Source organism: Girardinichthys multiradiatus, chromosome 1 (genome assembly GCF_021462225.1).
Source record: "Girardinichthys multiradiatus isolate DD_20200921_A chromosome 1, DD_fGirMul_XY1, whole genome shotgun sequence".
In the NCBI taxonomy this organism is placed as follows: Eukaryota; Metazoa; Chordata; class Actinopteri; order Cyprinodontiformes; family Goodeidae; genus Girardinichthys; species Girardinichthys multiradiatus.
Genome location: NC_061794.1, coordinates 44,216,815 through 44,338,710, shown reverse-complemented (window position 1 = coordinate 44,338,710; position 121,896 = coordinate 44,216,815). Strand labels below are relative to the sequence as shown.

Here is a 121,896-nt window from a genome sequence, read left to right as displayed (position 1 = left end):
GAAAACAGCAAAAACAGAAGAAACGTTTGGGATTGCGAATACTTTTTCATAGCACTATATCTTAAACTTTAAATATAGCAAGAGATGTAAGCAAAGCTCTCAGGTTTTGAATCTGTGTTCAGATGTTAACTATGTGTCAAATTTTACCTTTTGAGAATCTTCCAAATCTGAATGTGAAATAAAGATTCACCTTTAAATAATAAAAAAAACCATAATTTAATGTTTTAATCAATGTTATCAGAAGCCAGAATCTTCTATTTTTGTGCCGTATGGTGTTTTGTTGGTTTGTAAAACCGACTTGAACGCGGGTTTAGAGACACCTGCTGGTCGTCGGTGGAACTGCACCGCTCCCTTGTGTGTGACGTAGGTTCCTGTGACGCGAAGAAATTTTAAACTCTCGTCCTTCTCAGTGATGGCGGCTTCGTTTCGTTCTCCCCCTTCAAGCTGTAACAACAAATGGTACTACAACCGACAGCAGATCGACAACAGCCCATCTCGGCGAGCTGGACTTGATCCCGACAAGGAGCTGTCCTACAGACAACAGGCAGCGAACCTCCTCCAGGACATGGGCCAGCGGCTCAATGTGTATCTTTTGTCGCGGTTCGTCGCACGTAGCGAACATTAGCATTAGCTCGGCAGCTAGCAAAGTTTAGCTTCTCCCGACACCGGCTCGACCGAGAGCATGGTGGCCTTTTTGTTGTTGTTGTGCTTCAGACGAGGCCTTCTTGTTTGTTTGTATGTTTCGTGGCTGTTTAACGCAATTGCTGCTGATTTTAGTCCACCCTAACTTGTTTATATTTTCCGATGGCTGCCGAACATGCTAACCGCAGCCCACAGGGCCTGCGTGCTCCACAGGCCTTCAAGACGTTAGCATTAGCTTTACCTCTTCAGTGTAACTGTTCAGTAAGAAAAACATTGGAGCCAAACCGCTTATCATTCCTGTAGACACTTCATTTGGAGCGTCTCAAACAATGTAGCAGTTATGTAAACGCAGCGTTTGGACGTAATTCTTCTTACGGTAACTCGCTGATGTTTAGGTAGCTTTGTTTTTAACTTCTTCCGATGCCGTTAAGAGTATATCTCTAGCTTTCATTCAAATGTCATTAGAATGCATTTGAACTGATTTCAAGAACGTGTATGTAGATTAAAAAAGCAGAACAGTAACATCATTTTACAAGCTGATATTCTGGAGTAATTTATTCTTCATTTAAAAGCTATGAAAAGCTTTGACCCAAATAAACAAAAATGGCTGATAGGAAGAAACATAATAAGAGGCTAACACTGTGTTGTTTTTAATGACCTAAACGTGAAATTATCGAGTGTATTTGCATCATTTTGTTTTTCAGTTTTCCTTAACTGTCCTGTGTCAGATCCCAACTAACTATCAATACAGCTATTGTGTACATGCATCGGTTTTACATGGTCCAGTCTTTTACAAGGTTTCACAGAAATGTAGGTATTGTTTTTCCTTTTCATTCTTGCTGGCTGTGCGTCAAGCATCTGCTTATAACTTAATGTCGATGATCCTAAGCTGGGTTCTTTTCCTTTAGGTTACTTCCCCAGCCGCTCTTTTCCTCGCCGCAAAGGTTGAGGAGCAGCCCCGAAAGTTAGAACATGTTATCAAGGTGGCTCATGCATGTCTAAACCCTCAGGAGCCTTCACCAGACGTACGCAGCGATGTAAGTTTTGGTTGCCCATGCAACTAATCCGCATATCCTCAAAACGGAGTTTGTGAACATACTTGTTGCATTTTGGTTCGGAAAGACTTGTTTTAATTTCGTGTGTCCGCAAATGGCATATATGAGACCTGAGGCTTTTTTCTCTTTAAAATTTAAACAATCTCACTTATCTAGATTTCAGTGGACCCACCTTTGCAGTGTCTGACTCTTTACAGTGCTTTATGTTTAATACTTATAAGCAATGTTTTATTTTCCAAACAATAGGTCATTTATTTAACTTCTGCCTTTCAAGGAGGAGGGGTGTAATTTTGAGCTTTTTATTTATAAAAGTTTAGTTTGTATTTATTTTGGGACATTGGGCATTTTTCCAACCAATGATATTTAGCTGGCTTGATATGTGAGTTGAGAGAGAAGAGACAAAACTCTGTGAAAGTTTCAGTTGCCCGGGTATTGTGATGTCTAGCAGTTGTAAAACAAGAGTATCTGTTTGTGCTATGTGGTGTTAATCATGTAGTCTGCAAGGCATCCTCAGCATAACGGGAAAGACGCATTGTGGGACGAGACATCATTTGTTGGGAGTACTAATTACTCCATCCTTAATGTAAATTATTGGAAAGCCTTTCAGATGAACCAGCAAACATTTTGAAAACCACAAAGCATGTTCTGTAGCTCTTGTTTGACAACAAATAGAGGCCTCCCAGTGAGTAACATGCCTGTCCTCTCAACCTCAGGCTTACCTGCAACAAGCCCAAGACCTGGTCATTCTTGAGAGCATAATTCTCCAGACCCTGGGTAAGTTTAGAAGGAAAAGCTGGGTCCCTTTGTTTCCTTCCAGAAACGTGTGTTTGTAAAGCTAACCTGCCTGACTTATGTTCACAGAAATGCCAAATGTGGTTAGCAGCAATGGAAAGTGACATACGTTTCTCGTGCCAAAGGCACCACATGACTGTTAAACAACATAAACCAGCTCTTTATTTCTCTCAATGTCATATGGAACATTTTTTTTTTTCTCACATTACTGTAGATTTCGGCTTCGAGTTTAAATTAATAAAACCAATTTTCTGATTTTTCAGGAACTTTGTTACGTTCCCGTGGAAACTGGATTTAATGAAGCCTAAATGGTTCATTTGTTCATTGGTAATGTTCTGGGCTCACTTTATTAAAATCTTCCACCTTTTTGTCCCCTTTTTCATTCCAGCTTTTGAAATCACAATTGATCATCCTCACACTCATGTTGTTAAGTGCACTCAGCTTGTTAGAGGTGAGTATCATATCTGAAGCTGTAGATGAACTTAGTTCTGGTATTTTTACTGTAAACTTATTTTCCATATGTATTTTGTTCTGTTATCCCAGCCAGTAAGGATCTGGCCCAAACATCATACTTCATGGCCACCAACAGGTATGCTCACCGTTAAATGTAAAAGTCTTATTTACAGCGCCTTGTATTAGGGCCTCTTTAACCTTTACGTATGATAAACACAAACTTTCACTGGGATTTTACGTAATAGACCAAGAAAAAGTGGAACAAAATGCTGATGTTTTTTAATTAATAAACACCCTGTGATTTCATCCAGCTATTCTACTCAGGCCTCAGAGGTTTGTTAGAGAGCATTAGTGAACAAACAGCATGATCAAGACCAAGGAACACAGCAGGTCAGGGAGAAGCTATTGAGAAGTTTAGAGCAGAGTTGGGTTGTAAAATACTATATATGACCTCAAACAACCTCTCTTATTAAATTGACCACACCGTCATGATGTTTCATCACAGTGATGGAGAGGTCAGGGTGATATTCTGTAGGGATGATTTTCTTCAGGTCATAGTTGAAAGATGGGTGGAGTTCAACGCAGGCCACTGAAAGGAATACTGTCAGAGGTTGACTTTTCAGCAGGATAATAACCGTAGACATAGAGCCAGAATTACAATTGAAAGGTTTAGATCAACGTATATCTATGTGCTATAATGGCCCAGTGAATGTCTAGACCTAAATCTACTCAAACAGCCATTTGCAGACACTCTAAACCCAATATGACCGAGCTTCAGCTGCAGTACAAAGATGAATGGGTGAGAGTTTCAGTCTGTAGATGTGGTAACCTGGTAGAGCCATAACCCAACAGATGTGCAGCTGTCAGTGCAGCAATAGGGGGTTCTACAAAGTACTGATTTAGGGGAGCTGAATCCAAATGCTCACATACTGTGTTTGGTCTGTTAGGCAAAACCTCATCAACATGCATTCAAGTTTGTGGATTTAATGTGACAAGATGTCCAAATGCTTTGTCAAGGCACTTGGATGTTTTCCACGTATTCTGCCCTTAGATTGTCTAGTTTGACTTTCATCATGTTTTTGTATGATCTCCAGAATTTGATTATGCTAAAAATGTTTCTTTCTCTCTTTTCTGCCTCCGGTCTTCATTCCTCTCCCGGATAAATTCCCAGCCTGCACTTGACCACGTTTTGCCTGCAGTATAGTCCACCTGTTGTCGCTTGTGTGTGCATCCATCTTGCCTGCAAATGGTCCAACTGGGAAATCCCTGTCTCTACAGATGGGAAACACTGGTGGGAGTATGTTGATCCCACAGTTACACTTGAGCTGTTAGACGGTATGTTCTGGATTTTATCCTGTTATTCTGTTTAAGATACCAGAAAGGGTCAGCTTTAGCTCAACCATAAATATATAAGGTACCTTCTTTTAAGTGTCTTTAGAGCTATTTCTAAACTTGAAAATATTTTGTAGAGCTCACCCACGAGTTTCTTCAAATCCTGGAGAAGACACCCAGTCGGCTCAAACGAATTCGAAACTGGAAGGTACGTTGTTTCTTAGGAGCAGCTTTTTGTCACTGTAGAGATTTTTACACTTATGTTTTTCCTGTCTACCTTCCCCTAGGCTGGGGGTCAAACTCCAAAAGTTAAGCCAAAGGTCCAGGAGGAGGGTGACCAGAGAGACACCATGATCAGCATGATCTCCATGGTCTCGTCAGAAAGTACCGTAGCAGGTCTGATGAGCCTCTCCGCTCCACCGTCCGGCTCCTCTTCCACATCTGTGAGTGACAAGGACCGGGCAGTACCAGGCAGTGCTCCGACATGGAGCGGAAGGGGTCAGGTTGGAACTGAGCAGCAGCAGCCACCCAACCATGAGGTCCACACTCCGGCCAAGGTATCACTGAGTGAATACCGTGCCAAGAACGCTGATGTCCTGGCTGCCCAAAAGAGGAAGCTGGAGAACATGGAGGCCAGCGTAAAGAGGGAATACGCCAATGCTGCGCAGGCTCTCATTGGTCAGCAGAGGAAGCATCATCACCAGCAGTCCAGTTCCTCATCTTCTGACATGTCCAACCCCTCACCCATCATTCTCAAAATACCTCTGGAGAAGGAGCGGCCCGACAAACATCTGAAAATGCGTTTTCCGATGCCTGTAGGTGGCAGCGGTGGGCATAGCGACAGAGCTCAGGATCCGGACATTAAAGTCAAAATACGAGTGCCGGAGAAGCCAAGGGGGGGTTCAGGAGAGGAGGGCAAAAGCAGGGACAAACACAGGGACAGGTCTAACCATCACCACCATCACCACTATTATCACCACCATCATTCCTCCTCCAGCAGTGCTTCACTATCCTCTTCACACAAACATTCATCTGGCTCTAGTGGGTTGCTGGGTAGCAGCAAAAAAGCCCCGAGTGATTCCTCTAGATCAACTTCTTCATCCTCTTCCAGCTCCCGAAAGAGGACGCATTCCCAAGATTCATTAGCAGGCTCGCACCCTGCTTCTAAGGTCAGCAAGAGCTCCAGAAATCCCTACCAGCTGCCATCTTTGTCTTCCTCATCTGGACAAACTCTGGGTCATGGTTCTGACGTTCTCCCTTCTCTGGGCCTTTCCCACCACCAAGGGACTTTCCCACACTCCAAAGGGGACAAGATGGACACTAATGGGCACAGTTCAGCAAGTGGGGCCCAGTCAAATGAGTACCAGGACACTTTTGAAATGCTGAACTCACTGCTGAGCGCGCAAGGCGTCCAGCCATCTCAGCCATCCATGTTTGACTACAGATCCCAGTACGCGGACTACCGGTTCCCTGGCGGCTCCAGGGGGAACAATCCCAGACCCCCGCCCCTGCCTTCAGAACCGCCTCCTCCTCTTCCACCACTGCCCAAATGAGCATCTGATCAGGAGACTATTATATGTAGATTCTACTTGAAATCACATACATCCATCTTATTATGTAAAGTGTTGTAAAAATGATTTTTTTACTATATTCACCCAACCTTTTTTATGTGAGTTTCAGGGTGACAGCAGAGAAATGTAATAATGTGGTTTGAGATTTCACATTTAATGTAGGGAAATAATGAATTTAAAAGCCTTGCAACAATGTAAAGGACAAAAGACAATTTTTTTCTTCTTCTGCTCAGTTCCAAGGAAATGTGATGATGGAACGGGCTTCGTGTTAATGAAATTCAAACTGCCATCAGATATCTTTTAGCCCTTTTTGTACTGTTTTTTTTTATAGTATGTTATTTATTGAGTGCTTTTTAAAAAAAATAAGTCGACTCTTTAAGGTTCCTTCCTTTCTGTATGCACAGGGAGAGATGCTTTCATCGAGGCTGTACAGGTTGGAGAGTGCATGTCAACAAAGCCATGTTTTTAAATATTTTCTTTTTTAATGTTTTTTTTTTTAACCTGCCTCCATACCTAGTGGCTGTCTTAGTTGGGGTACTTGTATGAAGATTGTAATGTGGAATTTATTTTCTTTCATTTTGTTACAGAAAATTACAACAACAAAAAAAAGTAAAATAATGAAGCTTGTATTTAGTTTTTAAGTGTTGCAGTCATTGTTTTAAATGGTTGTAAAATGTTCATGTTCAGTTTTTTGGTAAATACACTAGCTTCATACAGCAGACGGACAAACCTAAAGGTTGAATCATATCTACCCAGTGCAGTCATGATGAAGGACACACAGACGTATTCTCATCTTTGATGGTTATGTTATTAGGATGTTTTAATGTATAATCACTCATGTTAACACTGTTCTGTTTTAATCATGTTACAGTTGTCTGATGTTATTAATCCTGAGCTTGTTCTTTTTAATCCATCCAAAAATGACCACTTTTTAAAAGTCTTTGCACCTCCTCTATAACTACAGTCCTAGATGGGCATACCTCCATCCAACAGTCTTGAACATGTAGTCCCATAGAAAATGTTTAAATTTTATGCTTCAGCAAAACAGCAGATGTTCTATTTGTTGGCTGTACATTTCATTCACATCAAAGCTTTATATTGGTTTGATTGTGTGATATTACTGCTCTTAACCTGCTTCTTTTTTTTAATCATTTTTTATGTAAAAATGTTTAAAGCAGATTATGGTAATACAGTACAACAAATCAGCTATGTAATTGTATTTAAATCCCCTCATAAATGATAAATATGCTAGAAAAGAGGCTTTCTTTTCTTATAGCGTTTCGTTGTAACAGGGAAATGGTGAATGCACTGAATATTTATCTTTGTAGGTGAGCCTACAATGAAATTGATAGTGTTACATGTATAATGGTAAAACTACTAGAATAGATTTCCAATATATTGTCATTTTAAAAACAAATTATCTAATTGGGACAAATGTTTCAGTGTAAGTATTAAGCATAAACATGCTGTGAGGAAAAAATGACTCATTTTTATCGACCATATATAAGGTGAATGGAAGACACTCATGCAACCTAACAATGCAAAAATCACATTTACAAAAGCTTACGTTTCATGTTTCATTTCTTGGTGTTTTTATTGACACTCAGGTCTGGAAATAAAAAGATTGGATTTTTTTCATTTAATAAGTTATATGTGAACTGTTTTTGATAAAATGTGGTTGCTTTATTCCGGAAGTCAATAAATATTTTAAGAAAAAGGGGTTTAGACTTTAATTTGTTCATTGGGCGTGTTGGAAAGCAAGCTGGTTCCAATTTGATTGATCGGTGGATTAGCCAATCATGAGCCTTAAAATGTGTAGTTCCGGCCAGTTATCGCTGGGAGTGGGTGGGGCCAGGTTGAGGCATTGGTTGTAATCTGAGGAGAAGTCGCCTTATTGTAGTTCAGGACGCATCGTTGGTTCGGACGCCTAACAGGAAGGTAAGCGGCTTTACATTTACAAACCGAGGCTCTGCGTACAGCATGGTTCCTACGTGCTTTAAAGATATAAAGATCTGCGGCTGATTTTTGGCCGTGGTTGTTAGAGCTGTTACGTTTGCAGAGGATTATTTCATGTAGCAGTTAGCTGACGATGCTATCTGCCAGACAAAGATGGCGACTCCTCAACTGAAATAGTGACGCAGTAAAGAGAGGCGGGCTAAAGCTTGTAGCGCGTAGTCGGATCCCTGAAATGGCACTTGTTCCGAGTGCTGTACCATAATGAAATGTCATCTTTGTTATTATGATGAATTTTCTCGTTTTTATAGAGCAGGTGTGTTGACATTTTATCTGAAACACGTCTGAAAGTTAGTTAAATGGTGTAAGTGTAGAACTTAGAATATAACGACCTTTAACTGTACGTTGTTTCAGTTAAGATAAACGTATTTTTTGATATGAAAGTAGGTCTAAGATTCTTAAATAACATTTCTCGCACACCACGATCATTCATAACAAATATAAGACCTAACTAACCCGCCTCAAAGACAGACGATCCCAGTTCATATTCAGAATTAGATATTTAAATCAGTCCAGACATATGAGCAGATTAAAATCCAATCATAGACATTCCTATTTGATCCTAGTTATTGTACAGTGCTGTCAAATTGGGAGAAACCTCCAGCACAACCCAACTCGGTGAAAGCTGACATCTACCGAGATCGATGAGGGATTGAGAGAACAGAGCAGACACAAATCTACAGAAACATTGTTACAGGAGTACTTTCTATAACTGGTTACGCTGTGTTAATAGTAGCAAATGGTGGTTGTTTTTAGGACAAATCCAGCCAAACTGAGAAGTACTGAGATAATGATGTGGTGGCCCCTCTTTTGCTGCCAGAAACATCCCTGACCTGTAAAGACATGGTGCTCCACTAAGGAGGTTTTTGGACCAAGATGGTAGCAACAGATCTTTTAAGGCCAGCAAGATGTGAGGTGAAACCTACATGGACTGGACTTGTTTCTACAGCACGATCCACAGAAGCTCGATTGGCATGAGATCTCAGGAATTTGGAGGAAAGGTCCAACAATTTAAGATTTTGTTTTGGGGCATGGTGTGTTATCCTGCTGAAATGGCCATTTGGGAGTTCGGTTTCCATTAAACCATACATGGTGTGCCACAAGGCCTGGGTAGGTGGTATATGTCAACGTAACATCCACATGGATGCAGCATCCAAGGTTTTCCACAAAACTTTGTCCAAAGTGTCACTCTGGATATTTCCACATATTGCACCCTAGTGTCGTGTGCCCTTGGAGCTGGAACACCCGACCATCAATGTGATGCAAAAGAATAAACTGCTCATTTAACTAGACCACCTTCTTCATTGCTTTGTGGTCCTAACTGTAAAGATGATGTTGGTGTATTCTGACAGCTTTCCATCAGGACCAGCATTGACTTCAACAGCAACTTAAGCTGTTGGACCGGACCACATAGGCCCGCCTTTGCTACCCACATTGACCACTGAGCCTTGGTCACATATTACCCACTTGGCGGTTCACCACTGTTTCTTTCTTGGATCACTTTGGATAGTTGTTGATCCATCCATCCGTTGTCTTTCACTTATCCGGTGTCGGGTCGCGGGGGCAGCAGCCTAAGCAGAGAGACCCAGGCCCCGTTCCAATTCCCACACTACACCCTACGCCCCTCTATGAAGTGTGTACAAGTGCACGTAGGGGTTGAAGTGCGCAGGTTACAAGCGTGCAAAATTGGAGAATAGGGACAGTAGGGGTTACGTCATCGACTTGCACCTCTGCACCGTACCTGCAACATTAAAAAGGGCGGGAACCAGCGCTGTTTTCCCAGTCTTGCTGCTAAAAAACATATTTTAAAACTGCAACAAGCAATTGTTTTGAGAAGAAAGTGCAGGAAGCGACGGAGGCTTTTACACCAGACTCTCGCCGCGCCAGTGTTTGTTTGAAAGGTAACTTCAGTGTTCTGGCCTAATGACTGCCCAGACTCACTCTGAACCCAGTGGTTTCTTACAATGTTGAGCCTGGAAAACCAGTAAAAAATATATATATATTTGTCGGCTTGCTGTCTAAAGTTTACGCAGTTCTTATTATTCTGATTTGATGGTTGATTATGTTGATGCTTGTGATTGGTTTTTGCTCAGAACGTCATCTGCAGCAGTGAATTGTGGGTAATATACTTTGGCGAAGCCTGCATCTAAGTGTGGATTGAGGGCACAAAGGGGGTGGGGCTAAGGACCACTCTGGAGAATCGGGACACACTACACACTCGAACCATCAACGGGAACGCGCAATTCAGGGTCACAAGGGTGGAAGTGCGAGTACTGGGACAGGGCCCCAGACTTCCCTCTCCCCAGTCACGTGGGCCAGCTCGTCCAGGGGAATCCCAAGGCGTTCCCAGGCCAGCCGAGAAACATGATGTTGATATTTTGTTTTATCTGGGTTTGTAAAAGCAGAAATGCATCTAAAACATTCAGGGCACTGTTCCATGAGGGCTGGACTTGTCCACCTCTGCTTAAAATCAAAGGGGTGAAAAACAAGCATCTGTTTCATGCTTTAAGCCCAGGTTGAACACTAATTTAAAAAATAAATTTATCAAACAGAGAGTCATAGAAAATCCATCAATTCTAGATTTAATTTCTTTCGTTTTTCCTTGTCTCCAGAAGAAATGAACAGAATACGGATACATGTTCTGCCCTCGAGTCGTAACCGGGTGACTCAGGCGGCCCGACCCCAGGAACCCCAGGCCTGCGCCTTCACCCAGCGACCGTGTATCCAGCCTCGTCAGGAGGGCTTCGAGTTCTGTATCAAACACATTTTGGAAGACAAAAACGCACCGTACAAACAGTGTAGCTACGCCTCTGCCAAGAACGGCAAGCGCTGTCCCAACGCTGCTCCAAAGGCCGAGAGGAAAGATGGGTATGTGGAAGGTCATGTTTCGTCCTTTTAGTTGCTGACCGATTCAAATGCAAAGCTTTGAAATCGTTTTGCATCTTTACATGTTTCTCTGGCAGGGTGACGTTCTGTGCCGAGCACGCTCGTAGGAATGCGATGGCTCTACGAGCTCAGATGAGGAAGGCTTCTTCAGGTCCATCTCCAGAGGCTTTGTTGTCCCAGCTCAGCTGCTTCAACCGATCGGAGAGTCTAGACGGAGGACGCTCCGAGGCCAGCCGCATTCCGGGTAACATCTTTAGTTTGACTACAAACTCAGATGCAGACTTTACCTTAGGAGATCAAATAATTGTATGGGTGGAAACTGCATGTTTTGGCATCTAATCCCATTTTTTTCTGCAGATGAAGAAAGTCTAAGTGAAGAGGAGCAGGGCCCCCTGGTGTTGGACCAGACCTGGAGAGGAGATCCCGACAGCGAGGCTGATAGTGTTGACAGCGATCATGAAGATCCTCTGAAGTAAGATGAACCATTCAACCATGTTTTGTTCATGATACATAAATAGTTTTTATTGTTTTAAAACTATTTCCAGGCAAAATTATAATATTCTCTGAAAATTTAAGAAGTAAAAAAAAAAAAAAAGACAATCTATAATGTTTTTAACTTGTGCAAAGACATGAATTATTTCTTATTGTAAGGTTTCATATCAATTAAATATTTTGTTGTAATTAAAAATATTGCACACCAATGCAAAAGCATTAAACCTTAACTGCTAATATTGTAGCTGTACTGATTTTGATTCTTTGTTTTTATGTTGTGCATTTGTAGACATGCGGGAGTTTACACAGCAGAGGAAGTGGCACTGATCACTCGAGAAAAGCTCATCAGGCTGCAGTCCCTTTATATTGACCAGTTTAAGCGCCTGCAGCATCTGCTTAAGGAGAAAAAGCGCAGATATCTGCAAAATCGTAAACTGGAGCATGAAACTTTGGGTAGAAAGTTCTACTACCTTCCGCCAAAAAGCATTTGAGGAGATTTTTCCATGTGGTGGTTCTTTAAAAAGCTGTATTTGTTTTTGGTGATGGCAGGAAGTAGTCTAATAACTGGGCCTGAAGGTCTTTCTATGAAGGAGAGGGAGAACCTGAAGAAGCTCAAGGCTTTGCGCCGATACCGTCGCCGATATGGTGTAGAAGCACTGCTGCATCGACAGCTTAGAGAGAGGAGGCAGGCTGTGACAGAAGGAGCCTCTCAGGTAAATAAAGCCTGCAGAGAACTATGTTGGATGGGGACCTGGAACAGTGGGTGTTACAGATGGAGTCCAGGGCTCTGAGTGGTCATGTTTATGTCCTGGTTTGGAGCATCTTTCAAGAGAAAATGAGAGACCATTTTATTGATGCAGATTCATTCCTAGAAAAGAGTTTAAGTTCTAGATTTCCAAACTGGGGGCAGAGAATGTCACCGTAATGATGATAAACTCGTCTGCATTCAAACTCATTGGGTGTTAAATAAATAATGGCAGCAAAAAGCTTTGGACTGTTAACTGACACGTTGCTACGGGGTGGTCAGATGTGGAAGTGGAGATTATTTCAGTCTGTTTAAAATCTCAAAAAATCCCAAGAAAATCAAACTTTTTATCCATAGAAAAAGATACAGAATAAAATACAGAACAATCTTAATCTTTTGTGGTGAGTCAGGAAGTGTGCTTTCTGACATTTTTACCACTGACATACTAGAAGTATATCAGAATAATCAGTCAGTGCATGGATTATGAAGTAGAGTTATTTATTGCTGAAATCTTCATATGTCCTCTGTTCTTTTCCGTCCTTGTTGCAAATTCTTTTACTCCACTGATCCATAAAGGTTTCTGTGCACCACCTCACAGCGACTGATGCAGTTTGATTAAGTTGTTTGTGTAGAAATGAATTTTGATCAGAGGTTCAGGTAGAGCGAGTCAGATTGTATGAGAGCTAACATCCTGATATAGATTTATCTTTTTTTTACAGTTTCATTTTGTTTTTGTCCTTTTCCTCCCTGATATTTATTGCCTTGTCTTGTAGCTCCACATGAGAACGGTGAGTGAAATATGTATGGCCTTTGTTGATGGAGTCAGATGTACCAGTCCCTGCCTCCCGATGGCCAGACACTGTCTCTCACGTATCCTTTACTGTTTTCATAAGGTGTATCAGTGGTTTGTTCCTAGGTGATGAACCCCAGATGTGTGGACTGAAACTAGAGAGTTCCACCCATGAAGTCGTTGTCTTTTCTCTCATCTTCGGCTCAGATCAAAAGCAGCAGCTTGCAGTAGCTGTTAGTTTTTTAAAAGGAGCCCAAATAAAACCTTCCCATGGTCTGTTGATTTGTTCCCCCCTGGATTTAAATGGACTAATCACTTCAGTTGGAAGGAACATTTTTTTTTCTGCTTTCTATTTTATTCAGGATAACATAGTGAGCCTAGGTTTCTGTTTTAATGCTGCAGTACTTTTTAAGTCATTTTAGTAGCAGGTTATAGTAGGAATGGTTTACGGTCTGAAGCATATAGCAGGAGAAGCATTTATATCTCAGCTGGTTAAATGTTTAAATTTTGCATCGGTAACTGAAACTCAGAGTAAGTTTCTGAAATGGTGTGGCTTTAGGAAACTTACAGAAACATCTCATCAGAGTCCATGTGGCTTTGAGCCGTAGGTTTCACTTTACTCACAATATCCTTTTGAGGCAGTATTTGTAGTTTTTTAAGTAAGTAAACTTTATATAGCACCTTTTTACAGATAAAAACACAAAGTGCATTTAAGTGTTTGTGTGACATTGTTCTAATTTTCCTCAATGACGTGACGCTCAGACATCTGCCAGGACGGCAATCAGGTGCTTTTTAAAATCTGCCCGGGGCTGAAAGACGCTCCCTGCAACCGTACCGTCCACATGGGTCAGTCCGATGATCCTCGCTGCCCGCTCCACCTCACTCTGCCGCCACCCATGTACCAGCCAGAGCAGGAACCTCCACCACAGGAGCACTTCACCCCTGTCAGCAAAGATATGTACCTGAGCGCAGCAGAGCTTCAGCCCACGGAGAGCCTCCCCCTGGAGTTCAGTGATGTATGTTATAAGCTGTGCTCTGATCTCTGCCAACCTACACCTTCTCTTAACAATAGGACGATCATTTCAAAAATAACAGGAGTTTTTACAGTCTACTGCTTTTATGGATACAGTATATCTCCTTGCAATGCAGTTCTTTTAGGCATTATTGATTTTAAAGACTGCTTCTGTTAAGGGGTTAAAGTTTAATGATGTATGTGAAAACAGTGGCTACAGTCTGGTCCTGTTGTAGATTGAATAGAATAGAAATATTCTCTATTGTCCCACAGTGGGGAAATTCAGGTGTACGAGCAGCAAAGTGACATGAAAGCATGCAGATACACACAAGGTAAAGGATAAGAATAATAGACTCTACTTTCCAGAAAATTAACTCTTTGTCCTCAATAGATCTTTTTTAATTCTGCAGTTTTTACCTCAATCTCCATGGTTTGCTCCAGGAAATTGTTCTTATTTTGGTTTTAAATAAAATAAAAAAAAAGTACTGATCAGTCTTTATAAAAAATAATTTTTCTTAGTCTTAAAAAAAAAAAAAAAGCGTGTTCTTTGATTCTGTTGAGGCAGAAATCCAACCAAAAAATAGGGAACCTGGAAGAATATCCCCATTTATGCAGAAAACCAGTTTCTCAATCACCGGTTGATTTTCACTGAACTCAAAAGGAAATCAAAGTTGTTTTTTTTTTCTGTGTTTGACCTGCTGAGTACTGATCTGACCCAATCAGCTGAAAGTTCTGATTGATTTATCTGTAGATTTCACTTCAATCTCTCTGGTAGTCTAAGATCCATTAAACTGACCTGTCGGATTTGCTGGTTCTTTTTGGCATCCGATGCGAAGATCAGGTGTGGAGATGGAGGTCCATCCTACCTGGCCAGACATACCCTATTATTGCCAAAAGTATTTGTCTGTCTACCTCTACGTGCAGATGAACTTTGATGACATCCTATTCTCAACCTGTAAGGTCCAGGTTGTTGATGGACCCACTGTTGCCAGGAATAGCAACTTTAACTACTCTATTAGGAGTGAGTTCATAGTTGGATGAGAAAACCAGAACTGCAGCCTCCGCTGTCATTCCTCCCAAAGGTTTTAAAGAAGGTTGAGGTCAGGACTCTGAGCGGACCAGTCAGGTTTCTTCACACCAAACTTTAAACACCTGCAGGAAGTGATTTGAACTCCAGAATTCATTGATTTGGTTGTGAGACCCAGTACTTTTGGCTAGTTACTGTACAGGTCCTCCTCAAAATATTAGCATATTGTGATAAAGTTAATTATTTTCCATAATGTCATGATGAAAATTTAACATTCATATATTTTAGATTCATTGCACACTAACTGAAATATTTCAGGTCTTTTATTGTCTTAATATGGATGATTTTGGCATACAGCTCATGAAAACCCAAAATTCCTATCTCACAAAATTAGCATATCATTAAAAGGGTCTCTAAACGAGCTATGAACCTAATCATCTGAATCAACGAGTTAACTCTAAACACCTGCAAAAGATTCCTGAGGCCTTTAAAACTCCCAGCCTGGTTCATCACTCAAAACCCCAATCATGGGTAAGACTGCCGACCTGACTGCTGTCCAGAAGGCCACTATTGACACCCTCAAGCAAGAGGGTAAGACACAGAAAGACATTTCTGAACGAATAGGCTGTTCCCAGAGTGCTGTATCAAGGCACCTCAGTGGGAAGTCTGTGGGAAGGAAAAAGTGTGGCAGAAAACGCTGCACAACGAGAAGAGGTGACCGGACCCTGAGGAAGATTGTGGAGAAGGGCCGATTCCAGACCTTGGGGGACCTGCGGAAGCAGTGGACTGAGTCTGGAGTAGAAACATCCAGAGCCACCGTGCACAGGTGTGTGCAGGAAATGGGCTACAGGTGCTGCATTCCCCAGGTCAAGCCACTTTTGAACCAGAAACAGCGGCAGAAGCGCCTGACCTGGGCTACAGAGAAGCAGCACTGGACTGTTGCTCAGTGGTCCAAAGTACTTTTTTCGGATGAAAGCAAATTCTGCATGTCATTCGGAAATCAAGGTGCCAGAGTCTGGAGGAAGACTGGGGAGAAGGAAATGCCAAAATGCCAGAAGTCCTGTGTCAAGTACCCACAGTCAGTGATGGTCTGGGGTGCCGTGTCAGCTGCTGGTGTTGGTCCACTGTGTTTTATCAAGGGCAGGGTCAATGCAGCTAGCTATCAGGAGATTTTGGAGCACTTCATGCTTCCATCTGCTGAAAAGCTTTATGGAGATGAAGATTTCATTTTTCAGCACGACCTGGCACCTGCTCACAGTGCCAAAACCACTGGTAAATGGTTTACTGACCATGGTATCACTGTGCTCAATTGGCCTGCCAACTCTCCTGACCTGAACCCCATAGAGAATCTGTGGGATATTGTGAAGAGAACGTTGAGAGACTCAAGACCCAACACTCTGGATGAGCTAAAGGCCGCTATCGAAGCATCCTGGGCCTCCATAAGACCTCAGCAGTGCCACAGGCTGATTGCCTCCATGCCACGCCGCATTGAAGCAGTCATTTCTGCAAACGGATTCCCGACCAAGTATTGAGTGCATAACTGTACATGATTATTTGAAGGTTGACGTTTTTTGTATTAAAAACACTTTTCTTTTATTGGTCGGATAAAATATGCTAATTTTGTGAGATAGGAATTTTGGGTTTTCATGAGCTGTATGCCAAAATCATCCGTATTAAGACAATAAAAGACCTGAAATATTTCAGTTAGTGTGCAATGAATCTAAAATATATGAATGTTAAATTTTCATCATGACATTATGGAAAATAATGAACTTTATCACAATATGCTAATATTTTGAGAAGGACCTGTATTACTGATGTGCAAAGTGGGAACGCCTGACACTTCAAATATTGTCTTGAAAAATACTGCGTCCAAGTCTTTTGCTATTGCAATATTGCACATACTGACATTGAAATGATGAATATGATTTGATCTTTTGTGCGGCTCTACTTTCTGTACAGCCAAGAGGAATTGGACAAAAGGTGACTGATAAAACACCGTCATCCTTTGACCTAGTGCCCTCCATAGTGTGAATAAAGTGCTTCCCTTGCTCCTGTCCTCCTGGTATGTAGAGGTAGAACGGACAGCTGAGGTTTAAGGTTCAATTGAAACGCCTCTGGAGCAAAAACAAACACAATACCAGAACCAAAGATCCTGCATGTGTTGCTCATTAGATTTTCCTCTCAGGAACCACAATGGGAAAGAGAAAACATCAGATTTGTGGTTTCAAATGTAATCCCTTTATCTTGTTTATGGTGACAAATGGATATCAGAAAGGGACATTTGTTTAATTTTCTTTTCATATTTAAAAATGATACATATTCAGGACCAGTGTTAAACGGTTCAAATCTATTTGGGGATTTTTAAAACTAATTAACGTGTTTTTGTTTTTCTTTACTGGCTTCTGAAAAAATATCAAGTGACCAAAGATTTACACACCACAACAATACATCAGTTGTCACAGATTAGCTACTGTCTTCATGTAGCTGTAGCTAAAGCTCAGCATGAGGGCCAGTTAGTCTGAAGGGTAAAATCTATGCATTGATGAGAATCCAATTTACCAATTAATTTAATCTGATACTCAAAGGTGTGCACATTCAGGTTAATTTATGCATCAGAAATATTTGGCCTATAAAAATCATTTCTGTAGCTACATTTGGTTGGTTGGAAACGTTTATTCCATTTATAGGCAGCAGAGGGCAATAGTGAGGCATTGACAAGGAGTTGGCATCAATTTGCCACATTTAAGGCTTGGTTGTGTAAAGGTGATCGTCATGGCAACTAACTTGTTTAATTAGATGTTCCCTAAACATGAACCAGTCATTTTAGCTTATTGATAAATCGTTTTTTGTTTTTTTTTTAATCCTTCAATGATAAGGTCTTAATAGTGTTTTTTTTTTGTGTGTGTTTTGCAGGACCTGGATGTGGAAGGGGATGGTATGCAGGGTCCTCCCTCCCCCCTGCAGTTTGACACAGCCCTCGCCCTGGAAGACCAGACTATCAGAGCCATTGCTGAGGCCCCAATGGACATCTTAACAGGAGAGGACCCAGATCAGGTGGACCTGGACACGTCAGGACAGGAGCTTTCAGAGAGAGATGTGGATGCCATCATGGATGATCAGGTCAACTTTTAGTTTAGGGCTGTTTGTCCTGCTATGTAACGCCTCATGAATGATCAGCTTTGTCTGCAGCCTGGAAAAGACAGATTGAGTAGAAGCAAATAAAGATTGTTTTTCAGCTGAACAGGTATTTTTGAAGATGGTTGTTAGTGATGTTCTACACGTTAACGTCAGATCTGAATAAAAAAAAAGATGGCCGATCATATTTTGGAGCATGTTATTGGGAAACTTTGTTAAATATGGTGATGTTTCATATAATGGACACCTGAGTAGGTGGATGAGGTTGTTGTTTGACTTGGTATTTCGACTGAGGATTGCAGCTGTTATGCAATGAAAGAAACTACAACACCCATGGTGCATGGCAGGAAACTGCTCTGTTAAAATCAATAAGTTCTTGTTGCCATAATGATCATCAGCTCTGTACATTGAAAGGTTTGACCTCTAATAGATGGCTAAAACTGATCATTAATACCTTTTTTATGAAGCTTACTGTATGCTCTGTAAAAGAATCACAAGCCAGAGCTGAAAGCACCGGCTGAAGTGGACGAACAGCTTAGATAAAACATGTTTAACCTTCTCTTACAAATTAGCAGGATTTGCAGTCCTTCGACGTTGGCTTCTGTAACTTAAACCTGTTCTTAAACTAACTTGCTCCATCTCAGTTCAGTTGTCAAGGGAAATTATTTATTCCTGGTCTTGTGACACCCGTAAAATTTTTACCGAGTATTATTTTCTTCCTCTTAGGTGGTGTCAGACGTAGGTGGAGGAGAAGATGACAGCTTGGTCCAAGATTTGGACCTGGCAGCAGCCAACGTTCCTCGATAAACCGGCTCCACAAAGAACTTGAAGCATTTTTTTGAATGAGTTTTGGTTCCAGCTAAGGTGGCCGTGTGAATCTGTCATTTCCTAATCTACTGAAATACATGATGGTACTCAAGTGTTTGTGTGCTGAAATAAAAGATGACCCCAGAACAAGGAGCCAGCAGCTGACTATCTGTGCATAATTTGGTAACAAAGTCAGCTTGTCAGACTCCTGCTTAGACATGGTGAGTTTCTAAGCAATGGTTCCCCCCCCCCCCCCAGCTGTGGTGCTCACCAGTAAAAACTGGTCAATCCTGAGGTATCTAAAAGGTCCAGCAAAATGCAACTTTGTGCTTCTGCAGTTCTTGTAAGACCTTCAACTATGTAAAAGAACTAATGCTGGTGGATTAAACATGGGAAATATTTGATAAAGCTGTTTCTCTTTAAGGAGATCTTAGCTGCTAATTATGCTTTTTTTTTTTTTATTCAATGAGTTTTCCTATAAATTAATGATAGGTGCTGTAAATGTGTTCACTTTTCTAAGTGAAGATATTCTGCAGATGTTTAGGTCTGATGTGTAGCGTCCTGTTTAACTCCAGCAGTGAGCTGTGTGATACATTGGGTTCACTCTCAAAAAGTAATATTTATTGGTAATGTTCTACTGGAGACTGCTGAACCCTCAGTTGTCTTTTAGGTGTTAGAAAAGGTCCAGGGTTCCTACAGGATCCAGGAAAGTAGTGAAGCAGATTTATTTATTTTTTCAGGATGGGATAAGTGTGAGAGAGGGGGGGGGGGGGGGGGGAGTGTATTTCCAGACCTTTTTGATCCATCCATCAATTTAATGTCTTCCAGTTATCTGAAGTAGTCACAGAGGTGAGAGGTCTGGAAGGGGAGACCCAGATGCTGTCTCATCTAAGTAGGATCCCAGGGTGTTCCATACCAGAAGGAATATGAAGAGTTTTGGGTCTGTGCCCTTCATCTCAATTTAAAGGAACCAACTTCTGCACACCTCAGGTTTTCAGGGACTTGGTTCCAGAACTGAGGCGCATAGAACCTGTACACTGCTTTCCCTGGTTTAGGTCTGGTCCTGAGAACACTAAGTGAACAGGTTTCTGATGACCTAAAGGATCTCCACATTTTATGACTTTTTTTGGTTCAAACCATTCTGTGATTCAATTCAATTCAGTTTTATTTATATAGCGCCAATTCACAACACATGTCGTCTCAAGGCACTTCACAAAGTCAGGTTCATACATTCCAATTAATCGTAACCATTGAACAGTGCAGTCAGATTCAGTTATTTATTCAAATTAGATAAAACGTTTTTCTATCTAAGGAAACCCAGCAGATTGCATCCAGTCAGTGACTTGCAGCATTCACTCCTCCCAGATGAGCATGTAGAGACAGTGGAGAGGAAAAACTCCCTTTTAACAGGAAGAAACCTCCAGCAGAACCAGAACCAGGCTCAGTGTGAGCGGCCATCTGCCACAACCGACTCGGGGTTTGAGAGAACAGAGCAGAGACACAAAGAGAACAAAGAAGCACTGATCCAGGAGTACTTTCTATGGGAAGGAAAAGAACAGGTCCTTCTCAAAATATTAGCATATTGTGATAAAGTTCATTATTTTCCATAATGTCATGATGAAAATTTAACATTCATATATTTTAGATTCATTGCACACTAACTGAAATATTTCAGGTCTTTTATTGTCTTAATACGGATGATTTTGGCATACAGCTCATGAAAACCCAAAATTCCTATCTCACAAAATTAGCATATTTCATCCGACCAATAAAAGAAAAGTGTTTTTAATACAAAAAACGTCAACCTTCAAATAATCATGTACAGTTATGCACTCAATACTTGGTCGGGAATCCTTTGGCAGAAATGACTGCTTCAATGCGGCGTGGCATGGAGGCAATCAGCCTGTGGCACTGCTGAGGTCTTATGGAGGCCCAGGATGCTTCGATAGCGGCCTTTAGCTCATCCAGAGTGTTGGGTCTTGAGTCTCTCAACGTTCTCTTCACAATATCCCACAGATTCTCTATGGGGTTCAGGTCAGGAGAGTTGGCAGGCCAATTGAGCACAGTGATACCATGGTCAGTAAACCATTTACCAGTGGTTTTGGCACTGTGAGCAGGTGCCAGGTCGTGCTGAAAAATGAAATCTTCATCTCCATAAAGCTTTTCAGCAGATGGAAGCATGAAGTGCTCCAAAATCTCCTGATAGCTAGCTGCATTGACCGTGCCCTTGATAAAACACAGTGGACCAACACCAGCAGCTGACACGGCACCCCAGACCATCACTGACTGTGGGTACTTGACACTGGACTTCTGGCATTTTGGCATTTCCTTCTCCCCAGTCTTCCTCCAGACTCTGGCACCTTGATTTCCGAATGACATGCAGAATTTGCTTTCATCTGAAAAAAGTACTTTGGACCACTGAGCAACAGTCCAGTGCTGCTTCTCTGTAGCCCAGGTCAGGCGCTTCTGCCGCTGTTTCTGGTTCAAAAGTGGCTTGACCTGGGGAATGCGGCACCTGTAGCCCATTTCCTGCACACGCCTGTGCACGGTGGCTCTGGATGTTTCTACTCCAGACTCAGTCCACTGCTTCCGCAGGTCCCCCAAGGTCTGGAATCGGCCCTTCTCCACAATCTTCCTCAGGGTCCGGTCACCTCTTCTCGTTGTGCAGCGTTTTCTGCCACACTTTTTCCTTCCAACAGACTTCCCACTGAGGTGCCTTGATACAGCACTCTGGGAACAGCCTATTCGTTCAGAAATTTCTTTCTGTGTCTTACCCTCTTGCTTGATGGTGTCAATAGTGGCCTTCTGGACAGCAGTCAGGTCGGCAGTCTTACCCATGATTGGGGTTTTGAGTGATGAACCAGGCTGGGAGTTTTAAAGGCCTCAGGAATCTTTTGCAGGTGTTTAGAGTTAACTCGTTGATTCAGATGATTAGGTTCATAGCTCGTTTAGAGACCCTTTTAATGATATGCTAATTTTGTGAGATAGGAATTTTGGGTTTTCATGAGCTGTATGCCAAAATCATCCGTATTAAGACAATAAAAGACCTGAAATATTTCAGTTAGTGTGCAATGAATCTAAAATATATGAATGTTAAATTTTCATCTTGACATTATGGAAAATAATGAACTTTATCACAATATGCTAATATTTTGAGAAGGACCTGTAAATGTTAATGGATGTAGCTCCTTTAGTCGTTTCACCTAGAAAGAAAGAACAGATAAACTCTGAGACAGTTTTCATTTATAAACTAACAATTTTAAAATCTATTATTTTCCAAATAGGAAGCCAGATTTAAAGACTGTTGGGATTTGATTATTTTGTCTGATGTTGGTGAGATGCTGTGGTACAACCTTAAATGGTGGTTAAAGCTCCAACCCCTTCCATGGTGGCTGAAATAAAGCCATTCTGAAAATAAAATGACCTTGACCGTGATAGTAAAAGACTACCAAGTTACTCCAAACACTTCATGGCAGATGTTTTCACTAAGGGTGGCACAATTTGAAATAATTTGAGTAATTATCTCGTTCGTTCGTCATCTTCCGCTTATCCAGGACCGGGTCGCGGGGGCAGCAGACTCAGCAGAGACGCCCAGACGTCCCTCTCTCCAGACACCTCCTCCAGCTCCTCCAGGGGGAGCCCAAGGCGTTCCCAGGCCAGCCGAGAGACATAGTCCCTCCAGCGTGTCCTGGGCCGTCCCCTGGGCCTCCTCCCGGTGGGACGTGCCTGGAACACCTCCCGAGGAAGGCGTCCAGGAGGCATCCGGTATAGATGCCCGAGCCAACTCAACTGGCTCCTCTCAATGTGGAGGAGCAGCAGCTCTACTCCGAGCTCCTCCCGGATGGCCGAGCTCCTCACCCTATCTCTAAGGGAGTGCCCGGCCACCCTACGGAGGAAGCTCATTTCAGCCGCTTGTATCCGTGATCTCGTTCTTTCGGTCATGACCCAAAGTTCATGGCCATAGGTGAGGGTAGGAACGTAGACCGACCAGTAAATTGAGAGCTTTGCTTTTCGGCTCAGCTCTCTCTTCACCACAATGGACCGGCACAGCGCCCCCATTACTGTGGCAGCTGCACCGATCCGTCTGTCGATCTCCCGCTCCATTCTTCCCTCACTCGTGAACAAGACCCCGAGATACTTAAACTCCTCCACTTGAGGCAGGAACTCCCCTCCAACCTGAAGAGGACAAGCCAACCTTTTCCGGTCGAGTACCATGGCCTCGGACTTGGAGGAGCTGATCCTCATCCCAGCCGCTTCACACTCGGCTGCGAACCGCCACAGCGCATGCTGTAGGTCTTGGCTAGAGGGGGCCAGCAGGACCACGTCATCCGCAAAAAGAAGAGACGAAATCCACTGGTCCCCAAACCAGACCCCCTCCGGCCCTTGGCTGCGTCTAGAAATCCTGTCCATAAAAGTTATGAACAGGACCGGCGACAAAGGGCAGCCCTGCCGGAGTCCAACACGCACTGGGAACAGGTCCGACTTAGTGCCGGCAATGCGGACCAAACTCCTGCTCCGCTCGTACAGGGACCGGATGGCCCCTAATAAAGGGCCCCGGATTCCATACTCCTGGAGCACCCCCCACAGGGCATCACGAGGGACACAGTCGAATGCCTTCTCCAGGTCCACAAAACACATGTGAACCGGTTGGGCAAACTCTCATGAACCCTCGAGCACCCTGTAGAGGGTATAGAGCTGGTCCAGTGTTCCACGGCTGGGACGAAAACCACACTGTTCCTCCTGAAGCCGAGGTTCGACTATCGGTCGGACTCTCCTCTCCAATACCCTGGCGTAGGCCTTACCAGGGAGGCTGAGGAGTGTGATCCCCCTGTAGTTGGAACACACCCTCCGGTCCCCCTTCTTATAAAGGGGGACCACCACCCCAGTCTGCCAGTCCAGAGGCACTGTCCCCGACCGCCACGCAATGTTGAAGAGGCGTGTCAACCATGACAGCCCTACAACATCCAGACACTTGAGGTACTCAGGGCGGATCTCATCCACCCCCGAAGCCTTGCCACCGCGGAGCTTTTTAACCACCTCGGTGACTTCAGCCTGGGTGATGAAAGAATCCAACCCCGAGTCCCCAGCCTCTGTTTCCACCACGGAATGCGTGATGGCAGGATTGAGGAGATCCTCGAAGTACTCCTTCCACCGCCCGATAATGTCCTCAGTCGAGGTCAGCAGTCTCCCGCCCCCACTATAAACAGTGTTGGCAAAGCACTGCTTCCCCCTCCTGAGGCGCCGGACGGTTTGCCAGAATCGCTTCGAGGCCAACCGGTAGTCCTTCTCCATGGCCTCACCGAACTCTTCCCAGGCCCGAGTTTTTGCCTCTGCCACAGCCCGGGCCGCAGCACGCTTGGCCTCACGGTACCCGTCAGCCGCCTCAGGAGTCCCACAAGCCAACCACAGCCGATAGGACTCCTTCTTCAACTTAACAGCATCCCTTACTGCCGGTGTCCACCACCGGGTTCTGGGATTGCCGCCACGACAGGCACCGCAGACCTTACGGCCGCAGCTATGGGCAGCAGCATCGACAATAGATGTGGAGAACATGGTCCACTCGGACTCTCTGTCTCCAACATCCCCCGGGATCTGGTCGAAGCTCTCCCGGAGGTGGGAGTTGAATACATCCCTGGCCGAGGGCTCCGCCAGGCGTTCCCAGCAGACCCTCACTATGCGCTTGGGCCTGCCGAGTCTGTCCGGCTTTCTCCTCCTCCAGCGGATCCAACTCACCACCAGGTGATGATCAGTGGACAGCTCAGCCCCTCTCTTCACCCGAGTGTCCAAAACATGCGGCCGAAGGTCTGATGATACGACAACAAAGTCGATCATCGACCTCCTGCCTAGGGTGTCCTGGTGCCAAGTGCACTGATGGACACCCTTATGTTTGAACATGGTGTTCGTTATGGACAATCCGTGACTAGCACAGAAGTCCAATAACAAAACACCACTCGGATTCAGATCGGGGAGGCCATTCCTCCCGATCACGCCTCTCCAGGTGTCACTGTCGTTCCCCACGTGGGCGTTGAAGTCCCCCAGCAGAATAATGGAGTCCCCGGGAGGGGCACTATCCAGCACCCCCGACAGGGACGCCAAGAAGGCAGGGTACTCTGCACTACCACTCGGCCCGTAGGCTGAAATGATAGTCAGAGACCTCTCCCCAACCCGAAGGCGCAGGGATACAACCCTCTCATCCACTGGGGTAAACCCCAACACGAGACGGCTGAGCTGGGGGGCAACAAGCAAACCCACACCAGCCCGCCGCCTCTCCCCGTGGGCCACTCCAGAGTAGAAGAGAGTCCAACCCCTCTCAAGGAGATGGGTTCCAGAGCCCACGCTGGTGCGGGAGGTCGAGAGATATCAACTAGTAATTATCTCATTTAGGAAAATTATTTTCTTAATAAATGAGATAATTATTTGAAAAATATTTTTTTTTATTTACTGTGCTTATCTTTAAATTAAATCAGTTTCACCCGAAACATTTAAGTGTGACAAAAAAAACAGATTGGTTAATGTTTAACAATTTGGAGGAGAATGTAGATGTCAAACAAAAGTGGCCTGATCATAAAGCCTTGAGGAACTCCACATAATTTGTTCCCATTGTTACTAAATGACACAAAGAGATATGTAGTTTTTTTTTTTTTTTTTTATCTCTACAGAAACATTATTGCAGAATACACATTTGTTTTAAACATGTTTACTGCAAATAGTTGTGTTTGGCCATCAAATGTGTCCCAAACATTGACTGAGATCAGATGAACTGCTGAGTCTGGACTTCAGAAATGGGAAAAAGATGCAGGGTTCCTGAAGGCAACACGTCCTTTCGGCGGGTATTAAACTGTTTCCGATCCAACTCTTGACCCAGTTCCGAAGATTTACAATCAAGTTCTGTTTAGCAGGTTCTGTAGCCGCCTCAGAAAAAGGGGGGGGGGGATGGGGCGGGTCGGGTAGTTTTCATGCAATGACATCACTTTCCTCCGACCCAAACACAGAACACAACGCCGAGGAAGAGGAAGGGACAGCGGCCGCGGGCTGCAGAGGAGCCGCCGCTGCGACAATGAGCAGAGGCTGCTTTTAAGCACCAACATTTTTTTTATTTATCTAAAATCAGCCATGATCCGGTGGAGACGCGCTTCTACCGAATGAGGTGAGTTTGATATAGGAACGAAAAATGCTGTTTCTGTGGAGAAATGTTCGTCTGGCCGTGAATACCGTGACACTCCCCGGTGAAGTGCAGGTCTGGTCAAACGCATCATTATGATGTTTTATTATGGATGTCTGTCAGGAAACGTTTGGTCGGGTCTCTCCTGGTTGTGGAAGAAGCTTTAGGGCGTTTCAGATCTCTCCCTGTCGGAGGAGACCCATCTCAGTGCAGTGTTTGGGTCTGCAGGCCCTGTTTTTAAAGAGAAAATACAACCATTTGACCAACACTTCCAACTCCAAATCAGATGTGTTTCTGCTTTTACCACTGAAATATGTTTTATTTAGCCTCGAAACCCAGAAAGAGGAACAGGGAGAAGGAACTACCGTGCGGCTCTGGTTTCATCCTGCAGAGGAAAAGGCAGCTTATTTATGAAGGAAATCAGCTGCGCCTCTTTGAAAGATGATCCACAATCAGGAGGAATACACTGATAAACATGGCAGCAGGGGTGAAGAGCAAAATGAACCCAGGACTTGCTGAATATTGAATGAATTTAAATGTTGTATCATTTCTAAGAAAAAAAGCAAAATGCAAAAATATCACTTCCCTTGTGCAGGGGTGTCTCCAGAAGGTTTTCAAAGGGGCGATCAGATGGTGGCCTATTTAAATCCAAAGCATGACAGAATTTCTGTAGTGGGATTGAATGAATGTGTTGCAGCATTCATTCATTCATTTATTTTCTATACCGCTTATTCCATAGTGGGTCGCGGGGAAGCTGGTGCCTATCTCTAGCGGTCTATGGGCGAGAGGCGGGGTTCACCCTGGACAGGTCGCCAGTCCATCGCAGGGCAACACACAAACAACCACACACTCATTCATACACCTAAGGGCAATTTTAGAGTGACCAATTAACCTAACAGGCATGTCTTTGGACTGTGGGAGGAAGCCGGAGTACCCTGGGAGAACCCAGGCCACGCAGAACATGCAAACTCCATCCAGAAAGACCTAGGACCTTCTTGCTGCAAGGCAACAGTGCTACCAACTGCGCCACCGTGCAGCCCTGTTTCAGCATTTCTTTGAAATGTATATCCTAAAAAATGCTACTCATATGAAACCCATTTTCCAAAACGCTTCAAGATGGCATTAATGTGATTTTTTTTTTTTCGCTCTCTCTGTGTGTTTTGTGAAAGGACTGATGCATTTCCAAGTGAGGCAGTCAGGCCCACATTGGGGGGCTTTTACAGGAGGTAGTTGTGGGTCCAGGGAGTGATGTAGTGATGACGAATGGTTTATTTATGGTTTTGAAAAATGTGGTACAGGGAGACTTCCGACACAGATTTTATACGTAGTGCGGAGTTTCATGCCGCACTGCCGGCTTTATTTTTGAAAACTCCCAGCTGTGGGGGATCTTACCGTCTCCACTTGGGATCCATGACTGGCCAGAGGGAGCTCAGAGGCGGCTCGCCTTTGTGGGATCCTGACAGAAATGTTTTAGAGGCTTAAGATGAGTCTGTTCCAGTAGCCAGTGTCTGTGTGCAATTGCGCCCCCGGTGGTGGCACTGTTGGTGTGCAGGATGTCGTTTCAGGATTGTTTTAGCGTGGCTGTGTTCTTTTAACCTTTTCACATTTTGTTACGTTACAATCAGGGTTTTTTTTTGGGATTGTCAAACACTAACATACAGCTGTGAAGGGGCAGGAAGATAATGCATGGTTTTCAAACTTTTTACAAATTAAAACCTGAAAAACCTGTATTTGTATTTGTCCCTTTTTGAATCAGAACCCAGTGGAACCCACTTCTGCTGCAAATACAGATACAAGTCTTTTTTGCAGTATGTCTCTAGCAGCTTTGCATGTCTAGAGACTGAAATTTTTACACATTCTTCTTTGGAAAACAGCTCAAGCTCAGATTAGATGGAGAGTTACTGTGAACATAAATTTCATAAGTCTTGCCACAGATTGGATTTAGGTTTGGACTTTGGGCCAGGTACAAATCTGCTTTGATCTAAAGCCTTTCATTGTAGCTCCAGTTGTGTTTATGGTTGTTGTCCTGCTGCATCCCCACCTTCTAGCAGGCCGAGTCTCTTTTAGGGTCAAACAGGGTTTCTTTTGTGATTGCTCCAACCATCCTCCCATCCAGTCTAACCAGCTTCCCTGTCCTTGCTGAAGAAAGGCGTTCCCACAGCATGATGCTGCCACTGTTATGGTTCATGGAGGGGATAGTGTATTCAGGGTGTTAGTTTTCCACCACACACATAGTTTTGTATTTAGGCCAGAAAGTTCAGTTTTGGTCTCCTTTGACCAGGGCAGCTTATTCCACATGTTTGCTGTGTCCCCTTCATGGCAAAATGCAAACTTGACTTTTTCTTTCAACAATGGTATCCTTCTTTCCACTCTTCCATAAAAGCCGGATTTTTGCACTACACAACCAGTAATTGTCCTAATCGACACATTTCCCCACCTGAGCTGTGGATGTCTGCAGCTTCTCCAGATTTACCATGGGCCTCTTGGATGTTCATCTGCATTTAAGTAGGGATATTTGATTAGTTTAAATCTCACAGAATTTAAAGTATAGGGAAAAAACTTTACTTCCTGCTGGTGGATATTATTTTTTAAGTCATAAAATCACATTTCCTTACAGTAAACTGAATAGATAATAGAAAATGACAAGGATCAAGAAGTACAGAAAATGTAATTAAAGTTGTTCAGGGTTAACTAAAATTATAGTTGGTATGACATCCAAGTTAAATCGGTATATTTGGACGATTGATATGCTTCCGGGTTAAAGCTTGGTCCAAGAGATCATGTTTTCAGTAGTTGTTGCCGTTCACTTAAGGAGAAACATATTAACCATAAGCGTCGTTCAGGTCTTTAAGAAATAAATATCAAAACATCTTTTCAGAGCTTCCCAAAGCTCAACTAGACATCAGGATTTTATCCCTGAAGTAAAGCAGGGATGAGAAAACAGGCCAACGACTCTATCTGAGTGGATCTGTTTCTGCTTTGTGCTTTAACAATGCTGCTTTTCTCTAATCAAAACTGTACGTTTTCTCAATGGTTCCCTGTCACGAGGAGCGGATTGTTCCTAGTTTGTTTTCACTTAATAAAGGATTTTATCACCAGTAACACATGTGTTGTTACTGCCATTAATATCTGGGCCAATTGGAGATTAAGCCGGGTTTAGGACTTGTGTGAAATAGTTGTGGAGTTATTAAAGAGTCTGGGTTTTGTTCTGAGCTTTAATGATCACTGCACTGCTGGTCTGACGCCAGAGATGTGCTCATGTTGTTTTCATTGTCTTGTAGTTTTTCTTTTTTCTGAACAAAGAGCAAGCTTCAGAAGAAACGAGGGTGGGATGACTGTTTGAACCTCTGAATCAGCTCGCAGAGATGGGAAGAATTTATGCTGTAAAATATTTAGCTTTCACTGAAGATCTGCTGAAACATTCAATTAATTTTTTAGTGTTTGCAGGCTGCTTTATCCTCATTTAATTCCTTTATTTTCCAGATTGTATGCTGATTTAGTGTTGCAGTTTGTTGCTCTGGGCAGCTGCTGATAAACACTGGATATCATGTAGGACATCTGCAAAGACTGATCAATAAAAGGCTCATTTCAAACAAAGATCTTAATGTTTGAACGTGATTAGTTTTATTTATAATGTAAACCTAAATTCTTCTTCAGTGACTCTATTGCATTCATGTCTCACAGATTAAAACAGATAAGAGCAATAATGATGCAACCTTTTTGGGTTTTTATTTTCCACTTAATGATGATGCTCTGCAGCTTGTGTTGCCAGTTGTAACAAGAGACAAAATATAACTTTCCCCCCTTTCATTTAGTAAAATAATTGATAGTGTGGCTATGGAGTTAAATTTGTCTCAATATTATTCAATCAAACAAAAAACTAATCTCAATCAAAAAAATAATATTCAATCAAAACAAAACTAATCTCAATCAAAAAATATTAAGTTGTGATCAAAACTTTCAGAGTTTTTTCTCACAAAGAGAAAAAAGTTATTTGCAAAACAAACGTTTATTTGCGCAGGTCAAAAATCTTTGGTTACGAATCTCGCTTTTTTGGTTTTGACGCTCTCTGTTTTTGGTTGAACTCAACGAATTTTGAGTTCTGGAAACATGAACATCCTGGGCGGGGCCTAAAGACGAACGCTGTAAGACGTTTCCCTATTGGTTAGCGCTGACCAAAGCAGCAGACTGTGATCCCCCGCATCTCTGAACTTCTGCTCGAACTGCAGGGCTTGCAGCGTCGCTTCAGTGAGGAGACATCAACTCTACAGAAGAAAACTGCGGTCAAGTGAGCCGAAAATCAGAAATACGCGGTCCTGCCAGCCGACACCAGCTCTCTCTTAAAGATTAGCGTCATACAAGGTGCTTTACGGTAATGGAGCAGAAAGGACGCCGATCCTGGCAACGGTTGAGAAAATAAGAGGAAAACAGAAAAGTAACCTACAGAACATTTATATTAATTACATTTTTACAACTTTCACATTCATGTTTTATGTAAAAGAATAAATATTTTATATTTTACTGTACAGTTTTGGAGAAATACACAACTACCCCAAGTGTAGTATAAAACAGAATCTATGTCGGGCAGACGGCATCCCATAATCCTGTGTGTTGTCCTCACAACCCGTGATACTTCCTCTCCTGTGCAGTTCCCTCACCACACTGTCATGCTGAGACACAGAGTGCTTTCCACCGTGGCCCTGTAGATATCTGTCAGCAGCTGAGGAGATGAAGAAGAGTCTGGTTTAATTTCCTGATGAAGAAGAGCTGTTGTTGTACCTTCTTCAACAGGCGAGGGGCGTTTCTGGTCCAGAAGAGGTCCGAGGAGATCTGGATGCTCTTGCACTTTAAGTTGTCCAGACCACTTCCCAGGATCTCATTGACCTCACCAAAAAGAAGCGTTTGTGGTACTTTGTTGGGGTAGTTGTGTATTTCTCCAAACCTTTACAGTAAAATTATGAAATACTAATTCTGGTTATAATATAGATGACCCTCTAATATAATCTGAAGAGATTGTGTTGTCACCTCTCTTGGTTTTGGAGTAATACATTTCTGAAAGTGGGACAAATGCATATAATGGTTGAGCATTTTGAGGTATTTTGACAAGATATTTCTCCAACACTGTACAGTAAAATATAAAATATTTATTCTTTTACATAAAACATGAATGTGAAAGTTGTAAAAATGTAATTAATATAAATGTTCTGTAGGTTACTTTTCTGTTTTCCTCTTATTTTCTCAACCGTTGCCAGGATCGGATCATTTCTGCTCCAATACCGTAATGCACCTTGTATGCGCGACGCTAATCTTTAAGAGAGAGCTGGTGTCGGCTGACGTCACCGCGTATTTCTGACTGTCGGCTCACTTGACCGCAGTTTTCTTCTGTAGAGTTGATGTCTCCTCACTGAAGCGACGCTGCAAGCCCTGCAGTTCGAGCAGAAGTTCAGAGATGCGGGGGATCACAGTCTGCTGCTTTAGTCAGCGATAACCAATAGGGAAACGTCTTACAGCGTTCGTCTTTAGGCCCCGCCCAGGATGTTCATGTTTCCAGAACTCAAAATTCGTTGAGTTCAACCAAAAACAGAGAGCGTCAAAACCAAAAAAGCGAGATTCGTAACCAAAGATTTTTGACCTGCGCAAATAAAAGTTTGTTTTGCAAATAACTTTTTTCTCTTTGTGAGAAAAAACTCTGAAAGTTTTGATCACAACTTAATATTTTTTGATTGAGATTAGTTTTTTGTTTGATTGAATAATATTGAGACAAATTTAACTCCATATGTGGCGACCTATATTTTAGGAAGTTCAACGCTCCTGGTGTCATTTTTGTGCCTCCTTAAGGTGACGCTTAATGCAATGAGGGGACTTTGGACCGAAATGTAACCAGATGAAGAAGAGAGAAAATACTGAGCTTGAGCTAATGTTGTTGGTGAACACAGTTGGATCATTTTAGGCTTTTGGAGGACGTTTGATTTTTTTTTGGTGCTGTTGGCTTTGTTTAGTTCATAATTCAAGAATGGTGCTGCTCAATTTCACAGTGGCTCCAATTGCTCAATGACATATACATTTATTTTTAGCTCGACGCATAAGGATAAGATTTGATGATGTTCGGAAGGTAATGGCCATCTTTTTTATAATGGAGAGGCTGCATGGGTGACTACTGAGGAGCCAGCCAGCAGACCAAGCTTGACCGAGTGAGGGAGCACAGAATGCGGTGTGGTTAAAGATGAAGGCCATTGAGCTGACCTGCATGAAATGACTATATCAATGCTTTTTCCTGCAAATGTTCAGAGCTTTGGATGACAGGATGGATAATCTACATCTCCAAGCACATGTGCAACAAGCACACCTGGAAGTGGAGGCTGCTGTGTTTTTCTTTTTGACTGACTCCATAGCAAAGTCGCTAAATCCAGCTGGATGAATTAGAGGGCTGGCACCTATGATCTTTTCATGCAGGTAGTGGAGTGGTTCTGGGTCTATACAAACACGTTATGATGTTATGTTTGAAGCACCAAACTGAGGCATCTGTGGACAACAGTGGCCACCTAAGAACAAGTTACTGATGGCTAAAAACTGCATCCAAATGCAGAAATTTTTTTTCTCTGAGACCTAACAGACTAGCACCCGACCCTAGGATTTAAAAGCACTTGTGTGATCCCAGTATGCTGTTACTTGCCCACAGTGTTGAATTACTGCTTCTGGCAAAACATTTTGACAAAGAAATCTAAAAAACGGAATACATTGTAATTTCCTCTCCAATTCTGACCAGCATTATTAATCTGTACCAGTACTCCCTTTTCTCTTAACAGCTTTGTCACCACAATACCTTTTTAAAATGCTGAGCCCCTTGGCAGTTGTGTAAAACATAGTAGCTGTTAGCCGAAGCAGGTGAAAGTCTCACTGCAGTACAGTAATGTATCTGTAGCTGTCAAAACATTATTGCAAGGACACAGTCTGTCAAAGCACTCAAACTCTGTAATTTCACCTATAGCTGGTATTTTTGGGCCCTAAAAAGTCATTTTCTACACATGTGGTTGGGAGGAAACTCAAGTCGCTAATATGCAATCTGTTATTTATTTAGCTGAGAAACTGAGGAAAAAACATTTCAATAACAAGATCCCTTGATGTCTGTAAACATTTTGTAGAGGGTAAATGAAAGCCAAAATTCTCCAAACATAACACATTTCCTTACCTGAGAAACATTAATGATTTCTCACAAACAACAGCCACACTCGCTGACATGGTCTGGCTGCTGACTGCTCGAGCTTTCTGTCAGTCCGTGGCATGAACTTTGCTGTGTCCTCCTCACGCACCTTCTGGTGTTTCCTTCCTTGAAGTCAGGATTCTGCATTATTGGTAAAAGTATTTTTGAAGAGAAAAACACTGTTATCAAAGGGGGAGATGAAATCCATCCTTTCACCAGCTTACTTTCATCCAGTTTTCTGTCATAGCTTGATCTTTGGGCGGAGTAAGAGTGCTCACTCCATTATTTTCTGTGTTTCCAGTAAGGGCCTTCTCGTTCATTCAACATATTCTCTGTAAAAATACTGCTTTTGTTAAGAAAGAAATCCATTTTCTGTTTATACCAGGGGGTTGTGACACTCTGCTCATCCATGCGAAGCATCATCACTCCATATATGGTTATACAGATTACGTTTTGTAAAGACCTCACTCTAAAAATCCGCATTTAGCCAAAACGTCTGCTTTAAAATGACTTGGCTGCTTAAAAAACCATTGAAAAGCTGGTTAATTATTTATGGTACTGCTGTCAAGATTTTTAGGTTTTCTGAAACTGTAATATGATGAAATATGTCAATTTATACATGGTTCTCCACTTAGTTCAGGTAACGTCTTGAAACAGAATGCCTTCTCTATATAAAGATTTTTTTTCTCATTGCTTGCAATTTAAACCTTTTGTTTATTAGCAGCTGGAAGCATGAAAATATCATCTGTATATAAAAAACATCATATGTTAGGAATAACTAGGATATTTTCATTTATGAATTATTTGTGGCAGCTGAAATCCAAAGCTGAAAGGTCTAATGTCCCACTAAGGAACATGCAAAGCTTGAACCTCAGGGTTGGGCGTTGGTGTGTGTGTATAAATGTGGTTCCACTCTGTGCTCGTGGTTTGATGTTTATGGTCTGTGCCGCCCGTGTTTGGTGCAGATTGAAGTTTCTGAGGGCCCAGTCGCAGTGCAACTTTTGAGATAGCGTTTCCAGGCTTTGCAGCATTACATCACGAGAAGTCGTGCCAACAACTTATTCAAGCGGAACGGGCAGCATGAGTGTCAGCTCTCTCTCTCTGTTCGCCTCTAATTGTTCACAGATGTTCCGAAGGTATTTCTGTCCTACATCTTGTATCAGGCGGTTCGCGTAGACGCCACATTCGCTGTTGAGTCTTTATTATAGGAAGGAAATGTGGCACAGGCTAAGTGTTTAATTTGGATGCTGTTCCCGTTAACTAGTTCAGCTCATAAAAATATTTAAAGGAGTTGCATGAAGATTCGTTTATAAAGACAGAAATTATTTAACAGTTCCTTTAACTGTATGAGACGTATACCCTAACATAGGCCTAAGGTAACAGTTTAAGTTGGGTTTTACAGATAATTGTGTTGGATTTTCTAACAAGAACCAACTCATAACATCCAAGTGTAGGAAATCCAATTAAAGTGCAAAACATTTCAGTGAAATGCATTTTTGATGATGATATCATTATTTCTGAAAACAGAGCAATTAACAATTAAGAGGTTCCTTTAAAGTGTTAATGTCTGGAAATGTATGGTAAGTATGGAATTTGTCTTTCTTTGGTGTGAATGGTATGGAAAGAGTAAATAACAGCATCCAAAAATATAATAAACATGACAAATATCAGAATTTCTTAAAAATGTTGCTCCATCCATCCAAAAAAATGGACAGAACTGTGGAAATGTATAGAATTTTAACTTGGAAAATTGTCGTAACTTTAAATAAGTGTCTAAATTTGGCTTTCAACCTGTTAAAAACAACAGTGTTGCCTGATCTGAGGGCTAGGGACCCTAATTAAGAAACTCATTATTCACTTCCAATGGACAGAGTGAGGGACAGCCTAAGTGATGCAGGATCCTGGGAAATCTCGGTGTTGTCCTGAACTCTGCAGCTTGCATTCACATGTCCTGATGAACCTGGTTGTGAAGCAATGTGTTGTGGTGGTGATTCTGTTATTCCCAGTTGTGTCTAGTGAAAGGATTATACAGATACAGGTGAAAAGCCGGAAAGCCTGGGCTCTAGGCCGTCCTAATGCCATTCACTGTGTCTGCTCTTCTCTAAATGGCCGCATTTCCTCTGCTCTGCAGCGGTTTTCAGAGAACATTCCACAGTTTGTATTTCCACATTGCTTGTTCTCCTACGGTCTCCTAACAACTTGTATATGAGGTAGTTAAAGTCTATTATTCCAAGGATAGTCTGTCCTTTACCCTGTCCTTCAAGTTGTTCTGGATGAAGGACCATGGTTGAGAAATATGCATATGCAAGTTCAGCTCAAAAAACTCAGAGATTTGTGAAAAAGTTCAATAATTTGTCAAGAAAGTGAAACTCATACAGATTCATTACACTTAGAGTGAAATATTTCAAGCCTTTTATTTCCTTGAATTTTAGGTTTTCATTATCTGTAAGCCAAAATCATCAAAAGTACGCGTCACAGATGTGCCATCTGTTCCTTTTGGAAAAACTATATATATACATATTCACAGGAGAGCAAAAAACTTTTATCTTTATTTCACATTTTTTATATATGTAGAATTTAAATGTCTTCATTGAGAGCAAGCAGAACCACAGTCATATTCCTAGTTTGTGTGCAAAAATTTGTCGAATAAAGCTGATGCTGATTCTGATTCTGTTGCTCAGCGGTAGAAAGTCCTCTTTTTTTAGATAAAAGTGAAGTTTAGATTTTATGTGGAAATCACGGTCCCAGAGTCTGGAGGAAGACTGGAGAGCCACAGAATTCATGTATCTTGAATTCCAGTGTGAAATTTCCACAGTCAGTCATGATTAGGGGTACCATGTCATCTGCTGGTGTTGGTCCACTGTGTTTTCAGAAGTCCACAGTCAATGCAGCCGTCTAGCAGGACATCTTAGAGCACTTCATTCTTTCTTCTGCTGACAAGCTTTATGGAGATCCTCACTTCACATCTATGCATTCATCTCTTCCTGTTTCTATTTCCTCAGTGTAAACAAACCATTTCATACCAATGTACTGAATGAGGTTTAATTTTTTTTGTTGTATTTCATGAATCACAGAGAGAAACTTGTAAAAAAAAAAACCTTTCATTCCTTCATTTTCTGTTGCATTTATTTAGCTCTATCGAGGAACCTGCATATATTTCTTTTTTTTTGGTCAAGATTTGTTACATTTCTGGCTGTTTCAGCAAAATTAGAAGCAGACTTCAAAGACCACTGGGAATCTGCATCTGCTAGGCAAAGCCTGATTGGTGGATTTGTAAAAATATCCATATCTAATTGGACTTCCCTGAAGCGTATCAAGAGTACGAGAGGAAATAAATGACATTTTCAGAAATTTTTCTGAGTAGAATATTAATAATATATAATAACAGTTCCTTATAAAGATATATCATCTTATAATGGGAAAAACAACTGAATGGATTTGAACAGAAAAGTAAAATTGCTTCTGTCTAGGCTAATCTGTTTTTCAGCTTACATTTTAGCCTGTCAGAGTATATTTCATGGTTGGTTTCATGAAGCAACATGTGGATTTCAACAAGCTGACTAACCTTGAACGCTCAAGGTTGGTCTGACTGTGAAATATCGCTTTAATAGGTCAGGGTTTGTGGTTTTTACAGGTTGGAGAGACAAACAGGACAATAATCCAGTCAGTTTGATGTTTACTAGGCGAGTGCAGACAGGTCAGAACCTCCTGCTGTCACCCTATCTACCTTATGCACCCCTACGCTTTGCATAAATGGGTCTGCTTAGAAGATGTGCCCGGCTGGGACCTGGACCCCGTGTTCTCAGCAATCAGCTCGGCCCTTTATCGTCTCGCTGTGTGCTGCACACAGGTTGTGTAGTTTCCATGGTTATGCACCGAAGGCGCCTCTGGAGTTTGCATTAGCATAGAAAAATATTCATTAGATATCCAACAGAGCCGATGTGATCCGGCAGAGCTCCCAGCAGGCGGCAGAGCCAACTGAGAGCTCGACAAGTCGTCATCATCATCATCATCATCATAACTGTTTATGCGCACCCAGCAAAGAGTCTGACATCAAAGAAATTTGCAATCTGCATTGTTTCCCCACAGGCTTGATTCTTCTCACTACTGAACCTCCTCATCTCAAACCTTACTGTGCGTTGGTGTAGCAAGAAAAATCCAAAACATCAAACCCAAGTTGAAATCAAATTATTTTTCCAAAAAATCCACTGTGTCCGCTGAAATATGTGTGGTTGAATATTTCAGAGAGAATCTAAGGAATCTAGAAGACCTCTTAAAAATCCACCCCGCACAGAAATCTGCACAGGAATCTGTGGCCATGCAAACACTGAAGCTGGCTAAGCAGCCCTTTAGCCGCCGCAGCTGTGACAAGCATCCAATTCATCAGTTGGGCCAGAGAAAATATGGTTTGGAATGCTGGTTAATCAAAAGCTAACGGGTCATCACCACATCCCCGTTGGCTCCACAAAAAATAGAAAGATCTAATAGCTGCAGTTTTGTTCATTTACTGTGCAGAAAAAATTGGTAATAATGAAGTGTGACTCTGGAAAACTGGGACTGGACTGCGGACAAAGGAACACAGTGGCAGAGGGAGGTTCTGTCTTTATTCAGGATGTTCTGAACAAGGTTCCTGTTCAGCAGGGCTGCAGCTTATTTGCATTTATTTTTAAATGAGTCGTTATTAAGGATGTTGAGGTCCACCCACCCACATTCAACTCTTCCTCATTCCCTACACCCTTGGCAACAAGGTGCTTAGTTTGCAGGTTCTCTCCTACATCGTCTTGACTGTCAAAAATACTTGCACAAAGTTTGCGGGTTCAGAAAAAGTCTTAAGACATATTTGCTTCTCCATGAATAGACCTTCCTCTTGGCTGGTCGTGCAGAAAGAGATGTAGATGATAACTGCTGACTCACGGTGAAGTCCAAGCGTTTGTGGCTGGTCCACAGATGTGTCCAGATGTGGAGACAATGGTCTTCACCCAACTGCTGGTACAGATTTCTTTTTCTGGCGTCACTGCTCTCTGAATCCTTCAGTCAGTTGGTTTTAAAACACAGAACATTTTAGAGTGAGGCTGAATTAGTATATTGTCAATATTTATTCAAAGGCTCGGTCGATTAACACATCCAAGGAAAAAAAGGAAAAGTGTGGGCCTTTCTAACATGTGTTGTATTTTGTAGGGTGTTTTGTTTTGTTTGATTGGATTGTAAAAGGAAAAACCCGGCCCACATTTTCGGAGCATCCCTAATACATACTGACTCAAATATATACATATGCCACACTGGAGATGCACAATATACCGTGGAAAATATTGTCGTCACAGTATCAGACTGTGCAATTAAATAATCAAAAGGACTGTTTGGAAGGCAACATTTGTTTCTGATTACATGCCAAGTGTCAGGAATAATGCCCATAATATATTCTTCATGTTCCCTCTGAAGAAATGAAATCAGAATCAGCAAAACTCAAAATCGGGAAAATATATAATTCTGATAACATGAGTGAAAGTTGCAATGTTATTTATCCCAAACCAGATTTTTCGGACTCTTTTTTTTTTTTTTTTTTTCTTCATTCCATGATGTCCTTACTACCCGCTGTGATCTTTAGCATCTCAGCCACTAAAAATATAGATCAGGTGTGGGCATTAAAGGGGACATATATCATACAAAATCCACTTTTTTAGCCCTTAAATACATTTTGTTGTGTACATGGAGTCTGTAGAAGTGCAGAAAAGCGCTCGTTGACCTTGAGGGGGGCAGGGTATGAAGTGCCTAAACAGCATTTAAAGAGACGGCACCAAAATGAGTTGCTCTCAGAACAGGTAAAAGAGGAGCCTGTGGAGCTACAAGAACAAGAAGTTCAGACCAAAGCATTGAGGTTCCACTTCATATAGACCACAAATGAATGATTTAGAGGTGAAAAGGAAGGATTGATTGCTAAGAATATGTTCCCTTTAAATCGATCCAACTGGTCAAATATATTGTGGATATGCACAGCATCAATGCCTAAGATATAGTATCTTGCCAAAAATTGCACCCAAGCAGTCTGTGCAATTGCGATATTGCATTCACAGAATTATCAGGAGCAATCCTGAAACCACCAAGGTTCACGTTTGACATAAACTGGAAGATGCTGTAACACTGGCTCACAATCCACAGTAAAACCAGCTGCCCACATGGACAAGCTAAATATCTTCTGGAGAAAATGTCTACACTCGGATGAGACGGAGACAGAGCTGTTTGGCTACATTACCCAAATATTTAAAGGAATCATGATGAAACTTTTAAATCTTAGAACACTGTGCCTGCCATTAAGCATGGTGGTGGTAGTATCATCCTGAGGCCTTGTTTCGTTGACAGTGGAATTTGTGCATTCTATAAAGTGGATGGAATCTTAAAGAAGGTAGACCTCCTAACGTCCTTTCAAATCAACTTTGACACAGTGTGGCTGTTTTTTCATTTCATGGATTTTTGTCCTGTGGAAAACCCAACTGCTAACTTTAGTTAAGCACCCAACAATCCTGCGTTGCATCACTATCACACAACCAGACTTCCACATATATCCTGCATACCTGCAAATTTTCAAAAGCTGGGTGGGTAGCAGGACACCGAAGTGTAGTCACATCCAGTGCTGAAGTAGAAAGCAACTGGACTCTCATTGAAAAAGGATGAAGATGAATTAGAGGGTATGGCCAGTGACTCGCGTGTCCTAATTGCCCCATTAGTGACCTTAACGGCCCTATTGGTGTGTGACAACTCATAAATCGGGTTACTTCCAACTGTGTTTAGAACCTGAAGAAGCCTTTTGGGTGAGAAGCAAAAATGTCTTGAAGAATCAAGAGAAGAAGTCCATTTTCCTTCTATTTAAGCACTTGGGACTGTCATGTCCTGGATGACCAAGCATTTACACCAGAGTTTCCTGCCAGAATTTGACCAGAAGCTTGTTGATGGCTACAAAAACTCGGTTCAGCATCAACTTGCCTAGGGACATTTAACCAAATATTTGTGAAGGTGTGTAAATTTATTCCAGCTTGTGTGTAAAATTGTGACTTCCTGGATTAGAGAATAATCACAATAAAGTCGAACTTGTGCACCCAAATCCTGTCTTAACAACAGTTGGTGAAGTTTATGTTACATAATCATTCTGACCTGAAGACAACTATTCAACGGTGTCTTTTAAAGCTAAAAACTGATATTTGTAGATATACTGTGCAAACGTCTTTCCAGCATTGTGGCTGTACAGCAACAGCTTCTTCAGTGGGAGTTTATGAATTGGTGGGTTTCTTTATGTAATTTGCCTTGAAGCGGCTGTTAGCTGCAGGTTGGTGTTGTATTTATGGAATTAAATTAAAATGAATCAGAAAGTCCTTAAATCTGGAATATTTCCCTGTTTTCTTCAGAAGAACCACTCATTTCCAGTTCTATGGGTCAGAACTTTGACTTTGGTGTATAGCTTATTCACACCTCTGCTGCTCTGTGTGAATAATGGGTAACAGTCAGGTTATCTCCTCAGTCATCTTTATTTTAACTCAACATTACTTAACACCAGGCATTTTGGGCTTTTCTGAAAGGAGAGCATCTGGATGGATAAACCCTCCCCTAATGTGCATTTGTGGGCCACATGTGCAATGGCTATAAAAAAAAATAAGACGTGGCGACGTCCTACTTTTGTCTCCTACAAACAAGTTACAAAAACAGCTTGAGTGAGAGAAGGTCCTGACCTTTTGTGTCTGAACAGGCATAACTAAAACAGGTTTGTGACCAAATAAATGTTTCCATTGTTTAAAAAAACCAAAAACAATAAGTCATAAAAACATGTCATAGTTACATCGGTGATCCAACAAATCTTTTCTCTGCCAGGCCTCGTCTGCGCAGACATTGCTGTGTAAAGCTGCTGCTCCAACAGACCAGAATCTACATTCATTAAGGAAACTGTAGACTCTACAGCAACAGGCAAGATGACGACTCTTAAGCAACTCTTTGGCTACAGGTTCAAAAGAGTTAGCTGGGTTTCCATTGGTTTATCACATTTGCATTTAGAAGGCATTAATAAGAAAAGATGAGCGTAAATGAACAACTGAAAATGGTGCAACAACTGAGAAAAATATCTTCCTCAACTTGCTTGATGGAGACTTGCTGCATTGCAATCAATTTAAATGACTCCGTCCATCCATCCATCCTGGTGCCGATCTCCAGCAGCCATTGGGCGAGAGGCGGGGTACACCCTGGACAAGTCCAGCAGGGCTGAAGAACATCTACTTTTTTCTCTTTGCCATCTCAAGGCAAGTTTTCATCCCAGTAATGTTCTTCAGGAACCAGGATTCACAAAGAGCTGTAATCCACCTTCCTGTTATCTGTAAATAAAATGTCCTGCTCTCTCTCCCAGCCTAAATGAAGCACAGATGCTTCCTCTCACTTCATTTTCAAAACACCTCAATGATAACCTTCAGTTTTCTTCACTCAATAACAGTGCTCACACAGAAGGGCGTTGTCAGTGTGACCTGGGAGCTCTCAAGTACAGTCAGTTCCGGTGCATCTCTAGTAGCGATGTAACAGGATCGTACAATATTACAATAAAATGCTATTTCTTCTATAGAAGAGGTTTGTATCAATAAATAGCCGTAGTCGGCAGAACCTGGTTTGGCTAAAGTAGTATTATTAGCGACTCAACATTTTTAAATAGTTAAATGAACAAGTGACAAAGATGAAATATAAAGGTGCCTGTTTTAGGGAAGGGAAACTGGTATGTTTCCTATAAAGAGGCGGATAAATTAAACAATTATGATGTTGCTTTTTGCATGCACTTGTAGATGAATACTACATATGCCCACGGATTCACTCAGTGCATTCATGAGCTTTGTTGATGCAAGAAATATGACTGCAGAAAATAAAATCATGAATTGAATCAAGATTTTACAGGTTAAATCAAGCCTGTAAAGTCATCTCTGAAAAGAAATTTAAGTCTAAGGTTGCTTGAGCACAGCTAAAATTATCCTAAAATAACATGTCTAAAACTGAGAAGCTGGGTTAAATTCAGGATGCCTGGCATAACAAAAATAGCTCGACTGTTCTGCTCACCACATGTGGTCTTGTTGGTTGCAGGGAGACTCTCACACACCACAACAGCTCTGCAGCATTGGACCTGAGGTCTGTGTGACCTGGACTCACCAGCTTGTCTTGTTTAATACTTTTTCCAGGCATGTCAAAGGTCACTGGTTTGATGCTGAAACGAGTCACTGAGGATCTGGAGTAAAAGCGCTTGCTGCCACATATGGAAATGTGGTGTGGAGGACAAAATGCCATTGTTCTTCTGGCAGGAAGCCTGGTTGTACAGCCCATAGTCTCGTTGGAAGGAGGCAGCACCTCCCTGCACGATCCCTCACAGACCCGAGACCTGATTTTTACAAGGATCCCTACAAATGGCTTTCATTAGCAGTCTCTGTGATCACTGGAATGAAACACCATCAGAGCATTGTTATTTCTGAGGCGGACGTTTGGGTAAAGACTAATTGTACACCTCTGTGTTTCCAACAGTTAACAGTAATCATCACAGTTTAAATTTCTATCAAAATCAGCTATAATACATGTTTTCAAATTTTCTGAGGCAGTTTTATAAATTAGAACTAATTAGTAATTAAAGGTCAAGCAGGGTGAACAAAGCTTTGAACCCAAAGTAAACCAAGTGGACCGTGCCAGGATTTCATCCCTTGGTTTTGTCTGGACCAGTTTTTGTGCACATGCCACTTATTCAGTGTGGTGAGCAACTTGTCTGTTTCACTGCATAGACTGGTGCACCTCTTAATGCAGAGGGGACTTGAGAGCTTCTCACTGTCTGCCTCTGACAGCATCAGTGTTAGATCCTGGGTCCTGATAACTGATGATGATGATGCAGAAGACACCAAAGCTTTAAAGCTCCACTCCTACTAACACTGCCAGGCATTGCTGTTGTATGTTGGGCTACTGGCTGTTCACTTAGTGGTCCTTAAATGGTAGGAGTGGAACCGGATCTTACCATATGATATCCTGGAGTATTAAAATGTGACACTGCTTTGTCTGGGGAAAATCAGGTTTCATGACGCTCCTGCAGCTTTTAAATGGTTTATGTGGCAACATTTTGAGTACCTAGTGGAACAAATGTTTATAAATGCTTATGATAGACAGAAAAAATGCTATGTTATTGTAGCGTTAGCACTGGAAGAAGGAAATCTTATTCATATAGCTCTTTTCAAAGATAAATACGTCACAAAGTGCTTCACAGTATAAATATAAAACACGTAAAGTAAGAAAATCATATCATTGCTGGAGAGAGGTTTATAAAATCTTTATTTTGTTTTTCAAAACATAAAAAGAATTTTGTTGTCCTTATGTCTGTCCTACGTCTAGAGGTACACCTTGGTAGTACCTGTATTGGACCTTCAGAACTGCCTTAATTCTTTGTGCCACAGACCCAACAAGTGTCAGACATCTTGGTCCATACCTGCATGATAAAATCACATAGTTGCTGCAGATTTGTGAGCTGCACATCCACAATAAAAATCTCCTCTTCCACCACATCCCAAAGGTGCTTTTTTGAACTGAGATCTGGTGACTGGAGGTGTTCTAGAAACCAGTTTGAGATGATGTGAACTTTGTGACATGGTGCATCATCCTGCTGGAAGCATCCATCAGAAGATGGGTTCACTGTGGTCTTAAAGGAAGGTCATCTACCTTTAGCGTTTTGGGCAATCTTATTTGTGTTCGGTGTTAGCATCTGCTGCCGTGAGACTCTGTCCAACTGGTTAAATATTACAATAGCATAAAAAATGCAAGTTTGTAACCCTTTGAATATATTATCCAACAATTATTACACTCCAAATATGTGATATGAATATTGCACATACTGATTTTGTGATGACAATATATTCACAATATATTGTAATGGAAAGGGTCAGTAACGATACTTAGGAAGGTTGTGTTGCTTAGACTGTACTCAGTTGGTGCTAAGGGGCCCAATATGTGCCAGGAAAATATCTCCCATACCATTACACCGCCGACGGCAGCATAAACTGTTGATACAAGGCAGGGTAGACCCATTGGTTGAAAGTGAGACTTATCAGACCAGGCATCGGTTTTCTAATCCAACTTTCCAAGACCAAAAGGTTGGACACACCTTCTCATTCAAAGAGTTTTCTATATTTTCATGACTATGAATATTGTAGCTTCACACTGAAGGCATCAAAACTATGAATTAACTCATGTGGAATTATATACTGAACAAAAAAGTGTGAAACAACTGAAAATATGTCTTATATTCTAGGTTCTTCAAAGTAGCCACCTTTTGCTTTGATTACTGCTCCACACACTCTTGGCCTTCTGTTGATGAGCTTCAAGAGGTAATCACCTGAAATGGTTTTCCAACAGTCTGGAAGGAGTTCCCAGAGATGCTTAACACTTGTTGGCCCTTTTGCCTTCACTCTGCGGTCCAGCTCACCCCAAACCATCTCGATTGGGTTCAGGTCCGGTGACTCTGGAGGCCAGGTCATCTTACACAGCCTGGAGGTGTGTTTGGGGTCATTGTCTTGTTGAAAAATAAATGATGGTCCAACTAAACACAAACCGGATGGAATAGCATGCTGCTGCAAGATGCTGTGGTGGCCATGCTGGTTCAGTATGCCTTCAATTTTGAATAAATCCCCAACAGTGTCACCATCAAAGCACCCCCACACCATCACACCTCCTTCTCCATGCTTCACGGTGGGAACCAGGCATGTAGAGTCCATCCGTTCACCTCTTCTGCGCCGCACAAAGACACGGTGGTTGGAACCAAAGATCTCAAACTTGGACTCATCAGACCAAAGCACAGATTTCCACTGGTCTAATGTCCATTCCTTGTGTTCTTTAGCCTAAACAAGTCTCTTCTGCTTGTTACCTGTCCTCAGCAGTGGTTTCCTAGCAGCTATTTTACCATGAAGGCCTGATTCACATAGTCTCCTCTTAACAGTTGTTCTAGAGATGTGTCTGCTGCTAGAACTCTGTGTGGCATTGACCTGTTCTCTAATCTGAGCTGCTGTTAACCTGCGATTTCTGAGGCTGGTGACTCGGATGAACTTATCGTCCGCAGCAGAGGTGACTCTTGGTCTTCCTTTCCTGGGGCGGTCCTCATGTGAGCCAGTTTCTTTGTAGCGCTTGATGGTTTTTGCGACTGCACTTGGGGACACTTTCAAAGTTTTCTCAATTGTTCGGACTGACTGACCTTCATTTCTTAAAGTAATGATGGCCACTCATTTTTCTTTACTTAGCTGCTTTTTTCTTGCCATAATACAAATTCCAACAGTCTATTCAGAAGGACTATCAGCTGTGTACTGTATCCACCTCCTGCACAACACAACTGATGGTCCAAACCCCATTTATAAGGCTTGAAATCCCACTTATTAAACCTGACAGGGCACACCTGTGAAGTGAAAACCATTTCAGGTGACGACCTCTTGAAGCTCATCAACAGAATGCCAAGAGTGTGCGGAGCAGTAATCAAAGCAAAAGGTGGCTACTTTGAAGAACCTAGAAAATAAGACATATTTTCAGTTGTTTCACACTTTTTTGTTCAGTATATAATTCCACATGTGTTAATTCATAGTTTTGATGCCTTCAGTGTGAAGCTACAATATTCATAGTCATGAAAATATAGAAAACTCTTTGAATGAAAAGATGTGTCCAAACTAATACAAATGCCTTTTTTAAAATATTGGTTCGGCAAGAAAAAAGCTAAATAAGCTGTAAGTAAGTAGGTAAGTACAATTCTTTTTATATAGCTCCTTTTGAAGATCTGAATATCTCAAAGTGCTTCATGTTCAACATTGATACAAGACATGCTAGATAAAGCAGATTTAAAAAGATCTCGGTCCCCAAGGAAGCAAGTTCATGAGTTTCTAGTTTTTTAAATTCTCAGTGATGCCTTCACTTTTCTGATTTTCTTTCCTACTCTGTAATGCAACGTGAATGGTTTCTACTGCATGTCTGAAATGGCAAAATAAATCACCACTGGCACATTTTTCTTTGAAAGGTTCCCAAAAATATGGTTCATGAAAGATGCTCATTCATCTTCTGCCACCAGTCTCAGCTCCTCAGAGGAAAGTCATTTTCTGCTTGCTTTATGTTGCACAAATTATCACCATCAGCAAGCCAGAATTATCACCAGCCAGTGATAATGGCTCACTGGCTTCAACTGTGGGCTTCCTGATGAGGTCAGAGTAAATCTGGGCTTTGATGCAAATTAACACAAGGTCTCCTTTAACTCCATCAGGGGGGTTTATAGCGCTGAATGTGGGTGCTGCACATCCTGGTGTCACATTTCTCGAAGGTGGATTAGTTCTGCATCCTCAGTCGGGGCTTTGCACATTCCTTCCCATTAAACTATCCTTCACTCAGTGACTGTTTGTTCCCCAGACTGATTTACAAGTCTGATACAGACAGTTCCCTCCATTCTTCTACGACGAACCATCTGCCCGTGGATATTTCCTCCCACTATCTTCACAAGAAGTGAATGCAGTTTGTATTTTCTTCATTTTTTTATCTGATCTACCGTCTTTCTTTCTTAATGAATCTATAAAATGATTCATGAACTGAAATCTGAGATTGGCATTCTCTCCTGCTACATCCCTGGAACAACAGGAGCCCAAACAAAGTAAAACAGCAGTATGAGAAGAGAGAAAAAAATCACCTCTTAATATTACTATATGAGAGGAAATGGTGGATATGGTTTTCCAGTGCAGTTCATAGAAACTGTAAAAAGATCAATAAATGTGTTACTAAAAACAAGCAGCAAAATGTTTCCTTATCTCTTCATTTTCTGTACGCTTAAGCCAGAGTTTCTACATGTTTTATCTTTAGCAGATCAGTTTTTCTGAAGTTTCAGGAAGGGAGGAAGGGAAAAAATGGAAGGACATGATGGGAAAGAAAGGAAAAGAGGAATGGATGGAAGATGCAAATAAGGAAGGACACAGACGAGAAAGGAAGCAAGGTAGAACACAAAGATGGAAAGGCAGGGGAAAGGAAAATCAAAGAGGCAAGGGGACAAAAACAGGAAAGAAAAAGGAAGACTGAGGGAGGAAGGAAGGACAAGAGGAAGATGGAAAAGATGCAGGGAAGAAGCCAGGATTTAAGGGAGGAAGGATGCAAAAGACATAACATTTAACAATAGTGTAAGAAATGAATTCTGGAAATACAACTATGGTTCCATACTTTTAGATTTTTCTATACTTGCCAGACCTGGAAAATACTGAAATCAAATTCTATACTTTTCCAGACTCTGTAGGAAGCGTGTAAACCCATTCATGGTTGCAGGAAGCTCGTGCACCATCCCAGCTGAGGTGGTTCACATCCTGGACGGTCCATCACTGGAAGTATGAGACAAGCAGCCATTCATACATGCAGTCAAACCCTATTTAAATGTAGACACTGATATCCCTAACACACAGTTTTGGACTGCGGGAGGAAACCGGAGTATCCGGAATAACAAATCCATGAGGTAACAGGTAGAACATGCAAACTGGATGCCTCCAGGCCTCATTTCTAAAGCTAAAGTTGACTGGAAGCTGAAGAGTTTTCTGACGTCACACAGATGGAACTTTGACCAGAGCAGGATGCTGGCAGACAAACTGATTTTTAAAATGATTATTTGCCTTAAATGCTCCAGTGGTTCAACAAATCGATTTCCTTTTTAGTTAACTGCCCCTGCTGCTACGCTGCGGTTTGTTTGGAAGTGGTCATCCTTTGTTTTTGGTTTTGGGTTTGAATATGTCTTCTTATGTGATCAGACGTTCTGTGATTGTCTGTGGTGTGACTAGTGCTGCTGTTTTACATGTTTGCATTGCATTTGGAGCCCATCACATGCTATTATCTGGACTGGCTTGCAGAATGTTTCCATCTTTTTAGCATGCGTGTAATCACCCCTTGATATCCTCATGCCAACTCTTTTCTTTTGAGTTATTGAAGATCCTCACTGGGGGGGGGGAAATGGATGGCAAACAGGGTGACAATAAGCCTTTTCTGTTGTTTATCCTCCTTCACTCGCATTAGCTCCAGGGGGAACATGTGACAGGAACTGTTTCAGGTCATGTTGGCCTGCTCAGACAATGAACCCTCCTAATGGGGAAGCTACTCCCTCAAAGTTCCATTCATTTCGTAGAGAGGTCCATCTCTGACGCATCAGAGAAATGACCATCCCCTGACAGCCTTTCATTCACCAAGTGGCATGCAGAGTCATTGCTGCACAGCTGCCAATGTGACAAATCCTGCCACGTGGACCCTGCATGGCTTAGAGGATGGACTTGTGCTTGTTTTATCAAAGATGTCGTAGAACAGGCTGTATAATGAAGCCCACAGGTATTCATACCCCTAGAAAATTTGGAGAAAGACTTGGAGCTCGCAACCAAAGATGAATCATGAAGAGACTTTCAGCAGCAGTTCCACCGAGTCTATGGTTGCTGGGTTGGCATGAGTCTCCTTGTTATTTACATATTTGACCCTGTTGTTAGCTTGTGATGTTTCATCAAACAGATCCATCAGAATAACGGCAGCTGTTAAACTGAGGTCAGGCATAAAACCACTTTGTATCTTTTAACTGTTAACCTAGATTATGTGCAAGAATTGATTGTTTTGGTTAAAAAGAACTTAGTGAGAATAAAATATTTTTGATGAGAAGCAGTAATTAGTTGCTTATGGATTTCTTGCAGCTCTAGAGTGACCAGAGCTTAACTGTCTTTGAAGAGAAACGTAAAATCTTCAGCCGTCAGCTGGACAGATTGGAGGTCCAGTCTGGAGGATGAACTGGAAACACTCCCTGCACGTTTCACTAATAAGGTGATAAATTGTCAAACAGTTCCTTTGAATTAATTGAACTGAATTTGTCTTTTAATTTTCCCATATGGGATTTATCAGTGTGAGCATTCGCCTTGGGAAAAAAAAACCCAACCCCACACCCCCCACTCTTATTTCAGACACGAAAGCTGTAATTCCTCTGCGAATCTGGGGCAGCTCAGTACTCGCCAAGCGGGGTAGACTGAGACCTGAATGGCTAGTTGGAAACAACTGGTGTTCATTTTGGCGCCCTGGAGCAGCTGATTTTCACTATATAGGAAGTGAGCTGTAGGGTTGAGTTGATTCAGGTCAGATCTTTCTGTCTGCTGCATTCAGGCCAAAATAAATAAAAAAATCAACTTTCAAATCGTTTGGATCTGCTTTGAAAAAGCTGTTTGCAGCATCTGAGGCAGGAATTCATTACCTAAACTCTCTTAGTGCAGCTGTCTCTTTTCCAAATCACGAGATTGGGCCCTGAAGATGAGTTGTCAAGTGTACTTCGAGCTGCTTCATTGTTTGTCCTCCTGCATGCTGGTCTCGAATCCCATGTTTTCCATTCCCTGGTGATTGTTGTTGCTGCAGCTATTTTGTCATCAGACTCTGCTTAGTTTGTCTGGTATGTCTGGTCTACAAGGATGATGTGGCTTCAACAACAAGGAAAGCAGATGAGTCACACGGGGGTGAAAACCTGAACAGATAAATCACACAGAGACGCTGGGCTGAGAAATAAGTTGCATGCAGAACCGGAGAAACTCCCTGCTGCTGCTTGAACGCTCCTTCACAGAAATTACAAATGTTTTCACACTTATACACCAGGGAAATTTGGGACACTTTGGCCTGAACTTCCTGTTTCTGTTTGCTCTTCACATGGAGATGTTCTCCAACAGCTGGAAATGCTGGAAAAACTCCAGAGAGGGTTCTAATTGAAGAGGATTCTCCCAGCGCTGTGAGAAAGGAAAATTGGTTCTGTTGGCCACACGACAATTTCACATAAATGCAAACAATACTGTCAATCAAGTTGAGACATAGTAGTAATACCAGACTATTACTGCAATATTACTGTACTTCTGGTATAATGTTTCGGACATTTATTTTAAAATGTTAGAAACATTAAAATTATAAGATTAAAATTATAAGATTAAATGCTGCTTTCTTTCTTTATTTAGCAGCAGTTTTTAAATGTTGTGCACGGATATAAAAACTTGGTTTAATATCCAATATTAATATTGGTCTTACAACCAATAACCGATATTTGCTGATTACCGGTATATATATATCATTAGCATCATAGCATAATTGCCTTGTATGCAATGAGGCTAAAATATCATAAATATTTCCCTATACTTTAAACACCGTGAAAAAATGACCACACCACTGACGTTGTTTCTCTGCTTCAGTTAAACAGCCCACAATCCTGCGCTGCATCTCTATCACGGTCACAAGACCAAACTAAACCCAGATGCCCAACCCCCTCCAGGAACACAAATGGCAACTAGATGGAAAGAAACATCGGTTATCGTCTCGGTTTTACTGATGGAACCGATACAGATATAATAAATGACCGGCCGACACCAAAGCAGATATATCGTCCCTCCCAAATAATAAGCAATCAGGTGATCTGCTTGGGTGGCAGTCCACTGTGGCTGGGTCGTATCCATTTTTCCATCCATTGTGAAGTAAAATTACTGCATGTAATTTTAGGGGGAATTATGAGACTTATAGATTTTTAGCATTACTTTTTTCAGTTAGAATAAAATAGAGTAACTATTCAAACAAAAAGTTCTGCTTTACAGAACCAAGTAGTTTTTACTAGAAATCACCCTACCAGCTTCATTGCCTCATGCATTCTGAGCTGGGGGGACAAAGCCGGCTGCAAACTTTCCATCTGAACATCTGATCCGAGGAAGGAGGCGTTGTACAGTGTTTCCATGATCTCCACGAACCTCCATAACATTCAGTTCTTCTTGTTCTTCCGTTGTGTTTGCCGCTGCTGTCCAAGTTTCTTTTTATCATACAAGTGTGCTTTACTTAAGTTTCTTGGTTGCATCATTGTGGCAGATGGCTTGTTTACAGCTGTGAATTGCACTAACTGCAACCACTCCACCAACCACAAGGCGTTGTCGTTAGCAAAATAATACATCGAAACTGCAGAAAATGGCAGCAGATAAGGTTGTAACAGAACAAATTCCTAACAAACAAAAAAATGATAATTTTAAAACTGTCTTTGCACGACTGATGGAAAATATGCAACAGTTTTTAATGACCATATTAAAAAAGATGTTATTGTTATTTTTACATGATGCAGTATACTTTAATAGCCTATTATCAGCCAGCCTACAGTCCTTTGCTCAACACTTGGCATGCTAACTTTGACCTCAAAAAAAGCATGGTCCTGATTAGAGTGATGGGTTACACTCCTTTAGTTTCCACATCATGAGTGTACTGTAAATATTTCCAAATTGATGGATTTATCTTTCTTATTAGTGAAGGAAAACTGTGGTGGCTTTTCAGCCAGCTGACAGGCAGCGAAGTGCTATTTAGAGTGCCATAACTCAGAGTGTAATGGAATATTTCAGCAGTTTAAAAATCTCAGTAAACCTTCATACTAAAATCCAGCCCATGCAGACTCACAACAGCACACAGACTTCTATCATACTAAATGCTACAACAGGGTGCTCCAATGTGTGGCGCGGGGGCCACACATTTCGGTTCAGGAATGTTACAAATTTGGCCTGCAGTTAATACAGAAGGACAGTTTTTAAAATTCCTTAGAGCAAGATATTTACTGATAAGTTACATGTTTTTACTGAAAAATGTCAGGTGAGCACAGTGTATTAACCATGTTTTCTGCTCTTATTTTAGCTTTCTAATAAATAAAATCACAAAGCTCCAGCGACTTTCACCCAGAAGCAGACTTCGGTATGCTCTTTTGTTGAATGTGGGAAACATTTTTGACCTATGTCCTGCTGTTATTTGTGAATATAGACAACAAAATTTTTTAACAAGAAAATCTAAAACGAGCAACCTAAATAATCCAGGAAATGTAATCACTTCCACTTGCTTATGGTCTAAATGGTGTTTATGCTTTGAGATAATGTTGAAAAGAAGATTTCTGAAATGTGCATTGTCATGTAAAAAACTTAATATCCCTCTGAGAAGATATGTAGATTAATGAAGGTGTAAAAATGGAAATTCAGCAGAAAAGACATGCAATGAAGAAATTAGACCACTATGGGTTTTGCGGATGAATTCAAAATGTTGTCAATTGAATAAATTTTCCTTGTAGAAATGGCAAAAAGAATGAATGAATTTAATTCGAGCACGTCGACCATTAGAAGAAAGAAAATAAACAATAGACAGTTGTAAATAACATTAATAATAACAATAATAAAATAATACAAGATGAATGGAGAATAAGAAAGACAATGGTTCTTACTGCAGAAAATCGTAAAAACGGTCTGGAAAAGACAAACGAGCCAGACTCCGTTCAAGGAAGTAACGTTTAAAGTTTGTGTTTATGGTGCCGTTCTGGTAACAGGCATGTGCACTGATCAGTTCTGATGACAACAGAACAAATCGTGGTTCTGTTCCTGCCTGACTTGAAGGATCAGTTCAGTTCCTTTTGTTTTCATCAGATTATATGAGGTCTCGTTTCTTCGGACTTTTCTGAGACAGTTTATTTATTCCTGTTGGGATTTCATTCTAAATTTCCAGTGCTTTCCATTTTTCTCAGTTGCTGTCACACATAACTCACACGCAACACCTCTTGCCAACCTGATTGAGGAAGACAATCCTCTTAACACAGAGGCTGTTTTCTTTCAAGGCCACAGAATCACCCCATGCCGAAGTCCTGTCAGATCATCCTGGCTGTAGGATATCCCCTCTCTGTTACGTCTCTTTGTCTGCTTTTGAACTCCCCCTGGCCATCATCTCCGTCTCTTTATGGCCCGAGGCAGCAGCTGCAGGGTTAATGTTTAGCAGCAGCACAGGCAGATAGGCAGGAGTTGGAAGAGGAGGAGGTGGGGCGCAGAGGAGCAGCAGAGAGGTGGGGGGCTGGTCCACAGCTGTTGTAGCAGGCTGGGTCTATCGGGGTAGGAAGCCTGCCTCAGTTGTCCTGGAACAATGGGAGATACAGCAGCCTCTGCAGACATAACGCACATGCCCAAGGACAGGCCTGTTGTTGCTGCGGCGTAGAGGAAACCAGCTTCCTCAGCCAGCTCGGAAAGTGATCGGACTTTTAACAAGGGGGGAAAATTTTCTCCTCTGCTGGGAAACAGACATGTTAGGCTGAGGCCTTTTTCGTCCTTTTTTTCTTTCTCCATTCTGGTGCCTTACATTTCATTCTGCTGGAAGGAGATTTCAGATCCTCTGACTGGATGACAGAAAAGGCAGCAGCAGCAGCAAGGTGAGCTGTCACAGAAATTGTCCTCTAATGGCAGAGAGCTGTAAGCTGCAAAGGGTGATGCAGTTTTTCCAGCTGACATGGGGTTTTCAGAGCCTGTCACCCTGGCGCTCTGTGCCATAATGAAGCAAATATTTCATGTGTATGAGATGATATCTTTCACTTGGTTTAGGAGTAGGTCAAATTTACTGAGTGTGTGTGTCCTGTGAGAACTGTTACTGCGTCTGAACTCAATCCGAAGCGAGTCTGTTTGGGTTGCAGTTAACAAAGTGCCATAAATCTCCTGAGTGGGTGTTGGACGCCGCAGCCTGAAACCTGCGTGTGCGTTTAGAGGGTTCTGGATCTGAGAGGGTTCCTCCTGCATTGATTTTAAGAAAGGACCCTCTAGTTTCTTGCTTTGAATGCTCTCACGCATACAGCCGGTCATGTCGTTTTGGGAAGAGAAGCGCTCCTCTTCCAACCTGCATCCCCATCCCCCCACTTCCATCCCAAATATCACCCATGCACAGCGATTCAACTCGGCTCATATAGCCAAATGCGAGACAGGAAGCGGCACAGAGGGAGCCCGTCAGCCTGATTCTGTCTCCCCCACATCGGAGCTCCTCTTTGATATTTATCTGTATTCATTAATGCCGCAGACTAATACCTGGTTTTTGCAAAGATTTGTGTTTCCTTTTGGAAAAGAGAGGAAAATGTAGTCATCTCTTGTCTTTGTTGACGCCTCCGTGTGAGGATTTAGGTTTTAGTCTCTTTGTTTACATCTCCTCACCCACACACTTTGCTTTCACAGCAAGAACTTCAGTATGTATGCACCTCTCCAGATTGGCAGATGAAGAGGGTGGCGTTTGACACATCCTCAGACGGTTTTTCCTGCGCCAAATCCCTAAGAGGGAGACTGACATGATTTAAAAAGCTTTTGTACGTTCCTTCTCACCGCTGCAGCAGAGTTTCTTTTGATTTATTGAGATCTTCCCGCTGCTGATGCTCTCTGCCTTCATTTTTTGGACTCAGACTGCTTCTCCCATCTTTGTGATATTCAGCTCTTCAAAGATCATGATGGCTTTATCTTCTATTTATTGTTTTTATACTTTTTGAAAATAAACTTTTCTAAACCAGTGATGGCTGGTGATAAAAAAAAACTTTGGGGAGGTTGTGCACTGGAGGTTGGGTGTTATGACAACAAAAACATTACTTGAACAGCAATCAGTATTGGCGTTGCAATATTCACAATACTCACAAACATTTTTTTTCTGATATTGTGCAGCCCTAGTTTGCATGTACTCTAATAAGGCAATGTTAGCATCACTAATGGAAGCCTATTACCTGCCATTAACATGTTAGGTAATTTTGCTAATACTGTTCACTAAAATTCATTCATGCTAATGTTAGCTTGTTAGCCAATGTTGACATTTTCGCTAATGTCTGCTTTTAGCATAGCAATTAGTTTTAGCTAACCTAAGCTAACATAATAGCTGTTAGCTTTTTAAGAGATTTGATGATATTTCAAAATCTAATCTTTTTTTCACAGCATCGAACCATTATGCCTTCCTCTCTTGTGTGTTCCTTTCAGTGTGGTTATAAAGCAGAGATTTCTTTGATATCTTCTAATATTTTAGTTAATTTTACAGTTCAACATTTTTTCAGATTAGCTTCTTCAATCATTCAGTTTACAGCATTTACACATAATTTACAGAATAAATGTTTCCTTTTTTTCCCCATTTGTGATTTATTCATCCTCATCTGCAGCATCTCCACTCAACCTCTTTTAGAATCAAATATTTGACTCACTTTGTTTTTGTTTGAGGCAATGGTGTTGATGTTCTTCTTTATACTCATCAGATTTGATAGTCTTTGTGATACTGACACAGATCACAGGTCATGGGCCAGGTGTACAGAGTGCAGTTCAGTAACACCAGATGATCCTCTATTTAAACCCAGATTGAACTGGCAGATGCTCAACACCTCTAATCCCATTCCAGTTTGATAAGATCCTGCAGGATCAGGCCCAGATACAGTAGCCTTTAGGAATGAGGAGTTATTGTTGCAACAAAATTGTGTCAGTTTGAAAAAAAATAAGGCTTCAGCGAAGTCATGGAGGCAGATGGTGTGTCCTGTTTATAATCTGAACTTTCCCTTTCCTGACCTAATTAACACGGTTGATGGGGAATCCCATGTTAGACTGTAAGAAGTCTTTGTGTGGTGCTCGTGCAGCCTGTGCATCCCATGTGATCGGCAAAGGATTAAGAGGCGAGTTCTTAAACAGCGTTTCTGCTGAATTATTCACCAGTCCTCCTCTACAATGACTCAGAGTAGAAAGGGGGAAAGGAGAGACTGAGGAAAAGAGTGAGATACAGGATTAGGGGGCATGCAGTCTATGGGCTGGTATGTCCCAAGGGCAACAGCCTTGTCCTCAGCTACCGGTTCCCTGTTTGCTCGTGGAGCAGCCGAAGGTTGCAGCAGATCACAAAGGTGACAATGACCCAAAAGCAGTAAAAAATAATTCCACTCACACCCACTAATAAGCTTTTCTTGCATTTAAAAGGTATCATTGTTTCCGTCTTATGAGTTAAGACACAAACATTTTCTTGGAAAGTTTATTATAGGTCAGCGGTGAAAACAAAATCTGTTGAGTACAGCCTGTTTTCTTTCTGAATTGCACTGGAGCACCTAACATTTGACATCTTTACTCTGGTTGTCAACTTTCCTGACTTTATCCACTCCAGGTATTGCACATGTTGGCACAGCCGTGCCGCAGACCAACATTTGCTGCTCTCTTAGCTTCTCAGCCGATGCTTATGAGGTCAGGTATCTTTAACATCAGTAGCTCATGTTAACAACATCGGACTAATATTATCATTTTATTCGATGAATCTTCGTCTTTAGAGACAAGTGGGTATAGACGATGGATAAAAGTGGAAAAGGACATTCATGCGTGAAAACCCTCCAGTGCGGCTGAATGTAAGCAATTCTGCAAAGAAGAGCAGGCCAAAATTCCTCAACAGCGATTTAAAAGAGACCTTGCCATTTACATCAAAGGTTTGAGTGCAATTGTTATCCCCCTGTTAGGCTTTGGTGCAGTTATTATTTCCTATAGGGTCAGGTATTTGCAAAGGTTATTTTTGTTGGATAGTATACTTTGTTTGATGTGAAACATTTAAATGTGACTATAAAGCAAAAACAAAAGAAATCTGTAAGGGGTCAAATATTTTTTTAGAGCACTGTTTTGTGGTATTTAGGAACGACAACATCATGTAATTCAAAGACGAACATTTAGCTGCGGTTTTTTCCTCTTGCAGTCATTGAAAAATATGTTGCTTTTAAAAATGTAAAACAGAAGGGGTGGAAAATGTGTTGCAGCTAAATTTTATCTTGGTGCACTCATTGAAAAAGTTATTCTTGAGATGTTTTTTTTGTTGGATTAAAACATATCCTGGCATTTTCTCTCCTCAGCTCTGTGGCGTTGTCGTTGTCGGGGGTACAGAGGAGCTTGACGGGTAAATCATAACAGGAGCTCAACCCACAGGTCAGGGGGTTCCCCTTTTTGTTGCTGTGTGACATATTGCGAAATCATTTGCAGATCTCTTTTTATTTTGATTAGCATTTTATTAATATGCTCAAAATAACTATTTTATTTCTAAAGGTATTTTTTTCTTTATTGTGATGCAACTAAACGGCGATGAGAATTTACAGAGGATGCTTACTTAAAAAAAAAACTTAAAAAAAAACTAAAAATGTAAAAGTATTAAAATTCTGCTGGGATAAAAGCATCAAACAATTTTATTTTTAGGTACAGTGTTGTAAAAGAGCTTCCAGCCACCAAATTATTCAGAGCCAGTTGATGAATCTGACAGCTTGCTTTGAAGATGCTCAGAAAACGTGAAATGTTTCATCTGATAAACCGGAGCAACAATCTGTTCTGCATCTTTAGAGAATATATCTTTGGGATGGCTGAAGTAGTTTGTTTGTTTACTGGAGAAATTTCTGCTTTAAATGATTAGTGATGTACAAAATCAGACTGTTTTAAATGGATTAAAATGGAATTACGTCAATTGGTCTTGCAATTTACAGTGCCTTCCACATACACTATATTGCCAAAAGTATTGGGACACCCCACCAAACTGCACTTCCATGGCTGCAGGTGTATAAGTTTGGTGTGGAGAAACTGTCCTGCGCAGAGTCCTGACCTCAACCTTCTTGAACACCTTTGGGATGAATTAGAGCTGAGGCTGCAGTTCTGGGTTTCTCTTCTAGCTATAAACACACTCCTAAACCTTGGAAGATGTGTAGAGAATTGTTAAAGTTGCTATTGCTGGCAACAGTGGGTCCATCAACAAACTGGACCTTTATAGATTAAGAACTGGATGTCAATGAAGTACATGTAAAAGTAACCGGACAAATCAGTTTTTTTAGGAACATTTTTAGGAACTTCTGATAAGTTGTTCATGACACATTTGTCTTACACACTTTTAAATGGGCGTTAGAACAGTGAGATCTTGACCTTTTCTATGTCAAAGAGTGACATGAAAATAACCACTCACCTTAACTTGCACGTATCTACTGTCAGAGTAGCAATTAAAATATTTAAAACAACTGGAACTGTGACAAATAAGGACCCACGTTTATCTCACCACCATGCAAAGTAAGAACATCTCCGAAGCTCACTGTTCCAGAACTTCAGGAAATAGGAGCATCTTGAGGTCACCAGGTCTCCTCCAAAACAACCATCAGACTCTATCTACATGCCAAACATCTTGTTTGCGAGTGATGCCAGGAAAAAAGCACATAAACATGCGGTTAGCTGAACCCTACAGTGACCCAGGAAGCAAACTGATTGTTTTAATGCTTTACCTTAATTCAGTTCCCTGTCCTGAGTGGGCACAGGGTGCTGGGCAGGGCCAGATTTAGAAAGATGTGGGCCCCTGGGCTACAGTCAGTTGTACTGCCCTACTCACAAAATGTTCTTTTACTTATAGTTAGTTAACAGTAAGTTGATAGCTAGGTAGCCCAGGTCTCACCACAGGTACAAACTGATGCATGGTCAGTTTAAACATCCTCTGGTAGACAGGTCAATATTGTTCCTCTACTACCCCAAAATGACGAAAGGCAACCAACCAGCACCTTTTCTGGAATAGTCTTCATCCAACAATCTGACCCAAAGTGTTTACCTGACTAACCCAGGTCACTTAAAACCAAGGAGGTGTGGAATATGCACTCACGTCTTGCTGTGGTAACATCTGACTTGTCTGGGATTTTGTCAGAGGACACGTAACATCATAATTTTCAAATACTTTAGTGTTGCTTAAATTCATAAAAAATCAACAATTTAAAACAACTTGCCTGAAATGAAAGCACAATTATTGCAATTGATTTAAAAATAGAAAACCTCTGGGGTTCCTTGAAACTCGAGGCCCTGTGCTTCTGCCCCTGTGAGCCCTTTCTGACATCTGGCCCAGGTGGTGAGGTCCATTTGGCACGCTGAGATGACCTGTGTTCTGAACCAGTTCTTTAGAAACAAACTGAACTAATTCGAACACTTACCATAGATGAGCTCTTTTCCTCCCTGATATGTGTGGAATTTGTGTGAAAGCTCATGATAAATACAGTTTTCCATTTGTTTTCCATCAGAGGTTCCAGTGCTAAACAAACTATGGTGATAGAACTGCTTTTTGTCTGGAACTATAAGAAACCAGTTTGAAGAACAGTCAGAGAGTGGTAGAAATGGGAAGAACCTGTGCTAAGACAGCTCCAGAATCAGCTTGGTAGGAAAAACCTTCTTAGTTAGGGCGCAAACAAAGTTCTTTCTGACTGAAAACTGTTTGAGGAAATTAGTTGTGCTTTAATGTGCTTTGCATTGAAATGTGCCACTTCCCTGTTCAATTTCCTGTGTCTTAGCTGTTCTGTCATGGGGCTTCCTGTTAGAGAGACACTTTACTGAAGGGATAAACCAAAAAGCTCCCTCAGTGTTGATGGTTTCCTTCCATGAAAAGTTAAACCGAGCCTTTCAGATGTTGCTGATGGGTGATTTGTTTAAAGAACAGTAAGGCTATTTATTTACGGCACAGGTTACCTTTTCCTCTGGTGTCATGTTGCAGAGTATTTGTGTGTCCTTGCAGCTCATTTTGTATCTGCAGGTATCTGTTCGAGTCACTTTCAGGAGGAACAAAAGCACCAAAAGCTGGCTGGGCTCGGAGGCTGAACACATGATCCCGCTTTGTTTGTTCTCTGATTGGAGCTTTACGTTGCGAGCGGCGCCTCGCTGCACTTGGTTTACATCGGCCATGTCTGAATGACTCGCTGTGCTTCTGAGAAGGGTGCATTTAGAAAGCTAAAACAAAAAGACTGATCTTCCCTGCTATCTGTTGGCTCTTTCACTGTTCTCCTCCTTTATGATCACTTACAGGCTGCCTGGCTTCTGGTAAAGCTCTTTTTTTCATACAGTTGGAAAGTTGATTGGATGTGACATGCGTGGTTTTTTTCTTCATACATCTCTGTGTTGGCCTGTTGATGGACTGACGACCTGTCCAGGGTGTCTCTGGCTTCATGCTCGGTGAAAATGACAGTAAAGTTGATGGAAAATGCATGAATGGAAACTCGAGTTTGAGACACGACTTGAGTCGCATGCAAGTCCCAAAAAATAAAGACTTGAGACTCGACTTAAGACTCGACCAAAGACTTAAGACTTGACTGAAACTCTTTGTGTGAGACTCGAATCTTAGGCTATGTTTACACTGCAGGCACATGAGGCCCAAATACAACTTTTCTGCCTATATCCGACTTTTTCATGGCATTCAAAACGGGCCAAGTCTGACCTTTTCACTTCCAAAAAAATCCAAACTGTGCCATTTTCACACATGGTGCTAATGCGGATTGTTCTCAAAGCGTCTGCATTGAGAACGGTCATGCCGCATTTCATCCGACATCTACCTCACTGCTCCAGGCGCCAGTGGCTCAGTAGGGAGAGAAGTTCTCTTGCAATTAGAAGGTTGTGGGTTCGATTCCAGCTTCCTCCTGCCAAATGTCGATTTGCCCCTGGGCAAGGCACTTAATCTCAAGTTGCCTACCGATCTGCGTATCGGTATATGAATGTGTGAGCGTTAGTGAGTGCGATTGGGTGAATGTGGCTCTAGTGTAAAGTGCTATGAGTGGTCTGTATGACTAGAAAAGAGCTATACAAGTTCAGTCCATTTACCATTGCCTTCTCATCCACACAGACTTCTCTACTGAAGTAGCAGTCACTGCTCCACAATAGGCCATTGGTAATAGTTTACCTCTCTTTTTTTCTTACCTTTCTTAATCTTATTTGGTATAATATTGCTCCCATTGCTCAAGAACTTAATAATAACACAACGTCGGCGACATCCATTATGACTTCCAGGGTCATGAACCGTTTAGACTGAAGTCTGATGGCGACCACATTTACTTAGTAGTTTGAACGATAACACAGAAAAAAAAGATTTCTGCAAAAAATCGGAATTGAGTATCAAATCTGCCGTGTGAACATAGCCTGAGTACCAGTTTTTGTCTCATTAATGAGGAGTGAAAGGAAGATGGTATGTGAGCTACAGACTGCAGATGCTGTACGTTTTACTGTGAAAGGATGAGCTTGATTATTAGCCATGTCGATGGACTATTATGGGATGTTAATGGTTCAAAACAATCTGTTCATGTTAGCTGTAGCTTCATAATAATAACCACAAAAATGTCTCCCCAACTGAACGCTCCTTTTAATGACTTTAGTTCATTTCAGAACAATATTAACGTAACTTGCCTCCAACATTATCTCACTACTAAGCTAGCAGCAGCATTACAAGAACGCTTCCTGCAAAAATGTCAAAATAAAAGTACTTCCTGTTCCCCTTCATTCAGAAGTTTAACACTTATTTATTCACTTACTACACTTTCTCATTCTTTGTTGTAATTTATACCTTTTAATGTTAACATATGTACTATTTAGAATTAAGAACAAATGTTTTAAAGGTGGATTTAGAAAATGATTTCCTAATATTATTAAAACGTCTCCAGCTCAGAGTGAGAAGAAAACTCTCCAAACCAAATTAAGTGCAATACACAATGAAGGGGTGGACAATATGAAGACGGGATAAACATCTGTTAACTTAGTCATTAGAGACAAAAAAGCACTTTACATGATTCATTCAGAACTCTAACAACAAATTATTTTCCATGGAAGATAAGTGCCTAATTATATTTTTAAAGTGTTTTTATGCATGCTGAATTACATGTTAAAAGATGAAGACATAATTGTATATGAAAATGAATAGATCTGGTAATTTAGGCCTGATAAACAGTACATGTTCGGATTCCTAACCGACAGCGATGCAGAGTTAGAGGTGACCTAGGTGGTGTAGATTTGTTTATTTCAGTCATTAGAAACTCGAGATATGACTTGGACTTGGAAAAAATGACTAAACATATCTGACATGAACTTGTACAACCTTGAAACATATTTATCTCCATTCTATGACTCTGACATGTTCACAAGTAAAGATGTGGGACACTGGGTTCTGCAAACCCATCACAGGTCTAAATAAACAGTTGATTCCTGCATTTTCTTAATATGCCCAGGAGCCATGTAGGGTAATAAACTCTGGGGCCTCTGACATGTATTCTTGATTTTTATGACTTGGAACTTGGAAGTTGTGACTTCCAAGTACAAACTCAATGCCTCACCATATCCACAGCCAGCTGTTGAGACACTGGGATTGGCCAACCATCTTTAGCCAGTAATGTTTAAAATCTAACAACTGACAAACTGAAACCAATTTAAACCAAAATGATGCAGCTGAGGTTGTGACACGGATGTTCAGTGGTCTGGTTGCACATGAACTTTAAATTTCATCCCAATTCAAATATGAACAAAGCCTCTGTTGCTAAAGGCTACATTTAAATGTAGAAACCAGGCAGAGATTTGATTATTGCGTTTCAGGCAGCATAGTTAAAGTCTGTGGACTTTAAGACTGCGGAATAACCAGTTGCTGTGTTTTTGGTGATTAATTTAGTTGTCAGGCAGTCGGGTTAATAAATGTGTAGTTCATGCCGTCACCCAGTGTGAGATTGTGATTCATCCATCAGTCTGCAGGCCCTTCATGTTACACACAGACAGGAACAATCATTTTTTTAAAATAAAACTCTCTGTAATGAATAATAATGTCTACTGAGTGTTATGTGGTGTGAATAGTGGTGCAGAGAAGCAGCTTTAAGCCTGTTTGCATTCCCCTCGTGGTTTCTCTGTGACAGAACCAGCGGCTGGGAGTCTGCCAGCCCAGCTCTGTGGAAGGAGCTTGCTGGCACTGCAGGCCGCTTGGACACGCCAAACCTCTCCTCCACCCTATCAAGGAGGCTCTGTGTGCGGTCTCAGGCCACTCGCAGCCTCCTAGACCACAGTCATCAAGGCGGTCCTGCAGCTTCGCCCAACCCCCATCTTCCTCTCGGTGTATTTCTAGATGTCAGGCTCATTTTTATCTGTGCAGCCTTTAGAATAGATATAATAGATGTTCCAGTTTTACCAAAGCAGTTTCTGGTTTTGGCATCTTAAACATGAATTTTTAAACCTCTTCTTTGTTCTGATTCATTTACACAACTGAATGTTTTCAGATTACCAAACGTTTGTGAATAAAACAGATCAGAGGAACTGTATTAGATCTGCACTCTTTTTCTGAAACTTTAAAGATCAGCTGATTAATCAGTGATGAATCAAACTATACCCCACACAGCTCAGAACAAAGACAAGATTAATTCAGATTTGTATTGTATTTAAAGAAAAATGTTGCTGTCAGTTAAAAACTTCTTTAGTTGGACAAGAGTCTAATTTCTTTTTTTTTTGTTGTCTCTTTTGTGTTTTTTTGTTTGTTTACTATTTTTACATGTTTATTATTTTTGTTTTGAGTTCATTTTTATTTTCTTATTTGTATTTTATTTACTTTTTATAAAAAAAAATGTTGTTTGCATTTTTTTATTTTATTTTTTTTATTTAGGTTAAATTTGTGTTTTTTATTAGAAATCCAAAGCATAGAAACTGAACATTTCCACAGAGGTGAAATTATTTTAAAAGGTTGACCTTTGGCTGCTGTATATCATAGTAAATCAATTAATAGTTAGGTTTTTATCTTTTCCAACTCATCGGAGTCAAACTTCTGAAAACCCTTTCAGACCTAAACTTAGTAGTTTAACCTAAAATCCAGTCGACAGACAAAACTGTTTTAGTATTTTAACAGTTTTAGCGATCTGATACTCGCTGCCTCACTCTCTACAGCCCCATGTTTATGAGTATATTTAGCCTGACTTTTGTTGCATTTTGCTCCACGCTGTAATTTCCGTATGCACACAGAGACACGTGCATGCTTCTTGGTCATTGCCGCCTGGAGCTTGGATGTGCATTAGTGAGGAGAGAAGCTGGTATTTATAACCACTTGGTATCATTCCTGCATCCAAGGTCAGTCAGCTGGTGAAAATCTGCTTCCGTTCTTAAATGGGCTTCATTGATCAGCCCTCCATTATACGAGTAGATGTGACTGTGTTGAGGAAATCATGGCTCAATAAGCAGCCTGAGCTTTAGATGCTCAGGTTGGTCCATGAGGGCTCACTATCGGCTGTGTTCAATAAACTTCCAGTAAACACTTTGCAAACAGCTCCTGTTACACGAGGCCTGGAGGATCTCTGCTCATTTCTTCTGACAGCATTGAAAGCTGATGAGCATTTCCCATCATATGTTGTTATATTTTGTGGGGTCCAATAGAGGGTTCTTTGTTTAAATGATGTCTGAAGGCACTGAGCCTCCTACAGTAGAAGCTCAGTGAAGGTTCCACTTTCAAAATAAATGCCATCATTTTCAGTAGTAAAACTATAACCAATAATTTTGTCAGTGTGATTACACATTATATGGAAAATTGTAACTGTAACAAACTTTAAAGGAAGTTTGCCTTTTGCAGACTTTTTTTTTTTTTCCACTTTTAAAGCAATAGGAGTAGACAGGAGGGAGAGCTTCGGTTGGGATTTGTTGTGCCAGTCATATTATTTGATTGTTTCATAGCGGTTACCCTCTAAAACTGAAAAATAATTACTTCACAGAGAGAGGACGTTTCTAGCATTAACATATTTATAATAAAATTAAAGCCTCTATGGCATGTTCCAAAGCAGCGTTAAATGCAAAAGGAAAAGCATCAGCGCCTCTTTTCTTGTGTTAGTGATCCGGAGGAGTGGTGGTTTTTATTTGTGCCTAAAAACCCGACATTTTACTTGGACTTGAGGAATTACTTCCTCTTTCTCTACTGAGGAGGATTAAGAACAAAAGGATTAATACTGATATGCCAGTAGGGGGCGATAATGTTGACTTTAATGACATCAAGGTTCAAAAGAGTAATCTGAGCATTGCTAAAGCAGCGGTAGCTTAAGGATTTTCTACATAATTTACTCTTTCTTCTTTGCCTTTAATGGTTTCGTCTTATATTTAAAAATTTATTGGAAACAGAGTTGGGACAAAGCGAGACAGATTTGGATGGTTTGGGAAAAAACAGGTTTTGGGGAATCCGAATCAATAGGAGTAAATGAAGCATTTCGTTGGAACGTCTTTGAACCAAGGATTAACCCAGATTCTGGTAGCAGCACTGTGTGGGAGTGAAGTTAAATAAACTACATTGTGTGCTCATGGTGAAAAAGGAACATGTAACCCAGTTTAACAGGGTAACTCATTGTTCAGCTGAGCTTAGAGAAATAAGCTCTGGATAAAGTAACAGGAGACACTGAAAACAAGGCTGTAGTTTTGGGATTTAATTATAATAAGAACTTGGAATATCCAATGAGAAATCAAGTTTAATAGTAGATAAAACAACAAATGATTTCGATACATTCACTGCACCTCAGCTTTTTCTTGCATTAAATGATAGGCGTTACTGTTTTAATGCTTTAATCACAGCAGAATGAGGGGCCGGTTCACGTCAGGAAAACTGAAAACTGTGCCAGTTTCTTACTGGCGTTCAGCCACAGAATCGCAAGTCTTATCCGCTCTAATGACTCCTCAGGATGTGTCAGTCGGATCGGTTCCCACATTGACACACCTACTCTTCATGCTCACAAACAGACTCACTCAGAGACACACCTGGATCCCAGCCTGGCAGACTGGTGCTCAGCTGTGTGCCCTGCAGCGCGGCGTGGTGCTGCTGTAGGTTGATCTGTGGAGGATATGGACAGGAAGGCTTATCTCTGTACACAGCCAGTGTGTGTGGATTAGTGTGGTTAGACGGTGGACGTTGGGGGACGGGAGTAGGCCTGAAGCAGAGGCAGGAGCATGCTCTGCAGCATGAAGGTTGGTTAGTCTTTGTTTTGGTTCGCTCAGAGAAACATATGGAGGAAGTTTACTACAGCGGCAGCGTATGAAACAATAAACCAGTCTACCTTAACTGAGGATATTTTTCCCCGACAAGGTTCTGCTCTAGAACCATGTTGGATAATGACATTTGCCACTTTGAATTGATTTTATTGAAGTATTTTTCAGGTCTGGATAAGTAAGTAAAATTTGTAGTTCAGACTTTATGTCCAATGTGTGAAAGATCCAACCATGCATAAGTCCTTCCTTCATTCATTCCTTTCGTCCGTTTGTCTTTAGTTTTTTTTTTTATACCTCCCCTGTATTTTAATGACTTTACAAATCAACATGTTCTTCATGTTTATGTCCTTAGCTTAACTTAGAGGAGATGTGTATCTAATATAACACCTCCTTCAGATAAAAAAAAACAAAACAACCCTAGCAATTTTTGTGGCCCCATATATCACATAATATCAGAAAGCCAAGCTAAATAATGTAGGATTTTTAAATCACAGGCCCAGCTGTCAGAACATGTATAAATCCTCTGAATCTGCCTCTGAATCAGATTATAATAATTTACAAAGAGAGAGAAGATACATTGACAAGTCATCCAAGAACCCAGTGGGGTGAATACTTTTGCATGGCACTGTATATCCTCGTAACAATTTAGTCTATATTTTAGTCTGTTTGACCAATATCTTCTGTGCACTCAGAGCTGCCGATGTAATGTTCAGTCATGTCCAAAAGTTGCCTTATTTTCTTTACTTTACCATAAAGATGGCTGCAGTGACGGTAGCAGATCCCCTCCCTGTGTTACAGATGAGAACAATGTCTGATGAGGCAGAACAGAGAACGCGTGATGAGGATTTTGGTTCCGAGGAAGAGGAGGGTGAGGAAGGGGATGTGGAGTCATACCTGGAGGACAACAGCAGCGACCTTATGGACCGACTCAGAGAGCTGGAGGTGAGTTAATAAGGCCTCTTACGCACAGAACCATTGCAAAGAACCAGCTGTGGTGCCTCCTAAAGGGAGCAGGAAAAGAGGAACTGGAATTACAATACCATGTCAGCAACACACAATAAACCTCTGATTTTAACCTTCGTTGATTTTCAGGCAGAGAACTCTGCTCTGATGTTGGCGAATGAGAGCCAGAGGGAAGCTTATGAACGATGCTTGGATGAGGTGAGTCTATGTTGGGAATGATTACAGTTCGCTTGGTAAACACAGCGAGCAAACATAACTCCATGCTGATTTTCTCCTTCGTTAACAGGTGGCCAATCATGTGGTCCAAGCCCTGCTTAATCAGAAGGTAGCATCAGACTTCAGATCGTGTTGGATCTAAACTTCTGTCCCTTGACCCTGGGTTAGTTGTATCACTGTGATCTGTCTCTGAGCAGGATCTGCGGGAGGAGTGCATCAAGCTGAAGATGTTGGTGTTCGACCTGGAGAGACAGAACCGATCGCTGTGTGAGCTCTTCCAGCAGAAGCTCCCCAACCAACCCACTGCCCAGTACCAGGTAACTCAGCTCATACTTTCATAGAAAAACTCAAATGTGCAAAATGCAAAAGAAATAAATAAAAAATGGAAATTTTATTGCAGAAATTTGAATTTGAGCTCTGAAAATGCAAATGAGATCTTCTGTATTCTGTTAGATTAGATAGCACCGTCAGGTTGTACCACAAAAATAACAGTGTATTAATAAGTGTTTTAATTATTGTAAAATCACAGAGCATAAAGCAAGTTTTCAGCCCTGAGTGAAAAGTGTGAAAAGTTGTCTGAATGTCTAAAACATCTGGCAGCATGACACTGCCACTACCACTGCCCTATTACTATTAAAGTCCGGTCTAACTAAATCTAAAATGTTGGATCTATTTAACAGGTCGTACACCCAGGTTCTTATTTCACAGCATCTTCAAACCAACGTCTAAGGAAGGAACTCCCGCTGTTTTAAAGTTTCCATATATACTCCCTTCCCACCTTGGAACACGGAGTGGCCCATTAGCTCAGTGGTAGAAGACACCTACATTTAATGCAGGAGATATGATCTTTGGCAGACTTTACATATTTAGCCTCGGCTGCACTCTTCAACCGGTTTAAGTTTTATAGCCAAGTTTAGCCATTAAAATCTTCAGTGTCCCACAGCTGCATGTGTTTATAGGTCCTCAGGAGCTGAAATATAAAGCAGTGTTTCTGCAGCAATGAGTCAAGTTAAGAAATGGATCACCAGTAACACAGCTATTGGCACCTCTGCTGTTAACACGTCGTACCTACCACCCTTTTTTCTTCCACTCAACTTTCTATGTTTCTGTGGGGATACAGCACTCTGTAAATAATCAACGTCTTTAGCAATGACCTTTTGTGGCTTACCATTCTTGTGGAGGGTATCCATGACTGTCTTCTGAACATCTGTCAGGTCAGCAGTCTTCTCCATGATTGTGTCTCCTGCTGACCTAGACTGCGAGGCTCAGGAAATCTTTGCAGGAGATAATTAGCAGATTAGGGTCTGGCACCATGACTTTCCGATATTTAACTTTTTCACAGCACTCTAATTTCCTGAGACCCTGAATATTTTGTTCAAAGTGTTAAATATTTCACTGTATGAGTCTCTATGAGTTTCACTTTCTGAAATGAGTGACAAAAATATTTGAACTTTTTCATGATAGTCTCATTTTTTGAGATGTCCCTCTAATACCAGGAGTGCCAATAAAGGTGACTGTATATCCACACTTTCCAGGGTGGCTGGTCAATATGTTACAGTATATCACAATATTACAGGAAGCATATTGCAAAGAACTGTCTGAATGGCAATTAGTTAGCAAATTAATGAAGCACCATGCATCCAATATATTTGGTGACAGTTGGTGTTTATTAGAGCATACAAACGTAAAGACGTGTTAAAGTGGTCAGATTATTAGGTGTTTTAGTGCCAAAACAACAGATGCCAGCCAGAATCAACTTTTTCAGTAAAAGCTTGTTGTTGATATAGAAATATAGAATTTTTTTTTCTATTTGCTGGGGGGACATTAATGATTTTTAATTATTTGTTCATTTATTGCAAGTCATATCGCTATTGTAACATTCACCGATGTTATCAAGTCTTACTAATATTGTGCAGCCGTATGTTTGAAATGAATCCGTGCAAAGTTTTTACTTCCTCTGTCTGACTTGTGCTCAGTGAGAGAGGTGCAATAGTTTTATAAAGCTTATAAAATTCAGATTGACTTAAAGGATTTCATCATGATGAAGAGACTTTTATTCACTGTGGTGCGAATGTGTGTGGGACTGAAGCAACTTAAAGGTAAAGGAGGGTGGGGCTGGAATTTTTTATTCTTCTATCTATTGTTTAAAAAGCTTAAATGAGATTTAAAGGCTTAACAAATTTGCGTCAAAGAACAAAACAAAACCCAAGTTTGCTCCCTGGCTATTAAAAATGGGGGACCAGTTGGTGTACAGTCATAAAATGGTTTTATTGGTATAATGTAATATTCTAATATTAAATGTCGTGTTTTCATTAGCTATAAAGAGAAACTCCTCAGCCTTTCTGTTGAATTATATCTTAAATATGAAAACTAACCAGCAACTAGAGCTTTCACAGATTACTGTCAGCACTGATTCCAAATCAGAGGAAGCTCTGGAAACCCTGCTGAGGCAGTAATGGATCTCGGGTGTTTCACCTGTGTCATGTTTTGTTCCTACAGTTGCCAAAATGAAATGTCTCATTGTTGTCTGTTTATCCAATAGCCCGTGGCGTATGCAGTGTCATCCTAATTGCTCCGTGATTCTCCTGTTACAGGTTCAGACTGGACCCCTCCCAGACTACAATGCACAGCTGCACAATGACTCGGCCAAACAGGTGGAGCCAGCCCAGACTGAAGCACAAGCCAAGGTGATTATCAAAGAACGCAGCAGCACAGTTTTAGCAGACACTGAGAAGAAAACAGTGGGTCCACAAATCCCACATGTGAGTGTGTTGCCTTCTGACCTTTGCTCTATTTTTAGCTGAAGCTGCTAATCTCCTTCACACTCATTTCCTGTACGCATGCACTCAAAGGTCTTCGTGAACTGGATTGTTCATTTTTTTTAGGTGTCTATACTGAACACTATGTTGATCTTAATCTCTTTCTTTCAAAAGGGAAATGGCTTCCGCACACAACATGCCTCCCCGGGCCCTCGTGGCCCCGCCACCTCCATGGAGGCCCTGTCTCCCTTCTTCAAGAAGAAAGCGCACATCCTTGAGGTCCTGCGCAAAATGGAGGAGACAGACCCCCTGAAGTTCCACCCATCCACTACGAGCTTGTCTTTCTGCGACTACAGCCAGGTGCTGATGTCAACAGAGGCTGTTCTGGCAGACCCCCACCCAGTCCACTGCAAATCCCACCACACACATTGCCGCTGCTCCTGCACCGACACCGATGCACACCAGCATGTCAACGGTGACGGGGCAGCGAAGTGTGAGGGAGCAAGCACATGCTGTTTACACTGCAAAAGGAGCCCTGACAGTGCTCCGAAGCCATGCAACCATGTCTGTAGTCCTTCAAAAGCTAACTCCTCCGCCTTGAGCCATGTACCTGCAGCCACCATGAGTGAATGTCATGGTAAGACCAGAGCAGGAGAGTCCATGCAATGTACCATCAACAAAGCCCACCAGCAGCCAGCAGGCACCTCAGCCCACTCAGTGACAGAGACAGTCCAACAGAGCCTGGAGGTGGCCAGAGTAGAACAGGACAGCTCTGAATGTGGTGTTTCTGAGGAGCTCACTGGTTTCTGTGGCACTTCTGATCTGCCCAGTTCTGTGAAGGAGAGCATGCAGATCCCTCACAGTGACACGGATTCAAGCGGCTGCTTTCACAATGGCTTGGGGCAGTTGTCCAGCACCACACTGAATGACCCCTCAGCTGTCCCAGAGAAAGACATCACAGACCAGGAAGCTTCTTCTGTCCGAGCCAGCGCATCTGTCAGCCCGAGCCCATCCTGCCTCGGTGACGTCAAAGCTGCCGCCATCAACTCCCCATCCAAGCTGCTCAAGTTCCTGAAGATCCCGTCGATAGGAGACAAGGCCCAGGCGTCAACCTCGGCAGTTCGGCTCAGCCCACAACTCACACGCAACTCCAGAATCCCCTGTCGCACCAACAACTACGAGGTGTATCACTCTCCAGTTCCTTCCCGCAGGGCCACCACCACAGAGAGGTGCAAGCAGCCCCCGCCACCACCATCCAGGTCCGAGTCCTACCCTGCCACACACTCGGCACCAACCTCCCCTCCGCAGCCCGAAGATATCTGCTCTCCGCCCCCTAAGGAAATAAGCTACAGCAGTCTTTCTGCACCAAAAACCAGTGGAGGCTCAAAACCGGGAAATTCAACTGCTGCATCAATGGGCTCTCCTAGAGTTTCTCAAAAGGTGCCCCATTATGAAAATGTCTTGGATATGTCCACCACCAGAGAAGAGGAACAAACCCAGGGTCATGAAAAGAGAAGCGCTATTCCATCTCAAACAAAGGCAAACGGTGGAGAGAGGAAGCTTGTTAAATCTTTACCAGAAAGTGTCCTGAATCCTTCTCCTCAGCGAAAGCAGTCATCCTCATCAATGTCAGAGTCAACTTCCGATGATGAAGAGGATTCAGACAGTCCAGTATGGGTCAACCATCACAGTTTGCCCAACACAACCACCCTCAGCAAAGCTCAGAGCCAAGCAAGCTACCCAAGAACAAGAGACAAACATGAGATAGGCAATATGCCAAGCTGTGAAGTCGCTCAGCCTCCTCCTCCGCCTCCTGTCCGAAGGAGCGACTCCTCATCCATCCCCAAGAGGCCTAGCTCTGGGGCAGGGAGATCCCAGGCGGACTCCAGTCATCACGCTTTCAAAGACAGACTGGCGGCGCTGGGCAAGCTGAGGAGTTCTGAGGATTTACAAGTCAGGCCTGTAGACACAGTCACTGAGGTTGCCCATGGAGAGGAGAGGAGCAAGATGGCAGAGAGGTCCACAGAGGTCCACAAAGAGGAGCAGAGGCATTCAAAGTACACAGACTCTTTGGATGGTAAACCTAAAAGTAGCAGTGTTGGTTTGAAGTATCCAGGTTCATCTCAACTGTATGAACAGACTGGAAAATCTCAGTCAGGTAAACAAGAACTGTGCGTGCCCAAGCCTGAGGCCTCCAAGAGCAAGATTGGTTTACCGTCCCCCAACACAGATGCTCCCCAGATCCTACGCAACAACATCAAGTGTCCTGGCTCCCTGAATCTGGCTTACAATGTCAAAAGTGGTCCCCAGAGTAGCAACAGTCCTAACAAAATCCCTCCGAAATCCCCGTCCAAACCTTGCCAAGGCGTCTCTGTCCACCGAGGTGGGAAGCCTTCGGAAGCACCGCGTTACTCATCCAAGTCAGAGGAGAGGACTAAAATCAGCGGGAAAGGAAAGAAGAATCCAATGTATGGAGACAGCCTCCCACCACCTCCTCCAAGACCCCCGACGTCTGAGGCGGAGAAGCCAGTGCAGCCAGCTCCTACTCCACAATCTGCCATTGAACAAAAGGTGATGAAGGGAATTGAGGAGAACGTCTTAAAGCTTCAGGAGCAGGATCGTGGAGGGCAAGGCAGTGAGGTTAAGCAGAAAGCCTCAAATGGCATTGCCAGCTGGTTCGGTCTGAAGAAGAGCAAGCTGCCCGCACTGAACCGCAAGACCGACGCCACCAAATCAAAAGATGAGAAGAAGGAGTGGAAGATAAACATCCCCTCAGTGGGCAAAGACTCAGCGAAAATGGCGAGCAGATGCAAAGAAGGTGTAGAAGGCTTGAACATCTCCACTCTGATGGAGAAGGCTGAGGGCCTGAGGAGGGCCCTGGAGGAGGAGAGGGCCTATGTGGAAAGGTCTGGCAGGGGCCACTCCTGTGAGGTGGTGATGGACCAAGCTCAGGGACAGCTGGCGGTCATGTACAGAGGGGGGCGCTCCGACAACTTCATGCAACAGCTGCTTAACAGGTGAGGGCTTGAGCTTGGTGAGTTAGTTTCAAAATATAGCCTCATAAGCGAGGTTCAGCAATCTGAGGAATATACCTTGTCTTCTTACTGGGATAACAGCAGTTTTTCATACATCCATTACCTCCAGCACGTATGTTATCATGGCTAGAATCCCAGGCTTATATCTCTGTATGTTGCTCCAGAGTTCAATAAGATATATGCAGTTTTGCTTAAATCCTTTAAATGTAAAACTTTGTGGGGCATTTCTATGGTCAGTAATAACTTAAACAGATATATTTCTCCTGTTTTTTTTGTTTTTTGTGTTGTGTTTGTAACTGTTATAAGCAGTCCAAGCATTCACAACAAGCCCTAACGTTTTAAAGGTACTTTTACACTTTGTGGCTTTCATTTACATATTTAAAACAATTTGTACCTTTTAACAGTAGAGCAAGTCTAGTTTCTCTGTGGAAATTAAAGCATTCACATTAGCAGGCATTTCATAGTAGTCCAGGTGAATGATATTTTTGACCACCATCACATTTGCATTAGGTAGGTTGGTATTTACATTGAAGTCTGTAGTTACTGATGCTGGCAGACAGAGTTGGTCTCTGGTCTGCTATAGTAACTCTATATGAGAAATGTGCTGTGGAACAGCATGTTAAAGACTGTGTTGGTCCATATAATCTTCTATGAGAAAAATGGAAACACAAAGGTCATACAGCCAGAGTAACAAGATCTTCTCTTTACCATCTTGAACTTGACAGCTGATTGAAAGCACTGAATCACCGATGTTTAGTGAAAATAAAAATCTCCAAACAATATTTGGTCAGGTGAGCTGGTACTGCTTATTTTGGCTTACGGGAGTGATTCACCACACTGCATCTTCTGTCCCAGTCTCACCTCAACCTCATCCGTAATGCCACCCTTTGAAAGGATTCTGGGTCAACTTGCTCCTTTGCCAATTTATACCCATTTCATAGCCATGCATTACCATTTCGTCCCTCCACATTCCTACTATTGTATCACCTACTAGTCTTATAGATTATTACCCAGATCAAACTAAAATGACTGTAAGTAACCTCCTGCTGGTAGATATTATTTAATGGAGCCATATATCCCACTTCCCTACAGCCGACTACGTGCAGAATAGAAAACGACTTTAAATTGGTGGTTGTCAAAGACAGGAGTGAATCAATATATGGTCAATACGAAACGCCCCATGGTGGACTTCTCCATTTTGTACGATGACTAGAACTACAGAAGAACAAAAAGGCAACAGCCCAGCATCCACATGAACCTCCTGTGGTTTTCCTCCTGTCTTGCCGCTCATCTTCATTATATTTTGACCAACAGGCCACTCACCTTCCTCTGATACTCCTTGTCCGTTAGGACAGCCCTCTCCAAACCGTCCATCAAAGCAGACCTCTTCACTTTGCAGCTATACCTTTGTCACAAATCACCTCCATCCACAACATCCTTCTCCCTTCATCTCTCATTTCACTACCTATTGCTTTGGTCAGATGACCCCAAGTACTTAAACTCATCCACCTACAGTACCTCTAATGATTTCAGCGTCACTGTTCCAGCTATCTCCCTCTCATTCACACACATCCAGATTAATAATCTGATGGAAACTGTTTATTTTTGAAGACCACATATCTGGATATGTTTGCAGTTTGCAAGGGTGTTCAAGTTTAGTGTTAATAACTATACACATCAGTGTAAAATATGCATGCATGACAGTTCTCTAAAGATTTACAAATTGCCATACAAACAGTTATGAAATCTTTGAGATTAAGGTTTTTTAAGATTGTTGAAATCCATGTAGGTTTTGGTCCCGCTCTGACTTGCCATTAGCTTGGAGCAAAACTAGTTTGTACTTATGCACACTGAGGATGTTAAGGTATATGTTACAATTGAGATATTTACTGTACATAAAACCATACTTTAAAAAAAACACAACTATCCTGCTAAAGAAGCAAACCATGTTCGTAATCTTTAGCCAATACGATACAAAATAGACCTATTGGCAAGGTTATTAGCATAAAATCTTTTGCAAAATAAAAACCTTATCATTTTAGCTCATTACAATTTTTGAGGATAAAGAATGTAGAGCAGCCTTGCAACTTTTTAAGGTCTGAAGATGGTGCTGTTGCCAACAGCCAGGTTAGTTATTTCCCTTCATGCTAAATTAAGCTAAAATCACGCATTTCCCTTTTATAGTAAGTCAAGCGAACCTCTTTTGTCTGATGTAGTTCTCATAGGTTCCTTATTATTTGCAAAGTAAACAGAAACAAATTAATTGTAATAATCTGGATGTTGGTGAATTTGGATCTAGGAAATCAAGCCCAATTTAACCTCGTTCCAGTTTCAAGTTCAAAATATCAGAGCATTTGCTAACTTATATGGTCTGTGATCAGGCTAACCATTAGTTCTAAAAGATAAATGAGATAGAAATATTTAGATGTTCAAACACACTGATTTTACTGTGATTATTACTGAGTTTTATATGCAGGGCAGCTAATGGGATTTTGAAATTCGTATTGGTTAGAAACCTTCAACTACGCACATTTCTTTAATTTTTCCTACTTAAAGTTGAATATTTTAACTTTGAATATTGAGCTGTATCCTTCAATCAGTACCAGATGATTATGCAAACAACAAGCAAATCCAGATCTTGTTGTTTTACAGTGTTAAAAGGTATCTCAAGATGGCCGTACTTGGAAACCTTAATATTTACTAAGGTGTTGCTTATAAAATCTGTGAATCGTTGTAACAAATCACCATGTAAGCGGTCTCAGCATTCTCATCTACCTCTGTGGGTTTCAGAATGCAGAAATAGATCTGTAAATAATTCCTGAAGGACATACTAACGAGGTCTTTAAACTTCATTTTGTGGTTGATGAATGTAGAGTGGATGGGAAGGAAGTGATCAGCTTGCCGCAGCGCCGACTCTCATTCGACTGTAAGACCTCCAAGCCGGTGTTCACTCAGCAGACCAGCATCATCAGTCACACCACCAGTCACGACGACATGGAGAAGGTACCTTTTGCAGTTCTTCATCTTTAGTTTGGACTGACACTAGGTAGTAATAAGCACCCATAACTTTGATCACTTTATCAAAAGAAAACCTGTTTATACGATGTCAGCTTTAAAATCCAAACTTGGCATCAGATTCGTGGGATTTGTCACTGAAGTGAAGATTTCAGAACATTCACTGCTTCTTGGGTCCTTGTTGTTTTTCTCATGCAGGGATCAGATAGAATCAGCAAGATCACATCAGACGAAAACCTCGCAGATTCAGTTCACTCTCAGCACTTTGCAGGTAAGAAACATCTACAGGGAGTTCTAGGTGCATCTTCAAAGGTTTGACATCTGTGATGTTTTTATCACCTTCTCAGCCATTTGAAGGCTTTTATAGAGTCAGTCACAGACACTGTGAAAAGGCATTAAAGACACTAGAGAAAAACATTCTTTAAATGTTATGTAAAGAGTAAGTTTTTACTGTACGTTAATGTGTACATCTATCAATCCATATGAAAGGCTGGATCGCAGTAGTAACAGAGCCAGAAGGGAATCTCAACACTAAGTGCTGAAGTGGGTTCCTAACGCATTCCCAGACCTGAAGTGCTTAAAATAATCCTTCCAGCAAGTTCATGTTCTATCCCAAGGTCTCTGCCCATTTGGACTCAAAAACATCCAGAGGGACACATCTTTGAGGCATCCTGATCAGAAGTCTTAGGCATCTCAACACAGAGGAACAGCTGCTCTGCTCCAACTGAAACGCCAAGCTTTGTACATCTACAGCAGCTCTTGTCATATCTCGCGAGGGTTTGAAGGACCAAAAGCTGCCCTCTTAATACCCCGAGGAGAGCTCCAGTTAAATAAAGCAATGCTCTGAGAGAAAAAAATCTTTCTGGGTTTTCAGGGAACGGTTTAATTATTATTGTATATTTATCCAAATTAAATGTTAGCTTTGAGCCGTCTCCTGAAATATCCAAATATTAAATCAGAATCAGAATCAGAATCAGAAAAGCTTTATTGCCAAGTACGTTTTTGGACATACAAGGAATTTGTTTTGGCGTAGTCGGTGCAATACAGTACAAATTAAACAGTATAAACATATCTACAATATAATATAAATATAAGTGCACAGTTTTAAGTGAGTGAGAGTAAATATAGAGCAGTATAAGATGCAAGAGCAATACAACAGTGCAGGTGATCATTGTGCAAGTAAAGCAGGAGTCCAAGCTGAGCGTTAATGTAACGCATGGAGTTACAGGTTACAGGTGTCCTGTCAGCAAAAAAAAGGGGGGGTGTGGGGGAAAGGGAGAGTGTCAGGGTGGTTTCTGGGCTTTGTTAACCAGGCTGGTGGCAGATGGGAAAAAACTGTTCTTGTGGCGTGAGGTTTTGGTCCGGATGGACCGCAGCCTCCTGCCAGAGGGGAGAGTCTCAAAGAGTCTGTGACCAGGATGGGAGGGATCAGCCAGAATCTTCCCTGCCCGCTTCAGGGTCCTGGAGGTGTACAGTTCCTGGAGCGACAGTAGACTGCAGCCAATCACCTTCTCAGCAGACCGAATGACACGCTGCAGCCTGCCCTTATCATTGGCTGTAGCAGCGGCGTACCAGATGGTGATGGAGGAGGTGAGGATGGACTCAATGATGGCTGTGTAGAAGTGCACCATCATAGTCTTTGGCAGGTTGAATTTCTTCAGCTGCCGCAGGAAGAACATCCTCTGCTGGGCTTTCTTGATGAGGGAGCTGATGTTTGGCTCCCACTTGAGATCCTGGGAGATGATGGTTCCCAGGAAGTGGAAAGATTCCACAGTGTCAATTGTGGAGTCACAGAGGGTGATGGGGGCAGGTGGGGCTGGGTTCTGCCTGAAGTCCACAACCATCTCTACTGTCTTTAGAGCGTTGAGCTCAAGGTTGTTCTGGCTGCACCAGTCCAACAGATGGTCCACCTCCCATCTGTACGCAGACTCATCACCATCCGAGATGAGTCCGATCAGGGTGGTGTCGTCCGCAAACTTCAGAAGCTTGACAGACTGGTGACTGGAGGTGCAGCTGTTGGTGTACAGGGAGAAGAGCAGAGGAGAGAGAACACAGCCTTGGGGGGAACCGGTGCTGATGGTCAGGGAGTCAGAGACGTGCTTCCCCAGCCTCACGCGCTGCTTCCTGTCAGACAGGAAGTCAGTGATCCACCTGCAGGTGGAGTCGGGCACACTCAGCTGGGAGAGCTTCTCCTGTAGCAGAACTGGGACGATGGTGTTGAAGGCAGAGCTGAAATCCACAAACAGGATCCTGGCGTAGGTTCCTGTGGAGTCCAGGTGCCGGAGGATGAAGTGAAGGGCTAGGTTGACTGCATCATCTACAGACCTGTTGGCTCTGTAGGCAAACTGCAGGGGGTCCAGGAGGGGGTCGGTGATGTCTGGCCCTTATTTTGAATCCTCCTTCTTTCTCCTCCTGCAGGCTCCGGTGCTTCCACATACACCCTGGACAGCGGTATCGGTACATTCCCTCTTCCAGACTGCAGCAGTGGAGCCATGGGAAGAGGCCCATCAAAGGCGAGAGCGGGAGCTGAGCACCACTCCCCTGGAAGATCTGGAAGACGAGCCCGCACCCTAGACAGGGAGCTGACATCACAGGAGGAGTGCTTTGCGTCGCACAAACAACTAATCCCAACCATTCAGTACTGCTCCATGCTGGAGGGGAGGAGCTCGGCCGGAGTCATCCGTGAAGGTGCCAAAAAAAGTCACTCCGCTCGTATTTTTACCTACTTCCCTTACCTTAGTTCTTGTTGATCACAACAAAGGTTTATCCTAAGAGTTTTTATTCTTCTTATTCTGTCTGCAGATAAAGAGGCCCACGGAGCCAACGTGTTCTCTCCACGGTCCAAGACTTGGACCTTCCCCAACCTGAAGACTCCAGCAGGACCTGCAGAGGTGTACTTGGCTGTGGAGGAGGAGGAGGAAGAGGAGAATGCAGTAACGTTTGGATCACCGTTCAGAGGGGTCTGTACTACAGAATGCACCTTCTATCGTTCTGAAAAGTGTTTTTGAATATTATCAAGAAGTTAATTTCTGTCAGTAATGAAAGAAAATCATTCATAGATTCAACACAGTTTTTTATTTCATGTCTGTGTTTCTCATTAGGTACACCAAATTAAAACCCAAAATTGAGTTTTTCTCATCAGACCAATACAACGGATTTTTTATAAGATTTTTTTTTGCACCAGCAGCAGTAGTGGCCTTTATTTTATTATTTGAAAATAGGCAGACAGGAAGTGGGGTGAAGAGAGAGGGAAGACATGCAGCACGGGTCACCGGGGTCGGTCCTCGAACCAGGGACAGCTGTGTCGAGGACTGAAGTCTTCGTATATGGGTCATGCTCTACAACTACGCCCCACACCGTGCCCACAAAGGATTTTTAATATATAAATGTGGGCCTGCTGAAAAGTATGTCCATGTACTATTCTGTATATGTGCTCAGTACCTGGTCTGGGATCCTTTTCCATGAATCACTGCATCAGTGCGGCGTGGCATAGAGGCCATCAGCCTGTGGCACTGCCGAGGTGTTCAGGAAGTCCAGGTTGCTTTGACAGTGGCCTTCAGATCGACTGTATTATTGGGTCTGGTGTCTCTCATCTTCCTCTTCACAATATTCAATCCTTTTTCTGTAGAGTTTAGGTTGGGCCAGTATGTTGGCCAATCAAACACAGTCATACTATGGTCATCAAAGCTGCTATTGGTACCTTTGGCAGTGTGGGCAGGTGCCAAGTCCTGCAAGAAGATGAAATCAGCATCTCGTTGAAGCTTATGAACAGAGAGAGTTATGAAATGCATTAAAACGTCCTGTTAGATGGCTGCGCCATCTTGATAAGGCACAGTGGAGCAACAGCAGCAGATGAGTTTGGAAACTTCATACTGGAACTCAAAGGACTTGGATTCTAAGCCTACTCACTCTTCCTCTGTACTCTCGAACCAGATAAATTGCTAAATGTACTTTCATCTGAAAAATGCATATTTTAGGAGTGGCTTAACTCCTGAATACAACAGTCATAGGCCATGTCCTGTATGTGTCTGTGTGGTGTGGCCCTTGAAGCTCTGACTCCAGATGCAGTTCACTCTTTGTAAATTTCCCATAAACCCTTGAATAGGCTGAAGTTATCGCTGTTACTTGTGAAGCATTTTTCTACCACACTTTTACCTTCAACACAACTTTCCATTAGTGTGCTTAGATAAAACACTGAACAGCCAGCTTCTTTAGCTGTGGCCTGTTATGGCTTAACGTTGTAGCAGAGCGTGTCAATGACTGTCTGCTAGAAAACTGCCGAGTCAGCAGTCTTCCCTATGATTGTGTAGGCTACAGCGTAACATTTCTGGTCTGATGTAATATTCTAATTTTCAGATAAACTGAACGTTGGGTTTTCATTAGTTGAAAGGCTCTGTCATCTGAACAGATCTGTGATCTGAACATCTGATCATTTCTCCAAGTCAGAAGGTAAATTAAAAAACGAGGGCAGATTGAAAGGGGCGTGGTGTGACATGTGTATTCTGCACTGCATCTTATGTAATGCAAAAACGTAGATCCACATTGTCCCCTCAGAAATTATTAATAGCTTGAATATGAAAAATTCACAGATGCAACCCACTTTTGTCTTTCGCACCTGATGCTGTTACATAAGATAACATAAAATGTTTCCCACTCCTCTGTCATCTACCAGAACATGAAAGCCGGGGGCCCCTCCTCCAGCCGAGTGGTTGACCCGGGCAGCCTGCCCGTCCCTGCCCAGCCCGGGCTGAGCCGAAGAGGGAAGACGCGCACTCCCAGTGTCCCCGAGATGAGCCGGGAGGCAGGGCTGGAGCTGCTCAGGGAGCGGCCCGAGGAAGCGATCTCCCCAAGCCGCCCTCAGGTCCTGGAAACCCCCGAATCTCTGAGCGACTCTCTGTACGACAGTCTGTCATCCTGCGGCAGCCAAGGATGATGGCAGCCAGGAACGGAGAGCCCATCTGGTCTTCAGGCCTCCTGGTCGCTCGCTGTACTCTGATGCTGCCGACACCTTAACAACTGTGCTTTGCTGTCGTCGGTAAGGAGTAATCTGTGTCGGCTGTTGCAACTGGAAAGACGGATTGATCTCTTCTCCTCAGGATTTCCAAAACACGTAAAGCCAAAAGCCACCCAAATAATTTAGGTTGCTCACTTTTTCACAATCAGACTTTAACTGTGGACACTTCTCTTGAACTGATGCATACAAGACTAAAAAACCCCGCATGGCCAAGCTAAAGATCAGCACAAGAGGTTGTCACTCCTGCTAGTCGTTCAAAACAGTTTTTTTTTCTCATTCTAGTAGAAAAATGTTCATTGTGTTCATGGTGACATCGGTTCAATAGATGAAGAACAGCATCAATGCATCCGTTGTGTTCTTGACATTTCGCCGTAGTGTTGAGAAAAGTAAAAAAAAAAAAAAAACATGGAGCGCCTGGAAAATAAAAAAACAAAGAATGTTCATGTCTGTGTTCTCTGGTCGCTTAACTCATGCATCATAATGTTTAATGTATAAATAATTTTATTGATCACGTTGGTATTGTTTCACAGCCAGGGACATGTCTGTTTCTGAATCATAATGCATTTAAAAGGTAATATATACCAGCAATAATAACAGGCGAGGAAAAAAAAGCTACATCATCTGATGGATATGTATTTTTTATTATTTATTTATTTGAAATCATCTTTATGTGAAATCTGCAGTCCTCTTCGCCGAGTAGATTCAGCTCCGATCTTATGTTTTACCATCTCCGCCATTTGTTTTTTAGCAAATAGAAGATCCTTACTGCCGTTTTTCAACTTTCTAAATAAAAGTGTTTTGATTTAGTTTGTGTGTTTCAAGCATTTTATTTCCCTCAAACTTTAGGATTCAGATGCTGCCTAGAAAGGTATTGATTTATTTTCCAGGTCGTCAAATACAGAACATCATAAAGTATGAAAAATGTGTTTCCAGACATCATACTTTATGCCAGTCCCCATCGTCCATCTATTAATCCGTTCATTTGGATCCATCCATCCTGTATCCATTTGTCCTTTATCTATCCCTCCATTTCTATATTTTTTTATTTATTAATCATCCAGTCCTCCCTTCATTCCTGTCTCTGGATCATGCAGTTCCAATATTAAAAGTCTGCCCATTGTGGAAATTGTCTGTCAGAAATGAATCATAACGTCTCGTATTCATGCTTTTAAAAGGACTGGGAACTGAATGTCTGGAAGAGTGTGGGATCTTAACATTTATGCATTAAAACTAAAAGATACACATTTTTATTTTTATGCTCTGGTTTCCATCTACATTCATGTTCAGGGTGTTTGTAAATTTAGACGTATTCTCCTGAGACCGATGGATTCAGATGTGACCCGACACCTTTTCCCGTTTGACCACTGGTTGGATGTATTGATCAGCTTGGAAAGTTCTCGCTCATTCCCTGGCAAAAACTTTGTGGATGCTAATTTAGTTCTTTTAGATGTTATTTACCTGCTGAAAGTTTAAGACATTTATAAAAAGTCATCTTACTTCACTGATTATTAAAGATATTGTTCTTTAAAACAGGTTCCAACTGGTGCAGCTCACTGATCAGTGTTACAGGAGAATATTTAACCAGTTTGTGATCCACACTGTTTTTCTGGTTGGATCAGTGAGCTAAGTGCTTTATCGTGTTGATGAATTTCCTATGAGAGTAATGGCCACCATCTCATACGGAGCTTTAACCTGACATGCAGTCCCATGTGATGGACTGTGGATCTGCATCCAACTAAACCCAGTTCAGCTGGTAACAATGGTTTGTTTGATTTATTCAGGACTCCAACCCGGTTTCTGTCATCTAATTACCTAAAGTCAACCCACAAACCGGAACATCGGTTATTGCTTCTGTATCATGAAGCTTAATGTTCAGTTTTCTGAGCTGAGTTTCCATTTTAACACAAGAACACTGAATGTACTTTAAATGTAGACCAGCAGCGGAGTGGAGAAACGTTGGATCACATTCTGCATAAATCGCTTTTTATAGTGTTATCTCTGTTGAATGAGAGAGTTTTAAAATCGTATTGTTTCATTATTGTTGGAGCGATGGCTCCTCAGGCAGCTCACCCAGTTAGATGGATAGGGATATCTATCTCTACCAAGTGGTTCTGGAGAGCAATAATCAACATGCAATAAGTCTATTATATAATAATTATACAGTAGTTCAAGTGATTTCAAGAAGTAAAAAAGGAAATTTAAATCCATTCAACACATTTATTGAGCAAATGTATCAAATTAGTAATTTCCATTATACATCAACAAAAAAATCTTCACAGTTTACACTTACAAAGAAAAGTTATTTTGCACTGATGTCAAATTGCCTGGTTAACATAATTTGGCAGAGTAATGGTTCAACAGCAGATTATAGGGAAATTTACAAGAGGCGGGTTTCAGAAAAGTGACCTGTCGCTGTTATACAAGCTGGGCAAGAAAAAGAAAATGGACAGATGGCACCGTCTCCCTCCTCAACATGTCTAAATTCATGAACCAGTCCACCCAGTGACTTTATGTCCATCTGGATGGGTTTAATGTGATTAGTGGTGTCTGACAGGTCTTCTGTATTTTACACAAGACAGACTTTTGATGGAACTAAACAAGAAAAACAAACTAGAAGGCTACTTTTCTTTAATTCATGGGACACTAATCTTACATTTCACTACAGTGAAACGAGGAAACCTATAAATAAGCAAATTAAACAGAAACTAAACAAACTGTATTCTGTTTCCAAAGCTTACATGAGCCTTTTGTCTTCATTTATGGCACTAAATAATAGTAATAGAAACTTAAATTTGGAGACCTATATTAGGCAACGTCCCCCTCTACAGGCCAAGCGCGATCACTGCAGTGTTGTGTTCTCCATTCACAGCCCAGATGAAACTACCATCAAAGTATCCCAAACCTACATTCAACCCTTGTAAGTTTCAAAATTACGCCAAAGAAATCCAGAAAACATAAGACCACATAAGAGTTAGATTGAGAAAAGGAGAAAGTAAAAAAGCACCAAACGCATTGCAAATTGTGCCTTTTCTAAATTTTAATTTTACCACTACTCCATCAGCTTTTACTTCTTTTCTTTCTTCTTGTCCTAAAAAAAAAAAAAAAAGGAAAGATTAATCAGTTTTTTTCAATCCTGGGCTTTAAAATATTTTAATAGTTATCATCAAAATTTACTTTAAAGAACCCAAATGTGTCCATTGTGAGAGTTTGTTACAGTTCAGAGGAAAGTTTGCTCTGGTGCACCAAGAACCCAGCTGCTGTCAGTAATTCACTCATTTTCAGTTTGAATTCACCCTGACAGAAAATCGCCTAGCTGAAAACAAGTCCTATTTTCTTCTGACCCCTGAACACACCATACCAAGTGCTACTATGTCACACGGACAACTCTTCAGTGTGGAGGCTGCGACAGACTCAAAGTTAGTCGTTTTCAATATAAGTGGGGTGTTTAAAATGTGGAGGAAGCAGAAATGAAAGATGCCATTTAAAAGGGAAAATGTATTTTTATGTTGGGACATAAATTTCATTCAGACTGAGAAAGCACAAGCTTTTAGAAGCTGACAGGAAGGCTGAGTGGATTATAGCAGTTGTTAGCCGTCTCAGGGAACATGCTGGATTCAGAAATGCTGGCAGACTTTTGGAAATCTTAGGATTCAGGTAATCATCTCATGTGTCTAGAAAACACACAAGGAAACCGCCATCATCTGTAAGGCTAGCCATGCTAATCGCTAATATAATAAGCAACACAGCCAAGTACGTTTTTGTTGGGTTACGGCAGCCAAAGAGACAAGCTATTACAAGGAAGAGAGCCGGTCTGTTATTTATCTGAGCAGCGAACAGTAAGAGAGAGAACGGGAGTGTTATAATATGTTGAAGAGCCTTATGGCTTCTAGCGGAGATGAGTTCCTGTAATGTTCTGTTGGACACCTTGAAGGAATCGGCCTGTAGCTCAAGGTGCTCCTCTGGGGAACCTCCAGAGGGTGAAGTGGGTTGAAGATGTCATCGAGGATTTATACAGAATGACTTAAACAGTTTTAACTGCTCACACACACATGCAGCGCAGTGTTGACTCTGTTTATGTTTTAAATGATCACAGAACGCCCACAGCAGCAGGGCAGAAAAGTACTATGGTCCTTAGACCCGCTGATAATTCTTTAAAAGTCAGAATATGCTAACCTGGTATCTGTCCCTTAGAGAAGAGCCTCACGGTTTCTTTTAAAAGACCAAGTCGCTCAAACAAATGAACAAAAGAAACACATCGACCCATCATCTACTACAACAAAGACTGAGATGAGAGGAACCTATCCAGCATATCATTGACTTTCTTTATGTTGTATTGGTAATTTGTTGCAATCAGTGAGGAGTTTAAGATGCGCATGGGTCAGCTGGTTTCTCTGTTTTCTCTTGATAGTGTTCATGGTTTAAATGGATGACTCACAAAGAAAGACATCACTTTCTGAACTAGTGGAGTCTGAAAAAGGCCTCCGTACCGTCTCAAAAGATGCCTCTGTCAAACGTTCTGCAGTAGTTGCTGCTCAGTAATACAGTGAGCTGTGCAGTTTGCTGCCAGCCAGATAACTTGTTTTTCCTGCAGCAGTAGCGGCCTTCATTTTTGTTGTTTTTCCAATGTAGACAGACAGGAAGTGAGGTGGAGACGGGGCGAGAGATGCAGCATATGTCTCCAAAGTTGGGACTAAAGTCGAGGACCGAGGCCTCCATGTATGGGTCGCATGCCCTGTTGCTGTGCCTCACTGCCAGGTGGTTAACTTTCATTAAGTTTTTGATGTGGCACGCCAAGTTGCTTTGTTTGAAGCCAGAGCGGGCATATTAAACAGAGAGGGTTTATACCGTGAAGTATAAACAGGAACTTGTCAGTCCAATACTCTTGAATTTTTCTGTTCAACTTGAATACGTACTTTTCATTTTCTTTTTACTTAAAACACCTGTCATTGGTGTGTTTGTGCCCCTCTCAATGCAAATTAATTACTTTTAATTAATTCTTGGGGTTTTCTTTTTAGATTCTGTCACTCACAGTTGAAGAGTACCGACGATGAAAATGTTTCATGCTTTGCAAGTGGGAAAACCTGCTAAATCTGCAGCGTATCAAATACTTGTTCTCCCCACTGTATAACTTTGCAGCTGTAACTGTTTATGTGACATTTAGGGACACAGATATCTGCATGATCATTTTCAGAAATTAGCCATACGGCCATCAGTTCGCCTGTGAAATCACTCTACTGTTGATTTATTTATTGACACCCTGGCTTACTTTATATATAAGAAACAAAAAACAAAGATGGAGGTGGCCGTTTTTTTTGTCCTGTGTCTTTACATCATGAAGAAGCCAAACCAGCCTTAAAAACACCCTATATATACACATCAGTGATTACATTTTTAATCTTATTTAAACATTTTTAAATGTTGTAATTTAAGAAATATTGTTCAATTCTCTCGATTATCAGACCGAAAATATTCAGATTGGATAAACAGGATATATGCAGGTTCAATTTGAGACATTTTAAAATATTATCAGTAGCAATGATATCAATTTAAGAAACATTTAAGAAATCTAAAAAATGTTTCTTTAGAAATAAAATCATTTTAATTTACTTTTATTGATAGTTTGGCGACAGAAGCTGGTAAACCTCAGAAAATAAAACTGAAAGTATGAACAAAGTCTAACTTTGTGTCGGCTAAATGAAAAACATGAAATGTTTGAATTTATTTCACTCTTGTGAATAATCTATGAGTTTCTGTACCTTATCATTCATGGCCAAGATGATCATCAGTTTTCTGAAGATTGTGATGAAATCCAGGAACAAGTCCACACAGTGCCTTAAATAACAAAACAGACAAAATTAGGACTGCATGGGATGACGCATTTGCATTTTATTTGGTTAGGAAAACAAGATAAGGTCCACATGAAGCCTGTTAACAGCAGATAGAAGCACTCACCACACATAATCCTTGTCTCCGTTCTCTGCCTTTTCGATGATGAGCTGAGTGTCAAAGAGGACAAAGCCGCACATGACAAGCAGCCCGAGGTACAAGTGCGCCTGTCAGGGACAGAAATCAAGAACCTGATGAACAATTATGACACAGATGCCATTACCAAGGAAAATGATGAGGAAAAGTTGTATTTGAAAGGAATGAAACTTAAACTTGTTTGTTCCTGCTTCAACCCACATCCCTGCCAACACATGCAAATAACTCCAAATCATGAAAATGTAACATAATGAAGTAATTAAAACTTTATCATAATACTGCTGGAAGCAACATACTGTGAAATAACAATAAAACCATTAATAAAAAAAGACAGTAAAGACAAGTTTCTCTAGAACAACCCCCGGTTCAGCCTGATGGAGATGATAGAGAGTTAGCTTTATCTACTTCCAGTAGAAAAGCAGGTTTGAACTTTTTCAAGCTGTGGGATACAAATGTCACACCTAAGTCAGTTTTTGAAAACTGGCGTTGGGCATCCGGGGCACACCGAGGTTGTGTTGAATAAAACAAAAAAAGGCAGTCACACACTACTGTGTGTATTTCCTAGACTGAGTGTGACCAGGATAACTGATGCCTTTCCCCAGCCAGGATTTAACAGGCACATCTCTGTGTGTGATTAGAAATGAGACGCTTCAGATCTCTAACTTATGAAAGGCCCACAAAGGGAGGAAGGTTTGTGAGCATGTGTGAAGTGGGGTGGTGAGCAGGGTGTGGGTCTGAACGAGTCCTGGAAAAAGTCACAATTTTATCTCCATTCCACTTAAAAGCCCAGAGGGAACTTCTAAACAGATTTCAATTAGTTTGCTAACTTTAACCACATTTTGTCAAGAACTGACACTTAATATGTTGGCATACTTAAGACACCGTGTCTTTTCCCCAACTCGTACTCGTACTCGTCGTCTTCCGCTTATCCGGGACCGGGTCGCGGGGGCAGCAGACTCAGCAGAGACGCCCAGACGTCCCTCTCTCCAGACATCTCCTCCAGCTCCTCCAGGGGGAGCCCAAGGCGTTCCCAGGCCAGCCGAGAGACATAGTCCCTCCAGCATGTCCTGGGCCGTCCCCTGGGCCTCCTCCCGGTGGGACGTGCCTGGAACACCTCCCAAGGAAGGCGTCCAAGAGGCATCCGGTTTAGATGCCCGAGCCACCTCAACTGGCTCCTCTCGATGTGGAGGAGCAGCGGCTCTACTCCGAGCTCCTCACCCTATCTCTAAGGGAGTGCCCGGCCACCCTACGGAGGAAGCTCATTTCAGCCGCTTGTATCCGTGATCTCATTCTTTCGGTCATGACCCAAAGTTCATGGCCATAGGTGAGGGTAGGAATGTAGACTGACAGGTAAATCGAGAGCTTTGCTTTTCGGCTCAGCTCTCTCTTCACCACAACAGACCCCCATTACTGTGGCAGCCGCACCGATCCGTCTGTCGATCTCCCGCTCCATTCTTCCGTCACTCATGAACAAGACCCCGAGATACTTAAACTCCTCCACTTGAGGCAGGAACTCTCCTCCAACCTGAAGAGGACAAGCCACCCTTTTCCGGTCGAGTACCATGGCCTCGGACTTGGAGGAGCTGATCTTCATCCCAGCCGCTTCACACTTGGCTGCGAACCGCCCCAGTGCATGCTGTAGGTCTTGGCTAGAGGGGGCCAGCAGGACCATGTCATCTGCAAAAAGAAGAGACGAAATCCACTGGTCCCCAAACCAGACCCCCTCCGGCCCTTGGCTGCGTCTAGAAATCCTGTCCATAAAAGTTATGAACAGGACCGGCGACAAAGGGCAGCCCTGCCAGAGTCCAACATGCACCGGGAACAGGTCCGACTTAGTGCCGGCAATGCGGACCAAACTCCTGCTCCGCTTGTACAGGGACCGGATGGCCCCAAATAAAGGGCCCCCCGATTCCATACTCCTGGAGCACCCCCCACAGGGCATCACGAGGGACACAGTCGAATGCTTTCTCCAGGTCCACAAAACACATGTGGACCGATTGGGCAAACTCCCATGAACCCTCGAGCACCCTGTAGAGGGTATAGAGCTGGTCCAGTATTCCACGGCCGGGACGAAAACCACACTCAAAAAACTGTATTTTAACTTTAAAAAAATTAACACCACCACTCAGGTAAAGTGCACACTATTGATACAGGTATACAGCACAAACTTTTGTATCACGGTTAATGCTTGCAAATTTATTATAGTATCAGTTCAGCAGTATTGGGACCATACAGCCATGGGTTTCAACACTAAAACTCCGGTACATACTTTCCTGGAACTTTTCAAAATAAAGTGCATTAACCTTCTTCCAGCACAGCCAGGAAATGGGCTAACTGCGGACTTCCTGTGGCGCCATTATCCAAATAAAAGCCCCACCTTTCACCAAGTCTTTCTCTTCCACGCGGCCCTCCATAGGAACCGGATAGGAGGGGAAAGCGCGCTGAATGTCTTTTGCTGGTAAAAAGACATAAATTCAACTGGATCCAAGGACCGATCACCGATCATTTGCAAAAGTTAAGTAGAATGAAATACAGTCTGTGTATCTGGTATTTTCATTCATGAACGGTGAAATTAAGGTGTAAGAGTTGCTTACATTTTCTCTTCGAGGCCCCACAGAAGCAAACGGTGTTCGAGAGAAGCCGGTGGAGAAGCTGTTTCGACAAGCCTGGAGGAAAGACTACGGCCGCAACCGTGTTTACGGTAACGAACAGCTGGTCACCTTCTGATCGGGAGAAACTGAGGAAGTTAGCGGGAAGCTAACCTTTGTTCACAGAACGAAAGCACCTTCTGATCGGAGGAAACTGAAGAAGTTAGCGGGAAGCTAACTCTTTGTTCACGACGGATATCTTCTTCAAACTTCGCCTTTGGACAACATTCACTCAACAGGGTCAGAGGTTGGGTTTTGGGCAGATTAACAGATTGGTTTAGGATGAAATTATCTAAACATTTTCATGTTATGAAGTTTGTTTTGTGGAACTCGGCTATCTTGGTGCTAGCATGCTACCTGTAGCACCCAGGCCGGTTCGTGTTCTTTGTATGTTTTAAAGCTAAGATAAACTTTATTTAAAGGGTGGTTTTAACCAGAACATTGCTCATAACGCGCCGTCATCGCTTATGCATTTTAACCCTGGTATTTTAAAGGTATGTGTTGATTCTGGCGCTAAGCTATCTCTAGCTTAGCACTTTAGCTAGCTTCTTTGTTAGCCCAACGGCCAGCCGGTAAGAACACGTGTGCTAGCATCAAGGCTAGTCAACAGAAAGGTTGTTAGTTTTCAAGCTAGTGAATAATAGTCCCTGAACATCATTTGCTAGAGCTGATAACTAAGTAAACACCATTAAGCCCCATTTCTCCAGAAAGATTTGGCTCTTTTCCAAAATACTCAATAATATTTCTTCAAATATTATTTTAATAAATAAAGGCAGTTAATTAGACACTGTTGAGAAATGGTCATCCAGAACGTTGGTTTTATTCAGCAGATCATTCTTTAAAACATTATTTTATTAAAATAATATTTAATCTGATCTTGCATTGTGAATGGTTGTCTAAAGGTTGCTGATTATTTTCTAAGTTAGTTCCAAGACTAACTTAACTTCACTTCCAGATTCTTCAAGATAATCCTTGGTTCTCAAACATAAACATTGCATGGTAATGTTGCATCACTCTTTTGGTCATGATTTCTAATCATCTTTAATCAACTTGTTTATATTGTACATAGTCCATTAGTCTTCATTATTCTTTAATTCTGCTTGGTAGTTTAGTTGGATTGTTTTAACATAGTAAAGAGTTTGTTGATTGAAATATGTTTGACTTTGAGTTGACTTATTTTTGTTAATAAATTCTTGTATTTTAAGAAATTGTGTGAATTTATTCCATATATGTGCAAAGTTTATGCTGTTCAATAATGTCAGAGCTCGTCTCACCTCTTTCTATTCTGTCCTAATACCATCGCCTTAATGGGCTGGTATTCACAGGACAATCCTTAAGAGACCAAAATATTATTTAATAAAATATTAAAATATCAATATTAAAATATTAATATTAAATATTAAATAATATTCTCAGATTCATATTTACAACAGCAGCATAAATGTTAACATTATACGGTTAGGTTAGGGTATAAGTAGTTGTAATAATTTTATCATTTTAACTCTCTCACCGACACCCTCAGAATGTCTTCCGAATCTGAAATTTATCTGGGCTAAATTAATCTGCATCCTGACCACATAACACAACCAGCATTCAGACTACTGTGTTTTTGTTTTTCTTTAAGATTGTTTCTTGCAGCACAAGTGTCCTTTAGGAAGACAGGAAGGGGGAGAAGCGAGGGAGAAGACCTGCAGCACAGGTTGCAGGGTCGGGACTCGAACCAGGGACGGCAGTGTGGAGAACTGAAGGCTCCGTATTTGGGTCTCCCGCTACACACCACCCCCAAACGGTTGTGTTTTTATGAGCAGAGAGGATATTGTAAGCGGTTTCATTTAGATTTAAAGAACATCCTCTGAAGTCCAGAGTGCTTTATACAGTACAGACCAAAAGTTTTAACACATCTTCTCATTCAAAGAGTTGTCTTTATTTTCATGACTATGAATATTGTAGCTTCACACTGAAGGCATCAAAACTATGAATTAACACATGTGGAATTATATACTGAACAAAAAAGTGTGAAACAACTGAAAATATGTCTTATATTCTAGGTTCTTCAAAGTAGCCACCTTTTGCTTTGATTACTGCTCCGCACACTCTTGGCATTCTGTTGATGAGCTTCAAGAGGTCGTCACCTGAAATGGTTTTCACTTCACAGGTGTGCCTTGTCAGGTTTAATAAGTGGGATTTCAAGCCTTATAAATGAGGTTGGGACCATCAGTTGTGTTGTGTAGGAGGTGGATACAGTACACAGCTGATAGTCCTACTGAATAGACTTAGAATTTGTATTATGGCAAGAAAAAAGCAGCTAAGTAAAGAAAAACGAGTGGCCATCATTACTTTGAGAAATGAAGGTTAGTCGGTCCGAACAATTGAGAAAACTTTGAAAGTGTCCCCAAGTGCCGTCGCAAAAACCATCAAGCGCTACAAAGAAACTGGCTCACATGAGGACCGCCCCAGGAAAGGAAGACCAAGAGTCACCTCTGCTGCGGACGATAAGTTCATCCAAGTCACCAGCCTCAGAAATCGCAGGTTAACAGCAGCTCAGATTAGAGAACAGGTCAATGCCACACAGAGTTCTAGCAGCAGACACATCTCTAGAACAACTGTTAAGAGGAGACTGTGTGAATCAGGCCTTCATGGTAAAATAGCTGCTAGGAAACCACTGCTGAGGACAGGCAACAAGCAGAAGAGACTTGTTTGGGCTAAAGAACACAAGGAATGGACATTAGACCAGTGGAAATCTGTGCTTTGGTCTGATGAGTCCAAGTTTGAGATCTTTGGTTCCAACCACCGTGTCTTTGTGCGGCGCAGAAGAGGTGAACGGATGGACTCTACATGCCTGGTTCCCACCGTGAAGCATGGAGGAGGAGGTGTGATGGTGTGGGGGTGCTTTGCTGGTGACACTGTTGGGGATTTATTCAAAATTGAAGACATACTGAACCAGCATGGCTACCACAGCATCTTGCAGCGGCATGCTATTCCATCTGGTTTGTGTTTAGTTGGACCATCATTTATTTTTCAACAGGACAATGACTCCAAACACACCTCCAGGCTGTGTAAGGGCTATTTGACCAAGAAGGAGAGTGATGGGGTGCTGCGCCAGATGACCTGGCCTCCACAGTCACCGGACCTGAACCCAATCAAGATGGTTTGGGGTGAGCTGGACCGCAGAGTGAATTCAAAAGGGCCAACAAATGTTAAGCATCTCTGGGAACTCCTTCAAGACTGTTGGAAAACCATTTCAGGTGACTACCTCTTGAAGCTCATCAACAGAATGCCAAGAGCGTGCGGAGCAGTAATCAAAGCAAAAAGTGGCTACTTTGAAGAACCTAGAATATAAGACATATGTTCAGTTGTTTCACACTTTTTTGTTCAGTATATAATTCCACATGAGTTAATTCATAGTTTTGATGCCTTCAGTGTGAAGCTACAATATTTATAGTCATGAAAATAAAGAAAACTCTTTGAATGAGAAGGTGTGTCCAAACTTTTGGTCTGTACTGTATGTGTTTTCTCTAGTTAATACACACAGATTCTGCTGTTTTAGCAAATCTAGCTGGTGCATCTCTAATAACTTGTCTTGTAATCATCTGATTAAACAATCAAAAATAACTGAAAATCTTTGAAAGGGCTGGATGATAACCAAGTTCAATAGAGACAGAAGATTTGCCTGAATGTTTTCCACAATGTTGTTAGATACAACAATCGGTCATTCAGCAGGGCAGTTATGCTTTGCTCACTGTTGTTTATATGCAAACATGAATGTGACCAGTAACAACATAGATTGCTAAGAGGGTGAAAATAAGAGGTTAGGTAGAAATATCTCAGTATGTTTCCGTAATTACCTTGAACAACATCACAGATCCAAAGAAGAGGTTCATCAGAGACATCAGAAAGAGGATGGAGAGGCCAGACATCAGTGTGCCTGAGTGGAAAGGAAATGGATTCAGGTTAATGTACAACATTGTTTTCATTGCTGTAAACCACTTCCACTGCATATATAAGAATGCGTTTCTCCAATGGAATAAAACAGTAATGATTTCCAGCGTCCGAACTGTTCTCTACCTCCCAGGAACAGGTAGCTCCTGCGTTTTGCATAGAGAGCACTGAGAGTGAAGCAAATGAAAATCACTGAGGTTCCCAAGAAGGCCGTCAGGATGATACTGGAAGGAAACAAACCAGAACAATGATTGAGTAAATTCAGGATTCGAAAGTTGTGGAGGTTAACTGTGGAAGCTTGCCTTAATGTTTGACAGTTGTACTCTTTAACTTCCTCTCAACAAACAATCGGCACACATTAATCTTTGACATACCTGGGGTTGACAGCAATGACAAAGTCCAGTGTGGGGCCAAGGCCGACACCTGGAGAGGGAGAGAAGAGGGTAAACACTGCTTTGAACCTTTGCATAATTACAAACCAACTGCTCAGTCTTTCCAAATGTACAAATAATACAAAAAAAACTTCATATAAGTTCTTCCAGAAATGCATCAGCGTACCTGTGAGGAACGCAAATCCAGCAAGGATTCCTAGTCTCTTCTTCTCTGTCTCAGGGTTGTGGGGCGTCATGGCAAGCCAGAACATCATTGCCAGGGAACCGAGCACAGACAACACTCCGCCCTTGAGAAATGCCACAGAGCAAAGTTGTCTTACTGCTGTAGCATTTGGTTGCACATTTTTATTCTAATAGTGTACAGGTTGCTTTTATCAGCTCTCAAACTAGTTTCACTTTTAAACATAGCAAGCAGGGTGCTAGAAAGAAATTGTTTAGTGGAGCAATATGAGGCCAGATTTTATTCCCCATCATATCCTAAACTAACTACCTGTTCAGAGACAAGAAGAGATTTATTCCATTTTCTAAACATATATCAAGTGTATTGGGGTAAGATGGCAAAGGGTCTTTATAAACCTGATTGGATAACACTGGATAACACTCTAGGAAATTCCCTTCCAAAACCTGTTTGGTATGTTTACATTTTAATGAATTTCATGTTTTTTTATGTTAATCACATTTTTCATCCTAATTCTATTTTTAATGAAAACGTGTTAGGATTTCATTAGTAAGCAGCATGAATACACAATTAACCCCTCATTATAGGATCCTTAAGCTATCACAACGAGCTGTAAAACAACATTTGAAGTTTAGTGCATGCATTATTATTGTGAAGTTAGAAAGGACGTCTGTTGTGTTGATGAATTTGCCAAAATTCAAATGGTCATCAGACTGCAGCAAGTAGAAAACTTTATTCAGGCAGTTTTCTCAAGCATAAGCAGATCATTGACTATAATATATCTGACAAGCTGGAAACAAGTTAGAGTAATCAGACTGTTCTAAAATCTGCATGCGCTCAGCTTGGACTCCTGCTTTACTTGCACTGCCATATTTGCACAATGATCACCTGTACTGTTGTACCGCTCTGGCATCCTATACTGCTCTATATTTACTCTCACTCACTAAAAACTGTGCACATATATTTATATTGTATTGTAGATATGTTTATACTGTTTAATTTGTATTGTATTGCACCGACTACGCCAAAACAAATTCCTTGTATGTCCAAAAACGTACTTGGCAATAAAGCTTTTCTGATTCTGATTCTAACAGTCGGGCGCAGGCAAAGGAAGTGGGGAAGGAAGGTGGAGACTGACTGCAGATTCGTCAGATCAACAGAATAATCATTGTCTACAGCAACCAGCTGACCACACAAAACAGGGTTGCACAGATGGCTCACTACAACTATGCTTCATGGTACTACTAGTAACACTAACTAGTAGTAGTTTCTATGATATTATCACTGAAGACATGGAACTTGGAATGGAAAAGCTACATCTTTAAATGTTCCAATTATGCAGATCAAATATATATTAGACATGTGCCTAATACATAATCTATGAGCTAATAAAAATGAAATATGCCATACTGGTTTCAATACCACAGAACTTGTGGCCTCCGCGGTTTGCTTTCACTGTCTCTGAAATTTTTATATCATCAAATGAAACAAAAAAGAAAAGATGTAGTGACGAATTTTAAATGTTTAAAACTATCTTTACCCAAACTAGTCCAGACTCCACATAAGCTCTGAATGTTTACAATCAGCACTGATCCATCAGTTCCAGAGGTCAGAGGTGAAGCCTCTGAGGACCAGTACTGGAACTTTTTAAACCAATCCATAATACGGTGGCCTTATCTTTCCAGAACAGCCATCTCTACACTCATCTATCAGTAAACCTTGGCTGCACATAAACCTTTCTCTAAGTAATTTGTTTTCAGTTCTTTAGATTAATTTTTGTGAGATCTGTATGCTGAAGATTCACAAAGGCCAGAAATTATGAAAATGCCACAACCAATCATAATTTGTTTCTTAAAGTCACTAAAATATAATCTATTCCTCCCCTGACGAATACCGTTGGATGGTAATAATCTTTTCCTTTTTTTTTTTTTTTTTTACAAATAAACCGTAATTGGTCATACATTATTACCGATTACACCCCACCACTATGGGTAATCAGTAAAGACTTCCAGCCCATAACAACTTAACCTCTTAAGTTTACATTCAATAGAATTAAGTCTAATTCAATTTGTGTCTGCATTCTGCTTAATAGCACCATTTACCAATGACATGAATAGGTCAACGCACTCCTGTAGCCCGTTGAAGAATTTAATTCTTACCTACCTGCAAAAGACGTGTGACAACATGAACATATGAGCCCGCTGCAGCCACAAACATACAAACAGCCAAGCTGGAGTACACATTCTTCAGGTGCACTTGGGTAGAGTGAGATCTGAAAGATTGCAACAACAAAATAAACTTGAGAAATGGTGGCATGAGATGACCATTACACAGCGAGCTGAAAGCAAGCTTACATACATTTGGGAGAACCTGAAGAGGGCATCAATGTTGATGGTGCGGTCAAACATGTTCATTATGAGATCAGGTAAGCAGGATCTAAAGTCTTTTGATCCAACAATGTCTCCTGTGAAGTAAATGGCAAATTACTTACAATTCATTTTGTTGGAAATAAAGGTTTACACCTTTCAGTCATTTCTTACTTGGAGAGAAAAAAGCATTTTGTAGCAGGGATATACAAATAATATCGCTGTTAAAGAATCTGGCTTTATAACAGGTTGGACTGCAGGATATCATGCAATGATGATACTGTTAAACATGGTGATGACATTTAACTTAAATATTCTGTTTCTCATCACTACCTTTAGCCTTTTTTTAACAATCATTTTTAACATCTAGAGCACTGTAATCTTTGTCAGGGGTTGGCTTCTACCATCACGGAGCCTCCGTCCAACAAGCTGAAAACTATTTAGCATGCGTGAACTTAAGACACATATATCTGCCAACAATACCTGCATTTCGCACCATCATTTGATGTAATATTATTATACACATGACAAAAATATTGAACTTTTGCTCTAAGAAAACACGTGATGAATTTCCTAACACTCAGTTCCTCTAAATCTTATGATCAAATAAAAAATTGTGTTTTTGCTTTAAAAATGCTGTGACTTTCTGAACTTTTAACCTAGATATATACTTAACAATTTCATTATTTGAAAATATTTTAACTATTTTAAATTAACTGTGTTGGCATAGTTACCCCTTAAAATACGCGTTAACAAATATCAGATGTAAGATAATGTGAACGATAACTGAATGTCAATTTTTAAGTTTTTCACTGGGCCAAGTGTACATAGCAGGACATTTCCATTATATATATTTTTTATTATTTATTGTTAATTATTTTATACAGGGCCACTATAAGCATTTTCCGTTTAGCATTAAGGGTTCTAAAATGTCACGTTTAAAATTTAACAGCCAATATTAAAATAATGACTCTTATTACCCCACAAGATCATTTGAAATGATCTATATTTTGAAACAATCACCAACTACTACTGTTAATCAAAATTACTGCAAAGGGCAACATAACTGCGTAACTAAACAGTTTAAATAAGAAGTTAAACAACTGGTTAACAAATGTCAATGGCCGACCAGCACATATCCAAAAACACAGAGCTTATAAAAGCCGTACAGACAGACGTTAGCGTTCAGTTCTAAGGTCTAAACTTGGCTGGCAGGTAAACTAAAAGTATGCATCCTAGTGGGTGGGATAATACAGTCAAAACAGCCTGGTTATGGATGATTGTTGTAACGCTAATGTTTTAACTCAGTCAGCGTTAATAACGTCGTTAGCCTAGCTAGCTAGCTCGCTCGCTTGCTAGCTAGCAAATGTTCGCTAAATTTGTCAACTCAATTCGACGTCTTCGGCATTTTTCATCAGGAAGCCGCTGTTAAACCGGTGGTGACGTTACACCTACCATTAAAATACACCGATACAAGTAAAACACATTTGGCCAACTAACCTACCGAGTTCAGCGTTTCGAACTGTTCGGGAGCTTTCCTGAGTCGTTGCTACAGTTTGTTAACCAACCAGTACGTGTCAGTCAGCTCGACCCAGACTGCTGATGTCACCATGGAAACACCCAGAAGACTTCACAGCGCTGAAGTCGGCACTCGATTTGTAGCTTCAGTAAAGATGCATTTCAATCTTTTAAGGCGTCTGGACCACCTTTGATCAGCTGATCTTCAACAACTAAAATGCATAAATTGGTCAGATCAGAAGTGAATTGTTCTACATTGAGTATAGATTCTAGAGATACAGTTTGTACCTTATGAAACGTTGATTTTATTGGTGAAAAACAAAAAAAGTCTTGGTCTGGCTTGAAAGCAGTAACACTTTGGACACAATAAAAAAAATCGTTTTTCGTTGTTGAAAAATAATAACGGGTTTTTTTGTATTTAAGTAGTCTGCATGGCCAAAATGGCTTTTAAAATGCGGGATGAGCTTGCATGGTATTGTTTATATACTGGGAAAAATAAATATTGTGAGTAAAAATTGGCCCTCCTGTGATAATGAGAAAACACTTGATGGCCATGTCTTGGTTTGAAGTTGTGTCAAACTGTTTCCATTTTCCGTCGATGGATCCAGCAGAGTTCTGTGAGATGTTCCAAGCTTGGGATTTTAGTTTAGAACCTAACCCTGCTTCAAAAGTCTCCACAACCTTCTCCCTGGCCTGTCTGCTGTGTTCCTTGGTCTCCTGTTTGTTCTCTTATGTAGTCTAACAAACGTCCGATGCCTTCACAGAACAACTGCATTTGAGACTGAATGACTCACATAAAAATAATCTAAAATGCTTTGATTTTTGTAGTTGTAACGTGAAAAAGGAGTGAATACACAGTAAATTTACAGCGTAATCGTGGCAAAATAAGCTTTGCAACTTTGCTTGTCGTATTTAATAAAGCAGAATTGAGGTCCAAGATGGAGTCAAGTTACAGTTTGAGTTGTTGGAACTGTTTTTTGTTTTTTTTTTTCAAGTTAGACTCAACCTAAGTATGTGCAAATGCCAAGATAATATTTAAATGTCCCTCTTTTTCCAAAATAAATAAATGCATTCATAAATAAATAAATAAATATAAAGCTAGGCATCACAAGTATAAAAACTGTGTTTTCAGGAATCTGTAGTCACTATAGAATAATTAATGTCAGGCATTCAGGTTTTATAGATTCCTTTAAAACTGTGGAATTACCCTTTAATGAAGCTACTAATCGGACGCCAACTTCAGCCTCGCACAGCTGAAGTGACGTCCGTATTTCAGCGACGTTGATCCGTTTAGTAAATCAATTAATTACTCTGTTTAATGCCAACACTGTCCCTGAAATCAAATGCGTAGTTTTATAACAGAGTCGCTACTTTTGGTCGAATCTCTACCCCACTTCGTGGTTGCGTTACTGAGAAACGTTCACCTAAAATGGCCGTCATGCAATGAGTTGTAACATGAGATAGCGAATCGACGTCACTGCCTGATAAGCTTTTCAGTTTGGGCGCAGGTCAAATGTCAGGAGGCTCACAAAGAAACTCTTGTTATCTTATGGAAATAAATACAAGCTATTGATGCACCTCAGTATAAAAAGTTGCATATAAGTTTCATTATGACGTGTACATGTGCGATTGTAAATACCACTTTCTACGTTGAGATTAAACGTTAATATTATGCATTGTAGTTAATTATAAGCTTCATTCTCATATATCAGACTATTAACCCTAATATGACTGAACCTGAATGGTCAGTGGATATTTTGGTGATTGGTTATTCTCATCAGAAACCAGTAATAACAAAGAAAAAAAACGAACTGTTGTTTTTGTTTTGAAATACAAATTGTTAAATAAAATCACAAGCCGTTGTTTTTGTGATCCAAAAACGATGGGCAAAACTGTAAATATGGATTTATGTTCTTTTCATGTTAAAAATAATAAAAACTTGAAAATCACTGACAAGATGAACGAAAATTGGCTAAGTTGGACTAAATATTAAAAAAAAATTTAAATGTAATTTTTTATGGTAGACTGATGTGGAATCTACTGCTAATTGGTAGTGACGTCACAGGTTGCTGCACAAGTTGAAATGTGGAAGGTATGAGAAAATGACGGTATGAGAAAATAGGCCATTTTTTACTGCATCCTGGTGATTTTGTTTTTAGAATATAAATATCCAATCAAACCAAATTTCTGACAGCAAAAAATATATACATTTTCATTAAAAAATATGTAACCATTTATTTTTAATATTTTTTATTATAAGAAAATCCATTTATCAGAACAAACCAGTAATGAAAAACAAAAATAAAGTGACTATTTGATTTTTGTTTAAAAAATTCTAAATATCAAATTGAAATATAACCCATATGTTTTGTGGTCTAAAATGAATGAGTCGAAATTTAAATGTGATTTGATGTTCTTTTAATGTTTATAATAATAATAAAAACATGAAATCCCCAACAAAAAATGACCTGTTTTATTTTCATCCTAGACAGTAATTCAATTCTGTGACCATATACTGTACACCTCAAAGGTTTCCCACATATTTTGTAAATCAGAAAACAAATATAGATGAAGAATATATAGGCTACCATATGCGTGGATGGGTATTTTCTATGGTATTAAGCCAGATGTGGAAAAGACTCACCCTTACTTTATACATGCAGTGATGTCACAGGTTGAACCTATGCTTTGTCAGCACAAGCTGAGGAGTGGAGTGTGTCCAAATATTAAAAAACGGGCCAATTTTTATTTCTCTTTGCTCGTCATTTCATTTTTTTCTATTATTTTAAATATGCAAAACAAAATCAAACCAAATTTAAATTTCTGCTCATCCATTTTTGATCACAGTAAAGACAAACAGATGATATTTCAATTTAACAATTTGTATTTTACCTGCTTTTTGATTTTCATTACCGGTTTCTGGGAAATCATATTACCAAAAGATGCATGAACTGCAAACACAGAGTTCATGTAAATATTTCCAGTTGTAGTTTAAAAGAAAATCAAAGAAACACATACAAATGTAAAATATAACCAAATTTTATTTTAAAATCAAAGTTAGTAGCACCTTCTTTTTTGTTTTGGTCCGATCAGGTATAAAATGTTTCTTTTACTTTTTGTTTTTGCACAAAAGAATTGAGACTTCTCCAAATACTTATGGTCATCACAACATATATTTTCATATTTGACTCGTCAACATGCAGGCAATAATTGCATCAGACAAACATTGTAAAAACCGTCCTACCAAAGAAAACATATCCTCACAAAATGACATTCTGAATTAGAACTGAATTAATAGCAGATAAACACGTGCTTGTAAATAAAATTTACTATAACTGAACAGGTTTGAGATTTTTCCATCATCAAAAGGTGTTATATAGGCACAGATAAACAGTTAAAACACAAGGCCAGCCTCAATATAGGCAAAACGGATCACAATATAAAATGCCGAGCATTAAGAAGTCCTGGACAATTACAACTTTCTTTTGGCCAATAAATATATATAGAAAAAAACACCTAGCAATTTCAAAATATCAAATTTGATAGCTTCAAGTGTTGCACTGCAAGTACCACAGCCGCTGGCATTCCCCTCTTTGTTCCTGACAGTGTTTCTCCCGCTCAGCGTTACACATCGGAGTGTGTAGGCCTACAAATCTCTGTTCAGGCGGAACGCTTTTCTCTCTGTCCCCGTTTCCAAAGGCACAGTTTTTACTTTCAGCACTGTCGATATAAAACAAGTGCAAGTTGTTTGTCATTTGGAAAGAAAGAAAAACACAGTAACAAATGAAGTATTGTGTGAAAACTCTTAACATTTATGATCATCCTATGTGCCAGCGTATCCAGTGTAACTGTTTACAACGGACCCTCAAACATCTTGCCCTGCTTTCTCAGCCCGTTACCAACAACATCAATCTGAACATTGATTATTTATATTGCATGTGTTGAAAAACGTGTTTACAGCACAAATGATTTATATCCACTTTGTTTTGATGTAAATAAGCATACAGCAACTATTACAGTGCCATGAAAAAGTATTCACCCCATTATAGATTTCCCCAGTTTTTTTGCTTTTTTCTTTCACTTCAGCGTTTCAGATCTGCATTCTTGGCAGCAAGAACTGCTATCGAGTGTTTGTGATAATTGCCAGTGAGTCTTTTATGTCGCTGTGGAGGAATTTTGGCCCACTTTGCTTTGCCGAATAGTTTTAATTGGAGGGCTTTCAGGTATTAAGGATCCAGCCTTAGGTCATGTTACAGCATTTTATGTGCTGCATAACCAAAGTGAAGAAACGATGGCCAGACATTCTTCTGTAGGTTTTACTTCTACAGAGCAGAATTCATATTTCCATCAATTACAGCAAGCTGTCCCAAACAGTCCCAGATCATCACACTACCTTCATAAACCTTACAGAACACCGGCTCCCTGAATATGTTTTTCTGACATTTTGATGGTTGGAATATCCATTTATGGGTCTGGGATAGACTGGGAATAATTGACCCTGTTACTCCTTTTGGGGCCCCCTTGGACAACTGGACACGCTCTTGGAGTAATTTTGGTAGACCGATCGGTCCTGGGAAGATTCACCAATGTTCCATGGTTTCTCTGTTTCTGTGGTTCGCTGGAGTCCCAAGGCTTTAGAAATGGCTTTCTAACCCTTTCCAGACTGATAGGTCTTAATGATTTTGTCTATCATCTTTTCTTGTTTTTTATTCAAAGCATGACGTGTTGCTACTCGAGATCTTTTCCCTACTTTGTGTTGTCAGACATGTTCTAGATTCTGGACATTGATTTTTAACACAGAACCAAGCTGGTTTCGAAATCTTTTGCCCCCTTAATGAATAAAACCATAATTTAAAAAGTTTTTTTTTGTTCAGGTTATCTTTGTCTAATATTAAAATTTGTTTGATGATTAGAAACATTTAAGTGAGACAAAAAAAAAGCAGGAATCTGTAAAGGGTCCAAGACTTTTTCACAGAACTGTACATCTGTCGACCGCAAGAGGTACACCATGTTATTACCGACCCGGGTTGCATAGAGAAACAATGTTCACCATTTAAAAATATATTTCCTTGCATAAAAAAGGAATCTATAAATGTATAAAAATCTGGTGGAATTAGAAAATGTTTTTTTTTTTTCACTCTTGTTCCTTAAAAGGCACAATAAAGCAAACCATTATCTAAAAGTCAAGTGAGGGCAAGCAGACGCTGCTTTGCAAAAGATCCACTTTCATATTTATACCAGCTGGAGTGATTGTGATGGGATGGCTTTGGTCCATTCCCAGTCTTTCTTGTAGTGCTTTTAAAAAAAGTGGTTGTCAATGTCCTCAGGTTTGGGCTAGCTCCTCATCCGCACACCGATACAAAGGAAAATGTGACGTCTTTTTCTCGGTCTCTCTGGATCTGGTGGATTTGTCGGACGAGCAGCAGCTGTGAGGGAACTACTGTTCCCGCAGCTGGTCCAGCCGAGTGTAAACGTTATCGGCCTTACTGAGCTCCTCGAATACGGGCAGTAGGTTAAACAGCTCAGCATCATCCGCGTCGTCAAACCACGACGCCACGGGAATCTGAAGGACAAGAACAAATGGATCAATAACTGACTGAGATACAAAAGGAAAGTCCTGAATGAGAGTGATGCAGCCGAGGCTTTGGTCGGTATGAGATTCTGATAGTATAATAACCTTGATTAAAAATAACACAGTTTCATGTTATTTCTGCAAAATAAAACCATGATGTAATTAGATGATCGTTATTGCTGATATTATAATATGAACATATAGATTATTAGTTATAATAATGATACCAATAGCATTTAACACAAATTAAAAGTTGCTACATTTATTTCTTTCAAATTCCCATTTCACAGACTATTATACTTTTTTTTGCAGCACTACTGGCCTGTATTTTATCACTGTTGTGACAGTAAGCTGACAGGAAAGGGGTGGAAAGAGGGGGAAGACATTCAGTAAAGATCGCCAGGGTCGGGAGTCGAATCCACGATGGCTGCATAGGTCGTGCATTTTACCCCTGCACCACCCCAATAATTAGACCTTTCTGTCATGTTTTTATACCATGAATGTCAGTATTTTTTCCAACCCCAAGCGCAAATATTTTCAAAGTCCCCCATTGTTTTTTTCTTTTGGTTATTGGGAGAATAGTATAGGAGCCTACTTTTAGCCAACTGGCTAGCAGTGTGCAGCATTAGGTGGGAAGCTCTGCTTCACTGTATGCTCCATAAAGCCAAACAAACCCACTGGGTGACCTAATGAAAAATATTTGTGGTTTTGACAATACAAGATTTTATTTAAAAACAAAGAAAAAGTTATTACGCAAGTGACATTTTAAACACTTTTTTAGCATTTAATGACAGCAACTAGCCTGATTAGCATGGTTAGCCTTACAAATCGCATCGTTCTCTGTGTGCGCTCTCTAGAGAACGTAGATCCTTACTTTAACTCTGAATTTCCTAAAAGCTTGCCCACATTTTCTAATCCAGGATGCTCCACGACAGAGAAAGGATGAAAGCTCAAAAGAATAAAACAGAAGGACTTTGTGCAATAATTTTAGTCTTCCTGTTATCTGCCGAAGGTCTCGCTCTCTATCGCAACCTGAACTAACAGTAGGCACGTCTCTACATATATATTCAAAATCACCACCAGCGGATTTCTTGGTGCATCTTGGTACAACACTAAAGACGAACACAAAACCTAAGTAATATATTACGTTCTTTCTTGTTTAGTCAAAATAAGACATTAGCATGTCCGGCTGTGGGACACTGTGTGCAATTATATTCCTCACAAATTTATTCAGCATTGAAATAAAGTTATTTCTTCTTTTTGTTGTAACAAATCAGAACTAATTCTGCTGCTTCTGTTTTAACAACATTCTTTCTGTAATTTGTAATTTTTTTTACGGGCTGAATTTGACCAACGTCTACAACAGGGTTACGAAATCTGCCTATTTGCTTCTTTTCTCTCATCTAGGCTTCCATCCCTCTGTGACCTTTAGGGTTTTAGGTAATGTCATTAGTGTCTGGGGTTAGCATCTGCGGCTGTGAGACTCGTCCAACTGGCTGCATATTACATTAGCATAAAAAATGCAAGTTTGTAACACCAGGAATATATTAGCCAACAATTACTGCACTCCAAACAGTCCTTTGCAATATGTAATTTACTCACACTGATATTGTGATGACAATATAGTTGCGACATGTTGTGCAGCCAGCATATCATTGCTCTACATGTTTTTAACTTTATCTTCTGGGGCTTACCATTTTACAATTTTAAAAAAAACCAAATATCTCCAGAAACGAGAAAAAGAGGCAGGCGTCCACTCACAGCATTATTAGGGTGGAAGATGTATGAGGCAGGGGAGTTATCCAAGATGAGGGTCCGGTTGAGGTCCCTGCCCAGGCGGCTCAGGTCTTTCACGTAGCAGCCCTGGTGGAACACACAAGATTCCCGGAACAGCCGGGTCCGGAACACGCTGCCCTGATCCAGCAGGTCCGTCACTGGGTCTGCATACTGGAGGAGGATCGGGGAAGAGGAGGGATGTGCGAGGACACACTAATGAAGAACTTTCTATGGATTATTAGAGCTGTTTATGTGCGTGTTCAGGGCGTCTAATAAAGTGATTAGCAACTTGTTAGGAAGTTCTAAAAAAAAAAAAAAAAAAAAAGGAAGTACAAAACGAGAGAAAGCAGAACAACATCTGACAGATCAGGGGTTAAATCAGCAACACAACACTTAACTTGCTGACACGTAAAAAAAAGTCATGATCAAGTTCAGGATCTGTTTTGGTACCTTAGCAAGACTGGCTGTAAACAGCACACATTCAAACATTTCTCCCATTCTCCGCAGGAACTCATCCACGTACGGCCGCTTCAGAACATACACCTGGAGAGGCACACAGGCTGTAAGCAAAATGTTTCACTTACATACAACTATCATACCCCCCCAGAAATATATACTGACATATCAGCTGCTCATGACCACTTCCTGAAACAAGTAATCAAGAATAGGCCGCGCCAGCGTGAACCAGCCTATCCTGGATTACTTGAACCAGGCGGAGGCCCACACGGGATTCCTCACCGTCACAAGTCCAAAGGAATCACATTTCTGAATGAATTTAATTTCTGCATGCTCATATACAGGGACGTTTAGCTCTAAAGCTATGTTTTTCTTTCTGTTTAAAACAGCAGTAATGTTTCCTGTGCATATTATTAAAACCATTTTATTGAGACTATTTTCCTTTGCTGTTGCTTCAAACTTTCTGTTCAGCATCTGGCCAGCAGGGGGATCTGTGTGCACATCTTTGTGTGAAAATGTAAAGGATGGGTTAAAAGACCCATCCCTGTTCAGAAAAACACAAGCCCACTCCAACCACCCACCCACAGCAAACATGGCCGGTTACCTGGTGTGTGGTCCCCTCTATCTCCACCGGCACGATGAAGTCTGCGTTACTAATGGGCTGAAGGGAGAACACAGAGGGAGAGGGGAGGTTGGCACGCCGTGTACATTCACATGGCATTACATAATAACCGAGCGGCGAGACGCACAGTCCTCGGTACTGTTGTAAATCACGCTGCAACAGCCCTGCATGAAGGGGGACTGTGGCCCTCAGACACATGTGGAGGTTTTAATGCAGAAACATCACAATCAGAGCAGAAAACAGCTTTTTTGGGAGAAGAACGTGTCAAAGCTTCCCGTGTCTGTACCTTGAAGGAGCTGTGCACCAGGGTCTCATCCAGGTCTATGACCACACAGATCTTCCCCTGGTCCTGGGCCTTCACCTCAGGCAGGAGGCTAACTTCTGATAGCTGTGGAGACAGATCAGGAATCTTTGTAACACTGGAACATGACTGGCCCCTATAAGGCAGAGATTTATCTGAAAATCAAGATGATCATGTTTTTGGTCAGGTTTCTAAAACCTAAGTGGAAAACAATCGTTTCATTTTTAAGATATCCATCTTTTCACTCAGATGAGGATTAATTATTAACATATTACATAACAGGAATAGCTCATCCATTTGCAAAGGAAAATTAAGTTGGAGAAAGACACTTTCTGTGAGCCTATAAACAGGCCACTCAGAGCAAAAATAACACCCTTTCAGCGACTGGGTTTTCTTTGGTTTCTATAAGATAACAGGCTTTATGCTCACTCTGCAAACAAACATTTATTAACATTCCAGTTTAACATGATGCTAAACCTTACCAAATCACCCTGACCAGTCATTTTCAGCATCTATGGAGGATCGAGCATCAGCATCAAACCTGGTCCACAGCTAGCACCAGTGTTCAACAGGTGCAGCTTTAGCTTTTGTGCAAATTAAAGCTGCACAATCTATTGAATCACAAAATCATAGTCTGCAACATCGCAATTGCAAAGGATTGCTTGGATGTGGTTTTTGGCAGGCCATTGCAATTTAAGGGTTGTGCATTCATCCTCTGCATGTCAATGATGGGTTTGTCCAGTTGGGTGGACTGTTATTGTCCTTGATGCCCACACGTGGAATAGATTTGGTGATGAAGATGCTAAAACTCGCGGAGAACGGTGGGGACACATTGATGACGGAAACGACAGAGAAGAGTGAAGAATAATAGGGTTAATCACAACTGAATAAACATCAAAAATTGTGTAGCCTTAGAGCAAAGTTTAAAGAATCGGTGCTTGGTGACAGAAAGGGCCAAAAACCATCTATTTAGGGTGCAGTGCATGATTGCATCCGGGACACATAATGAAACCTAAACAAATGCAAAAAACCAAAACAAGCTGGATGAGAAGATTTTATACTTGTGTTTCCTTGACAACTGTTCCATTTTCCTGCGAGTCCAGCAAGGCAGGCTGGGAAGGTGGTGGAGGTAATGGTTTGGGGCCATCCTGGACTTTAAGGCAGCAGAAGAGGGCTTTGAAGATGTTACAACTCCGAGGCTGTTTCAGGGCAGAGCGGCTCACCTGACCTGTTCGGTAAAGACAGAGAGAGATGCTTTCACTGGGAAAGAAACACACTGTGGAAATCTTAAGTGGAGCCTCAGCTTTGACTCCCACAACTCAGTTGAATGTTGTTTCACAGAAAAAAAAATGTTAACAAAAAACACAAATGTGCTTAATTTAGTATCACTAGATATAATTTGCCTGTAAAATCTACACTGAACTTCCTATTTTCCTGAAGGCACCGTTTATCTGTCTACACGGCACAGGCCGTTGCACAAAATCTGTTTTTAATACGCCTGCCTCTGCTGGAAATGGCTGGTACAGGTTACATAATCAAAGAGGGCGGGAAAACCCACACTTTTCAGCAGAAAACACAGACAGAAAACATTCCAGCTGTTCTAAAGTCCCGGGGCCTTTCCTTTCAGGGCTGCCTGAATTAACCCAGAATCGGCCTCGGTCAGTGAGCCGGACAAACCAAATCACAGCCCACTGCCTCGCTGAGCACGGCCTTTGATCAGTCCCCGTAAAGATCACGTCCCAGCTCCATGCAACACCTGTGCTACAGACAAAGAAAGGGGAGGTAAGCATTCTTGGAAGTCCCCTCTGGTGTATTTCTTGTGAGGACTTGCAAAGGGTTTAAAACCCATCAATATTTTGTCATCATTGAAATAAACATGAAGAGAAGGAGGAACTGTGGAAAAAGCAACACGCAGGGATAAAAAACACTGAGATGCACCAATCAGGCTTTTACTGGCAGATGCAGATTTTTGCTTCTCTTTTAAATCATTTTCATTCGAAGGACTAAAACACATAAGAGAGAAAGATGTGTGGCAGTTTTGCAATAGAGGAAGTAGTTCTGAATCCAACTGAAAAATGCATACTTTTATTAATTAAGGCATACATCCATAATGTTTATCAGATTTCTGGTCAATTTTCAGAAAGTGTTTCAAATTACGTGCTGGTGGTTGATGCATTTAAAGACAAACCATATTTTTCTGTATTTAATGAACAGAAAATAAAAATCAGCTTTTTTTCAGTATTTGACTCGCGGATTACCAGTCAGAGCCGAACAAAGAAAAATGGTCAGATTCTGATCGACCGGTGCATCTGGGGAAAAACAATCCCTGCAGGTTCTTTGACACAGGTGGCCGTCTTGAATCTCCAAATTTAAGGAGTTGCAGGTTTATCCCCATTTTATGCATCATGTCATATTTCCCTGGCTTGTATCTGATTTGTATTAAACCAAAAAAAGTGCATCAACGTAAATGTTTTTAGCCGATGAACTTACAGACTGAAAATGGTGGGAGTTCTTAGTACTGATGCATTTAACGAATAGACAAAAAATTTGATTTTTCAGTATTTGATGAAAATTGCCCGATTCCAATTTGTGGCCAATTTTTGGTGCATCTCTAATTAACATTCAGTCGTCCAACCAACCACATGCTCAAATTGAAGCTGCTCTGGAAGCACAATGCAAACACGGCAACAACCCTGTTACACAACGCCATGTTCAGACAAAGCAGGCTCCAACTCAATACAGTATCTGCAGATAAGCATGCAGCCTTTTTCCCTGTTTAGAATATGCTATGTTAAAAGATTTAACACACACATTTGGCATTTTAATCAGCCTTTTCATAGCCAGGGAAAGGATATGTATGACATAACACAGGAGAACTCCCCTTAATGTAAAAAGGATAAAAAATGAGGAAAGATTAATCTCAGAGGTTTATCAGTGACAGACAGATGGATCCAAAAAATGTAAAATACCACCCAAAGCCCACACAATCCAAGAAAAAAAAAAAAAAATACAAGAGAAAACATTTGATACTCTAAGACTGGATTATCTTCCATGGATAAAGCATGAACCAAGAGGGTGAATTAGGAAGCAAAGCCTCTTTCAGGCTTGAGCAAAGTGTGCAAACAACAAAATGTTCAAAATGGAGCTACAACGGGCGTGTTGAGGACGGGAGTGTTTGTGCATTCCGCTGTCAGCAGCGCGGCACCTGATTGTTCCTTATTATAACCAACAACCAGCAGCAAACATCCCAGCATTCATGTGGGGCAGGATGCACACCCAGTTCCTGCTCTGTCTGTCTCATCTGAGACGAGAAAACTTGAAAGCAGCACTGCCATCAGCTGCAATGGGACGCATACAACTGCTACCAGAGTACAGTAACAGTGCTGTACCTGCTGCTGCTGCTGCTGCTGCTGCTGGGAGGACGTGGGATGGTGCCCAACAAGCCAGAAACACCAACCAGAACCTTATCATGACAGCTAAACGCATCTGCTCTTTGAATTTTGGCACATGAGAATTTATTCTTAATCTTGCAGATTTCATGATTACTACTACTACCAGGGAAAGAGGAACAAGATCCCTTTAAAAAAAAAAGCCATAAACACCTTGTTTTGTAAGGGTTGGCCAGGTGAGGGATACTTATAATCTTGGGGTTGCACATCAAGACCAAAAGCCACAACAGAGCTTTATTTATGAATGTTACTATGATGTAGCTTACAGTTTCAATAAGGTGTAAGTTCATCTTTTCAAGTACATAGATACCAGAAATCAGCTGGTTTGAATTTTGATATGTTAGGATGTGCTATTTTTAGCCACCAAAAATCCTGTCCCTAATTTCAATTTGATGATTGATCAACGGATGTGATCCTGACATCATCTGAGGGCGGGGCCAGGACTGAGGGACAGATGATAAAAATATAAACTAAATATATATACAAAAATAATAATGATGGTTGCACTGTAATACATACTTAACTATTTTACACTAAGCATTATATATAAATAAATCAATATAAAATAAACATTTTCCAAAAACTGCAGAAGAAATCAGTTATAAGGGGCATTAACAGTAACAGTAATGTTCCTCCCCCATGTGTTGCTGCACACTGCATGTCAGATGGCTCAAGAAAGCCTCCTACACCTTTTCCTTGCTGGCAAAAAAAAAAACAATTTTGGCTATTAAGTTACAACTGGACAGTTGGGAACAATGTTGTTTGTTTTCTTTTAAGTAAAACCAATTAGATAATATTGGTACGTTTACTCAGGGTTATCATACTGAAATCATCCTGGCCCATATCTGATCTCAAAGTCTTCATTTTCCTTTTCTAAATTAATGCATGGAAATATTATGCATATGAGTAGGTATGTTACCATCAGTGAGTCTGCAATCGTGTTTGTGCTCCATCTGATTAGAGATTACGCTACTTGCTGCACCGCCCCCTCAAAAGCAGCGTTTGATTTGCTATTCCGGATTGCTGCATCACAATCCCCGCTGACGTTATAAACATTCGCCAAATATCAAATATTGTCTATTTCCACTGATTTGACATGTGTGCTTTAATTAGCCCATGGAAAATTCAGTCTCCATTAAAAATTAGAAATAATTTGATCTCAATCAGAGAATGTAAGCATACTGTCCACTTGGAAAAAGGATATAAGCTGAACATCTCTTTGTCTTTGTGTAGAATATTCTCTCTCGCTCTGTTTAACAGTTGAAATATCCTGCTCTACAGTAACAAAAGTGACCCATTGGCTGCAAAAAAAGTTTATTACAAGTAAAGTATTTGCATTTATTCTGACCACAAAAAATTGTAGAACTATTATCTGAGATTGTGGGGATGTCTTCAGCGGGCTGAGTTAGAGGCAGTGGGTGTGTCTCAGGGGCCTCTCTATCCTAGCTGCACATTGTGTCCCTGCATAGGTTTAGGTTTACGTTACATAGGTTGTTACCATTTAATACATGTCATATCTTTTGTTCCTGTCTGCATTCATTGTTATTTATTTACGTGTTCACATTTTTTGTGACCCACAGACACCATGTGTTTTCAACAAAACACAACTTAAAACATGTTGACATTTACTTTACTAATGCATGGAAATCTGGACTAATTTATATATACATAGCGTTGTTTTCTCTTTTTGGTCTGTTCACACTTTTTGTTTTGTATCCCTTTTTCACAAAAATAATGGTAATATCTAATTTTTATAATTAAGTCAATTCCCTGATACCTTTTAATGTAAATTAAGGGACACAATTACATTACAATTAACTTTTAAAATGCTGTAGCCTTTTTAACTAACATACATGTTGTATAATTTGAACTTTCTTCCTCATTTAAGCAAAACATTTTGTTTTGACATGCAACTCCTAAAAAACATTCGTAATAAACTGGTTGATGGGGTGCCCACTGACACCCCCCGGCCCCTCCTTGGTGCCGCCACTGACAATAACATGAAGAGGCGACACAGATTTGCACCCACTGCAGAAAGAGACAAACAGGATCAACAATAGCTAAGCTCGGGCTGTAATGGACATCGTGAACTCATGTAGGTCCAGATCATGCAGAACACACTTCTGTGTGTTGTTATATAAAACCAGCGCTGAACGTCCTGAGCTGTAATTTGATGCTTTTTTTTTTTTTTTTTTCGGGTGATCTCAGAGAGGAAACAAATAACCACCCAGCTTTTTTGGCGCCATATAAAATGAGCAGGATAAGCGTGGATATTCCACAGTGATCACTTAAATCTGAGTGGGGGGGAAAAAAAATGCCAAAACAAGGCAGCGCGCCTTTCAGACCGCAGCGCTCAACTGTCAAATAAAAACAGGCGCTCTTACGGGGTTTTATTGCACACATACGCCGCTCGGGGCACCGAACAGTAAGAACAAACAGGCCAGCTGTGGGTTTAAATGTTGCACAGAATCAGCTCACCTGCTTTCGGTGACACTTGGACGTCTTCTTTCTGCACTTGGGTGATAACAGAACTTTCCATCTGACAATCACGGAGCCCTCAAAATCCTCAAATCCTGTCCCCGAGCACTGATGGGCGTCCCTCATTGGGTTTTTTTTTTATTGATAAGGCGACTCTAGCAGTATTCACCGAGGTTGCCGTGTGACCCGCCTCAGTTACGGTCCGGATTTATCTCGTCCCTGCCTGGTTTCTTTCTTCTCCCACACCGCTGCTTCTTCTTGGTCTTCAGTCGGCTGTCTTAGGAGGAATGAGGAGGTGAGGGGGGCGAGGCGCTGGGATATGTTTCCCGGAGGTTATCTGACACTCTGCCCGCTCCGTCTCCTCGGCTGTACCGCTACTATTTGGTGGTGATAGCCGCCGAGCAGCCCCCCTCTGCCGTCACTTCTGCACCAACAACATGGAGAATCCAGGCGAGAGAAGGAAAACAACCGAGGAAATGGGGCAAGGGAGGCCGGTTTCAAGCCCCCCCCCCCCTTACTACAGATAAACAACACCGCCCGCGCGGCCCCAAAGAGCGGCGAAAACCCGGGTCTGTCGCTCTGAAACGTAAAATCTGACACAGAAAAACGGATTCCGGACGGTAGTTGGGTGTAAAATGCGGATTTTGATGATATGCGGGGTTTGTTTTTCCACGGACCGCACTCCGAGGTTGCCTTGAAACCGTCCCCACTCCCCGATTGGACGATACGGACGGAGGGGGCGTGATTAAGGCATTCCTCCCTGTCCTGCACGCGCCCCGCCGAACACATTCCAGCGCGCTTCTCGTGCAAATGGGCGCGCGCCCTGTTTGTGAAATGTTAGAAAACAAACAGAACAAACATCAACGCAAATAATGTGGATTTAACGGTAGAAAATAATCTGTTTAATTCGTTTAACTGAATATTTGTTTTGTTCTAAAAGCAAACAGTGCTGTGAAAAATTATTTTTCTCCTAACAGGTTTGCTTTTTCGTTTTGGATTGTCGAAAAATTCAGCCGAGGAAATACAACATTTTTCAAATTACCATTTAATATTTTGAGAGAAAAATACAAATCCAAACCAATTTGGACCTATGTGGAAAAGTAATTTCCCCTCTTATTTACTGTGATTAACCAAATTTGTGGAAATCTAATTTTAATTTCACTAGCGCCATTGAGACCTGATTACTACAAGATCTGCAGAATCAAGAATCCCTTAAATTTAAACTGTCTGACAAAATGAAGTAGGCTACAAGATCAACACACTATAGCTGTGTCAAAGAAATTTAAGAATAGATAGAAAGAAGAAGAATAGACGAAACAAGGTCTATGACATTGATCCACCTGGAAAAAGATGCTAAATTGTTTCGAAGGCTTTGGGATTTTACACATACCCGTAAATGGAGAAAACATGGAACAGTGGTTAATCTACTCAGAAGTGACCAAAATTACTCCAAGCGTGCATCAACAACACACGCAGGAGGTCCCATGAGAACACACAGCATCTACAGATCTCCAGGCCTCACTTGCCTCTGTAATGGTCAGTATTCATGATTCACTAATTAGAAAGAGACTGATCAAAAATGGCATCCATGCGATAGTTCCAAGGCGAGACCCACTGCTTATGATGCGCAAGACGTTTGGCAAAATATTTTGTGGACTGACGAGACAGAAGTTAAATTCTTTGGAAGGTGTTTGCAAGGCCGCTGACCGAGGAGGACAACTAGGGTCAATTGGGCCCTCCAACCATCAAATGATCAAGAATATTTGTTTTCAAAATAGGCCTAATTTTTAAGTTACACAAAACCTTCTTAATATATTTTTTTCATTTGTAATTGTTCTGGGAGTAGTGGTCAAGAACATCCCAAACACAAAAATAATTTGGCTATACGCACAAATTCTGCGTCTCCAGTAAAATGTAAATTCCGGGTGCAGTGGTAAGGATGCTAGTGACATCAATCTAGAGCAATTAATGTCCCCCCGACTAATTTTACCTGACAAACCTGCTCTAATAGGAATGTCCATTAGCTAAAATTTAGAAACTACAGTTTATTTACGCTGTCACAGGAGAGCACACAGTTGATCGAGGTGCAGCTGTAAGCTTTAGGTGACACTGTAGCAGAGAATTGAAGGGTTAGAGGGAAGTTGCTCAGGGTCATGGTTGCTGAGAGGAGGTTCTGGTTTTTAATATCAAAGTGATGGAGCGGCTGCCTAACCCAGAGTGGAAGAATAGATTCAGGCTTTGTATTTCCCCATCTCTTTCCCCATCTCTAGATCCTGCTCTACACAGAGGCTCAACATGCCAAGAAGCTAGACTTCAAAAACTGTTAGGGTATGGAAGGCCACAAGCGCCACAATTCAATATATTCAACAGAAAAAAAGGTAATTGGTCCTCAGTCAAGTTGCTATAAAGGTTAACCAGTCAGACACAGAAGCAGTTTACATTAATTCATGATGTACTGAAGTACAGGAAATAAAAATAAATTATGAAACAAACTGAAATGCTTATGTTAGATTTGAGTATATAATTAATTCGAAGTTTGGATACATACAGGGGTTGGACAATGAAACTGAAACACCTGTCATTTTAGTGTGGGAGGTTTCATGGCTAAATTGGACCAGCCTGGTAACCAGTCTTCATTGATTGCACATTGCACCAGTAAGAGCAGAGTGTGAAGGTTCAATTAGCAGGGTAAGAGCACAGTTTTGCTCAAAATATTGAAATGCATACAACATTATGGGTGACATACCAGAGTTCAAAAGAGGACAAATTGTTGGTGCGTGTCTTGCTGGCGCATTTGTGACCAAGACAGCAAGTCTTTGTGATGTATCAAGAGCCACGGTATCCAGAGTAATGTCAGCATACCACCAAGAAGGACGAACCACATCCAACAGGATTAACTGTGGACGCAAGAGGAAGCTGTCTGAAAGGGATGTTCGGGTGCTAACCCGGATTGTATCCAGAAAACATAAAACCACAGCTGCCCAAATCACGGCAGAATTAAATGTTCACCTCAACTCTCCTGTTTCCACCAGAACTGTCCGTCAGGAGCTCCACAGGGTCAATATACACGGCCGGGCTGCTATAGCCAAACCTTTGGTCACTCATGCCAATGCCAAATGTCGGTTTCAATGGTGCAAGAAGCGCAAATCTTGGGCTGTGGACAATGTGAAACATGTATTGTTCTCTGATGAGTCCACCTTTACTGTTTTCCCCACATCCAGGAGAGTTACGGTGTGGAGAAGCCCCAAAGAAGCGTACCACCCAGACTGTTGCATGCCCAGAGTGAAGCATGGGGGTGGATCAGTGATGGTTTGGGCTGCCATATCATGGCATTCCCTTGGCCCAATACTTGTGCTAGATGGGCGCGTCACTGCCAAGGACTACCGAATCATTCTTGAGGACCATGTGCATCCAATGGTTCAAACATTGTATCCTGAAGGCGGTGCCGTGTATCAGGATGACAATGCACCAATACACACAGCAAGACTGGTGAAAGATTGGTTTGATGAACATGAAAGTGAAGTTGAACATCTCCCATGGCCTGCACAGTCACCAGATCTAAATATTATTGAGCCACTTTGGGGTGTTTTGGAGGAGCGAGTCAGGAAACGTTTTCCTCCACCAGTATCACGTAGTGACCTGGCCACTATCCTGCAAGAAGAATGGCTTAAAATCCGTCTGACCACTGTGTAGGACTTGTATATGTCATTTCCAAGACGGATTGACGCTGTATTGGCCGCAAAAGGAGGCCCTACACCATACTAATAAATTATTGTGGTCTAAAACCAGGTGTTTCAGTTTCATTGTCCAACCCCTGTAGATGGATCGTGTGGCCCTGGGTCGACAAGTACAAACCACCACTTGTATCGTTTGTGGTACCTGTGTTGTTTTTTAACTTAACCCATTTCCTTTCCTCTGAGGATAACGGTGTGACCCACTTCAAAATAATTTGGTGTTCCAACAGAGCTACGATCCGCAATGATCAAAGCTAGTTTTGAATGTGATAAAGTAGGCTACCTTTAAGCATCCTAAATGGTGCTGACCTAAACCCTATTAGAAAATCTATGGATTATGCTTAAATGGTTTTGCCAGGAAATAAACCACTTTAAATAAGCTCAATACCATAGACAAGTTAAGTGGAGAGGTGAATTATTCAACCAAAATAATCAAATAAGCTTGTTGATGGCTGCAAAAAGTGTGTGGTTTCTTTGAAGCTAGTATAGGGACATTTAGTCAAAGATTATTGGGGTGTATGCATATATTTGAGCCTGTAGGCATAATAATGGTTTTGTGTGGAAGAAAGAAAATATCTGATACATTTAAGATTGTGCACCTAATTGCTGTTTTTAAAATCTATTGAAGTTGTATGTTGTATAATCATTTCAATCAGGAAAAAGTTCAGATTATTTATTGGGACATTCTTACCCATGATGAGTGAATGTAAACGTCTGACCAGAACTGCATAAATACAATATAAGTGTATATATATTTAAAAGCCAATCCAAAAACTTAATACATCATTTAAACAAAACCTTTAAGCAACGAACACACAGTGAAACATTTCATAACCACTGAAATTTCTATATGTTGACTTCTTAAATCTCTGTAATAAAGTATGAAGATTAGCAACAATCTGTTTGTGAAAATGTACACTAGTTACAGATTTTAAAGCAGGAGGATCTTTCCAGTTTTTTCTGCATCTGATTCCCAAATGAACCTCTTTCCGTGAGGGAGGGAGGCTAGGTTTGTGGATGCATCTCAGAGTTGAGCAAGGAAGGTAAGAGAGGGCAGAGCGAATCCGATGACCCAGGCTCCTCTCTTCTCTCTTTTTTCCTCTCACTTTTCTTTATTGACACAATCATTAAATGACACTGTAACTCATTTTGCCAAAAAGAAAAGAAAAAAAAGGCAGGAGTGAGTGATGCTGGAGGGTGTGGGGTTATAATGAGGCAATATATTTTCAAGTATGTGTGCAACAATGCAGCCGATACCTCAACATGACAATCTTTGCATCATATCCAAAAGCAATGGTGTTTTTTACATTTAAAATAGTGTGCACATGTGGTGTTTATGCTAAAGTATTGGCAGTTCTGTTTGTAGTTATTTTGTGCTAGTCAAAAATATGTTTTAGGCAATGCATGCTCAGCTTCTTCACCTTATCTATGTGTAAGGAGGAAATTAGTGGAAATCATGTAACTATGATTTTAAACATGAAGACAGACAAATTAAACGGTGAAAACTAAAGTCGCTACAGAGTTGAAGTAGTCCACTGCAAGCACGTGTGAGCCCACTACACCACGAGCCCTGCCAGTGCCCACAGCAGCCACAAGGCAAGACATAAACAAGAGTGGCCCCGCTGTTTGCATTCCTGGTGTTGGACATTTCAAGGCAGCACTGACAGATGTGTGTAAAAATACACACGGCGTAAGTACGGGCCGCACAGCTGGAAAATGTCACTCGGTTTAAAGCTGATCCCGCTGTTTACTACTTTGACTTGAAGTCCATTATCTCTGCCTGCTTTTTCTGCACAAGGCAAGCTGAGGGGAGTCAAAGAACAGTGGCCGGGGGTTAGAGGAAGAGGCCCCAGGCTGAGAGTTCTGGGAGGTGCCTGGAAAACCTGACCAAAACAAGCCACCTCAAACATTACACACCTGTTAAATCTGTCTTTCTTTACAAAGTAATCAGGTAATTAGCACATTTTTAAACTAAGGTTTTACTCCCTAGAGTTCTCTACATTACATCTAAAAATGTTAAATGAACAAAATTTGAAAACATGCTCCAGGAAACACTATGTAGAACAAACACATGAAAATATAAAGACGTTTGGGGAAAAAGGTAGGATTTTAGACCTGACAGGCATCACAAGGCAGCAACTGAAATGCTCTGTCTCCTTTGTGGTTCAGAATCGATGCCGGGACACGTATGTTTGCTGAATAAAAATTACTCTATGATTGATGGAAATTAACTAGATCAGTCATACATAAAGTGGCTTAAATAAATGTAAGAGTAAAAACATAATTGGTGCATCTCTAGTTGCAATCATATTCTTAAGATACTGTTTTACTGTATTTATTTTTGCTGCTAATGCCTGTGCCAGGGTCAGATTTTAAGCCCCATTTAATTGTCTTGCAAATAAATCTATAGGGAATTTATTGACAATGTTTAAAATCAGTGTTATAGGGCTGTACACTGGAAAGGGCTCTATGAGATGTTAAAGATCCTGTGGTGACCGGTGGGTGATTGGTGTTAATGGCCCCCATAAAACCTGGCTCTGTTGCCCACTAGGGGCCTTAAATATAATCAACAAAACCTTAAAATGAATTCTGAAAGAGACGGAGAGCAAATGCAGAGAGGCTGGGACTGAAATGATGCGCTCAAGTTTTTTTAGTCCCAGTCATGAGTCTTGCAAAAGCATTTTTTGGACAAGGGTGATAACTCACTAACAAAGACCTTTCAAACGAATCTTGACTTACAAATGACTGTTTCCAGATTGTTATAAAGGATTTGAAATTTTTGATTAATCTTATTTGCCGATAGATTTCTGAATCTGAACCTCGAATAACTCCCAAATTTTTCACGAGGCTTGAGATATATCACCTGTTAGCAAGGGGCTAGCAGAATATTGTGGACTAAATTTAATTATAGTCATTAAGGCAGAGAAGGAAATCTGTAGACTTTAGAAGGGGGTGGAACTGGGTGGGAAAAAAGGACTGGCCCCGAAGTGGATCCCTGAGGTGTCCCATAAAGTGTAGCAGAGGAGGAGAAGAAATGCTGATTCAGAAAATGTCCTGTTTTGCAGAAACAGCGCCTCCTACTTCCACAGTTTGCGATGGTTGTAGATTTAATCAACATCAAATACCGTCAAAATGTCTTTTATAAGGGACATTTAAAAGCCATTTTACAATGATCAAAATGCTTTACAAAGAGTAAAGTATAAAATTATAGAAAGTAAAAGATCACTAAAATATAAATAAACCAAAAAAAAACAAAACTAAAATAACAAGAGACGCCCTGCTTGAAGGGATTTTAAATGGTTGATGGTCTAAGAAGCTCCAAGTGGAAATGGTGCACTGGTCCACAGATTGGGGTCCAGCAATGAGAAGGTTCTGTCACCTCTGGTTTGGAGTCTGGATCTGGGGATGTTTATCAGTTGGTTTGTGGATCTCAGAGTTCTAGCTGGTGTGTGATGGATGTTAAAGCTCTACCACAAGTAAGGTGGTGCCAAACCAGTCCTTGATGGGCCAGTCTCCTGCAACATTTAAATCAGGGGTGCCCTAGTCCAGGTGATTCCGGTGTGTTGGAGCAGGGATGCATCTAAAACCTGGAGGATAGTAGCTCTCGAGGACTGGAGCAGGGCATCCCTCTTTTAAATGTTTCACTGCTTCAACACACCTGAATCAAACTGAGGTTATTAGTGGGACTTGGTAGAACTCGACTGTGTGTTCAGGACGTAATTCAGCCATCTGATTTAGTAATTTAAGCAAGAATCAATTAATCCATGAAATGTCTCAAAATGGAAAATAACCCTTAACCCTACTGAGAAACCCGAGCTGAAGGAAGCCGTTTTAACAACTGAATGGCTCTGCTTCTTTAAACCTATAAGCATGGTCAAAAATTGCACCAGATGGTTGGCAATGGGAGCCTTTTGGCCTACAGAGCTGTGAAAGCCATGAAGAAGATTAGATTTACCACAAGACTGAGGCAGTTCACCTCCAACCATGTTTGAACATCTCTGAGACAGTTTAACAAGTCCTGAACAAATACACAATTGTTTGCTGGAATAGGCAGATTGTGCTTTCCTTGTGATATTGTTTTTATTATTTTTGAACATAAAAATAATCAAATTAAACTTAGAATTTCTACTCTTGCATTTTTGACCACAAAAATGCTTGTATTTCAGTTTTATTACTATTTAAAAATGTAATAACCAACCACTTGTTTTTTTGTTTGTTATTCCTGGTTTCTACAACATGCATGGACCTGCTGGACAGCTGCATGCTTCAAATATTAAGGAACAGTACCTGTGAGGTAAAAAATATTTTTATCTTTATAGAAAGAAAGGCTTAAAAATAATGCACAAACTACAAAGAGCAAATTTAGATAAAGTTTGGTAATGAATGCAAAGAAATATTCCATGTTTCCAGTGATTGCTGATAATGCTCTGACACAACATTCATTTTTTACAATCTAATTGATCAAAACTATTTGTTTTTGTGAGCAAAAGGTTTAGCAAAAACAAAATGTATTTCAATTGTATCAAAAGCATTTAAAAAACAAATTACAGGTTTAAATCAGCCACAAGGTGACATAATGTATGATGTTCAAAACTGCTCACCAGCAAACATAAAATCATGTTCAAATAAATTAAAAACAGTGAAGCAAAACCACTTTATTTCTGTACAGTCATAATACCAAAAACAGTTCATAAGATTTAGTTACTGATGTTGGTAGATTCAAAAATTAAGCTCAAACCACTGGAACTGGAGATGGAAATTAGCTGGAAAAAAGTGATAATCTGGTGCGCTTCGCCTCTAAGCTTAGTGTTTTCTGTGCATGGTTCCAGATAAACAATGTAAACAAACAAACATGCTTTTTGCATTAGGACATGTCAATCTATTTCTACTGTTCCCACCTGCATCTACGGCCATCTTCATGCACTCTGCCGTGCATCAACAAACATTGAACCTTGTTGAATGTGATCTGGCTGGTAACATATTACTGCAGCATCTGAGTCTCATGTAAGGCTGGGACTGTAGGGTGCACAATCATGTGATTTGCTGGAAGAACCCCCCCACCTTTGCAGGCCTGCCCCTGACTGGCCTCTGCTAAGGCTGTATTTCCAGGAAAAGGGGCCTACAGGACCGGTCCGGCTGTGAGGCCTAGGCAGGGAGACATTGGCTCATTGAGAAAAACAAAAACAGAGAGGGGCGGTGGGAACACTCTCCCCTCTTACGTAACCCGGCCTTCATGACAGGGAGCCAGAGACGGAGAGAGAGAGCATAAAAAGAGAAACAAAAGTTCCTGGTCTTAATGCAAAGAAAAACCTGCCCATCCGCCTTTCCTCTCATCTAGCTCATAAAGACTGAATGCCTTCAACGCTGGAATTTTGGCAACACTGAAACCAGCAGCAGCTGCTTGCTGTTACACAATGTTTGCTGCTCCACAGACATGCTGCCACCACAGGCATGTGCAACACCAGCACCTCTGGATAAACACCCTGAATATTACAGTCTGATCCAGTAACTGCAACTCTGCTGTCTGGTATGTTGAGCAAAGCAACACAGCTTCTGTCACAGCACAAACATGCCCTTTAATCTGCTGGGTTTGGTTGTAAACTGTGTTTATGTTCATGGCATCTCCCTGTGGTGCTCTGCAGTGCCTCACTGTGGCTATAAAGGAAAACTGCTCAACCTTGCAAGGCGATTAGGTTCATAAAAGTCTCCCAGACAATATTTAAATGTAAATGTCTTGTTTTTTAATACTGCTGTTGACTTGCAGAGCACCTCTTAAGGATCACAATTACTTG

The 121,896-nt window shown here is 41.3% G+C and overlaps 6 protein-coding genes across 18 annotated transcripts in view; 3 read left to right on the top strand and 3 right to left on the bottom strand.

Moving 5' to 3' along the window:
- The first annotated feature begins 387 nt into the window (after window positions 1-387).
- On the top strand, window positions 388-7,562 carry ccnt1 (cyclin T1). 4 transcript variants are annotated; one of them, XM_047368086.1, is made up of 9 exons: window positions 388-585; window positions 1,371-1,452; window positions 1,551-1,679; window positions 2,411-2,471; window positions 2,878-2,940; window positions 3,024-3,078; window positions 4,114-4,277; window positions 4,412-4,482; window positions 4,562-7,562. In XM_047368086.1, exons 1-9 carry the CDS (start codon window positions 413-415, stop codon window positions 5,825-5,827), a joined length of 2,064 nt encoding a protein of 687 aa, XP_047224042.1. In that variant the 5' UTR covers window positions 388-412; the 3' UTR covers window positions 5,828-7,562. The 4 variants fall into 4 exon arrangements, with proteins under 4 accessions (XP_047224042.1, XP_047224051.1, XP_047224067.1 ...); XM_047368095.1 differs by having other exon boundaries at window positions 389-585; window positions 3,033-3,078; XM_047368111.1 differs by lacking the exons at window positions 388-585; window positions 2,411-2,471 and having other exon boundaries at window positions 3,033-3,078.
- A 100-nt stretch (window positions 7,563-7,662) lies between these two features.
- Window positions 7,663-18,908, top strand: kansl2 (KAT8 regulatory NSL complex subunit 2). Of its 2 annotated transcripts, none has more exons than XM_047368120.1 (10): window positions 7,663-7,783; window positions 10,471-10,726; window positions 10,822-10,988; window positions 11,102-11,216; window positions 11,526-11,689; window positions 11,786-11,949; window positions 12,755-12,851; window positions 13,534-13,787; window positions 17,727-17,933; window positions 18,675-18,908. In XM_047368120.1, exons 2-10 carry the CDS (start codon window positions 10,476-10,478, stop codon window positions 18,753-18,755), a joined length of 1,500 nt encoding a protein of 499 aa, XP_047224076.1. In that variant the 5' UTR covers window positions 7,663-7,783; window positions 10,471-10,475; the 3' UTR covers window positions 18,756-18,908. The 2 variants fall into 2 exon arrangements, with proteins under 2 accessions (XP_047224076.1, XP_047224084.1); XM_047368128.1 differs by having other exon boundaries at window positions 7,664-7,783; window positions 10,474-10,726.
- A 6,825-nt stretch (window positions 18,909-25,733) lies between these two features.
- Window positions 25,734-81,499, top strand: nckap5l (NCK-associated protein 5-like). 6 transcript variants are annotated; one of them, XM_047368848.1, is made up of 13 exons: window positions 25,734-25,902; window positions 56,802-56,874; window positions 66,490-66,633; window positions 66,784-66,852; window positions 66,941-66,979; window positions 67,068-67,187; window positions 69,465-69,557; window positions 69,804-72,646; window positions 75,538-75,667; window positions 75,878-75,950; window positions 78,098-78,367; window positions 78,482-78,639; window positions 80,352-81,499. In XM_047368848.1, the coding sequence occupies exons 3-13, from the start codon at window positions 66,490-66,492 to the stop codon at window positions 80,610-80,612; spliced, it is 4,200 nt and encodes a 1,399-aa protein (XP_047224804.1). In that variant the 5' UTR covers window positions 25,734-25,902; window positions 56,802-56,874; the 3' UTR covers window positions 80,613-81,499. The 6 variants fall into 6 exon arrangements, with proteins under 6 accessions (XP_047224804.1, XP_047224820.1, XP_047224813.1 ...); XM_047368857.1 differs by lacking the exon at window positions 25,734-25,902 and adding an exon at window positions 53,021-53,354; XM_047368864.1 differs by lacking the exon at window positions 56,802-56,874.
- A 1,397-nt stretch (window positions 81,500-82,896) lies between these two features.
- Window positions 82,897-97,856, bottom strand: tegt (testis enhanced gene transcript (BAX inhibitor 1)). 2 transcript variants are annotated; one of them, XM_047371783.1, is made up of 10 exons: window positions 97,703-97,856; window positions 96,191-96,296; window positions 95,996-96,104; window positions 93,821-93,941; window positions 93,637-93,685; window positions 93,389-93,486; window positions 93,169-93,248; window positions 86,646-86,746; window positions 86,450-86,525; window positions 82,897-83,781 (listed from the first exon to the last, which is right to left on the bottom strand). In XM_047371783.1, the coding sequence occupies exons 2-10, from the start codon at window positions 96,244-96,246 to the stop codon at window positions 83,758-83,760; spliced, it is 714 nt and encodes a 237-aa protein (XP_047227739.1). In that variant the 5' UTR covers window positions 96,247-96,296; window positions 97,703-97,856; the 3' UTR covers window positions 82,897-83,757. The 2 variants fall into 2 exon arrangements, with proteins under 2 accessions (XP_047227739.1, XP_047227748.1); XM_047371792.1 differs by having other exon boundaries at window positions 97,699-97,818.
- A 2,883-nt stretch (window positions 97,857-100,739) lies between these two features.
- ctdsp2 (CTD (carboxy-terminal domain, RNA polymerase II, polypeptide A) small phosphatase 2) lies at window positions 100,740-113,045 on the bottom strand. The gene is made up of 7 exons (XM_047364540.1): window positions 112,371-113,045; window positions 107,505-107,671; window positions 106,429-106,530; window positions 106,125-106,181; window positions 105,515-105,607; window positions 105,050-105,235; window positions 100,740-103,279 (listed from the first exon to the last, which is right to left on the bottom strand). The coding sequence occupies exons 1-7, from the start codon at window positions 112,429-112,431 to the stop codon at window positions 103,154-103,156; spliced, it is 792 nt and encodes a 263-aa protein (XP_047220496.1). The 5' UTR covers window positions 112,432-113,045; the 3' UTR covers window positions 100,740-103,153.
- Window positions 113,046-120,159: 7,114 nt separating this feature from the next.
- The window catches only part of LOC124872461 (natural resistance-associated macrophage protein 2-like), a 19,885-nt gene continuing 18,148 nt past the window's right edge, over window positions 120,160-121,896 (bottom strand). For all 3 annotated transcript variants that reach the window (XR_007039307.1, XM_047372537.1, XM_047372661.1), the window contains one exon: window positions 120,160-121,896. This exon is cut by the window's right edge. The gene's annotated coding sequence lies outside the window, so the exon portion shown is untranslated.

Bases quoted from the DNA above. Each gene is read 5' to 3' on its own strand.
- ccnt1 (XM_047368086.1), top strand. From the start codon at position 413: ATGGCGGCTTCGTTTCGTTCTCCCCCTTCAAGCTGTAACAACAAATGG. The intron at 1,453-1,550 runs GTAGGTATTGTT...CTTTTCCTTTAG, and splicing joins TTACAAGGTTTCACAGAAAT to GTTACTTCCCCAGCCGCTCT. The intron at 4,483-4,561 runs GTACGTTGTTTC...ACCTTCCCCTAG, and splicing joins AACGAATTCGAAACTGGAAG to GCTGGGGGTCAAACTCCAAA.
- kansl2 (XM_047368120.1), top strand. From the start codon at position 10,476: ATGAACAGAATACGGATACATGTTCTGCCCTCGAGTCGTAACCGGGTG. The intron at 12,852-13,533 runs GTATCCTTTACT...CGTGACGCTCAG, and splicing joins GGCCAGACACTGTCTCTCAC to ACATCTGCCAGGACGGCAAT. The intron at 13,788-17,726 runs GTATGTTATAAG...TGTGTTTTGCAG, and splicing joins TCCCCCTGGAGTTCAGTGAT to GACCTGGATGTGGAAGGGGA.
- tegt (XM_047371783.1), bottom strand. From the start codon at position 96,246: ATGAACATGTTTGACCGCACCATCAACATTGATGCCCTCTTCAGGTTC. The intron at 93,686-93,820 runs GTACGCTGATGC...CTCCCTCTCCAG, and splicing joins TGGATTTGCGTTCCTCACAG to GTGTCGGCCTTGGCCCCACA. The intron at 86,526-86,645 runs GTGAGTGCTTCT...TTGTTATTTAAG, and splicing joins GGAGACAAGGATTATGTGTG to GCACTGTGTGGACTTGTTCC.
- nckap5l (XM_047368839.1), top strand. The intron at 66,634-66,783 runs GTGAGTTAATAA...GTTGATTTTCAG, and splicing joins ACCGACTCAGAGAGCTGGAG to GCAGAGAACTCTGCTCTGAT. The intron at 75,668-75,877 runs GTACCTTTTGCA...TTTCTCATGCAG, and splicing joins GTCACGACGACATGGAGAAG to GGATCAGATAGAATCAGCAA.
- ctdsp2 (XM_047364540.1), bottom strand. From the start codon at position 112,431: ATGGAAAGTTCTGTTATCACCCAAGTGCAGAAAGAAGACGTCCAAGTG. The intron at 106,531-107,504 runs GTATAAAATCTT...CTGTCTCCACAG, and splicing joins CAGTTGTCAAGGAAACACAA to CTATCAGAAGTTAGCCTCCT. The intron at 105,236-105,514 runs GTACCAAAACAG...ATCCTCCTCCAG, and splicing joins TTACAGCCAGTCTTGCTAAG to TATGCAGACCCAGTGACGGA.